The sequence below is a fragment of the Lineus longissimus genome, chromosome 19 (assembly GCF_910592395.1).
Source record: "Lineus longissimus chromosome 19, tnLinLong1.2, whole genome shotgun sequence".
NCBI lineage: Eukaryota > Metazoa > Nemertea > Pilidiophora > Heteronemertea > Lineidae > Lineus > Lineus longissimus.
In genome coordinates this window covers 8394685-8538863 of record NC_088326.1, presented here as the reverse complement: position 1 = coordinate 8538863, position 144179 = coordinate 8394685, and the positions used below count along the sequence as shown (strand labels likewise).

The 144179-nt window shown below is 41.7% G+C and overlaps 7 protein-coding genes and 3 long non-coding RNA genes across 13 annotated transcripts; 7 read left to right on the top strand and 3 right to left on the bottom strand.

The window, feature by feature from the left end:
* Nucleotides 1-15931: 15931 nt before the first annotated feature.
* On the top strand, nt 15932-17711 carry LOC135502789 (uncharacterized). Its single transcript, XM_064795894.1, has 4 exons — nt 15932-16188; nt 16726-16876; nt 17040-17220; nt 17383-17711. The coding sequence occupies exons 1-4, from the start codon at nt 15932-15934 to the stop codon at nt 17709-17711; spliced, it is 918 nt and encodes a 305-aa protein (XP_064651964.1).
* Nucleotides 17712-17930: 219 nt separating this feature from the next.
* Nucleotides 17931-20657, top strand: LOC135503340 (uncharacterized). The gene is made up of 6 exons (XM_064796885.1): nt 17931-18429; nt 18586-18778; nt 19157-19399; nt 19566-19737; nt 19909-20057; nt 20278-20657. The coding sequence occupies exons 1-6, from the start codon at nt 17932-17934 to the stop codon at nt 20451-20453; spliced, it is 1431 nt and encodes a 476-aa protein (XP_064652955.1). The 5' UTR covers nt 17931; the 3' UTR covers nt 20454-20657.
* A 143-nt stretch (nt 20658-20800) lies between these two features.
* On the bottom strand, nt 20801-22008 carry LOC135503311 (uncharacterized). The gene is made up of 2 exons (XM_064796832.1): nt 21502-22008; nt 20801-21235 (listed from the first exon to the last, which is right to left on the bottom strand). The coding sequence occupies exons 1-2, from the start codon at nt 21741-21743 to the stop codon at nt 20848-20850; spliced, it is 630 nt and encodes a 209-aa protein (XP_064652902.1). The 5' UTR covers nt 21744-22008; the 3' UTR covers nt 20801-20847.
* A 13383-nt stretch (nt 22009-35391) lies between these two features.
* On the top strand, nt 35392-45038 carry LOC135502788 (maltase-glucoamylase-like). Its single transcript, XM_064795893.1, is given in 22 exon segments — nt 35392-35606; nt 36397-36549; nt 36816-36984; nt 37269-37374; nt 37728-37846; nt 38553-38678; nt 39056-39187; nt 39319-39450; nt 39619-39762; nt 39906-39990; nt 40161-40290; nt 40579-40715; nt 41122-41156; nt 41252-41368; nt 41604-41657; nt 41659-41762; nt 42144-42285; nt 42807-42931; nt 43218-43306; nt 44052-44101; nt 44424-44582; nt 44967-45038. Coding segments are annotated over 22 exon segments (2595 nt in total).
* Nucleotides 45039-45429: 391 nt separating this feature from the next.
* Nucleotides 45430-49223, bottom strand: LOC135503070 (uncharacterized). The gene is made up of 8 exons (XM_064796359.1): nt 49084-49223; nt 47903-47926; nt 47520-47621; nt 47307-47407; nt 46697-46805; nt 46274-46447; nt 45708-45868; nt 45430-45558 (listed from the first exon to the last, which is right to left on the bottom strand). The coding sequence occupies exons 1-8, from the start codon at nt 49154-49156 to the stop codon at nt 45460-45462; spliced, it is 843 nt and encodes a 280-aa protein (XP_064652429.1). The 5' UTR covers nt 49157-49223; the 3' UTR covers nt 45430-45459.
* An 858-nt stretch (nt 49224-50081) lies between these two features.
* Nucleotides 50082-53908, top strand: LOC135502959 (membrane cofactor protein-like). Its single transcript, XM_064796187.1, has 6 exons — nt 50082-50232; nt 50532-50729; nt 51062-51185; nt 51843-52010; nt 52149-52328; nt 52703-53908. The coding sequence occupies exons 2-6, from the start codon at nt 50550-50552 to the stop codon at nt 52783-52785; spliced, it is 735 nt and encodes a 244-aa protein (XP_064652257.1). The 5' UTR covers nt 50082-50232; nt 50532-50549; the 3' UTR covers nt 52786-53908.
* Nucleotides 53909-55349: 1441 nt separating this feature from the next.
* LOC135503256 (uncharacterized) lies at nt 55350-56922 on the top strand. Its single transcript, XR_010449875.1, has 3 exons — nt 55350-55428; nt 56534-56557; nt 56839-56922. It is a non-coding gene; the product is annotated as an uncharacterized LOC135503256 (long non-coding RNA).
* A 1635-nt stretch (nt 56923-58557) lies between these two features.
* LOC135503257 (uncharacterized) lies at nt 58558-58980 on the top strand. Its single transcript, XR_010449876.1, has 2 exons — nt 58558-58708; nt 58854-58980. It is a non-coding gene; the product is annotated as an uncharacterized LOC135503257 (long non-coding RNA).
* Nucleotides 58981-61212: 2232 nt separating this feature from the next.
* Nucleotides 61213-64009, bottom strand: LOC135502704 (uncharacterized). Its single transcript, XR_010449813.1, has 3 exons — nt 63934-64009; nt 62159-62378; nt 61213-61322 (listed from the first exon to the last, which is right to left on the bottom strand). It is a non-coding gene; the product is annotated as an uncharacterized LOC135502704 (long non-coding RNA).
* Nucleotides 64010-73479: 9470 nt separating this feature from the next.
* Nucleotides 73480-138327, top strand: LOC135503255 (inactive protein tyrosine kinase pTKL-like). Of its 4 annotated transcripts, XM_064796743.1 has the most exons (3): nt 73480-73793; nt 81025-81180; nt 134885-138327. In XM_064796743.1, exon 3 carries the CDS (start codon nt 134929-134931, stop codon nt 136819-136821), a length of 1893 nt encoding a protein of 630 aa, XP_064652813.1. In that variant the 5' UTR covers nt 73480-73793; nt 81025-81180; nt 134885-134928; the 3' UTR covers nt 136822-138327. The 4 variants fall into 4 exon arrangements, with proteins under 4 accessions (XP_064652813.1, XP_064652811.1, XP_064652812.1 ...); XM_064796741.1 differs by lacking the exon at nt 81025-81180; XM_064796742.1 differs by lacking the exons at nt 73480-73793; nt 81025-81180 and adding an exon at nt 83312-84570.
* Nucleotides 138328-144179: the final 5852 nt, after the last annotated feature.

Here is a 144179-nt window from a genome sequence, read left to right as displayed (position 1 = left end):
CTTCTCTCCAAACTTCTGTAAATTTCTCTATACATTCTCAAGTTGTGTTCATTAAATTATTTCTATTCGATTTCTAGTGTTTTGTGGATTCTTTTAAGGCCACGATACTTTCGAGAGCTGTTGTATCGTGACAGTGGCAAATTTAGAAAATTATGCTTGTCTGTATAATGTCAAGGATTCTTCCTATAAAGATAGGAATAAACGATCAAAGGCGAAGGAAGAGTTAGCACAGCTAACTGGCAAAACAGCCTCCTACCAACCCAGTCCTTCCTCCACAACCTCTTCTTCTTCTGTCTGGCCTGTCGTCGTCTTTTATTCACTAAAATAATGACTAGTGCTGCAGCAGCAGCACTCTCTGCTTCCATCTCCACCATTTTACTTAGCATTTCCCCCAAAATTAGCTTTTCCCTCCAAAAAGTATTGGCAACCTTCTTCAACCTTCTTCAACCTTTTACCTGAGAGGTTGCTGAAGTTTGCCACGTCTGAACGTCACAGGTAGGTTGCCACAGATTGCTGGTTGCTAGCAAGGAGGATACCGCGGTGACGTCATATCACGTGATCACGACCCATATTAGTGATCGCTATGGCCAATCAGATTCAGTCTACTGACAGCACCAGCACAGAACACATCTCCACGTCCCACTGTCTGGTGCGCTCCTGTACACAAAAATACCAATAGACATGAAATATTGCAATACCTAGTATGGATTCTTCCTGTGTAAAATAAAATTTACAGAGCAGATTAACTTCCACGAATAAAAAAGACGTTTGGCGTGGCCAAAGTGCGGAAATAATGTCTCCGCTAAAATACACTACGAAGTACACTAGGCAATGCACTACGCGATACACGGTAGAGATGCAGTTGAGTTTGTTATTGTTTTGACTTAGAAGCCCGCCCATATCATAATATATTCATATATTCATGAAGTATGAACTCATTTCTGTCCCATAGAACTCTAAGAACAGTCAATTTCTCCTTTAATCATCACCGAAACCGCGATATCCGCAGGAAGATTTCGTTCTAGTGTCCGAAAATGCATGATCTTACAGGGGCGCTAACTCGACAAATAGAGGGGATCTATGGGGATCTATGCGAGTTTTAGGTCCTACAGGTCTCGAACTTGTAAAATCTGTAACCATGCCTCCAAATCCCATTATGATAATGAAGAGATTGCCCCATATCTGGGAGACTGTTTTGAAACCATCGCTAATTTTGGAAGATCGGTGCCCGGCTATTTGGTTTAAAAAACCCTATTTTTCCCCATCAAAACAGCACTTTTCATTATTCAAATGATAACTTATTGTCTGAAGACTTATTTCATAGCAGAAAAGTACTGATAACTCTGATTTGATCCGAAAAATCTAACTTTGTTTGATGACTTGATTTTCCCTTGGCCGTGGATCGAGTTTGTTTACAATATGCAGCGCCATCTTGGAAAAGCCGTGACGTCACCGCGGTATCCTCCTTGGGTTGCTAGAGATCGCCTGTAAAAGTTTGCTGCGTGTGTATCGGCCTTTACCTGTGGTTTCAATAGATGTGATAAGAATGCGGGCTTGCGACGCCTATAACGTATTGCAGAACTGAAATAATTGCTCGATCTGAATACCTCTCGAACTTTGTCGAAAAAAAATCGAAAATACTTCTCAGGTAAAACGATTACAATTTTCGGTCATTTACGATCGTTTCCGGTAAGATTCGACGGGAATTAGACTAGCAATCACAGTGGAATTAACAGTTCCGATTTTCTTCCAAACTTTCCGGGTTCTTGCCCAGCATGGCTCGCTAAGGCCGGTGTAATGTTTTTGAGTGTTTCTGTTTTTGAGTGTTTCCCCTCATTGTTTGGGAACGCTCAAAAATAGATTGACAAGTTTTTCTGTGTATCCCCCCTATTGAAAAGTCGTGGTCTCTCTAGCTGCCTATTGTTTGGAAACACTGACACATGGGAAACAACCACAGATGTTACACCGGGTCGTATTCCGAGAGACGGTTTAATGACCGTGAAACATTTCGAGTGATTTTCGAGACCGATGCAGATTCCGAGAGTTTTACGACAGAAAACGAGAGTTGCTGTTCATAGTGGTATGGAGGAAAATGCATGTTGCAACATTTTTAATGTTGCAAAAATGTTGTAAGTCTTCAGCCAATCAGAAATGGGATTTGTGGCATGTGATCTACCCAAAGTCAGGTGATTTGGACAATCCCCCCCGAATGGATCAAGTTGATATATGGGACACCACAATTAGACACAAAATAGGACCAAATGCTTATATGTGCATAGGAGACCTGCCCTTGTGGGACACAACGTCAGATGTCCAGTGATATCAGCCATGCGATGTCCACTCATAGGCCTTGTTCCCACACACTTGGCTTTTCGACGACGTTTTGTCCGCCTCTCAACAATGACAGCTAAAATTGATACACTGGCACTCAAAACACTGCTTTTCTTCTAAAAACCATCCATTTTCCTTCATTAATCTCTTTTTTCACAAATATTTCATTACATTCATGTTTAAAAAGTGTTGCTATTTTGTAGTTGCCATGTGTGTACGTACATGAGCATGTTGTAAAAACGTTGCAAAAATGATGCCAGTGTACACCCTGCTTTATACGCTGTTGTTGGTGCTTCATTCGATCACATACTGCGACAACAGTGGAAATGACGTTGCGTCGTACATTGTACGTAATATCGGGGTGCCTTGGATATCAAACTCGGCTTGCCCTCACATGGCGGGGAAGTTTTTTTTGCGCTTTGAGGTGCGAATGCTAACGAATAACGCGTCTTCTACTACATACGAGCTGAAACGGCCTTATAGGTGCCCGGGGTTATTAAATCTTCACTGACCGCGTTCAGATTGACTTCGTGACGTATTCAGTTAGAGATATACTGCAGTGCTGAAGAATCGGGATGTTCCAAAGTTTCGTCGAGCTGATGACTTTGGGAAGTTCGATTTGTTTGATTTTCCATTTCACGATTAACCATTTATCAAAGTTGTTGGTGCATTCTAAAAGATTATTTCACGGCACAAAGGATTCTTATCATTTGTACAATAAGGAAAGTTTATTCTTTATCGATGGGTCTAATCTAGACGCAAGGGCCCAACGCGCCGCGTAGCGGCAAAAAAGCGAAGCTGGCGAAACATTTATAACGGGTCACCGTCACTTATTATTGGACTATTTTGCTTTATAGTGTCACCAGGAAAGAAAAGCATGCGACCTAACGCCGATATATTTGTATAAAGTGATAATTGGAATGTATATAGCAGGAAATATCAATAAAATAATCATTCCATGTAGTCTTTTGAGGGCATTTTTGATTGTAAAAAATATATGTGTACGTCACCGGAGTCTCTGCAATGATAATTTTATCACAGCAGTTTCGCGCATACCTATTACCTATAAGTACTTCACTTATTAGTCTGGCGCAAAGCCAGACGTTTTCCATTACGATTTCACTACGGTGTTTGACCAGAAGGAGCAGTGCGCGAGATATGCTAATGAGCAGACTTCCCTCGCTTGAGTTTCGGAAGAATGTTCCATATCGCGCTAAGCTGACCACTGCTGACCATGACAGGCGTGCAACGGTAGGTTTCTGCTCCCCAACCTCCACCCTAATACGGTACTCAGAGTCACCATTTGATGGGAATGGGACAATGCCCTCACTGTGTATGGAGTCATAGGGATAAGAAGACATTATTCATTAGTGTTGTTGCAAGTGATTTTGCTCAAAAAGCATGCGCATGCAAAGAACAAGATGTGCAAGGTATCACGTGCATGACCATGACGACGTGCAGAAAGTGCACTGGCAAGTGCATACCCTATGGCTATGTACTAGTAAACACGGTTAACATGAACAACATCATTATTCATCGGCAGTTCATTTTACTCCGAGCTTTTCCTGAAACATATAGGCATGATGATTAGGCCTACCATGTACCATTACCAATAACAGCACTAGATCATGTAGGAGTCAACAACATGAACCGTCTAATCCCGCATGGTGCATGCGTCTAAACCAAAGCTTCAAAATCAAAGTCTATTTCACTTGTGCTTCCCCCGTCTTACAGTCCATAGAGTTTACAATCCCCGATCAAGGCCCCAAAAAAGGTCATCGGTTGACTAAAGGAACACAACTGTTCAATGGCTTTATAGTTAAATGCGATCAAACTACGTCTTTCCAATCGGGGATTGTAAATTTAACCCCATGGGCCTAGGGAAGGCCCTATAACAATACTTTCGACGCAGTTATTATCTCCGCTGCCTCCACCATGTTACACACAGTGCTCACTGCTGATTCTAAAATGCGCCACCTAGTCAAAACACGACTTATGTTCTTCTAGGAATAGATCTCTTTCCAATATTTCGTCATTCCACTATCGTCATCACCTCATCATACTTTCATTGACATTACAGGCACACGTCGACAGAGCACTCTTCCACTCAACCACACAGTGGCTATCCAAGTAGCAGTATAGGTAAATATCAATATCCCCACACAGTGGCCTGAGTGGGTTTCCGTCTTAAAGGGACACTATAGGTAGGAACTAGGTTCGCAAGATAGAGTTACCGGTACATGAAGTACTCAATAGGGGTTTCTTACCTCTTGTAGGTCGAAACTATTCGCGCTTGTACGAGGAATACATTCAGCGCACTGAATCTAACAAGAATATAACAATCGCGTCGCGTCCTTTGCGATCACGGCAAAGCCTCGTGGAATAATGTCTTTCACCGTTGAATAATTTTTCATATTCCATGCCTACAAGTTCAATTTCTTCATATTCCATGGCTAGAAGTTCAATACTAATATAATATCCAAGATAAAGTTACAAGAAGTAGTCAATAGGGGTCTCTCACCTCTCACTGTATGTCCACACTATTCACGCTTCTACGAGGAATACATTCAATGCTGAATCTAACAACACCCAGTGCCCTTACTCTGTATATTAGTCACCGGAAGATGGCCCATTTGACTCCTTGCTTCTACTTCACCTATAGTCCCATTGCAAACGCCTCAGTTCTAATGATATCACATTCACTTTCAGCTGTCATGCAACGCAACGACTGTGCTATCTGCCATCGCACATCAACTCCTCACCACCCAATCACTCTAAAGGAATTAAATGCAGACAATTCGTACAACAAACATATCATCAAGCGCCAATATGGTGACAAATCTGGTATGGTACCTTGTCAGCTGGTTTGCCATCAATGCTGCTCCTCTGTCTGCCCTCGAACACAGAAACTCCGGACTGCTATATGGGCGGATTGTTGGCCTGCTGTCATATGGACATGCCTCAGTAAACTATACTTCCTTGGCACATTCTCCCTCCACCCATTTCAAAGGCCACGGGGGACCTGTTCCACCTACATGTACTGTACTGCCATTGCAAATGCAGCTGACACTGCGTTCTAGTCTCATAATAAATTTTGCTTTCCTCAATAATAACATTTCTTCTTCTTCAATGCTTTCATCATTCCAAACTTCTCCTCCTCCGACTTTTACAGGGGTACAGTCATGGCAATCAACACCCAAATACTGAGACCAAATGCCTGTTGACTGTGCTTTAAGAGAGACTGGCGCCATGCCTAGTCTCTCTTAAAGCACAGTCAACAGACACCAACCCCCTCAGACTCAGAAACCACAAACGCCCAACCCTTCCTGCTACCTTAATACTTCTGGATTTGCCACCTAACTGTTGCTTTCAAAGCTGGCAGTCATAGCTCAGGATTCACCAATTCTTGTTCGAAATGGAGAGGCCATTCCTGCAGTTATTTTGAGAAAAGGCTCAGACGAGAAAATGTCCTGTTCCTACACTAAGTCTCCAATGACCGCGTTCAGAATGACTTGTAACTTTTTTTTGTTCTTAGTCACCCCAGCTATTCAGATCTATAAACTGATGGCCAATTCCCATCCTGACGAGCTGCCGATACCATATTTCATATGCACCAAGCATCCTGCACCAATACATAACCTGGAAATCCCCTTCAACGTCAAGAAATCGCCCGACCACGAAAGATTCATTCTCCCCTTCGGACCAAGAGATTGACATCCTGCATATAACATTTGATTCAGTAATAGGGTAGATTTAGGCAAAAAGCATGTTCGCATTCAAATATAGATAAGGATGAATCGGCACAATAGTCCGCGGTAATTTGAATTTGAATTTAGCAATCCAATCAAATGTGCTGAATAAGGAATGAATGTATTCCAAGTCCTCCCTTACATGTCGATTCGAATACAGGAATTTAACTTACGATATTAAATGGTTTCTTGAAGTACAAGACGATTTTATGAGACTTCATAGAACATTTTCCATTGGGTGTACATAATGGCTCGGACAGAGCGTTCGATCATTACAGATGTGTTCTCTGTTCCCGCTGGCTATACACATCGCCGGGGTGACTGTTTTGGGTATGATTTTTACACAGCCATTCTTTATCGGGTGTCGTTTATCCTGTGCATTGCCCTGTGCAACAAAACCCCGAAATGTCGTGCGTTACAATACCAACCTAACCTCGGATGCGGATTGAAATTGAAGTCCTGTGATATTGTCACGAAGCCTAACAGTCCATATCACAATATGTATAAACGAATAGGTAAGGTCTTGATTATGTAAACAAGAAAATTCAGTCTGACATATTCTGATAGTGTGACATATTCTGATAATGTCATATTAACGGTTTATTGTAAAGTCTGCCGTGATAAAACATCATTTGACGTCGTTCTTCACAGCATGATGTGAGATTAAACGCTATTGTTGTGATCAGATTTATATCGATCCGTTAATTAATGTCATATTTACATATCAAATGTCATATGCTGTCATTACTTCTACTACTACTAATAGTGTCATTTTGACACTATTCGGACATCAATCTAAATGCGTCAGAATAATGTCAGAACGACAATCCAATAAAGTGTATATCAAATCTTTGATGAGCCATTTTGAGATCATTCAAACCCATGTTATTAGCCTCATTTGGCAAGGAGCCTCATGGCCTAGTGGTTTACACTGCTGGCCACCACGCAATAGGGCCCGGGTTCGATCCCGGGAAGAACCCATGATCGTATGTCTGGATGAACCGGCGTGGCTTTCAAGGAACTAAAATTCCTGGCTCTTCACAGTCCTTCGAATGAGACTCAAAACCGAGGTTCCTTGTATCTGGTGTCTATGCCAGGGCAAGCTAAGACCCCACCAAGTGAGAAACATGAGTAGCTTGCGTGGACTCTATCTCTCTCGCCAAAGTCGGACCACTAGGCCAATAAACCCAATTGGCGCCTAACCGTAGTGGCACGCAGGATACGCTCATCTCGCCTTGGAGGAGGATTACTCCTAGGAGAATGACCCCTCCAAGTGCAGAGCAAACGCTGAAGAAGAAGAAGAAGAAGCCGTCATTTGGAAAGTAATAAAGTCCGATTGAAATAAAGCCCAAACATATAGCTGGTCTTCGTAACGTTTTGTTTTGTTTAACGCAGATATGTCCAACCGTGCGATTTTCGTGGTCAAAAGGACGCCACCTACCGGCAAAATTATAAAAACAACTAATACCACGCCTCCTGTCAGCGGTTTTGACTGTGCATTTCACTGTTTTAGGCGCTTTGATTGTAGCGCATTTGTACGTGACGTTACAATTAAGAAATGTTACCTCCTCGACATAATTAAATATACTGAACTCTTACTTACTAATACGTTTGGGGGTAACGACTTACGGCGTCTGACATTGTGAATGCAGCCGCTTGTTGTGATGAAGGAAACTAAGATTTTGCGAAGTGGGAGCATACGGCGATGAAAGTAAGTGTCTCTGGAAGAGTAGTTCAAAGTCCATTCGCTAGGGCAGTATGTTAACTAGTGCACTGGTCTTAATGGCCGATCGACGCATATTTATTGTTCTTTTGAAGAAGCAAATAAAGGCAACATCAAAATCAATATGAAATACAAATGTTACTCTCTGTTGGTTGTTCCGATCCTTAAACAAAATCCGGCACGCCCCCCACAAATATTAAGCTGCTTTATCGACCACTCCATGCCCTAAACTCCGTGCGGAACACGGGTAATTGCTAGTAATAATAATAATAATGTTGGCTTCTTATATAACGCTTTTCCATGCTTTCGCACCTTGCTCAATGTGCTTTTGGAAATATTTATTATCCCGGTCTCCGCAGAAATCAATCTGAGGTTTCAACAAGCAGCTACTAAGCGATCAATGGACTCAACCAGTAGGAAGTTTTTTAGTGGCGACTCAGCCGGGAATCGAATTCACGACCTGATCATGCGAACGATAATAACTAATAATAATTATATAATAATGATGTATATTTTTACATACCGTCACTTAAAAATTAATTGTCATTGGCGCTTTACAAGGGATAATTACACATGGCAAGCATAAAAAATAGTAAAGCACTTTAAAACACTGTTAAAACCATAAATGTATGTAATTTTTAAAAGCCTCCGTAAAAAGATAGGTCCGAATATTTGCTCACTGTCTATAGTGACCAGTTAAAGTTGCATGGGTTTTTTAACCTCATTTTGCGATAACCTCGTTTGTCCATAAGGGCTGACTGATTCGAGCGCAATCGGCATCATTGGCTGTGTTTGGCATCATAGGTGTGTCTCGTGAAGTGATTTTTGACAACAAACCATCGTATATATCTGTTTTTTTCGTTTTTCCATGGTGTTATTCATATTGATTTATTATGGTCATTCGTACATTCGTACAAGGGGACGAGCTTACTATGTTCCAACAAATCGAGTACATTCGCAAAATGTTGATATTTTGGAGGCGTGTGAGTTGTGCAAATCGGCCACAAACAATTTATTCCATTTGATTCCATTTGATTCCATCGACAAATATTTAAAGAAAAGAACGAATATCGTGCCAGTTCGATAGTTTCAGGTTTGATTAGTAAGGTTTGATCCGGGGGTGTGATAATGATATGCTACATTAGCCGATAATCAACCTGGGATCGATGAAGTATTGCAGGTGTATGACTGTATGCAACTAAGCTTATGGTGAGCATTCGGAACGAGGTAATCACGCTTCTTCATTACACCCCGTCATCCATTAATGTTTACATCGTTCACTGCTTGCTTTCCGTACAAAATCAGTAAGTTTTCAGATGTCGAGGTGATGGAAATACTCATCGAAGTGTCAATTAGTGAATCGCTGGCAGCATTGGTATGACCTGGTTTGGGTGACACTGACTGACAGAGTTGCACTTGCAGCCTGATGCGGATGGCCGGTGAATTCTGAAGTCAACGTATACGTATAGGCCTACAGGTAATATTATCAGTGCAGTTGCGGTTGGGGGGGAAACCCCCCAACCCCCCTGGTTGGGACCCTGCTATAGTTCCTTCCGCCAATTTTTTGTTTTGATAGACAGTTTTCTCCGTGTATCGCATTAGCAGTAACTCAACTCCATCGTCATAATAGTCGGCAAAGAAATGGAAAATGTCCCCCCCCGAAAGGTGTCCAGACTGGTTTATGCCTGTTTCGCCTATTCCTGTTTCGCCTATTCCTGTTTCGCCTACAAAATTCCTGTTTCGCCTATTCCTGATTCGCCTATTCCTGTTCCGCCTATTCCTGTTCCGCCTATTCCTTTTTCGCCTATTTCCTGTTTGGCCTATTTCCTGTTTGGCCTATTTCCTGTTTGGCCTATTTCCTGTTTGGCCTATTCCTGTTTCGCCTACTTTCCAGTACCCCTACAATAAATCGACTCTCCCACGGGGAACCTTAGGGATGCATGTCCATTTTATGGGGAAAATGTGAGGGGACAATTGGATGATGTTAACGATGTGGTGACAATTTGACTAATCAAATGCCATCAACTTTGTTAACAAACCATGCCATGACCGTTTTGAAAGAGTCACCTTGAAAGCGGGGACAGTCCGGGACTTATTTGACCATAGGACCATAGGACCATACTGACACACAGTAAAAACTAATAGATTAAGTAGAGTAAAGCAGTCGTTTATTTTATGAAAACTGAATTCATGAGTTTTTGATAAAAATACATAATATTGTACATTCTCATAATTATTTGATCAAAATCAGCTGTAAAACCCATGTCATAATATACATGTAGGTACAGCACATATAAAGTCAAACAAGGTGGAAAATACATATCATGATATTATGTCAGACAAGGTAACTGATGGCGTCAACGTAACTCATTATGTCCCTCACTCCATTGACGTATTGTTCTTTGAGGCGTAACATGCGTTCGTCAATGCGTACATATGTGGCTCTCCTCGGATTTGGTCGGTCAGTAAGGGACGGTTCATATTCGTACGTCTGTGGGGAGGTTAGCAATACATTTGAATAGGCGAAACAGGAATAGGCTAAACAGGAATTAGGCGAAACAGGAATAGGCGAAACAGGAATTAGGCGAAACAGGAATAGGCGAAACAGGAATTAGGCGAAACAGGAATTAGGCGAAACAGGAATAGGCGAAACAGGAATAGGCGGAACAGGAATAGGCGAAACAGGAATACACCTCCAGACTATCGTAGTCTGGGACTCTGGCAGATTCTAATGTAAAGTGCAAGCTCTATTGAACTCGCGCAACTGTCGCCATGGAGAGCCCCCCCCCCAACCCCCGTCCTTCTGACATGTTTTAGCCAGTGCATTGGGTGGAAGGCCCCTCAAACCCCCTATTGGCCTCTCAATAAGTCCTTCCGAGCTGCTTACCCTGGGGCGCTCGAGTGGAACCCCCAAATCTTCATGATGGTGCAGTCCTTTGACACGTTTAACCCACAGCGAGGAAGAGGTACTCCTTTGATGGTACCCTAACTACTCAACCATCATTACCCTTCCTTTTCACTGGCATGATATTGGCAAGACTCCCAAGAGGTCGTACTGGTGGCTTCCTTGAGACAATTGCTTGTGGTCGTACCTGGGCAACCAATTAAAGGGGTCAGGGATCTAGGGATCAGGTTTTTCCTCCACATGTTGCCAAAAGGTTTTAAAATGCATAAAAAATTGGTTGGAAAGGGTTTTTGCTGGCCGAGAGACTTGAAGACACTTGACTCTTGAGGAACACCAGACTGATGAACAAAGAACCTGAGGAACATAGAACCCCTCTTCATACCTGGGGGCATAAAAAAGCCTGCTAGCGAATATTGATTATTCTTTAGAAAAAAACAGAAGATCTGCAAAACCAATGGTACCCCATAAAAACACATTCCTCCTTGAGCTGTCTTCGGATCCCACCACGGCCCGTGTGGAATTCGTTCAAAAGGTTTATTGAAATCTCAAAATAATTTTTTTTTTCTCGAAACGCCTGCCCGTCTTTTGCTTCATTAATTCGGGATTATATCCATTTTAAGCATCTTTTGGATATTATTACTAAAGTTTCAAAAATCAAAACACATATGTCGGGGAACCCCCTGAAATTGAAGTGTGATTAAAAAACAGTGTGAATATTCATGTGGTTCTCTCTCGGAGCTCAGAATAGTCGAGTTGCTTCATTCGCGCGTTTATCTCTTCTGGCGGCCATTTTAAGTCAAATTTAAGCCATTTGAAACAAATCCATGGACTTGAGAAACATTGTTTACATTGGATACGTCGTATGCACGTTAACCATAGTAGCGCTTCGCAGAAAATGTATTGTAACCAGACAGGTCAATGAACAATTCATTATCATATAGTTATGCAGTTGCTGTTTGCATGAGAGGTAGCCTAGGCCTAGGGGTAGGCGAGTTTGTAGCAAAGAAGCCAGAGCGGCAGAGGCACCGCCAGCTTTTCACACCCGGTCGGCGGCCGTGGGTCTTACTATAGCAAACTCGGAAAAAGTCCAAATAAAGTAAGTAATACTCGGCCAGTGCATCTCATCACCCCTGCCAAGTGTCAACGTCATCCTAAACTCGCTAAAAAGTATACAGCAGACTATACTCCTAACGCCTACTGCACCAGGGAAGTAGCATGGCATAAACGACCACTTCAATCATCATGCTAATCATTGCTAATACTAGGCCTAGAACATGTAGAAGATTATGAACAGGCTGTAGGAAAAACCCGGAGGAAGGGCTGGCGGTATGTTTCTTCTGGATTAGGCCTACCCACAAGTATGTCTGTGAATAATTTAACAATCTGTAATGAAAAAGGTGAATTCACTGATGACGGCTCATCCAAGGTAAACCATGTGTCTTGCTTACATGATTTGTAGAATAAAGCGAACAGTAAGAGTTAGACAAAAATATTAGGATAGACTGCTGCACTATCGGAATCCACTCCATTGAGCATGTAACATGGGAATATCATATAATTTCATTTTCTTTTACTAGATTGCATTCCATCATGCCAACACAACCAAGGAAGAAATTTTGCAGTATTTATACCCTTAAAGAAGCAAATGCTTTCAACACATATAATCTGTGCCTCTTAATGATTCAGCGATATCTAGAAATCGTCACTTGCGTGTTTCCAGGGAATGTGAAGATTTTTTTCATATTTTTGCATTTTTCTCCAAATATAGGGTTTAAAATGTGCCTTAGCCTGATTATACTTCTAAGCTCTTCAATTAGTACTCGCATTTTAGTCTGGTGGTCCGCCATCTTGGATTCAGTAAGTGAACCAATTGGTCCAGTCCCTGTACACATTGACAACATTATAGCAATCATTTCTCACAGTGAGCCATTATCGCCGAAGGGCTTGTTATTCTTAAAACTGATAAAACAATCAATCTGCCTACGATGTACATAGACAGTGCGTTCCAAAGCCGCGGAGGACAGGCTCTGAAAGCCCTATCCCCGGCAGTTACTTTCTTGGACCGTTTCCACTCAAAGGTTGGGGCCGAGTGAGCTCTGGTTTCTTGCCTCGATCCCTGGAGTGGAAGCCGAAGAGAGTCGGTGCCTGTGCCATGCACGGCTTTGAAAGCAAAGATTAAAATTTTAAATGCAATACGTTGTTGAACGGATAGCCAAGGGATGTCATACAAATTAAGTGTGATATGATCGTACTTTCTTGTACCCGACAAAGAAGTTTCTGGAGGCGGTTCGTTTCACAGACAGGGAGATTATAAATCAAGGAATTACCGAAATCAAGTCTTGATGTGATAAAGGCGTGCACAAGTTTGCCGAAAAGGTCTGCAGCCAGATACTTCTTGACAGATGCAATCTTGCGCAGATAAAAGAAACCGGCCGATACAACCTGAGATATATGTTTGTGAAAAGTTAACTGAATATCAAAAAGTACGTCAAGATTGCGTGCCGACTCACTTGAACGAATTTGAACGTCACCGATTCTTAGATTGACATTAATAAATACTAGTTTATCATGTTGATAAGGAGAACGTAGCAATAAAAACTCTGTTTTTTAATCATTGAGCTGGAGCTTATTCTCCGTCATCCACAGGCGCACATCGCTAAGGTAGTTTTCGATCTTAGTGATCACTCGGGCTAACGATGTGGGGTCATAAAAGCTAAAGGCGTGCCAGTTCTGCGTGTCGTCTGCGTAAAAGTGAACATTGATGTCATGGTCTGGGATGACTTAGCCGATGGGTAGGTATAACAAGAAAAAAGGCACCTGGAACAGCAGATTACAGGTGTGGGACAAACTATCGCCGACCTTGACCCGAAATTGACGACCAGACAAGTATGATTCAAACCATGAAAGCGCACGATCTTGGATACCGAAAACAATTTGCAAACGTGAGATCATAATCTTGTGAACAATGGTATCAAAGGTAGCGGATTTTAAAGTCTAAGAGAATTATTGCGACACCGTCTCTCTTGTCGAAACTTGGTGAGGGATAGCAATGCAGTCTCCACACTGTGACCAGGACGGGAAGCTGATTGATTTGGGTTCTACATATTGCTAGCCGCAAGATGGCTGTGGAGCCTGGCTGCTTTAAAAAATACGACAAATTACGACATACGAGAGGGGTCGATAGATCTTAAGCTCAGACTCATCCGCTCCCTGCTTTTTTAGAATAGGGGCTATGATTTCTAGTTTCATACTGTCAGGGAAGTCATCCGTGGACAAAGAGCAATTGATGAGCTCGACCAAGGACAGTAATATATTCGGTATCACATCCTTTAAAAGTTGGCAGGGAATGGGATCCAGTATAGATGTTTTGACTGAGGTGGACCTTATTATTTTTTCCAATTCAGATAATGTTCGTGGTTCAAAGTCACACAAAACCATATCAGATGTCTGCGGTGTTGAAGCTGGTTTATAGGTTATTTCGCTATTGTCAAGATGTTGCCTTATCGTCAGAATTTTTATCAAAATAGCTAGCAAATCTATTTGCACAATCGATACCGTTAATACCAGTAGCGGCCTGATTCAGGGGACCTGAAGGAGAACGAGTCAAGTTAACAAACGCACTAATAAGCTCTCGCTGTGCGCTCGATTATCGGAAAGTTTAGTCACATAGAAAACTTGTTTTGCGATCTTGATAGAAGCGCTTGTTGCCTTCACTTGATCCATAAACATTTCCTTGTGAACTGTCAGTTTCGTCGTTCTCCAGCGGGACTCCAGACGTCTGCGTAATACGCAAGCTGCCAGGACTTCCTTGGTCATCCACGGGTCCAGTCTGCGTGCCCGTGGACGACTCATCCGTCTCGGTGCTCTACGACCTGCGCCACCGCGCTTCCATTATCCTCAGTATTCTCATTCTTAACGGGACCAGACGGGTGCAAGAAATGTTGGTTTTTTTTAATGTGAAAATCTCTTCCAGCAGGACCATGAATCTTCAGCGACGGTCATTCACACATCTTAATCAGGAACAACCGAGCATTGCAGGCCTCACTGAAATACAAGAAAGCAAGCACTCACTGGTGAATAGTTCTTGGGGTATTTATCCCCCCCCCCCCTCTCGCCCAAAGTAGCCACAGAGGGATTTGCACGTTTCACTACCAATCACTTTATAGTCCTATCTTTCCAATTAGCTGCCGCCAAAAATAAAATCCCGAGACCTCGTCATGTCTGTCCACTGAGCATGGTCTGCTGCGCTGCGGCAGCGGGATTGCCCCTCTCAGGGAGGAAGGTGCATATCGTTGTCCAAGGTATAGATGTCAGACGCGATGCCTACTAAAACATGATACCCTGCGGAGTTGGGGTAGTTCTGACCGAGAAAAGAGGGACCACTGGTTGCCTGGTTTAAAGCTGCCTTGTCAAAGGTTAGGTTAGTTGCGTTTTGTGTTGTTAAGCCTTTGTTTAATTCCGCACCGGCCGTGGTTGGTGTATAGTTGAGACCTTAGAGAAATCAACCTTAAGGTTGAAACCCGCAACTGGGGGAGATGTCCTTCCCTTGTGAATGCTGACATATTTGCCAAGACATTCAATACCACGTGAGAGAAAGAAAACACTCAGTTTTAATCGTTTGTCCGAGGGACAGGGTGCACCAATTGCAAAAGGGTGCGAATTGCTGTCCGGCCAATTTATAACTGTCCTGCAATCCGCGATCCGCATCGGCCCAAAAACCACAGTCTTCTGCGGAGTGGGAGTTGCACCAATCAAAAAGGAAGATGCGAATTGCTGCGCGTTTTTTTTTAATGACCGCCAAAGCCCTGCCCACTGAATACGGACTTCTGTGGAGTTGAATTATCGTACCTTTCTTCGTTCCACTTAATAAAAAACTTGCGGCAAGACAAGATTGCTCAAACTGACCTTAGGAACGTGAAAAATGAGTATTGGAATGTATACATATTCTTAAAGTCCACAATTCAAGCAAAATATAAGTCGACCACTTCAATTATATGATCACATCAATGACAAAAAAACACTAAATTCAAAAATATTGTGCTCGAACTTAGTTTAATCGAGTACTTTGTAGCACGATAATCCATCGGCCGCTAAAAATAAATGTCTTCGGGTATTTTCGGACATCTTCGGGTCGTGACGTATTACTAGGGAGACATGTTCGGGAATGCGGCCATTGCTCATGTTGCTTCTAGATCCTCTTCGCGATCCCATCATCCTTAAGAAATGCCAAATTATTGTGTTGTCGGCAAGTGCAAGAATCGGACCGACAGTAAACTCGGCATTTCAACGTTCCCTTTTCCAAAAGATAAGGCAGTTCGTAAAAAATGGGTCAAGTTTGTTCAACGTTCGAGGCTGAACTTCGTCGAGCCTGAGCCTGGCAATACGTCCACAGTTGTATGCAACCGGCACTTCACGGAAGATTGTTTTGTGGATATTCCTTCCTTGGAATGTGCCATTGAGGCGGACTACCATACAAAAAGGTTAGTTAACTCATCTTTCTTGTCTCCAAACAACTGAGGATTCGTAATTTCGAATGTAAACAGGTAAAGAAAGACGTTTTTGCCCACTTGTAAAGAAGTTTCAATATCCGGAAAGATCGCTTCGTACCTAATTTCGGACAGTTTAACAATAGCCTTTCCTGTAACTGGGTTCGGTTTCAAGGGACTGCATGGGTTGTTTGGACTTGTACTAGGCCGCCCGAGAAGCTAAGGTCCCACTATGCATTCCTTTTTGGTGGCTCTGAGTCCTGGTTGGCGTCTGGTGCGTTGAGCATCTGATACATGTGATAGCATGACAGCTGACATTCCATCAACATCATAGCCTACATGTGTCATTCATGACATGCATTGCTGCATAGCCTAACTCATCAACTCATCATATAAATGCCTTGCCTAGCCATGCCTAGCACGCACAAGATTTGATTGGACATAGAAGCCATCAGACTATATGGCCCGTAAATATTTGGCTTTGTTTAATTTGGGATTGACAACCTACCAGTTGTGATTTTTGGTTTCCAGACCTCCTAGAAGAAAGCCTGATGCAGTACCAACAATCCTTTATCCTATTCCTGGCCTTGGCGCCCCTGACCCTGTCCCTGGCCCTGCCACTCCCAGAAGAAGTGAGCAGAATGTAGGTCGAGCAGCAGCATCGATAAGGGCACGCAAACGGGTATGTAAAACAGTACCTATAGTACTTGTTGACTGTCATCAGCATAAATGTACCGTTGTCATGATACATTTGTAGACCCAGTCAAGGAAGGTGTTTGACCGAGGTAGGTTATTGGATTTATGCTGTTTACTAATAAGTACCATTTCCTTTCTTTTCAATGCAGACTGTTAATGAAGCCATTGCCAACTTAAACCAACTGCAACCTGAACAATCAATGACTAAGAGTGATGATGACTCCAAGTGCTATGATAGTGACCCTCAGATTGATTTCGAGGTGCCTGCCACGCCTGCCCCCGTAGCGCCCAGTCCCAAATTAACAAGCATTCGACTAACTAGGTCTGAAAGTGAGTTTTTTTTCCTTCAATATCCTAAACTGAGTTTTTCTTCAATATCCTAAACTGGGTGTACCCAAGTACTTCCTATGATGCTGTGATGTGCAATGCCACGTGACAAAAATGTTGACATTCATTTGAACCCATTTATCTATTGACCCACTCTTCTTGCAGTTTATGTTGTCAGCATTCCTCCAGCAGAAATGGTTTCGAGGGGACATCAAGTCCGGATGCCATATCGGTCAAAGGAAACGCAGACCACTAATTTTCAACCTGACCTCACCCACACTTCAGTGTCGATCATGGAGGTACCAAGTACGCCTGAAGCTGCATCTACCCCTCAGCCAAAATACAAGAGGAAGCGTTCTGATTCAAGTAACGATGAGGAGACTGAGCCCTTGGCAAAGCATTCTTTGTCATTTGTGGATGATGAAACCAAGGACCCCTCTTGGAATCCAAATATGTCTTTGGAAAGTGTTGCATCTGCTAGGTATGTTTCATAGCACGATGTGCAAGGTTTGCAGTAGGCCTGCATAAGTTGCATTAAACCTTTGTTATAGAGCAAGAGGAATGTAGTACCTTGTTGGAAAGGGTTTGAGTTTTCATACTAGTAAATGTAAATTATGTCAACAGATCTTTAGTATCTAAAGAGATACTTATTTTTCTTAAATCCATTTCAGTGATGCCAACAATAAGCGAGCATCCTCATCCCTGACCGAGGGTATGTGTGCAGTTTCAGTGTCCAAGCTTTTGGAGCTGTTCCAAATCTGCTACAACTGCGGCCATTTCGGAGCAGAAGGCCGGATTTCGGGGACAGACGGTTCAATGGTGACCATCACACAGTCATGCTTGTCATGTGATGGTATCTGGAAATGGCAGAGCCAGGAAATGATTGGAACAGTATATGCTGGTAACATCGGCCTATCGATGGCAATTCTTGCAGCGGGTGCTATTCCAAGCAAAGTAATAAGGGTCCTGCAATTCTGGGGCATTCGAAGCATTTCCTCCGGAACATATTTTCGACACCAGTCAAAGTACCTGAACCAGGCAGTACGTAATGTTTGGGAGGAGGAGACCATCCGGGCACTGGCAGCTGTAGAGGACGTGGCCAAACTCTCCGGTGATGGAAGGTGCGATTCGCCCGGCCATTGTGCGAAGTATGGTTCTTACAGTTTACATGACACAGAGAGAAACGCCATTGTCATGACACAACTTGTTCAGGTAAAAACTACAATTTGGCTCTCGTTGCTATTATGGCATATCTTTCCATGAAGCCTGTTTCTGCCATCATTCACTGAGGCAGTATCCTGAAGTCATATTTGTATTACAACAACATTCATATCACTTCAGTTTTTCATGTGCCTCATTATTTTGCAGTCCACTGAGGTTAAGAACTCCTACCACATGGAGCTGGAGGGTCTGTCCCGATGTGTCGATGAAGTGAAAGCATACGCCCCACATGTTAAGATAGAATTAACAACTGATGGCCACAAATCAGTGGAGAAGTGGTTGAGAGAGGAACAATCGGACACCATAAGGCATTATTTTGATGTGTGGCATGTTGCTAAAGGTGAGTACCACTATCAGTGCTGTGATTTGCACACACTGCCTTTTTGTCTCAACAAATATAATCTTGTTTCTCATTTCCCAATTCCGTCGGTTCTCATGTTAACTCTTTTGGATGTGGCATTAAGAAATGATCAACAAGATTCCAGTCGTCAACCTTTACTTTCAGGTAACTTCGATTAACTTATGAATTTTATAGTATACAGTGCGTGCGGAAAAAAACTACCCACAGAAAAATGATGAAGTATTTGGGGTTTTTTTTCCGGACGCACTATAGAAGTTATCTCTATCGCAAAATTGTGTCTAGTTCATTTAGTTAAACCATACGACACTCCTGTCTGTCATCTAGGAAAGTTCACATTATACAATACTATACTTCCAGGACTGAGGAAAAGACTCAAGCCCATAACCATGAACAGGCGGTTTCAGCTGGTCAACAAATGGCTGAAAAGTATTATCAATCACTTGTACTGGTGTGCCATGACCAGCAATAACGACCAATCATTGATCTTGGCCAAGTGGAGATCAATAGTGAACCATATAGCCGGCGTCCACACGCACGAAGAAAACGAACTGTTCCCCAAGTGTATCCACAGTCGTATTCGAAGGCAGTGGTTTAAGAAAGGTGAGTATGTGCATGCCCTTACCCTTTACCCCAATAATGGTTGCTGTATTCATGGAATTAAGCTAGAAATTGTGTTTCCAAACTTATTTGTGTATGAAAACACTCTTTGAATTGTTCAATCAATCGGAAGTTACTTTGGTACTCCTCTACGGTTTTTGTCTTCTAGGAACAGAAGAATACGACAAGGTGTGTGCTCTGCTTCTCAACAAGAACCTTCTACATTCAATCTCAAAGCTCAGCTCGGATGGCCAGACATCTGGTTTGGAGGGATACCATAGCAGCCTTCTACACTTCGCCCCAAAGATGTACCATTTCGGATACAATGGGATGAAAAGCAGGTACGATGATAATTGTATCAACGCTGTTCATTACAGCATGACGACATAACACCAAAACATCACCATGCTGGTGAAGGAAGGCACATTTTAAAGGGAACCACCTTGAATGATCATGAGCTGTAGAATATCCATTTCCATAGAGTTAAATTAGTTTACTGTGTTTATTTCCAGGCTAGAGATTGCTGCGTTGCATTTCAATGAGAATGCTGGGAGGAAGCAGCACCAGAATAAGGATGGCCAACTTCGGTTTTCTGTTCGTCATCCAAAGAACCGATATGGAAATCATATTGTGACGTCAAGATCAGGGGCACCGACATTTGGCAAGTAGTTTCAGTTCAGTCAATATACATGTATTTTGTTAAATGACAAGATAATTCATGGGTGCCACTGCGCCCGACTATGTCATGCGAACATAATATTGAAACATGCCCTTTACTGTGCAGTACATGATCTTCTTTTGCATGGTTAATGCATGGAGAAACAGAAGTGGTAAAAAAGGATTACCAGTATATCTATATTCATAATCGTCTTTTATTTCAGGTTATGTTGATAAGTTTGAGGAGGAAGTCAAGAGGCTGGTTTTGACTGGGCATGACTACACGATTGACAAGGGAGACACTCCTGCACCTCTTTGTTCACGGTTTGAAAGGCCACCCAAAGAAGAAGCCATCAAGATGCAGCAAAATGCCCATGCACAACGCTTCAAGAAAAATTAACAGGACATTAAACTGTTAATGTGGTCAGTCTTCCACCTATCATCCTGCGCATTGGATGTTGTTCGCTGCTCCATATTAATCAACATAAAGCGGCAGCCTCATAATTTTTGGAAATATTATCCAGCTACTTTTTCCGCTCCGACTGTGTAGAAGGGAGGGGTTGAGCTATGGACTTCTTGGACGAAGTCTTGTGTTTCTAATGTATCATAGCATCACTTTGGGGTGGGGTGGGTTGAGAGGGGAAGGGGGTGTAGTCAGATGAAACCATTTTTTATACCTGGATTCATTGTAAGTGAATAAATAAAGTGTTTCTAAGAAATGTTAGCATAATACTATGTATTCTTTCTTTTATATTAATTCTGCATGGTAATTCACAAATTTTACAATCCTGCCATTACTGTCCATCAACAAATCCCTGATAATAGGCATCTTCCTCCAGTCCAGGAGCAGGGAACACAGCACGAATGTTACAAACAACACAGGAAGGGATCACGACCCGAATGTCTTTCCCGAGGTAACCGTAGGTCCACCTGACAACTTGCCTGTAGGCAACATGTCGCAACTTTTTAAAGAGTGGCCCATCGTAGGCTTGCTTGCCATACTGCTGTCGATACTGCAACCAGGCAATTTCTAAAACTGTCCTATTCAGGCAGGCGTTGGCAAAGTCTTCATGGCGTGTGAAACACTCCAGCCCCTCCATCTTCTCTCCGAACTCTGCGACCTGCCGACAACAAACACACTCGCCCCTTGTAGGTAGAACTTGGCAGGAGCCACAGGTGCACCTGAAAAGAGAGTAATTAAGTGAAAATAACAGGGCCTGCTACATTCCAAGTAGGCCTATGGCATGCACATCGCGATGTACATGATGCAGGCCTACATACATGGGCATGGCCTACCGGCCTAGGCCAGTTTCGTCCCATCGAGTCAAAATTGTCTGTAGGCCTGAAGCAGAGCAGCCTATCGTGACTTCGTAAGGTAGGCTGGGCCATAGCCCTAAGGCATAGGCATAGGCATGATATCGACACATTGGATAGGGTTTCAAACTCACCAGTTTTCCACAACTGTGTGATCAACGAGAGCCGCTCCGGCTCCGTCATCACCAGCCATTTCTTCATCAGCAGCGTCGGAATGTTCCTCTTCCTCCTCCGCCTCTGGTTCGAACATGTATGGCTGAATTGCCCAATCGCCTTCCTCCACGTTCTCTTCTGTACCTTCGGCACCTTCTTCACACTCTGGCCAGACATCAAAGTCACTCAGATCCGAAGATATTGTGGAATCTGTGTCGCTCATTGTTCAACTTGACATGCATTGAACACGTTGAATAGACTGACCCAGTTCCTATATCCTCATTGTGTCCCTAGTAATACGTCACCTCCGGTCAGCTCAGGGCGAATTTGCATAATGACCTAGATAATTGTTTTCTTCGGAAACGGGCTCCGAGCGGCGATTAAAAGCTTGTTTTTGGGTGGATCGAGGTTACCTTTTGAAATGTTTGATGGATATTTCATTAATATGAGTATTTCATTATCATAATCTAACAAAAATAGGATGTTTGAGGTTAGCTTGAATTGTGGACTTTAACTCACACAACGTAGTGAGTGTAATGGTTACGTATGTATAAAGTGTAAACAAAATTCATATATCCATCATGTCCATCGAATCTGAACAAATTTGTGCAGACCTATGACAATTCTGGTTCCGGTACAGTTTGTCGCATTCCATATGGGTCGCGCGTTGGCCGATCCTGCATTCACGACGCGGCGCACCCACAGTTACCACGTCGGACGTGATTCCCATTGTTTCCTTCCTCGTAACGCAATTATTTCATGACGTCATGAGTCATTGACCATTCACGCAAGTAGATTTATTCACACCGGCGCCACTGAAGTGCGGGTGTGGGACATCATGTATTTAAAAATCGTCTGCTAGGACATACAGGACAACGTCGGCGGAGACAGTTGTGACATTTCATTACAAAGCAAACGTCCTCTTCTTCTCGATTTACGTACTTCCAATTTCCAAACAGGACCCGGTGTAATGTTTTTGAGTGTTTCTGTTTTTGAGTGTTTCCCCTCATTGTTTGGGAACGCTAAAAATAGATTGACGAGTTTTTCTGTGTATCCCCCCTATTGAAAAGTCATGGTCTCTCTAGCTGCCTATTGTTTGGAAACACTGACACATGGGAAACAACCATAGATGTTACACCGGCATGCCAAGGGTTTCATGCCATTTAAATCAGGATGAGCTGTAGGCCTAGGTCAGGCCCACTCTATAATGCATTTATATAATTGGGGGTCAAATGCTGCACAAAATCATCATTCTCTGTATACTGTAGCAGTTATGGTTGGATTAGAATGAACTTTTGAATAGATGAAAACAAAACTATATACACTAACAGTGTTTTTTAATTCCATTATTTTCATTCAAACAGATTGAGATTTCATTCAACAACAAGACAATGAACGAAAATAGTCCTAACATGATGGATCATTCCTATTCTTGTCATCCAACACCTGTATTATCGCCAAATTGTCAAATTAAGACACCTGAACATGAAACGCATTTAACACAACTAACTGGTGAAGAAACATACACAAATATCTAGGCTAGCAATTGGAAAATTCAATTATTATTTCACCACAAAGAACTGCTCCTGTCAGCAGATGTGAGACAGCTACCGGGGCGGGGACTACTTCTTTATGGGGCCTTATTGTTCAGCGTCTCCAAGGAATTTTATTTTTAGAGTCCAATGGTGGGGGGGGGCCTTCCCCCAATGTACTGACTAAAACCCGTCACTTTCAGAGAACGGGGAGGGGGTTTGGGGGACTCATCCCCCAATGTACTGGCTAAATATGTCAGAAGGACGGGGTTTGGGGAGCTCCCCATGTCAAAAAGTTGTGTGAGTTCACTAGAGCTTGCTCTTTACATATTACAAGCTCTAGTGAACTCACACAACTGTATGTCCTAGCACAAGGAGGATACCGCGGTGACGTCACATCATGTGATCCCGACCCATATTAGTGATCGCTATGGCCAATCAGATTGAGTCTACTGACAGCACCAGCACTGAACACATCTCTACGTCTCACTGTCTGGTGCGCTCCTGTACACAAAAACACCAATAGACATGAAATATTGCAATATTGCTTCCACGAATAAAAAAGACGTTTGGCGTGGCCAAAGTGCGGAAATAATGTCTCCGCTAAAATACACTACGAAATACACTAGGCAATGCACTACGCAATATACAGTAGAGATGCAGTTGAGTTTGTTATTGTTTTGACTTAGAAGCCCGCCCATATCATAATATATTCATGTATTCATGAAGTATGAACTCATTTCTGTCCCATACAACTCTAAGAACAGTCAATTTCTCCTTAAATCATCACCGAAACCGCGATATCCGCAGGAAGATTTCGTTCTAGTGTCCGAAAATGCATGATCTAATACAGGGGCGCTAACTCGACAAATAGAGGGGATCTATGGGGATCTATGCGAGTTTTAGGTATTACAGGTCTCGAACTTGTAAAATCTGTAAACATGCCTCCAAATCCATTATGATAATGAAGAGATTGCCCCATATCTGGGAGACTGTTTTGAAACCATCGCTAATTTTGGAAGATCGGTGCCCGGCTATTTGGTTTAAAAAACCCTATTTTTCCCCATCAAAACAGCACTTTTCATTATTCAAATGATAGCTTATTGTCTGAAGACTTATTTCATAGCAGAAAAGTACTAATAACTCTGATTTGATGCGAAAAATCTAACTTTTTTGATGACTTGATTTCCCTTGGCCGTGGATCGAGTTTGTTTACAATATGCAGCGCCATCTTGGAAAAGCCGTGACGTCACCGCGGTATCCTCCTTGGTCCTAGCAGACGATTTTTAAATACATGATGTCCAACACCCGCACTTCAGTGGCGCCGGTGTGAATAAATTTACTTGTGTGAATGGTCAATGGCTCATGACGTCATGAAATAATTGCGTCACGAGGAAGGAAACAATGGGATTCACGTCCGACGTCGTAACTGTGGGTGCGGTGCGTCATGAATGCAGGATCGGCCAACGCGCGGCCCATATGGAATGCGACAAAACTGTACCGGAACCAGAATTTTCATGGGTCTGCACACATTTGTTCAGATTTGATGGGCATGATGGATATACGAATTTTGTTTACACTTTACATACAGTGTATACATACGTAACCATTACACTCACTATACGTTGTTCGATTGATCAAGGAATGCAAAGTTGAAGGACGGATGCATCAAGAAAACCAACACGAAACCGACTTAATCAGGCATTCTATACCTTTCCGATATATGCTGTATTTCAAAATAAAAGCATATTTTCAAAGGCAGCTGAACGCTTTCCTTCTTTTAGCAGTTATGCTCGATTCAATTATTCATCTTCAAAATGTTTTCCTTTATCTCGACCGAACTGATGAAAACTCGAAGACGAAATAGACGACAAAAACATTCGGTTTCATTACGACGAAAATTTCTAAGATGACGGCATTCTGTCTAAAGTCCTCCGCAAAATCTCGCAGCCCCAAGAAATAACGATATCGTGTGGTCCCGTGAGATTTCGACATCCAATGGTTTCATTTATTTTCGCAATTTCTATGGACTAAGTTTTAAAATGACTTCAATTCTTAGGGAGTTATAGAAATTGCATTCAAACGTGATGGTATAATGATGGTTTTGAAGAGAGATTTCTGACTTGAATTATAAACTTAAGAATATAGTGGGAGCAGTGAATATTGTCGAGATTTGTATGAAATCATTAATATTCGTGATCTGTTAAGCATTTCAATTTTGAGGTGTTTTCTTCTGTAATATGTAAAGAGCAATCTCTAGTGAACTCACACAACTGTTTGACATTTGGGTAGCCCCCCAAAACCCCGTCCTTCTGACATATTTAGCCAGTACATTGGGGGATGAGTCCCCCAAACCCCCTCCCCCGTTCTCTGAAAGTGACAGGTTTTAGTCAGTACATTGGGGGGAAGGCCCCCCCCAACCCCCCCCCCCCCCCCCCCATTGGCCTCTAAAAATAGAATTCCTTGGAGACGCTGAACAATAAGGCCCCATAAAGAAGTAGTCCCCGCCCCGGTAACTGTCTCACATCTGCGGACAGTGACAGAAGCAGCTCTTTGTGGTGAAATAATAATTGAATTTTCCACCTGTTAGCCTAGATATTTGTGTATGTTTCTTCACCAGTTAGTTAATAACGAATTTTTGTAGCTGATATATTCTTAATTGTTTTAACGGCAACGCGTTTTTTTTTGGATTCGTTTGGCGCCAAAATCAAGAATGGCAAATTTACGATCTTGACACTAGAGGCGCTGACGTCGTTCCGGAACGGCAGATGCTAAATCGGATAGCCAGGCGGTACGGGAACTCCTGCACTCTGACCACGTGACCTACATCATTACTTCACAGTTCCGGCACTGGGTCGAGTTTGGCAGTTACTATAGATCCATGCACTTGATTGGGACCAACGTTTACGAAAACGTCGCGTCTCGTCACGTTACAGTAATGTAAAATGCATGGTGACGTGACGACGGCCAACACTACGTCATGTAAACGTTGTTCCCAATCAAGTGCATGAATCTATAGAAATCACGTGACTGGATCTGGATTTAGTAGTGTTAAAACTGACTTTTTTGAAGTAAAGTACGTAAATCGAGAAGAAGAGGACGTTTACTTCGTCTGCAATGAAATGTCACAACTGTCTCCGCCGACGTTGTTGTCCTGTATGTTCTAGCAGACAATTTTTAGATACATGACGTCCCACACCCGCACTTCAAGACAGTGGCGCCGGTGTGAATAAATCTACTTGCGTGATTGGTCAATGGCTCATGACGTCACGAAATAATTGGGTCAACAACGGGAATCATGGTAACTGTGGTTGCGGTGCGTCGTGAAAGCAGGATCGGCAAGCGCGGCCCGTATGGAATGCAACAAACTGTACCGGAACCGGAACTGTCATGGGTCTGCACACATTTTTTCAGATTCGATGGACATGATGGATATATGAATTTTGTTTACACTTTATACACATACGTAACCATTACACTCACTACGTTGTGTGAGTTACTATATACTACTAATCCTGGTGCTGAATTTAACAACAGTAACCGGAATGAAAATTGATAAACATGTATCTATTTTCATCAGTTTTATCCATCGTATACCACACATCCCCATAAATATTTAAGAATGGACGATTAAAAGGAGAGTTTTTCCATTTTTACCAAAAAACTCTCGTGACGTGAAGACGTCAATTGTGACGTAATTTTTAGTTGACGGCGATCAATATTCCGGTCTTCGGTCGATAGACCCATTGTCATAGTCTCATTCTCCAAGCGTCGTCAATGATGATCATCGCTGTCAAGTCTCACTCGACCTACTGACTCTGCCACAGTTGGCTCACTAGTCACCTCTCAACAATGAGAACAATGAATGACCAACAGTTGTCACAATGGGACGTAGCTAAGGTTGAATACGCATGCGCGCAATATCATTGCGCGTTCTATTTATTTTCATGATGTGAAAAATTCAACGGGTTTATGTAATTTTCGACATTACGGACCGAAGACCGGGAGATTGAGTCTCTCTGTCACAGTTTGATCATTCACACACTTATCCAATTTGTATAGTGCGCTGCTTGTAACACGGATTGAAAAGCCTTCTTGTGATGTTTCGATAAAACATTTTTTTCGAGGATATCGCGATAAATTTTTCATAACACCGTGAAGTGTATTTGTGTGAAACAGATGTGTAATAAAGATATAGATTTTAACGATAAATGGCGCAGTCACGGGCGCCCAGTGTTGCCCCGATCCGTGATTAGGTGAGATCACGACTGATCACGGCGCCATTTCGCCACACTTCAAACCCGATTTGTGTATTTATGCAGGTTTCGCGCATGACTCTCGTTGAACCTTCCTCGGCGTTGCTCAGGCAATGAAAATCCTCTTTTTGATTTGTTTTTAGTTTTATGAATGGATCGTATTCTCAGACTGGCAAAATTGGAGGAAAAAGCCGTTTCGCGATCCCCGTCCTTCATTTTGAAAAGACGTAGAAAGCACAATGATATTGCGTGTCCAACCAGAGATACGTGCCATTATGATCATTGTTGGCCGTGGATTGTTCCCGTTGTTGACAGGTGACTGGTGAGCCAACTGTGGCAGAGACAGCAGATCGAGAGGCTCCGCATCACTGATTAGACCAATCAGAGCGAATCGCACACGAAAATAGTACTTAAAAAACCATTACGTCATTTCAACAATGGAATAAACTGTTATTTATTTGAAAAATGGTCTTTTTCAAAATAGCTAATTCTAATATTTGGTGAAGTTTGGTGCAAATCACGCCAAAACATGGCCCCCAAACCCTGAAATAATCAATGTCATGATATGTTTCGTTAGCAAAGTATGGTGAAGGGAGAGTCTAAATCTACCACCAAACTTTAGACGTGAACTGGGTACCACAATCTGAGACGAAAGTGTCCGGGATACCGTGTTCCATGTTCAATCTTTGCAATGACTGTGTCCGCTGTGGTATCGTGAAGGTAGTCTAGTTCGAAGAAAGAACTGAAATAGTGCACAGTAGTTAGATAGTTTTTTCCTTTGATAGAGAAGAGGTCACTCGCGAGTTTTGACCACGGTCGGTCCGGCACATCATGCAGATTTAGTGTCTCTATGACTGATGTCAGCAAAGGTCGCACACGAGTCGCAATATTCCACAAAATAAAGGATTTCTGCTGACATAAGATGAGTTCTCTTGCTCTTTGCAAACAAGAGTTTATGCATAGGTGGCCAGCGTGTAACTTAGCCTTTAGCTCTTTCCGCAGTTCGAGTGGGCTAATACTTTCTTCTCCACGTAGCGCAATGCCGTATTGAACAGTTAGTTCATCACGGTGATGAAAACAGGGGGTCAGAGTAGCAGACAGTTTAGATTTAGAGTCCGGCCAGCCTTTCAGGATGGTGTCTTTGAGAGACGTCAACGTTGCATCCATTTCAGTTGCGCAACTGATTTCATCAAGTCTCTGTGGTTTGATAGGCAAGAAGGACACATTACTCACATTAACTGATTCTTTCGAACCAGTTTTCAGGAAGTGCCGCACGAGATAACGTGTCAGTAAGCTTGTAGGCTAGATTGATCTTTTTGAGTCCTTAGAAAGAGTGACTGTAGTCACCCGGGAGCTTTACAGAGAGGTTTCGTGAAGATTGAGACGAGCGGCTTGTGGTCAGTTACCACATCTACCTCGCGGCCGTGGGTATAATGGTGGAAGTTTTTAAGCAAAAAATCACAGCCAACATCTCTTTCTCAATTTGGGCCCAGCGTTGTTCAGTCTCAGTAAGCGATCTGCTCGCATAAGCGATTGAGTGGCCGTTTTTAAGCAGGACAGATCCAACGCCATGCTCACAAGCATCGTTTTCTAGGACGAGTTCCCTGGTTTGATCGTAGAATGCTAGGACGGGTGCTTGAGTGACAAGACGCTTGACAGTAACGAAAGCAGTTTGTTGTGTCTACGACCAGACAAACGGCACATCTTTTTTTGTGAGATTGCGCATAGGTGTCGTCACCTCAGTCAGATTAGGGAGAAATTTTGGGAGATAGTTCACCTCACCTAGGAAACGTCGCAATTCCTCTAAGTTAGTAAGAGCAGACATGCTCTCAACAGCACGAATTTTCTCCGGATCAGCCTGGAGACCACGTTCAGTAATCATTATGTCGAATGAAAATTATCCCTGATAACCGCAGTTCAAGCATTGCGATGTTCAGTTTGATGCCTTTCTGTTGACATCGTTGTGGGAAAGCTTCCAAGTTGTGATCATGTTCATCAACTAAGTGCAACATTCCCGGACGCCTGAGACACTGTAGTGCTGCCCTTTCCGTTGCCGGCTGATACCCAACGATACAACGATACTAACTATACAACACAATGCGTACGTATACCATTTAGACCACGGGAGAAATGCAGTGTAGGAATGAAGTGTATAAATATCATCTACGCTAAAATGTATGCCAAAGCGGTATAATACGTCGAGCATTCTGATTGGGTCACAGAAATTTCCAGTTGATTGCCTAATGCCTCCCTGCAAAGTCCGCGTCTGTGGGCGACCCATGTTTGTTCCGATGCTCCCGTATGAAAGTACATAGCTACCCCGAACCAAACCATTCGAGGCGCATGGTGCCTAATTTTGAAACTAATTCAACTGGGTTTCAATGTTGGGAGCGACCCCCTATAGGCGTCCTGCTGAATCTGTAGCACACAAGGCTCTTTCAGGCATTCACTGGAGTCCGGAATCAAACCGGTTTGATACCAGGTAACCAGTGGAGTTAGCGTCCGGTCAGGCCCCCACTCCTGACTTCAATGACAGCACATACACTGGGGAGTTTTCTGGCGTTGAGTCACGGGCGGCGAAAAAAAATCCTCAGGACGCCTGAGTTGGCGTCCAGTGTGCTGCAAGCATTACTGACTCTGCTGCAGGAACATGGAACATGGGAACATCTAAGATTGGATAATACACTATAATCGTCGCAATACAATAGGGCCGGACACTTCCTCCAGGTGTCATAAGCTGGACAATGTTGTTTTTTTTCAGAATGAAAACGTTTAGTTTTAAACGGGGCGATTCACTCAACGGTGGAAAATTTACTCTTTTTTCCGAGGCCCATCAATTTCATGATATGAAAGCGAACGTACCCATTTTGCTGGAAATTATCACATCACATCAATATCAAAAACATGTCATCGTTTCTTCTTCATAACGTGGTCTCATGGCAACGATGTTGCTAACGTCACACGCAAAGGATCGTGGACACGTGAGTCACTTGACGTCATCAGCTGCGTGTGATCGTCGTGGTGACATCATCGATGGCCGATTTCAAATTTCTTCCAGATTTGCGAATTTGTTCTGGCTATCCGAAACCAGCATTCAGAGCTAGTCTACACTGGTAGCAAAGCTGTCCATCCCAGAACGCAGAAGAGCAGAAGAAGGATTGAAAATGCGACGATTGGCTTTGATCAGTTGGAATTAAATGTTTTTTGTTTTCAATCAAAATGCGAACATTACAGATAACGCTGAGAGTTCATTTTATGACTTAAAAATCCGAATAACAGGGACAGTGCACTTTTGAATTAAAGGATAACTCGTGTCAAATTTCACCATATAATGTTTAAGCTGTTTTTGACAAATGACTACGTCACTTTCTCATAAATCGGTAAGGTTTTCGAATCAAAATGCACATTTTCTAGAAATTGATGGTTTTAATCCCGTCCGGACGGCTCGTTTCGATGCCGTGGAAATCGCACTACGCCGACGACGTTTTCGTTGATGACGTCACAACATGAACATTTTCGCAGTCGCGCTGGTTTACATTCCCGCGAAAAAAAAATCTCATTCGTTTATTTACAACTGCCATTGACCACTGCATTCCATCCTGTCCTTACACAATATATACACGATAAGAACTGAAGATTATGGAGAAGAAGAAGAAAAGGGTGTCGGGTGGCCTTGTGCTGCGATGTTTTGCGGCAACACTAGCAAAACTGAAGGTGTTGGGGTTTTCCGCTGGCCTGACCCTATGATGCATATCCTTTACAGAGGTAAAGAACATCCCGGTAAGTCATCGATTGTGTATCTGCCCATGATCGACATGTACTCTGGGGACAAAACATGCCTCCTGTCAACATTGGAATTTGTCCACAACATCGCCTTCAAGCATCATGTCCCACCAGTGATCACATTCGATCAGCCGTTGTACTGGAAAGCTGCTGAGATTATTGCAAATGCACCAGAGACTAGTCATCTGAAATCAACTGTACTTATGCTTGGGTGCTTCCACACCTTCATGAACGTACTTGGAGCAATTGGTACCCTCATGGCAGGAACGGGCCTGAAAACGATTCTGGAGGAGGTTTATGGGGAAAATGCAGTGGTGCATATGATGACTGGCAAATCTGTCCAACGGGCTTTCCGCGGTCATCTACTAGTAAACAAGTGTCTCAACGAAATGATAATCTCTGAAGTGCTTGAGGAACAGCCAGAACTAAGTCTCCTCGTGGATGAAGCTGAAGAAATGTACTCATCATTGGTAAATGGTGAGACCACATTGGATGGTGCTGCGATATCTGACGCTCTTTCTAGTATGGCAGAAGCAATTGAAAGGAAGAAAGCCCAGCTTTCTTCGAGGTCAAAGACCAGTCAACTGTGGTTGAACTATCAAACAATAATTCAGGTTGCAAGGTCTCTGATCAAAGCAGATCGAACGGGCTCTTGGCAGATGCACCTTCGGGCAGTTTCGGACTGCTTGCCTATATTTGCTGCCGCAGGACATTTCAACTATCTGAAAACAGCATACTACTATGTCCAAGAAATGAACCAACTCCAGTCTCGGCACCCAGATTTATTTTTGCAGTTTGAACATGGCTGCCATGTCATCCGTCGCACCAATCAGTTCTGGGCGGGTCTCAGTGCTGACCTTGTGATAGAGCAAAGCTTGATGAGATCGCTAAAGACTCCTGGAGGTCTTACACGTGGAAGTGGCATGACAGAGGAACAGCGCGCATTATGGACAATGTCAACCCCAATCACATCGGAGTACAACTATGCCATGCAGGAATTCACTGAGCTATCCTACACCACAAGTGAACAACACAAGGAAGCTACACAATCAAGAATGAAAAGAGATGCATCTGATTTACTCAAGTTGAACACAAAGTTATCCAGTTGCTCCCCCTTTGCCCAAGATCCAACATTGAGAAACATCATCAACAGAGTTGTGGCAGACGCAGATGTGAATGTTCATGAGTTTAGATCAGTCGGAGAGAAAATTATAGAAACAATGATAGGCCAGCCAGTGTTCTCAATAGGTTTTAAGCGAAAGGATAAAGCAAGGACACTTGGTACCATTACGTCAGTGAAGGTATCTACTGATAGAGCCATTGAGCCTGGTTTGTTATTTCAACGCTTTCTGGTTGTTTCAAAGACAGGTTCTCTGTCACTGGAAGACGTTATGCAATATGAACTCAGTCCCTTTCCTCCAGCTCTTTTTGACGCAAGAAAAGTACTTCGCAAACCTGACAAGCCCCAGCTTGCCCATGCTATTGCAGACCATGCCAAAGTTCAACCCCAGGAAACATCCGCATCCTCTGAGAAACCTCCACCTGAAACAGAACATTACGTCCTGGATGGAGGGTCCTTACTGCAGCGCTTGCCATGGAATCGAGGAGAAACATATGGCTCAATCGCTCAATCTTATGCTGACTTCACTGTTCGTCGTTATTCCATTGCAACGGTTGTATTTGATGGGTATTTGGATGGTCCGGCTATCAAGGACAACACGCATCAAAGGCGAGGCAAGAACGTGCATCCAGTTGTTAGCTTCACCCAGGATACTGTCTTTTCTGGAAAGAAAGAGGACTTTCTTTCTAGGGACTGCAACAAGCAGAAAATGATTGATCTGATAAGTCAGAAAATTCGTGAGAAAGGCTGTGACGTGATCAATGCACCAGGAGATGCCGATGTTGAAATTGTTAAAGCTGCTGTTCAGTCCTCTGTAACTCGTTCTACAACACTGATTGGAGAAGATACTGATCTTCTGGTTCTGCTTCTCTTTTACGCAAAAGCTACCGACAAGGACCTGTATTTCCGATCAGACAAAGCAAATGCGAGTGCGCCATACCATATCAACCAGCTAAAGACAATTCTGGGGGACGAGTTGTGTTCTCAATTACTCTTCATACATGCGTACAGTGGATGTGACTCAACATCAAGAATCTTCGGCGTTGGTAAAAAGGCCGTTTTTCAGAAGGTTGTTAAAGGCGACACCACACTCAAGGCCTGTGCAAATACATTTGTTCAACCAAAACAGACTGCAGCTCTGATCGAGGGCAAGGGCTGTCAAGCAATGGCGGTAATCTGTGGAGGCAAGGCAACTGACTCCCTTGCATCATTAAGGTACAGAATGTTCAGTAAGAAAGTGGTATCTTCCCAATCGTTTGTCACGCCTGAGCGCCTACCTCCAACTGCAGCTGCAACAAAATTTCATAGCATGAGAGTGTACTAACAAACAATGGTTTGGATGGGACAAGACAAGGATATGGACGCTTGTGAGTGGGGCTGGAAACTTGAAGGTGGTCAGTTTGTTCCAGTCGAAAGTGACATGAATGCAGCTCCTGATAACCTTCTCAAGATGGTTCACTGCAACTGCACTACAGCCTGCAGCAGTCAAAGATGCAGCTGTAGAGGATACAATCTACCATGTACGCCAGCTTGTGGACTGTGCCAGCTAGACATGTGCAACAATCCATATAACCAGACATTAACGGAGGAAAACGAGGAAGAGGACGATAAATAAACCAATTGACCCATGATAAAATGTGTCTTTTAGATCCATGCTTACATTTCTAAATGACCAAACCATAGCATGTAATTTCTATATGGCTCTAACATCTTTTTCATCCCTAAAACCTGGAGAGATTGACACCACAAACATGCCTCCATTTGCGTGAATATATCATGAACACTCAATTGCTGAGATGGCCATCTTGGCAGCCATTTCAATGTGAACTATAATATAATTTTTGATACTCTTATTGGTTTCCTTGACCCCTTAAACCTATGGAAAGACACCAAAATCAAGACTATTGGGTGAATATTAAGGGAGATACAGACATTTTCTCATTGCGGCGGCCATCTTGGACGCCATTTTGGATTTCTTGCTGAACCAATCATTTCATGTTATTTCTGATGGTCTTAATGTGTTCCTTGACCCCTCAAACCTGGGTATAGACATCAAAATCATGACTCTAGCATGAATAATAAAGGAGATATGGTCACTTAAGGGTTACGGCGGCCATCTTGGACGCCATCTTGAAAAAAACAGCTTTCCGGGGCCCAGATTTCTCTAGACTTTTAGTATGTTGTTTTGGACTATCAATAGTACCCAAAACCATTAAAAAACGTTTTGTTGCAATTTGTTGGGGGTCAAACCATATATTGACCCTACTACTATCAAAGAACCGGGCCGTCACCATGAAGTTCGAGTCAAGAGGTCACCAGCCGGTGGTTCATCTTCTCTTCCTGATGCTCCGCCGGAACACAACTTCGAGAACCAACTCCAAATTCGTCTGTCGTTGGAGGTCTTCCAGCACATTTGGAAAAAATCTCGAAGTAACGAAGTAAGGGAAGGGACGGACCCCCCCCCCCCCCCAAGTCCACAGTCCTAGTCATTTCATCATAAATTTCCTAAGTCTAACCAGGAAATTCCATCGCTGACGTCATAATAATGGTATTCCTAAAACTATTTTTAGACCTCATTTAATATTCATTAGATTTTCCTGAACGTGCGCGAACTACTGCGGATATAGCTTCTTCCTGGAGCGAATAGGAAAATATTCGACAGTCTGACTTGTTCATGTTGTGACGTCATAAGGTCACGTGACTTAGTGCGGGTTTTTCAAAACGTCTTCGGCAGTTGGCCAGTCTGACGCGATTAAAACAGCGATTTTATAATAAATCTAATCAAAAATGGAAAATTTGAGCTTTACATTTGTGATCAACAATTAAAAACGGATGTATTTCTGCAAAGTTGTAAATCACATCATAGTATCACTTTAAGTACAAGATAAAGTTTGGTTGCATAATCAAAATAATAAGGACTGATATACATTTTGGTGATAAACGGTATCATTATGTCGGCTAAATTGTCAAGTCACTGTGCAGGTAATTGTGTTACTGATATATACATACACAGTCGATCTTTAACGGTAACCTCACAAATGTGTCCTTAGATTTCCAATGGCACATGAGCACAACCGCGATAGGTTGTCGGCTGTTTCAGTACTGCCAGCAAAACTTCGGCATAGATTTCCACTTTTGTTTAAGAGGACGGGCAGTTTCAGTCAGTAACACAGTGTCAGCATGGCCCGGAGTAAGAACCGAATATTCATTGTGGCATGCTGTGTCATTTTGGGTATCGGTATTGCAGTTGGGATCTATTTCGGGGTGACCGATGCGGAAACTAGGAATAATTCGGGAGGGGTACCTGCGGGTCAGGGCGGGCAACCACGGACAGCGCCTGTGGTAGACTGTTCTCTCCGCGAGGAGGTTGCCCAGGACAAGTGCGAGGAGGGAGGGTAGGTATTTCTTTTCTGGATGCTTTGAAAGATGTCGGTGTCTTGGCGTCAGTTTCCTTATTTTGAGGACTAAAGACTGGTACTGATTGTTCAATACTACTCTACTTTTATATCATGTTCGTGATTGTCAGATTAAACCAGATATTAGAGAACCAACATGAAAAAATTGCGTTAACCCACCTGACCTCTGAACGAATTCTCGGTACAGCGGTGTCTCACATTAAGATGGGTTCAGACCTGTCTCACTCATCACGTGGGACATACAAAAATGGGTAGTGACTGCGTCATCATTTTCAGCTGCGTCTGGCGACCGTTTCCGGCGGAAGATGAGCAAAATGCATCTTCTCTGAGGCAGATGGCTACATGTTGTACGGGGAGGTGGAAGAAACGGCGACCGGCTACAGCGCCAGGTTGAAGAAAACGGGAGGCAAGCGAGTGCTGGATGATTATTTCGAAGATTTGGTGCTCGATGTAGAATTTCATACGGAGACGCGACTTCGCTTGAAGGTGAATTCACTAGTACACTTTTCTACGGTTCATCCAGTTACTATACTGTACTACTGTCCCATAGCTTTTAACTCATTCCCAGCCAAATCAATTACCTTTTTTTCATAGAAATCAAGGAGCGTACATATATACTGACTTCACTATTGTTGGCCACTTCAGGCCTGTTAAGGAGCGGGAGACACTGACCGTGCTTCGAACCTTCCGATCTCAAGTCAGATTCTTTTCCACTATGCCACCGTGCTTACCTATACTATATCTGACTCATTACTTTTATATAATTCAGCGTGTACAACACGTCCCGCTACGAGGTGCCACTGGAAGCGCTCAACATCTCCACCCTGGGGAATAAACCAGTGAAGACGCTGTATGAAGTCAAGTTTACAACTGAACCCATCTTTGGCGTGAAAGTCGTAAGGAAGGCGACTGGGGTTGCGATGTAAGTGATGCCAGCATACTAGCTGATACTAGCTTACCGGCAGTGAAAGTCTTCACGGTCATATTTTGTCCATTCTGAACTGTCAGAGGTACTCCGTCCGTAACATCCTCCCTTTGTGTAACGGAGTCCGGGTCGGGATCCAAAAATAGATGATCAAAATCAGTGTACAACATCTTAGAGTAACTTGGCTGGTTACTCTAAAATGTTTCACAAGACGAAGTTATCTAATTGTGTTGTTAACTGCATCGTTTGAATTATTTCTTCAGCTTTGACACGGCCATTCCCGGCTTCTACTTCTCCGACCAGTTCATTCAGCTGTCTACGAGGCTCCCCTCAGAATACATGTACGGGCTCGGCGAACATAACCACCAGGTCTTCAAACACAACCTCAACTGGAAGACTTGGTCTATTTTCGCGCAGGGGGAAGCGCCGATTGTAAGCGATTTTGTCGACCACTCTCAATGGAACATTCCTATCTTTGCTATTTTGAACATCATCGAAAATAATTCAAGCCCAATACACGGTCTTTTGTCTTTAAACAAAACGCTCTCGCACCGAGAGTTCCACTGTCTTCTCAAAGAGTTATCAGGGCAATTCTTGATTAGATCGACCCCCGGGAAACACCGCTCAGGGTGATGAACAGGCCTTTCATGGGAGTCGATAAGCCTAAACCAGCAAGGGCAAATAAGCGTAACGTTTGATCTTGTTTTGTTCACCAGGATGATTTCTCTCTGTACGGCGTTCAGCCCTTCTACATGAACCTGGAGAAGACGCCAAATTCAGTATCAGCACACGGTGTGTTCCTGAAGAGCAGTAACGCAATGGGTGAGTACAGTTTCCTCCTCGGAGACGTTCTGCTGGAAATCGTTCGCGGAACAAAATTCTCTTGTTCGTTATTTGTTCGTCGTAGCATCCGCCATCGATTAATAGAATAGGACTGCTTTCCATATGCATGGCATTGTTTATATTAGTTTATTACGATACCGTAAAACTAAGTAACCCAAATATCTAGTTTGAATTAACATATACTGGCGTTGGTCAGTTGGCCAGCGATCTGATGTCATTTCCATGTCCATACACTTCGTTGGAGTATACATCAGCCGCTAATATGTTAGCGTTTATGAGTGAGTTACTGGCCTCGATGTTAAGTATAGAAAGTTATTTTCGTCATATTTCAGACATCCTTCTTCAACCCAATCCGTACCCAGCTCTCACGTATCGAGTAATTGGTGGCATCTTGGACTTCTACATATTCCTTGGCCCGACACCGGAAAATATCGTGCAGCAGTACACAGAGGTTTGGTCTGGTAGCTTTCCAAAACACATTGCTTTCTCAAATAGGGTAACAGCAAAACTAGGTCACCGCTACGAAGCTAATTATATAGCCTCTATCCGCTACGCTGTACATCGAGCCTATGTGCTACCCCGAAAAAAGCCAGGAATTCCAGCCCAAACGCATTTAAGCTTAGGCCATGATGAAAAACAGGAAAACCCCTCGGTGTACAAATAGTCTGACGTCACAAGGCTAGCAAACCAATCAGGCCATTGTTTCGTCAACCAATCATTTTCGCAATAGGCACCTCGCACTTCGTACCCCTTTGGGACGGAGTATTGGTTTAACCGCTACGTGGCGCTGACTGTCACAAGAGTATCGGTATAGTGACGTGATCTCAATTTGTTTGGGCGTGACGTCATTTTCACACCTACCCTAGTAAAAAAGCGCCACCTATTGAGATGCCGATACCCTGTTGACTTGCTAATCACAGGGAAGATGCTTAGCTGAAATGAGCATAATAACGCGAGCAATAACAACGGCCCGACTGTAAACTGATGAAGCTTGGAATGGGAGTAAGGAAAGGGGGACATGTATGGAGAACGGGCGCTGAACTCTGAGCCTGCCTGGTAATGTTGCCAGCCTATGACTTTGGGCTTTCAAATTTTGGACTTAGACTGCGGTTATATCTGAATCATTTTTAAGTTCAGGTTAGCTTTTGACTTTTTAGGCAATTGGCCGCCCAATGATGCCTCCCTATTGGACGTTAGGCTTCCAGCTTTCAAAGTGGGACTATGGTAACATAAGCAACGTGGTCGACGTGGTGGAGAGGAATAGAAAGGCGGGGATTTCAATGGTACGTTAGTTAAATCTTGATCCATCACAGATTGAAAATCTCCTCAAGATAAACCCGGCTTCCGTTCACCCGTAGAACCCGCTGTAGCAGTTTTCAATGTCACCTAGAAAAGTGCCCTACCTTATTTTTGTGGTGCCGGATTGAGTTATAGAGACTAAAGATCTTCTGATCCATCTGGAACGCGACATGATTCATAGGAAGAATATGGACCAATCACCACTTGATTAGGACTACCTTCACCATCGCCTATGGCAAGTTATCTCCGGGTACGTTAGTTCTCTTCTCTCCATATAGGGGGCTTACTGAGCAAACTTTTCGAATCGACAGAGCACTTTTTTGTTCAACGCTGTAACTCTTTCTCCTTCCAATCTTTCCAGGACGTTCAGTACGGTGACATCGACTACATGCGAGCTAAGCTTGACTTCACTTTCGACAAGGAGAAATTCGGTACTCTTCCCGACTTGGTGCAAGATTTGCACGACCATGGTCAGAAATACATCATCATCTTGGTGGGTATGATACATTTAGCCCACTTGTTGACGGGGACCCTTACAAAGGTCTTAGTCTTGTGCATTCGGGTGCATCGGGTTCAATCAGAGACTTCAACCCATATTTCTCTACACTCCTTTTGTACCTTCAGGACCCTGGCATCAGCAACGACCGCGAAATGCACAAGAGGGAACTCAACGACTCGTATCACTGCTTTGAAGACGGACTTGTAAAAGATATCTACATCAGGAACGCTACTGGTGATGGGTACATCGAGGCGAAGGTAACCAAATTCAAGATGGCTTCAGCATTGGCCATATTGGAAAAGAGAAGGAAATTTCATGAACCGAATACTCCTACTGAGAGTTCGAAGAAACAAAACGTCGTCGTAAATGAACAAAATAAAGTCAGTTGTAGACAACCAACCAGTTCTTCTTCTATTATATTGCAGGTTTGGCCTGGTAATCTATTCTTCCCCGACTACACCCTTCCAAGGACAGAGGACTGGTGGTTCAAGTGGTGCGAAGATTTCTACTCAAACTACAGCGGGAGAGCGTACACCGACAGGCCTATCAAATACGACGGACTCTGGATTGTAAGTTGCTATATGTCTTCTTCTTTAGAGTGTTCGATTTTGTATTTACCACAAATCTGACTCATACTCCCTACAGACCTATATCGATATGCAATACTGCTAGACACACACTTTTAGTAAAGCTTTTTGACCATTTGTTTCAGGACATGAACGAACCGAAAAACTTCGTCCACGGATCGACGACAGGATGTGACAAGAATCAATACAACTACCCACCATACACGCCAAGTAAGTGGTCCTGCATGGGCTTCCTTCCTTGGTTGCGTGTCCTTTTGCCAGGCACTGTAAAAATATGTCTCTTAATTGGAATTTGAAATAAAGTTTACGCATAGGTTTGACCGTTGTTATCCATCCTTTTGCAGATTTGTCCAGTTTCTAGAATTTTTTTTTCAATTCAGAAATTCACGGTGCAGATGACTGTGGTAAAATGTACTTCAAGACCCTGTGCTTGGACTCGCAGCAGCACTGGGGAATGCACTATGATGTACACAGTCTGTATGGTCACAGCATGTCCATTCAGACATTCAAGTAAGAAAGTGGTTTCCATCCAAGCTTGTTCATCATCGTCAGCGCATGTCCTTGTTTGTGCGGAACAGTTGAACATAATCATGTCTCCGACCATGATTCCACACCGTTTTCTCAAAAGCGTTCCTTATCGCCCCTAAAGCTGTTGAAGAGGAATTTTGATAAAAAAGGTGCGACTAATTCACAATTTAAGAATTAGTTCTGCTGAAGTATCGACATCAAATACATTACATTGTAGTTTATCTATCAGCGTCGTTTTGTTTGCTACCATTGCCATTGTTTGTTTTCCAGCGTATTGCGGCGAATGTTCCCTTCCAAACGACCTTTCGTCCTGACAAGGTCACAGTTTACCGGTTCTAACAAGTATGCTGGTCACTGGTTAGGAGACAACAAAAGCCAGTGGCGTCAGATGGCTTGGTCTATCGTTGGTAAGCCTGTTTTACAGTTCCAATTTTTTTACAACCTGGAGTGCGTTGGTGTGTGTCAAAGTGTTCATCCTTTGAGTAACCAGACAGGTTTATCTTACGACCCAAGGGTCACTGCGATGTAATGACCTGGGCCTGATTGCTTAAAACAAATATTGTCACTCACATTAACTTGGCGTTATCTCCTTCAGCTGATCCCTAGGACAGAGCCCAGGTCGTGACTTCAAACGCTCATGATGTTAGGTTTCCGAGCAATGCAGCTTTCATTACGAAATGGACGTGGATATCAGACATACGGGATCTGTGAACATAGAATAACTGTTTTGTTGATAGAGTTCGGTGACAACATTTGGCTAAACGTGGATTATGTGAAGTGAAACTGGCTTAATGTTCCCTTTTTCAATTCCAGGTATGCTTGAATACAGTTTATTCGGATTCTCATATGTAAGTTCCACCCAGGGTAGGTTAAAACATTTATTTGAAAATTCCATCGCGTCGAACCCAACTCGTCTTTGAATTGGTTTACCTATATTTTTCAGACTGGAGCAGATATTTGTGGGTTCTGGTACGATACCACAGAGGAGATGTGTCAGAGATGAATGTTGCTGGGTGCGTTCTATCCTTTCTCAAGGAATCACAACGCTATTGGATTCAGGGTAATATCATTTATCTGTCAACACCAGAGACATCTGGGACTCATTGCATGATAAAGGGATACCCCGTGTATTATCTGTGGTTTCTGTATTATCAGCGCGGATAACAGTTTAAAAATGGGACAGCTACCATGATTACTCCAGGACTGTAGCAGGTCATGGTAATAATTCGTGCGCTTGCGTAGAAGTCTATGACAATGGAATTTGTCACTTAAAGTTATCGTATTTATGTCAACAGGATCAAGATCCCGCTGCCTGGAGCGACGGAATGATAAAGTCGTGACAAGTCGTGACGTGACATTCTCCTCACCAGATACAAACTGCTGCCGTACCTTTACACGTTGTTCCATAATGCAAACGAAGAGGGCACCACTGTCGCGCGGCCATTGTTGCACGAGTAAGTTATACACGAGTTAATTCGTTCTGTTGGATCACAGTTTCATGCAATGACGAAGTAACTAGGATGTCAAGAACACTAAAAAACGTGCTTACCCTTGAAACGATATGAGTCACGACACAATAGAAGCAGACAAAAGACTAGTTCATTTTGAGGGGTGTGAGGCCATTCATAGCTTATTCTTATACCATTACACCCCTTAATTAATACAATATTGGAATGGTCTGGTTTCTATTTTTGTGTGTGGCTCACAACCCAGCTTAAGCAGCAACTCCATGTTTGATTCATCACAGCCTTTGACATACATGAACACAATATAGGGCCCTAAATACTTTTTTAAAATGCTCATGGTCACACGCACAACTGATATTTGTATTTAAGATTTCTCGAAGATGAAGTCACGTGGGATGTAGACCGCCAGTTCCTCTGGGGGCCATCTCTCATGATCTCTCCATGTCTCACGGAAGGCTGCCGAAGCGTCACGGCCTACTTTCCCAAAGAGACATGGTACGATTATTTTACGGTATGTGCAACAATGTTCAAATTCTTCAACAATGCATAACAGAAGCACTATACATTGTAGTATGTGCACTGCGTTCATGGAGACTGAGGCATGTTTCTTACCCGACAAAAAGGTGGCAGGATGGAGTTCTAAATCTTTTGTGATAGGTTAATTTGTAATCGCTCACCCAGTGAATAAGCATTGAGCGATTTTATTGGTCAACGATGAGCAAACTAACAAAAGCTCCATTTCGGTGAAGAAGTCTGTGGCAGCTTTATGAATACGAAAAGAACGGGCCGGGTGTAGGCCAATGGTAAATTATACATGTAACTGTGCAAACAACGCTGAGATGTTCAAAAGCGTGATGGTGTTGTGACTTTCGTAGTTGAGAATCCTTCTGCTAACCCTTATCCCAAATTAGGCGATTGAGCACGCCAAAACATGAACAAAACTGATAGAAAGAGCACATTTATGTTGGTGCTTTATTCGACTAGAATAATGGCAATGCAAAAATAAAACACTGGCGAATATTTTTTTCACAGGGAGCAAAGGTTTCTGAAGGTGGTGAATGGAAAGAGGTCGACACCCCTCTGGATAAGATCAACGTCCATATTCGGGGAGGCTTCATTATTCCTTGGCAACAACCGGGGAACACTACGGTTTACAGGTGAGAAAATACCTCCTCCCTCGTCGCTATTCAGTTTCTGTTTGATTTCTTCTTCTACCTCTTGCTGCTCTGGGATCGGCACCATTACGAGTTGTTTCAAGGAACCACTGAATGCCTAACCTTCGGAGTTTGTGTAATTTTAAAATAGCATGAGTTGCCTGTGCGGTCAGACTAATCGAAAGAGAAAGATGGCGTCGCCACAAGTGTGTGCTGCACACCAAAACAGCCAAAACTCAAAAGCATATCGCAGGATGTTGAATTAAATTCCGTAAATCACCAATTTCAGTCGTCTGAATCCGATGGGGCTATTGGTTGCTATGGACGCCAATCAGAGAGCAAGTGGCTCCCTCTTCTGGGATGATGGAGAATCATTTGGTGAGTAAACGGACAAATTTATCGTAGATTTGTTCATGAATCATCACAGGCACGGATCAAAGGGGGTCGCACCGGCCGCACGCCCCCCCTCCTAATTTTTGGTCATCAAATATTTTTTTTGTTTCCTAATACGTTCGCAGCATCGTTCAAATGCGCAATTATTTATAGTCAATAGGGTAACCCCCGGCATACCTTCGGTGTCTAAAGACCAATTACTACCACGCCCTGCATGCACCACTGTGCGACTGGTTGTAGGTTTGCGTCTACGTGCCGCTCGCTTCTGTAGATATCGCAGTTTCATGGCGGAAAAACGAAAGTTGCACAATGTCTTAAGTTTTTGTCACTTTCCATTGTTTAAATTTTAGTTTCAGATTGACGCTTTGTTTATGTCTGAACAAAAAATAACATTGCAAAACAAGTGTTAGAAAACGATCATTCGTTTCAGGCAACGAAACCAATAACTTGTTGTCAGATATGAGGAAAAAAACGCTTCTAAGGCACTTTAACCTCAAACACTTTTATAGGGGAGGGCCCCCAGACCCCCCCCCACCCCATTCAAAACGCGCGAGTAGGGGGATACGCCCCCCCCCCCCCCTGTCCAGCGAAGATGGATCCGCCCCAGCATCACTTCGAAATTTGGTTTAAAGGCCTGACGATGCTTTGCATACATATTCGTGCTAGAGTAATAGATCCAATGGGAATAACAATATTCTTGTTGATTTGGGATGAAACCCTGTTTTTGCAGAGACATTTTCCAAAGGATCTTATACTATGATCAACTTTACTGCAACGGAGGTGAGTTTCCAACACAATTGTGAGAACTTAAGGAAAGTGGACTCCATCTGCTCTCTTGGATACGCTCCATTACCTACTTTACGTCATTAAGCTGCCATGCATAGAGCTCTGGCTGCTGAAAATTACCCTCTCGGTGTTAAGGACACTGAAGCACCGTGTTTTTATGCAGATATTCATCCCCTCCTAAAGAAATGGCGAAACAATGCCTTCGCCCGAGAGCCTTTTGTAACGATTGACCAAAACATTCCTGATTCGACTCTTCATTCTTCACCGGCACTGTTGCTGTTACCATGACATCTGTGATTGTTTTTCTTTCGGACAGGCTGGAGAATTAACTCTCACTCCGATCCACACCGGGTACGCTACAGACCTGGTCTTCGATTCCATTCAGCTGTGGGGACTCGATAAATTACCCACTTCCGTCATGGCCGACGGGGCGAAAATGGATCATAACAAAATGGAGGTGGATTCATTTTTCAAGGTAAGAACGTCTTACTTTTGCCAAGAATGTAGTTCTCGGCGATGCTTTTTTTAGGGTGGATGAGGAACAAAATTCTTCCCAGAAAAACGCTTTATCGGAAACATAATTATGTGGTAGCATCTTATTCTGCTAGAGACAGACGGCTAACCGTGTTCGAATAATATGGGTAGGACACATTTTCATGGGCGGTGATATGGTTAATGTTGCAGCTTACATCATAGGAAGCACGTCTCGTGAACACAGGATAGCCTACTTTAGCCCAGTTTGTCCTTAAACATTGTCGTCTTGAACATCATTCATAATCTTGGATTTTCATTGTTACATCTGGTCAATGTGGAAATATGAAAACCGTGTTTTGAACATAGATAACCTTCTATTTTTCAGAGTGTTACGTTGAGAAGTCTAAACCTCAGGATTGACACTGCACACCTGATATCATGGAGCACATTCATTTAGACCGGAACCGGAAATAGGACTAATTTCCCTTCAGTATAAAGTCACGTGATTTGATGTCATCACATGATCCAATCTCCAAGCCTCATCATGGTAACCGTTGCGTTGGCAAGTGAACTGCGGCTGGCCAAGTTTACTAACAACAGAGCAAATACATGTATAGATCCTCCTCTCTTGATAAACATGTAGCTATTGATCCAGCAAAAAAAGAAAAGAAAATAAACATACAAACGCGAAAAATAAGACTGCTTTCACACTTTAACCCCGGTCTGTCCTGAAAATCTTCAGTAGAACTTACATGAGCTGCTCAATAAGCGATACAACATAAGCATCGATCGATACCCGCCATTTAATCACCTGGGTCAAGAGGAAATAACGTGAAATAACACTTCAAAACAATATAAATAACATATTTTTTAATTGTTTAACACATGTTTAGAAGCGGTGCATCGTCCATGTAGATATGAATAGTAGACATTTTTGGCTGCTGGGTCAGGCAAACTGGCACTGGGTTGAAGAAGCTCTGGAATGAAAATATGAATGACATTTAGTAGCTGTCATACGTTGGGCAATGGTTGTCACTGTTATAAGGATGTTTTGTAGGAGAAAATTCGCTTTATCACCTAATAATTTCGGCAAAAATGATCAAAAAGTCCAAGTCAAACAACTTACGTCCAGGATATCGGGAGTTGGGTGTTCATATCGTGGCGACTCGTGGTAGAGGTTAAGGGCCCATCCGAAGGCATTAAGCTCCCCAGCGTTGTAGAGCAGGAAAGCCGGGTAAAAGTCGTCACAGCTCATGTTCTCGGAGTAGTCGTACCAGTAGTGCTGACCTGAATGGGGATAACATCATCGTAAACCTCATGAAGATTCATCAGCAGTGTGCGACGACAATCCTAGGCTCTATGAAAGAAGGGATAACGACCCTCAACCGTTAGATCAGCATTCGCCACTTTCCTGCAATTTGGGACTTCCTGACAGGTATTGACGAATCAGAGGAGAGCTATCATGCATGTTCGGCACAGACAGCACGGCCATAATTACAAACGGGAGGTTTAATTGGTCAAAACCGGTCACCTGACATTGAGTACTACATAATTTCTGTTGAGGAAAATGGCGAATATACGTAAACCTGATCAATTTTGCTCCCTGTCGGATTGATTTGGATCCAAATTCTCTCCTGGGTAAAAGAAATCAAGATGGCGACAACTTCTTTTAACGGTACACTGTATACCTACCCATAGTACGGAAACATCGTCCCTTCCTCCATTTTGTGTTCCCGATATCGGCTTCCAACCTCGGGATGATGACAGAGTCCTTGACTGGGTCTGGTCCCTGCTGAAGGTAGAGATTGGAGCCAGTGCCCTCATTATCGAATCTGTCCTGGGTGCGCCCGCTCGAACAGATTTCCTCTGAAAGGAAATTGCAAGGATAAGCAATCATGCGTACAAATTTAAATCTGTCATCGTGCAATTCTAAGACTAATTCTTCGGCGACATAGATCCATGCGTACACCGGTTTGTGCAATCTCCAAGCCTCGCTATTGATAACGGTTGCTAAGTAATATAGCACCGTTCACTTACTACGGAGCAAATGCTAGCTATCCTCTCATTAGGAGATTGCCTTTTGTGGTGGACATTTTTCTTCCTTGCACAACTTACGCGGCGGGACGAAGTATGCGGTCTCGACCATGAGGTTGGTGGCGGTATCAACGTTGATCACCTTGCCGTATGTGAGGTTAAGATGAGATGGGTAGATATCCAGAGGAATCTGTGAGAAAAAATATGATTTTACGGCCGTTCACACGGGACCTAACCGATCTAGATCGATCAAGACCTGTCCAGATTGGTCTCAGTGTCGTGTAAACTCGCACGAATGTGATCTGCTCAGGTCTGACTTGATCGAAAACATCTTGCCTTGAATTTCCAAGGGGCGGCATAAGAAAAGTAAATGTTCGTCCGGGCTTCAGCTAAATATGTTACACTTTACATTCAAGTGACTGTTAATGAACAGACTCATATTATGCAAAATGAGGCTTCTCACGTGCAGAGTAGTGACCCTTTGGTCGCACTTCAGGAAGTCACTAATGAAGAGAGGGACCAATCAACCGATGACCAGCGTCTCGATTTCGGCATACGTTTCTCACTGCTTCTGGGGCTAAACAGCGATTCACAGTGTTTCACAGAGTTTCACCTTAAGAAATGGCGAGTTAGCAGGAAGGGCTGAGCGCATTGGAGTATCTCCGCATTTATGACGCAGAAAGATGCTTACCCCGCCCTGGATTCCGGCGATGTAACCATTGACATCGAACAGTAACATCACACCTGGGTCGTTATCTTTGATGTATCTCTTTCCCCGATAGAAGGCGCTGTCTGAAATAAATCGTTATAAATATTTAAAATTCAATAAAGCTCTTTTTAATCAATTTTAAAGTTTCTGAAAAACGCCTACTGAGGTCGTGATTAGGCACCATCATAAGCATACCTGAGCAATCGCCATTCTTGGTCCATCCATAGTAGATAGCATCGGATTCGGTCCTTGGCATCTGGTTGAAAGCCCATCCGAGAGGGTTAATACCCCAAGTCACTGAAATCATACGAGATAATGAAATTAATGACATCCATTAAAATAAGAGAAACAAATTGTATTTGTGAATTGAATATCATTCTCAAATTATCCAGAGGTCGCATTTGCCAGCTCAGGATTCTCGTGTCAACAACTGTTTTAACTTTCGAAGAACTTCAAATGATACAGGCCGTTGAGCGACGAGGTTCGTTGTGTGAATGGCCGAATATAGTCTCGAAAACATCTTTTTGCAATGCTAGCCACAAAACATTTCGCCCTTGATATAGAATAATTTGACTTACCTCCCAAGCCATCCCATGAAGGCCCTGTAAGAGTGGAAATTATATTTTGTGAACATGATGTCAGGTATACCTTAATACAAAAGCTAACCTAAATTCAAATTCAAAGCAGCGGGGTTTCAAAAGGACCAAAAACCCTGTGAACTCATGCACGTGTCCCGTGAACTCATGCACGTGTCACTGATCCATCTCGCGCCTTACCATGGTATAATTAACCACGGCAGAGGATTTTGACATATGTTGGAATGCCCTTTATCTTATTGATCTTTGATAGCGCTCAGCTACGTATAGACGTATCATCTTGGTCATATCTTTACAATGCATTGATAGACAACTCTCTGAGTTCAGAAAATGTGTCGCTGTCCCTTAAAAAAGCTACTTTTTTGGTCATTCCATTTCTACTATGTGACAAGGTCCATTCATTCTTGATAAATATATCACAACAGCCTATACTTTTAACAGCCAAAGTGTGGATTACATAATCATATCCGTATTTCCTTGTTCTTATCTACCAGAATATTTATGAATCTTAGCTTATCTGGCCAAAGCTCCGGCTTTGCGATTTTGAAATTCTGTTGAACATGGTTATATGGCGACAATAAATAACGACCAGTGATTTTAAAACTGTTTCTCTGAATAATTCATTGATGACACATTGAAATAAGAGGTTCTTGTCCGGAGTTAGGTATTGTAAGTTAGTTTTGTGACATGTATCGATTGCATGCATTTCTTTACGTAATACCAGAGTATTTCAATAAATACATTTGAAAGACACTGGTAATACCAACAACAAACTTATAATATTATACCTCTTGAACTCAACAGGATCTTCTTGATTTACTGTGACCTGGATCAATAGCTTGGAGAAAAAAAGCCAAATCGATTGGGAAAAATGTAAACAACAGAAAGTGTTCGAAAAGCGTCCAACAGGAATCCTCGGAAAACCAGAGTCAGTCGTATCCTCCCCACTCTACTGAGCTCGGTCGTTAGTGCCAAGTGTTGGCCTGTGGTTCAGGATGTCCAACAGCTGGCATCGGGTAAACGTTGTCTAAGGAACAGCCCAGACGATAACTCATCTTAGGTGGCGTTAAACTGTTTGCACCTTGTTGATAGTTTGCCTGGTTTGACTGCACTCTCCGCCACCAGTTATAAAAGGCTTTCTTGAATCAAAACATCTCACTTACCACCCCAGAGGCTTTCCAGAAAGGCCTGACTGCACCCTGCCAGACCCAGCAACAATAAAAACCTGTTCATCATGGCGACCTTTCGATGATGACTTGAATGGCGCGTTTCCACTGTGAGTATGGTTCCGGAGAAACCAGGTGAACTCTTATCTCAAGAGGATTGGTCAACAGGTTGGTTCACATTTCCATTACCAGGTACGAGGCCTATCAGATCGGAGACCAAAGATCAAAGACCTTTAATCAATGAAGTTATTGCAATACGCAGTCAACCGATGTTTTTTCCGGATTTATTATAGAGGTTGGTTGACGTTTAGTCAAATCTGAATTGTTGACCAGATATTAGTGCCATCTTTCTCAGCCAGATATATTTCTTGAATGGGATTCTTTTCTGCTTGCTGATTGGTCGACGAAGGCTTGTACTCCCCCTAGAGAGTCGGTTTGGGACTATCAAGCCACTTCTGTGGACCAAACAGTTATCGTCTTGACACAACCAAATACTTCAAGATATAATAGTTTTAAAAGTTCATAAAATTTGAGAGTTTACACGTAAGGCGACCAGTTTCAAATGGAGACGAGTCGAAACTGCAGCAGTGTTGCACAAAGCAAGACTGATTCTATGATACGAACGCCCCCTTTCGTGCTCAAAATATCAACTCTGTCCTCTTAGCACTGAATAATTGTATTCCCCTATGAACAGCAAGGCTAAAACCAGATGCTCCAGGGCGGTCGTTTACAAATAAAAATGTATGCGAATGCTATTTGAAATAAATTAATATCAAAGCGCCGTGTGCTTAGAACAAGTATACATGTAGGCCTACTCATGTATATTTCGCGTCGTTAGCATAATAATATGTATGCATGCAGAGCTTCGCAGTAAATTCCTCCACGTGCATTGGTGCACCGAAGGCCTTATAATATTGTTTTAACAATTAACAGTTAACTGGCTTTAACTGACAGATATACAGATGTAACAGGTCTTTTCCTTACTGGTGAATACATTTCGTTGACGAGACACCCAGGGCTTTGAGCTTTGCTCACGAGCTGCGGGCTGCTTCCTGCCTTTATCCTTTCTCACATTTTTACCAGCGATCCATCGTGACGACATATAACGAGCCGGATATCTCTAGCATTTTCCTTTCTTCTGTTCTGGTAGGTTTTCGTCTTGGTTGAACTTCCGCATTGTTTGTGTGACGCAAATCTGCTTCTGTTCCCGATAGCGTTTTAAAGATGTGGACTCTGGCTAGGCCTCCCCTCGGTAAGTAACCAGCCGGAGGATATTCTCGAAGGATGTGTTCTGATGTTTGTTCAGAGAAGCCACATTCACATATGACAGAGTCGCACCCCGAGTCACACGGGCCAGGTTTCAACTACTTTTACCGCATTTTGGCTTAGATACGGAGTTGATTAATAGAAAATGTTCATCACTTTTATCTGTATCGCCGTTTCAGTGGACGTATTGGATCAAAATGGCAGTGGGACCAGTCGTTCTCCTGGTCCTCCTCCCCGTGCTGGCCCAATCATGCGTGCATGAGCAGATCACGGTCACCAAGAATATGAGCTTCATTGGGTTGATAGGAGACAAGTTATGCAGCACGCCGGAATATTGTATGGACAAACAGACCCAGGAGAAAAAAGGATGCCTCAAGGTAAAAGGTCCCATATGATACGTTCCTTTGAACCAGCCATTCAATTCACTACCATAGTCAATAGCCTGACACCATGATCGAGGCCCCACACGTTGGCACTAAATCAGCCACTTACTTGGGCCAAATTCTTATCTATTTTATCATGGCGCGATCTTCGCCTCTGAAAAACTCAGTCCTAAATGTTCTATCCGATGTAAAATACAAACATGGCTAACTGTTGAATTTTCATCTGAGTTCTCTGTTTCATTCATAGAGTTTTATCGTTATCATGCACTGGCAGATTTAATATTTATTGTCCTTTCGGTTAAGGTGTCGGTGCACGCTATTTTCAGTTGAGGTGCGATTACACTGAGGAAAAAAAGGACCCGTACCACGCTGCCTGCAAGTGCGAGTGCATTTGCTTCAAAGGCTGTCCGAAGGCGGGCGAAGCGTGCAACTCTAGGAAACAGGCATGCGGTAAGCAAGTCAGCTTTTCGTATACATAATCAAGTCGATCACTATACAACTACGCAGTGATAGGAGTGTGATGAGGTGATCTGACACTGTAATAAGCTTGAATATGTCTGCTTTGGAGAATGGTCAACAGGTCAATGATCACCGCATGAGGATATCGTACCTCGATTTAAGGACGACCAGAGATGAGAGAAATATGATAGGAAAACAAGACCTGATTTGCGACCTCGCCAACACCACTTTAGCACTAATATTACGATATTACCCGTAGCACTAACTACCTCGCAATTAGAGACTCAGTCTTCGTCTCATTCATGAACAGAAAATGAATTCTAGGTATCTCAGCTGCTACTGGCTGGAACTGGTCAAGAACTTACTTTTTTCCATCAAGGAAATCAACGTCATCTGCATACTCCATTTCTAGTTGCAGACCCAGCCTTGCGACTGGTGGCTTGGTCCTGTTGGAAGTATCGAAACCATATATACTCATAAGAAATTAGTTTAGGGGCACCCTGGATAGGGTTTCAAATCCAAGATGGCCGCCTACTCCAAAATGGCTGCCAAATAGCATGAAATTTACATTCTGAAGGTCTCCTTTGCTGTCGTTCCTAACCCTCGAACATTTTGTCAAAACATTATTTGTGGCTTTTCTTGTATCAGAACCTTTTTGCCCAACCGAAACCATTCCTAACGGCATCATCGGAAACAGGACCCATTTCTTTGGCGACATCGCGAACGTCACGTGTCATGATAACTACACTTTAGTAGGCGAAGAAGAGGTACAATGTCTGCCGAATAAAACGTGGAGCTACCCACCCCTCTGCACGAGTAAGTTGACTGAAATGTAATTGTATTTTCTTTCATGCACACTTGAATTTCGTCGATGTGTCGTCAGGATATAAGCATTACAAGTTCATCTATCATGGCCGTCATCATCATCCATTCATCTTGGGCTCTTCATTTCAGAACTCTGCCCCGACCCTCCAAATATTGAACATGGATCAGTGATAGCCGAAAAAAAGTCGGAATACCTCCCCAATGACGTCATGAAGTACAAGTGTGACGTAAACTTTACTTTTGTTGGTGGTCACGACTCGATCACGTGTCTGAAAGATGGAACCTGGGGAAGTGATATCACGTGCAAAGGTTCGTATCTATAGTATCACGGATGTATAGCACTGCATTTGTTAAATTGCTTGAAGTTATTGTTTAGATGCAGACTAATATGAAAATGAAATACTGTCGAAATTTTCATACGGCGCTCTGTACTGTCCAATGGTACTGTCTCAAAGCCCCCTAAACACGAACGCGAACGCCTATCCCATTGTTGGTCTTCCTGATCGTGAGGTCGAATAATTGTACAGGCGTTCGCGTTGTCGTTTTGGAGGATTTGCGAAAACTCCCTTATAAAGCGGGCAGCATCGGGCGTTTAGTAGCCAAACGGTGTGTTGATATGATGGATATATATTGCCTCTGGTGTCTCTCAGTATAATTAATATTCAGCGATTATCTCATTTCAGAAAATGGATCCGCGGCACTTGTTGCAGGGATCTTGGCCATTATGCTGTGTTTTCTCTCCACGATGATGTTTTTCATGCAGTAAATGAGCCGCGACTTTCATCCGCGAGGAGGCGCTCCAAGCTTTGGACTCGTATACGACTTGCCGAAAATGCAAACGGCTTACAGGGGAACTCGGAATACATTGAATCTCACTTGACACCGTTTATCAATTGTGATTTAGAAATACGAGGCAGACGTGGATGCTGTTGTGGGGCAAACACCCAAAGCTTGCAGCGCCGCCTATGAGGATTGAAAAGAATGCAGGTTTTCTCGGAGAGGCTAATAAACTAGTCGTCAGTGACAGAAGTTGATTTCATGCTTTGTCATCGAGTACACAGAGTATACAGAGAGGGTCTATGGTAGTCGAGTCGCTTATCACCCCTTTTCGAAAGCAAACTTGACCGGGAGTAAGCCAAATAATAGGGACCAGTGATTTGTTCATTGCAATATGAGCAGGCCGATGATGCACATTCGGTACTTTCGATTTTACAATACCAGCGGAACTGTAGCCTAATGACTTCCGCCTTCCTTGAATGATGAGGAGATCAGACATCCGAGGAATGCGAAAAACAAATCGGTTTGTTCATATACATGAAATTTATTGCATATTTCATTCCGATTTTGAATTTACACTAAAAAAACTATTTCCAAATGCCTGTCAATTAGCTGCAAGCGCAAGTGCAGTGATTGTTCCGGCTCGTTTATGTCTCCACGAAAGATCTTCAAGTATTTGGTTGCCATCTTTACGACATCTTATGTCAAGACGATGACTGTTTGGTACACAACAGTGGATTGGTAGTCCCAAACTGACTCTTTAGGGGAGTACAAGCCCCGATGACCAATCAACAAGCAGAAGAGACGTCAAATCCCATTAAAAATGACATCTGGCTGAGAAAAATAGCACTTATATCTGGTCACCAATTCAGATTTGACCAGCTTATGTCAACTATCCTCGATAATACATCCGGAAAAAAACTTCGGTAGACCGCGTATTGCAATAACTGCATCGATTAAAGGTCTTTGACCGTTAGTCCCCGATCTGATAAGCCACCTGGTGATGGAAATGTGAACCAACCTGTTGACCAATCCTCTTGAGATAAGAGTTCACCTGGTTTCTCCGGAACCATACTCACAGTGGAAACGCGCCATGAGGCAAGACCACAATTGATTTTTTATGCCTTTTAGCAGTTAAATTGTCAATGTTTGACCGCAACGCATCAAATAATGCGTGGGGTTGTGAATCTGAAATTTAGATTATGTTATTCCAGACAGTCGGGCAAGTAAATGGTGAAAAATAAACTGGTGATTGACCGCGGAAATTTTTTGATAATCGACAAATTAGACAGACTTTGATATTTCCACTCTTTTCAGCCAACTGGCCGAAAAACCCAAAACACGCCCCCTATTACCCAATTAGCAAAATTCGAAATTAATTTTTTCATCAAATAATTTCTTTATATCTGTAGACTTGCCACAACAAATATTTTTTCAGTCTCTCTCCAAATATGTACTTGAGAGTTAAAAACATGCACTCGTCTAATTGATAGGCCTCGACCCTCCAACCTATGAATATTCATTAGTGGTCTTGTCTCAATGAAGGTACATTTCAGGGGTTAACATTTTGAGAATTTTTTCAAACCAATGTACATGACATCCCACAACTCTCCAACAAAGGAAAGTCATATCTGGACATTTTGGGAGAAATGAGAGACATTTCCAAGAGTGGTACACTGTGCCAAAAGCGACGAAAGAGGACAAAATCGACAAAAAGTCATGATTTTGCAGCCAACAGCACCAAATTCAAAGACCAGCCCTGGCCAGAATAAGCAAGCTATGGAGCTGAAAATTTAGGATGTGATTTAGGAATATCTTTGCTGCTTAGGGCACAACTTTCAGAATCAAGGCCTAAGTAGTTTCAAAGAAATTACAAAATGAATGGCAACACAACAAGACTTGTAAAATTGAAACCGAACTTAGACCGGGGCTAGGTTGACTCATATTTGGGTCAAATTAAGTTTTTTTCTCATTATTTTAGCTTGTTTTCATCTTAAATCATCAGCAATACAATATTTTAAATGAATTGGAGTGATTTGAGCACATTCAATTTTTTCACTAAATTGACCCAAAATGAAGTGTAAATGGAAGCAAGACCTCAATTGATTTTTTAAGCCTTTTAGCAGTTAAATTGTCAATGTTTGACCGCAACGCATCAAATAATGCGTGGGGTTGTGCATCTGAAATTTAGATTATGTTATTCCGGACAGTCGGGCAAGTAAATGGTGACAAATAAACTGTTGATTGACCACGGAAATTTTTTGATAATCTACAAATTAGACAGACTTTGATATTTCCACTCTTTTCAGCCAACTGGCAGAAAAAACTCAAAACACGCCCCCTATTACCCAATTAGCAAAATTCGAAATTAATTTTTTCATCAAATAATTTCTTTATATCTGTAGACTTACCACAACAAATATTTTTTCAATACCTCTCCAAATATGTACATGAGAGTTAAAAACATGCACTCGTCTAATTGATAGGCCTCGACCCTCCAACCTATGAATATTCATTAGTGGTCTTGTCTCCCATTCAAGTCATCATCGAAATGTCGCCATGATGAACAGGTTTTTATTGTTGCTGGGTCTGGCAGGGTGCAGTCAGGCCTTTCTGGAAAGCCTCTGGGGTGGTATAAAGTGAGATGTTTTGATTCAAAGAAAGCCTTTTATAACTGGTGGCGGAGAGTGCAGTCAAACCAGGCAAACTATCAACCAGGTGCACACAATTTAACGCCAACTAAGATGAGTTATCGTCTCGGCTGTTCCTGTTTCTTCGACAATATTTACCCGATGCCGGCTGTTGGACAACCCGAACCACAGGCCAACACTCGGCACTAATGACCGAGCTCAGTAGAGTGGGGAGGATACGACTGACTCTGGTTTTTCGAGGATTCCTGTTGGACGACTTTTCGAACACTTTCTGTTGTTTACATTTTTTCCCAATCGATTTGGCTTTTTTCTCCAAGCTATTGATCCATGTCACAGTAAATCAAGATCCGGTAGAGTTCAAGAGGTATAATATTATAAGTTTGTTGTTGGTGTTACCAGAGTCTTTCAAATATATTTATTGAAAGACTCTGGTATTACGTATAGAAATGCATGCAATCGTTACTTGTCACAGAACAAACTTACAATACCTAATTCCAGACAAGAACCTCTCATTTCAATGACTGTGTCATCTATGAATTATTCAGAGAAACAGATTTCAAATCACTGGTCGTTATGTATTGTCGCTAAATAACCATGTTCAACAGAATTTCAAAATCGTTAAAGCCAGTGCTTTGGCCAGATCTGCTAAGATTCATAATTATTCTGGTAGATAGGGAAATACGGATATGATTATGCAATCCAAACTTTGGCTGCGAAAAGTCAGGCTGTTATGAAATTTTTATCAAGAATGAATGGGCCTTATCACATAGTAGGAGTGGAGGAATGACAAAAAACTATATTTTTTAAGGGGCAGTGACACTTTTTCTAAGTCTACGTAGCTGAGTGCTATCAAAGATCAGTAAAGCAAAGGGTATTCCCCGATATGGCGAAATCCTCTTTAGTGAGACCATGGTAGGGCGCGACATAGATCAGTGACACGTGCATGAGTTCACGGGACACGTGCATGAGTTCACGGGGTCTTTGGTCCTTATGAAACCCTGCTGCTTTGAATTTGAATTTAGATTAGTTCTTATGTTAAGGTATACCTGACATCATGTTCACAAAACGTAATTTCCACTCTTTCAGGGCCTTCATGGGATGGCTTGGGAGGTAATTCAAATTACTCTATATCAACGGCGAAAGGTGTTGTGGCTACCATTGCAAAAAGATGTTTTCGAGACTATACTCGGAAATATACACTACGAACCTCGAGGCTACAAGGCCTTGTATCATTTGAAGTTCTTCGAAAGTTAAAACAATTGTTGACAGAGAATCCTGAGCTGGCAAATGTGGCCTCTGGATACTTTGAGAAAGATATTCGATTCACAAATACAATTTGTTTCTCTTATTTTTATGAATGTCATTGACTTCGTTATCTTGTATGATTTCAGTGACTTGGGGTATTAACCCTCTCGGATGGGCTTTCAACCAGATGCCAAGGACCGAATCCGATGCTATCTACTATGGATGGACCAGGAATGGCGATTGCTCAGGTATGCATATGATGGTACCTAATCACGACCTCAGTAGGCGATTTTCAGAAACTTTAAAATTGATATAAAAGAGGTTTATTGAATTTTAACAATTCATAATGATTGTTTCAGACAGCGCCTTCTATCGGGGAAACAGATACATCAGAGATAACGATCCAGGTGTGATGTTTACTGTTCGATGTCAATGGTTACATCGCCGGAATCCAGGGCGGGGTAAGCATCTTTCTGCGTCATAAATGCGGAGATACTCCAATGAGCTCAGCCCTTCCTGCTACTCGCCATTTCTTAAGGTGAAACTCTGTGAAGCACTGTCAAGCACTGTTTAGCCCCAGAAGCAGTGAGAAATCGAGACGCTGGTCATCGGTTGATTGGTCCCTCTCTTCATCAGTGACTTCCTGAAGTGCGACCAAACATGAGTCTGTTCATCAACAGTCTCTTGAATGTAAAGTGTAACATATTTAGCTGAAGCCGGGACGAACATTTGCTTTTCTTATGCCGCCCCTTGAAATTCAAGGCAAGTAGTTTTCCATCAAGTCAGACTTGACCAGATCACATTTGTGCGAGTTTACACGACACTGAGACCAATCTGGACCGGTCTTGATCGATCTAGATCGGTTAAGTCCCGTGTGAACGGCCGTAATATCATATTTTTTTTCTCTCAGATTCCTCTGGATATCTACCCATCTCATCTTAACCTTACATACGGCAAGGTGATCAACTTTGATACCGCCACCAACCTCATGGTCGAGACCGCATACTTCGTCCCGCCGCGTAAGTTGTGCAGGGAAGAAAAATGTCCTCCACAAAAGGCAATCTCCTAAAGAGAGGATAGCTAGCATTTGCTCCGTAGTAAGTAAACGGTGCTAGTATTAATCAGCAACCGTTATCAATGCCGAGACTTGGAGATGGCACAAACCGGTGTACGCATTGATCTATGTAGCCGAAGAATTAGTCTTAGAATTGCACGATGACAGATTTAAATTTGTACGCATGATTGCTTATCCTTGCAATTTCCTTTCAGAGGAAATCTGTTCGAGCGGGCGCACCCAGGACAGATTCGATAATGAGGGCACTGGCTCCAATCTCTACCTTCAGCAGGGACCAGACCCAGTCAAGGACTCTGTCATCATCCCGAGGTTGGAAGCCGATATCGGGAACACAAAATGGAGGAAGGGACGATGTTTCCGTACTATGGATAGGTATACAGTGTACCGTTAAAAGAAGTTGTCGCCATCTTGATTTCTTTTACCCAGGAGAGAATTTGGATCCAGATCAATCCGACAGGGAGCAAAATTGATCAGGTTTACGTATTCGCCATTTTCCTCAAGCAGAAATCATGTAGGGCTCCCTGTCAGGTGACAAGTTGTGACCAATTAAACCCTCTGTATGTGATCATGGCCGTGCTGTCTGTGCCGAACATGCATGATAGCTCTCCTCTGATTAGTCAATACATATCAGGAAGTCCAGAATTGATGCTTGAGGAAAGTGGCGAATGCTGATCTATCGGTGTTGAGGGTCGTTATCCCTTCATCTATAGAGCCTAGGATTATCGTCGCACACTGCTGATGAATCTGCATGATGTTTACGATGATGTTATCCCCATTCAGGTCAGCACTACTGGTACGACTACTCCGAGAACATGAGCTGTGACGACTTTTACCCGGCTTTCCTGCTCTACAACGCTGGAGAGCTTAATGCCTTCGGATGGGCCCTTAACCTCTACCACGAGTCGCCACGATATGAACACCCAACTCCCGATATCCTGGACGTAAGTTTGACTTGGACTTTTTGATCATTTTTGCCGAAATTGTTAGGTGATAAAGCGAATTTCTCCTACAAAACATCATTATAACAGTGACAACCATTGCCCAACGTATGACAGCTCCTAAATGTCATTCATATTTTCATTCCAGAGCTTCTTCAACCCAGTGCCAGTTTGCCTGACCAAGCAGCCAAAAATGTCTACTATTCATATCTACATGGACGATGCACCGCTTCTAAACATGTGTTAAACAATTAAAAAATATGTTATTTATATTGTTTTGAAGTGTTATTTCACGTTATTTCCTCTTGACCCTAAATGGGTATCGATCCATGCTTATGTTGTATCACTTATTGAGAACCCCATCTAAGTTCTACTGAATGTTTTCAGGACAGACCGAGGTTAAAGAGTGAAGGAAGTCTTATGTTTGTACCTTTGTTATCTAATTATTTTTTTCTGGATCAATAGCTACATGTTTGTCAAGAGAGGTGGAGCTATACATGTACAGTTGTATTTGCTCTGTAGTTAGTAAACTTGGCCAGCCGCAGTTCACTTGCCAACGCAACGGTTACCATGATGAGGCTTGGAGATTGGATCATGCGATGACATCTAATCACGTGACGTTATACTGAAGGGAAGTAAGTCCTATTTCCGGTTTCGGTCTAAATGAATGTGCTCCATGATATCAGGTGTGCAGTGTCAATCCTGATGTTTAGACTTTTCAACGTAAAACTCTGAAAAAAAGAAGGTTAAGCTATGTTCAAATCACGGTTTTCATATTTTCTTATTGACCAGATGTAATAATGAAAATCCAAGATTATGAATGATGTCGAAGACGACAATGTTTAAGGATCAACTGGGTTAAAGTAGGCTATCCTGTGTTTACGACACGTGCTTCTTATGAAGCTATCTGCAACATTAATCATGTCACCGAAGAATTTTGTTTCTCATCTACCCAAAAAGAAAACAAAACCATCTCCGACAACAACATTCTCGGCAAAAGTAAGACGTTCTAAGCTTGAAAACTGAATCCACTGCCACTTTGTTATGATCCACTTCCGCCCCGTCGGCCATGACGGAAGCGGGTAATTTATCGAGTCCCCACAGCTGAATGGAATCGAAGACCAGGTCTGTAGCGTACCCGGTGTGGACCGGAGTGAGAGTGTCGGGAAGAAAAACAATCCCAGATGTCATGGTAACAGCAACATCGTCGGTGAAGAATGAAGAGTCGAATCAGGAAAGTTTTGGTCAATTGTTACAAAAGGCTCTCGAGAAAAGGCAATGTTTAGCCATTTCCTTAGGAGGTGATGAATATCTGCATAAAGACAGGGCGTTTCAGTGTCCTTATCACTGAGAGGGTAATTTTTAGCAGCCAGATCTCTATGCATGGCAGCTTAATGACGTAAAGTAGGTAATGGAGCGTATCAAAGAGAGCAGATTTTTTATTCTCATTTGATCTATTATTCTAGCTAGATTATGTATGCAAAGCATCGGCAGGCCTTTAAACCAAATTTCGAAGTGATGATCCGTCTTTGCTGGATGGGGGAGGGGGGGCATACCCCACTACTCGCGTGTTTTGACCGGGGTTCTGGGGCCCTCCCCCATAAACATTTTTGAGATTTAAGTGCCTTAGATGCGTTTTCCTCATATCTGACAACAGGTTATTGGTTTCGTTTGCCTGAAACGAATGATTGTTTTCTAACACGGGTTTTTCATTGTTATTTTTTGTAGCCCTGTTAAAGCCTTAGCAAAGTCATTTTCAGAACCTTTCAAAATAGCAATAATCATACCCGGCCGCATTGATGAACTTTGGATCCAATCCTATCAAAGTCAACCGAAACATTTTCCCCAAGGGATAATTTATTCAAGAATAATCATTATTGTTATGCGATATCTAAATAAACATCTCAATAATCATTGAATCTCTTTCCCCAAGGCCGATTCTACTGATGAAAATAGATAAATGTAGATCAATAATAATCTTTCCGGTTATTGTTGTTAAATTCGCACCAGGATGAAAACACTACAAAATTGAAAACCTTAAACAGTATTGGAAATCACGAATATTCATGATTTCATACGAATCTCAACAATATTCACAGCTCCGAGTACATACTTAATTTTATAATTCAAGTCAGAACATCTCTCTACAAAACCATCATTATACCATCAGGTTGGAATGTAATTTCTATAAACCCCCAAAGGATTGAAGTCATTTCAAGACTTAGTCAACAGATATTTTGAAAATAATTGAAACCATTGGATGTCGAAATCTCGGGGGACCGCACGATATCGTTATTTCTTGGGCCGCAGGATTTTGTGGAGGACTTTAGATAGAATGTCGTCATCTTAGAAAATGTCATCGTAATGAAACCGAATGTTTTTGTCGTCTATTTCGTCTTCGATTTTTCATCTGTTCAGTCGAGATAAAGGAAAACATTTTTTAGATGAATGATTGAAACGAGCATAACTGCTGAACGTTCAGCTGCCTTTAAAAATGTGCTTTTATTTTGAAATACAGCATGTATCGGAAAGGTATAGAATGTCTGATAAAGTCTGTTTCGTGTTGGTTTTCTTGGTGAATCTGCCCTTCAACTTTGCATTCCCTGATACGGCCTACCTGTAAATATATTGATACATTCAAATACTCAATTTTCACATTCATAAGGTATGTTTGAGCAATCTTGTCTTGCCACAGTTTTTTTATCAAGTGGTTCGTAGAAAGGTACGACACTTCAGACCTGCATGGTGTTGACTAACCTGGTTACCGTCAATGACCAATTGCTGCACGAGTTGTTTTTGTCTGAACCACAACCAACCTTATAGAAATGGAAAGGGCGTAATTTACCGAGCACATTACTTTTCGCTCTGTGCGTCCCGTCCATATTTTTGGCATTGAGTTGAGGCTCTTAACCATACATTTAGTTGGGCGATAGGGACTTCGGCTCATTTCCATCTACGCGTTTGGCCGGACAGCTGCAAACCGAGCACCACCATATTGGAGCCTATTTTCTTGTTTAGAAGTATCCCAACTCCACAGAAGTCCATATTCAATGACCAGAGCTTCGGCGGACATAAAAAGAGGCGCAGCGATTCGCACCTTCCTTCTTTGATCGGTGCAACTCCCACCCCGCATTAGACTATGGTTTTTGGGCAGATGCGGATCGCGGGTTGGGACAGTAATAAATTTGCCCGACAGCAATTCGCATCCTTCTTCCATTGGTACACCATCTCTCTTGGACAAACGTTTAAAACTGTGTGCTTTCTATCTCTCACGTGGTATTGAAAGTATTGGGCTATGAAAAAATCTGTCAGCATTAACAAGGGAACGACATCTCTCCCATTTGCGGGTTTCAACCTTAAGGTTGATTTTTCTAAGGTCTCAACTAGTACTGTACACCGACTACGGCCGGTGCGGAATTAATCAAAGGTTTAACAACACAAAACGCAACTAACCTGACCTTTGACCCGGCAGCTCCTTTCCAGATTGGAACTACCCCAACTCTGCAAGGTCTCATCTTGTTTAGTGGGCATGGCGTTGGCAGTCTCGGCGGACATCTATAAACTGGACAACCATAGGCTCTTGTAATCTTGAGTGGGTGAATCCCGCTGCCACAGTGGATCATGCTCAGTGGACAGACATGAATAGGCCTCGGGATATCTTTTTCGGCGGCAGCTAATTGGAAAAATAGGACTACAGTAAATGGTTATGTAACGTGCAAATCTCCTTGTGGCTACTCGGTTGTGGTTGGGATGGGGGCGAGAGGGGCGATAAATACCCCCAAAAAAATTCACCAATACGTGCTTTCGTTTTGAAATGGCTTGCTTTCATATATTTCAGCGAGGCCTGCAACGCTCGATTTGTTTCTGATTAGGATGTGTCCATGATCCTCGCTGAGTATTCATGGAAGCGATTTTCATCTAAAAAACCAAATATTATCTCACACTAGTCGGGTCCCTTTAAAGGACCATTGGCATTATTAAGGGCAATATAACCCAGCTTTCGGCTGCCCAGTCACCTCCTATTCTACATACACTAGTGGGAGGCTTCTTCCGACTTATCAACGGTTTCTCTAACTTTTTCCTGATTTCTCCGACGTTTCTCCGACATTGTCCAACTTTTCTCCGACTTTGTCCAAAATATCGGATTTCCACAAAACCTGTGAAAAAAACTAGGTCTTCCCAAAGAAGGCCATTAAAGATCAAAGGCCTCAATTAAATGGGGTTAATGAGGTGTGATGCTAACATCCAGAGTAAGTGTAAATACTAATCAGCTCCTCTCCTTGGATCCTTTGCGTGTTACACATGAGTGCATTTGGGTTGGGCCACACCATGTTTGAGCAGGGGAGACTTTTATGAAAAAGGCCTACTTTGAAAATGACAGCATAAGAAACAAAGCCTCATATGAATTAAATATATTTTTGATGTACTGAATTGTGTGTAATTTACAAAATATTTACACTATCTATTCGCATAATACAGACCAATTATTACATGTATGTTGAATACCAAAAAACAGTTGTTTACATTAAAAAAATCTCGAATTGTGCACCATTCTCAAATCTATTTACAAAATAGATTTTATCAATAATTTTACATGTACTTCAAGATTAGGAGTAATGACATTTCCGACATGATGCCTTGACCCTTTCATTTCCTAGATGATATGTTGAAATAGACTGCATGACATTCTGGCCATTAATTTGAAACTTTCAAATGAAACTGCAAAAATAAGCCATTTCTGTATTTCATCTAGTATTACAAAGTCTCCCCTGCTTAAACATGGAGTGGCCCAAGCCAGATGCACTCAAGCGTGACATGTAAAAGGTCCAAAGAAATTAGTATTCACACCTAGGGTCACCCGGGTGTTTGCATCTCACCTCATTATAAACCCCTATAACACAGGTCTTTGATATTTAATGGCCTACTTTGGGAAGACCTACTTTTTTTCACAGGTTTTATGGAAATCCGACCTTTTGGACAATGTCGGAGAAATGTCGGAGAAATCAGAAAAAAAAGTGGGAGAACCGTTAATAAGTCGAAACGTGTTTTTCTACTATCTAAGAGCTGAAACAAAATTAGAAAAGCACCAAACACAATCAGAAAAATAGTTTACTGATGAACCAGAGGAAGAACAACCATACTGCAATAAAAAGCCGCTCATTCCTTTCAGAGTGAGGATACATCAGAGCACCCCTAGATAAGTCCGCTCCCGTCCCATGGAAACTTACCGATGTAAGCCAGCACGGCCAAAAAGAGAAAAATGTACTTCATCATCAGAATAAAACACGTCAAGTTTTCTCGAAATGTTTCCAGAGAATGTTTTTATGATAGCTGCGCTTGCATTGAAATAGTCTATCGAGAGAGCTGACAAACTCGACGCCAGTTAAGGATCGCATGCATCAGTTCCATGATGCTGTTAATGCTTGAAATGTTCATGGTGACGAGGTTGGCTGTCCGATCACACGTGTTGATTTAGTTTGACTGTTGACTTATTTTTATTAATTAATAAAGGCTCTCGTTTCAATGCGATTCTGTAAGAAGTGACAGCTGCCAGCCATCAATATACATATACAAGGTGAGCTATCACTTAGGTGTCAACTCCAGCTTTTTTTGCGCATCATCTTAATTCCGCGCATGACTTTCACACAAAGTTTCAAACCTGGGGGTCAAACAGACTTTATCGTATGCGATTTCAAAGAAATTGGTCAACATTTCCAAATGTAGTAAATTTAAGCACATTCACAAACAACATTCATAAGGCGTTAGGCACTCGATATTTATACCTTTGTGGTTGCATTATGCATGAAAGAACCCACCCCCAAGCAGGAGAAAACCGGAAGAGGGCAAAAGCAGCAATGATTAGGGCACATTCTACTGAGTAAATCACTAATGTTATTGAGTTCAGCATAACAAATTTGCTCGAAATTCCATTTTGGAATCATTTTCTTTGGAAGAGCATATCAAAAAGCTGTTTTAGCCGCAGGCTTGAAACTCTGTGTGAAGTTCATGCATCCACCCGCGATAATATGTTCTAAATCCGAAGTAAAACATTAGTAATTATGAAAAATATCAACATTTGTATGGGTTGCTTTTTTGTGGGTCACCCTGTAGTCGATCCGGGTGAAGCTCAGTTTAATAGTGAGGCCAGCTTTACATACGTTTATAGGTGCGAGCGGGCTTTATTTAAAGACAATAGACAGTGTTTTGGGCGAGGCATGATTGAATTATTTTAAGTGGGAGGTAAGGGGTGAATTACGTAATGAAGTCAATCAATGAAAATGATAGCCCAACTTTTAACAAATTGTGACAAATTTTTTGCTGTAACTTGTTGATTTGGCCCCTAGGAACATTAAATCAAAAGTTGACCAAAATCCAAGGAGGGAACCACCCAAAGCAGTATCCTTCATGAATGTCCATTGCGATTGTGGCCATCTCACGAATCTAAGTACGCATGTAGGGCTACTTTTCCCTGGCGGTTTAAAATCCGACAAAGGTATTACCATGCAAGCCGCGAGCCTTATTTATATTTTGGTAAAACTGATGAACAGAAATGACTTACATTTCTCGTACCTCTTCATCCTGGGACAACTTCATTAGCAATTCAAAATGGCTGCATCATAATTCCCTGTTAACACACATACGTCATCACCTGATTTAGGTGATGACACGGGCATGCTTTTATTTTTTATGTTTCTAGGGGCTAATAAGAGCACCGGAAGTGGGGAGCGCATTGACCCCTGGGAATTGAGGTTGCGTCGTGTTTATATGATTCTTCTGGTCATGGAGACGGGGTTGACCAGACATGGTCATATACCACTGTCTTTGTCGATTATTTACTTAGCTAATATTGATCTTTTGGATATCTAATCATTTGTTTGATGTTAGTCGACGTCAAAGTTTTCATATGAGGTCCACGCTCTAAATGTGGGTCAAAACGGAGTATTTTATGTAATTTTACATAATCCCACGAAAATTGTACCGGCAGAGCTACCTCCGCCACTAAGTGGCGTCCGGGTGACTGTCACTGCGATATTGCATTGTTGTGAACCTAGACATGACGTCATTTTGACGCCTACCCTGGTGAAAATCAGCGCCACCTGTCGGGATGCCGATACCTTATTACAGAAAGTGAGTACAATGAACTTTGGAAACCGCATTAAAGTACTGTAGTAAGTGAAATAATTTTAGGGGAATATGAAATTATTATAGTTTTAAAATATTTAATACAAACTAATTTGAGAGGAATATGATATTATGGTTGCTTCTATCCTCTCAGAATAGTTATGATATATTTAGTATAAACTGCGTTTGCTGTATACATTTACTCGATTCCTTTATTTGGCACAGAAATAGACATCAGAAGATATGCAGCAATACGCATTAGTGTTTGCGGTGTAAATGAAATGACAGCTGAAATTAGTTTTAGATATGACATTAGATATCACGACTTTTGTTCATCAAATTAGAAACTACTAAGGTTTCATCTCACGTACATTGTAGTATCGCGGATTTCGGCTTCTATTTTCCTACAACATGGAGGACTGCTGCTGTTCTGGGTGCAGCAATTTTAGGAAAATCAAAGAATAGGTATGAAGTTAATCATTGTATTAACTTTGGTTGCATCCTGAGATCAGGCGTTTTGAACTCCTACCTCGTATCGATTGAAAGGCAGAGTATATTGAAAACAACTGGTACCAAGATGCTATGGTTGGTGATTTTGAAAAATACGGACAACTTATAAATGTACTATCACCCTGGACTAGTGTTTTATAGCTGTTTCAGTTCGACAGTAAAGTGCTGCTTATAAGATGAGAAATACATACATGCCATCTTCGCATGATCATTGAGAGCCAATAGAGAAGTTTAGAGACCTCCTCTCTAACGCAAACGTCAGAGTCAACGCTGAGCTTGCCATTTGGAAATACCAATATATATCGACAAACGAAGATTGAGGTGGTTAGCAAAACTTCCGATTTGAATTAAATGCCAGAAAAAAATAACTTCAACGCAACATTTTTTTGCTCTCACTGCGAATATTTTCATGAGCGACCATCTGTACAATGGCGACGGCAGCTGGGGAATTCGTCATATCAGAAACCGACGACCTTTCTCATGTACCTCTGGCTGATACCAGTGATCGTAGGTATACCAGGTAATATCCTGGCCATAATTGTAGCAAATCGAAAACACAACAAGAGGTTTTCTACATGCATCTATTTGACAGCCATGGGTGTAGTGGATACAGCATTGTTACTCGAGAGGATTCTTGCGATCGTTTTGAACAAGGTGCTCCTCGAATACGGGATCGTCGAAGAACCCCTGTGGTGGTTTAGGTAATGCAGCTGTCAATGTTAACCTTGTACCCTCCCTGGCCATGCGATCGACACTTAGGCAAAGTTGGCCCTCGGGTTTTTCTCGAGGGCCCGTATATGCATGCATGGTATGACACTAATTCAACAAGGACAAATGGAATCACCAGGATCCGGAGTCGTCACAACATTTTCCAACTTGTTTACACATTGCTAGAAATTTCAGTAGCTTAAAAGCTGATCAAAAGATTTGACAGGTCGACACTCAAATCTTTCTGATCGACAGTCGACGAGCAGGGAAAGGTCTCCTGACCAGGGGGTATAGGATTTACATTGGCCGCTGCATACGTCTTGCTACTAAATCGTTTCACTTTTGTTAACCAAGAAGATTCCAGGAGTAGGTAATGTACATTATCCCCTCGTTTCAGCACATGTACATGAAGATCAATACTCCAGCGCAACTGACAACACTCATGAAATGGTACTATCATTTGGTGAGTAGTGTTAGTACGGCTGGAGTTTTGATCTTCATGTGCCTGTGATTGGAATATGCTTTTCCCCCGGGCTTTCTGTCGGCATTTCGGCCAATCAAAAGCTCTCGGCAATTTTGCTTCACCAGTGCAGTTTTCTAAACTGAACCAATCACAATAGGTAATTTCGGAAGATTGCTGGACTCTTGCGCTATCCCCAAACTGGATTTATTATTGTTTTCGTTCAGTAAAAGCTGCATGGCTCCACCTTGCGGGCAAAGACAACAGTCGTGGTATCTTTTTTCCGTAGCCCTGCTAAAGGAGGTTGCTATATACTGTCTCCGATTCTTACCGTTTCAGGGTCGAAATGTACATCTTGTACACCAGCAGTATCCTCTCTGGTCTGTTCCTGGCGGGGATGTCCATCGATCGCATGTTAGCTGTCTGGTTTCCGATGGACGCCCAGCGACTGTGCACCGCGTCGCGGGCCAGGGCGACCGTGGTGGCGCTCACAGTTGCCGTAGCGGTCCTGAATGGTCATTTGTTTTACGTAGTGCATTATTTCAAGGACAGACAACTTGGTAAGAACCGAAATTAGTAGAAAATTAGATAAATTCATTTCCAATTTCCCCCTGGGTGCTCAGAGGTGCGCCGCCCCGCGGGCAAAATCAGCTGTCGTGGTGCTCAGTGTCGCCGAAGCTTTCCTGGTCATATCTATGTAATGCACAAGTGGTTAGAACTATAATTAGTGGAAAACATTTGTGGCGACTGGAAGTTCCAAGCTTCGAGAGTCATAATTTGCAACCGTAACCAATGACGAGGCCTGGACGCGAGGTTGATTCCCATGCTATCCTTTCAGGTATCTACGCCGTAACAATTACCGTCCCTGATCCAGAATTCAAAGTCGTAGAAGGTATTTCAGCAGGATTTCAAGCAGTAGCAGGCACAGTCCTACCTTTCCTCGTCATTTTAACCTGCAACATTCTTATCATCATCACACTCAGAAATGCTTCAAACGATCGTCGAAAGCTAGACTCGAGGCATGCACAGAAAAGCACCGACACGCAGCATCTAACGCGCATGCTCCTGTTCGTTAGTTTTGCCTACGTCATCACGACTTTACCGTACAGATTGAATCATTTTGCAATGAAAATCCCCTCCGTCGCAGAGATATACGACCTTACCCAGGTGTATTGGAGAAAGCGGTACGTCGTTCAGACTTGGACTTTGTTTATTATTTGGTTGTGTAATTACTCAATTAATTTCTTCCTTTACTGTCTGGCAGGTGGCAAAAAGTACCGCAATGACGCCAAAGAAGTCATGATGCAAATATTGTGTTGTCCATTTCGGCAGCTAGAGTAGAGTTTGATCTCGGCGAGTTCCAAAACATGAATTCGCTCACTCGCTTTTATTTTTACAGTTTAATGAATATATGTATATGTAAATATGTTCAATGTTTGAAAATAGTCCGTAGTATGGTTATAGTTCAGGCATACTACAATACGCAATAGAGCAGACGTCATCACACCCTGGTAGCCGTTTTGAGCAGGAGCCCGGGCTCATTTTTTTGGGAAGTGACCTGGTGTTTAGCTGATACTTTTTTGATAGCCCAAACATAGAGCTTATTGTCAAGTATCTTCAGTTTCCTCATTCGTCTTCGGTTTATATGCTTACGATGGGTGATTTGGAGGACAAAAGGAAAGAAAAACGGGGGTCTTCAAAAGATGAACTCATAAAAAGATTTTCACATGAGCCGTGATGGCCGCCGAAGACATGGAAGACAACAATATCTTCTGAACAGGGATTTTAGTCAAAAAGTCACATCATGAGGTTGGCCGGTGGGTGACAAGGTCAAAGATCAAGGTCAGATATCAAATTTGACCAAAATACATTTGATGACGTGTAATGTCCGTTTTAAAGAAGTTTGACTTATTCGTTGATCTAAATATGATTTATTGGACAACAGATATTATATGTTATTGAAAAACTTTGATCAAAAATCACAAATAACTCATTGACCCCTTGGTTTATGAGAAATTAAGGACTGTTTGATAACTAAATATAATAAGACAATGGTATGACTGTATCAGGGTTTTGACAACATTAGATTTTCGATAATCATATTTATGATAACAGTGGTGCTTAATTCTAAACGATTTTACTTTCGTTCTCCACGACAGGATTCTGTCGCGGCACGGTCTTCGCCTCGGAATAAACTGGTACGGTTTAAATACGATGCGAAAAATTGCTTACTGCAAGTTTTTCATATAAGTTGTCTGTTACACTCATAGAGTACACGAATTTGATCGTTGTTATGCACTTGCAGATTGAATTCATGAAAAGATTTCGTGATCAAAAATCGACGACCATTCTCTGTAATATACGTTGTCCCTACGACGTATTAGCTTCCGATAGGTGACCAGTGTGTAGCCACTATTGGCCCATCCCGAGGCTGACTCACAAATGTAATGCATGAGTCTGCACGTGACAGACTATGATTTTTCCTGCTCGCGGCAAAAATTGCGAACCTTTCATTTGGCCCGTTAAATCGGACTTCAGCTCTGTGTACACTGTCAAACTAATCAGTGGTCTCCAAATTACAGAGGTCATAGATTAATTAAACTTATTTGGTAACATTATTGATTTATGCTTAACTGTACGAGTATCCACAGTTGAATTATATACTTGAATTTGAAGAAATCTATTTCTGCATTGATGCATCAGTTTAGCCAATAGAGTATGCCATGCAGATATACATATCTGCCACTACATGCTTTAAATCAGGCGCACCTAATACTAGTCCAACTCTATTTTGATAATCACTGTGACTTGCACTTTGCATGACTCGGTATACAAATATCCTCGAATCATTATGACATTGTCAGTTTGAGCTTGTTCGTTATGTGAATTAATTAAGCGAACCACTTGTTAATGAAAAATTATGATAACAGCCTCGAACGAGAAAAGCTCCAAATCAAGGATCGTTGATGAATAATTATATGTATAAGTACTTTGAAGCTTTTGACATACTTGGATATATGCTTTAGGGCCCACTACCAAGAAGGGCCCACCGCCAATTTATGACCAGCATAACCAAGGTCTAGGCTTCAATGGACACAGGCTTACATACGGGCATATAAGTTGTTCAACATATTATGATCTCGAATCTGATTTATTCACAAGTGTCGATCGGTCGGTCGAGATCAGAAGACGGATGCGTTTCCCTGGTTCAAGTCAATGCGCTCGCTGGGCTCATGACGAGGTCCGAGTCGCCGCAGACAAACTTCAGCAGGAGTTTTCTAGCTGCTAATTCAAAGATTGATATCAGCAGGTGTTTTTTTTGCTAGATGTCGGAGACGGACATTAGCAGGGTTCTGCTAGATGCCACAGATAGATATTAGCAGGTGTTTGCTAGCTTCCGCAGACAGTCATTAGCACTAGCAGTCTTCTAATTGAAACACACGGACAAAGCAGGTGTCTTCAAGCTCCTCTAAAGCTCACCAGACTGCGCTATCCAGCCTCAACCATGGGTGTCTTTAGTCTTCCGACGATCCCGGAGTAGTCCGTCGCAACTCATGTGTTCTTCACCGTCGTTATCGTGTTCGTTGTCCAAGCTCTCATGGACCGCTGTCCTTGCCGGGCCCATTTCAACGGCTTACTGGACTTTGCGCAACGCATGAATTCTACATGACGGCCACTACTGTGATATATAAACTGGCTTGTTGTGAGTTTGTTTGCTCCAACATAGGCGATTAGTTGCCACGCATTTGCTGTACACCCGAAACTTGGTGAAAAGGGTCGGGGCGTCGGAAATTGGTGACCTGTTTCCGTGGACGCAGCCTTTGTTTCGTGGACAGCTCACCGAGTTCATAAAGGCACGCGACACGTACAAGGCCATCATGCAGATTAACCGCCATTTCGAGGAATTCGACGAGAACAACATCCGTGACAACATGGATGACATCAGCCGTTTCATGCGCAATACGACGCCAAACCAGATGGACGCTCTTGAACTCAATGACCCAGACATGATCTGGATGTCGCTGGCCCTCGTCGCGACAGGGACGGAGACACCCGGGTCGTCACTAAACTGGGTTCTGGTGTATCTTCTTAAACACTCTTAACACCTAAAGAAAGTCCATGCAGAAATCGAGAGAACAGACTCCCGTCCTTGAAACTGGCACCCACTTCATTTTGAAGGAGATCTTATTACTTTAAGATTTCGAATTCTAGCCAAAAGGGAGGCGCTTTTGGTCAACCCTTAATCGTATGACCAACAAATATTCCCCTCATTTCCCCGAAAACACCTCAAATGTCCCCAAAACTCCCTAAACTTCCCATAACCCCGAAAAGAGATAAGCGAAATCATTTAAATAAGGCAATCCTCGGAACAAATTTGATTTACGGGTAAACATCAACACATTACACACGATTATTTTTTTCAAACTGGCAGTGGACATTGGATCAACCGATTATTCTTTTATTTGGCGTATTTTCAAAGGGATTTGGACCATTGTAATATCATCGAGAGCACTCCAGAAGGCATGTTTGAAAAAATAACATGCTGCAATAAATAGAAAGAAAACACACCAGAAATTATAAATTTCTTAAAAGATATTTGACCAGTTTTGTAAATGCATAGAAAGGGGTAAGATCTTTCTTGCAAACATTTTCATATGCAAGTTATTAGAGTCTAAAGTTGGGTAACGCGTTTCATGATTTTTGGCATACCGTCACCTTTAAAGTGTTTTTGTTTCGAGTTCTTCCATCTTCCGATTCTGGTGGTCATTTGCATACGGAAGCTCCTTTACATACACGACACACTCTGCCATCAAAGCAGCATAATCAGCTCCACCCAGCTCATCAACCAACCCTGGATAAAACATAATAGTTATAGCAAACATTAAGATCTGTTTAATATTGAGTTGTGGCCAGAAGGCATGTGTGTACGAAAATATATATCTCCCAGTAGAAGCGGGGAGGTAAAGCCGAAAGAAAATGATCAAAGTTACCGTTAAGCCCGTCGTAGGAATATCTATTTCACTATCTGCGATAATGACTGATGCTTTCTTGCGACTAGCATCATTTTATAGTAACGGGATTATTATCATGAAAGGATTTCTGTTAGGATCGAATGTTTAACGTAGAAGAATCGATCTTCGGATTAATGAATTATACAAAAAACCAATATGGTAATGGCGTATTTCGGACACGCAAATGCAGCATTTCGTAATTCTCTTTTTAAGAGTTTTGCAACTTGTCTGTATGACTTTAATATTTGGGACACTACAAGTCCTTACATTGAAAATTTATATGAGCATGGAGAAAGTGTGTCAGAAAGATAATGGGTTTATCGTATATGACACATAACAAATTGATTCCGTTAATACATGGAGATGCAATTAGAAAGAAGGACAATGCGATATACTTGATCTACTCACCAATAAGATCCCAAGCCCAACAATACCCGAGTTCTACTCCCGCGCGCCACGATGGGTCTAGCCTAAACAACAAGGTATAATAGTAGGCCTTTCGCAGCCATAAAAGGCGGACCACAACGCACAACACATGTATGTCAGTACCAAATAAACATACTGTATATATATATACACCTATATTAAGCTGCTATTTTTGGTCAGAAATCTCCGAAATTGTTAAATATATATTGGATTCGTTATAAGGTTAAAACTGGTTTGTTTAGTTGACATAAAGTTAATTAATACAATTTCAGCATTGTTATCATAGTTTCACCCTGGGTGCCTAAGGGTTTCTTCAGATGATTATTTGCCGGTGCTATTACATCGTATCGACCGTTGATTTCGAGTAATCGTAGTAAAATATTCCATGGATTCGCCTCACGTCTGCTGCACATAGTGGGGGTGTGGTCCACGTTGCCATAGCAGCTGCGATGAGACCCAGACCTATACGCGATACATCTAAATGCATATTTTGTAATATTCTCGAGATGAACAGCATACAAATACCTTGGCGTCTGCAAAGGAGAAAAACCGATATTCATGCTCATGGATGACAATGCCTTCGTTCCATATTTCGTACAGATTCATAATCTCGAGATGCTCGTCTTTTCTTGTCAGCTCAAGTTACGTGAGTAAGTCTTCTTTAAACCTATATCTTACGTTCATATTGGCTTACGCAAAGGATTCAGACCGGATAACCATGATCTACTGGAAGCTTTCTACCTGAGCGCAAGAATTCTGCAAGTATAGTGCACGTATTACGATAGCAACTGAGCCCCACTTAGTTCCGAGGATTTACAAGTTCTAATGCCGAAAACAAGAACAGAAAATGGTAAGTTTAATTATCAATAGTTTTTGATTACTCAAAGCAAAATGTGGTTTGTTCTATATTTTCTCAGGGAAAACCTGGTGACATTAAGCTTATAACTGAAATCAAGCGATCCCTATGTGTGCAATATGTAATAGTCAAGAGTAATATGACTGTATGAGATAATCAAGATAATCTATTCTGGGAAAACCATTTTATTCAAAGACGATGTACCAGACACTTGACTTCGCTTGTCAGTAGTCCAATTATCACACGACTTCCAGCTTCAGAGTGAAGCAGAAAAGACTTTTTGATGAACAGGCTGACCATCAACCATTTCGTGTTCTGATTTAAAACCGGAAGCGGCACGATTGTTTAGAAATATTGTTCCTACAAAATCTATAGGTATTTATAGGTACTTTGACTGACTTGAATAAATTCTTTACTTTTCCTTTCCAACCGCCACTTTCATTAAAGGACCGTTGGCATTATTAAGGGCAATATTACCCAGCTGTCAGGCTGGCACACAATTATTTTCCTTCACACTATGGATACACAATAGAATTCTATAGAACAAGGGAAAGCCTTTCTGGGCCACCCTGTACATAAGTAGTTTCCATCAACAAATTGCACAAAAAAGGAAAAATTCAAATCTGACTAAAATATAACGCTTTTCCGATGTTGACTCCAATTTGATCCGAGTTAGCTCTCCATGCATCGACCCTTTCCACGTTGAACGATGCACTAGTAAGGCGTTTCCTGGAGTAAGTATCTACCCTGTGACGTCTTGGTGCTGATATAGATTTTTCCGACGTCACGCTGATGGCCCTTGAATACCCCGCAACTGCGACGAAAATTGGAAATGACGTTGCGTCTTTTCTCCTGGACTTGTACGTACTAGAAATAACGAATAACGCGTTGAGCTGAAACAAAATTGGGAAAAACATCAAACACGTTTCGAAAAAATGGTTTACTGATGAACCAAAGGAAGAACAAGCATACTGCAATAAAAAGCCGCCCATTCCTTTAAACCACCAGGGCAGCAGCGTCAGTCGGTGGCAGATTCGCTGCATCACACTGGACGCTGCCATCGATTATGAAATTGTTCGATTATATGGACTTTAACAGGAAGGTTCAATCAAGACCTGAAACCTCACGTTACTTAAGGCGAAATGAAGCAAGTCACAGTAACTGTGATGTGAGCTAATGAAACACAAAGAATTCCAGTATGCCAATCCCTGGGTCCAGTCCATGACAAAGCGCCAATGTTGGGCGGGAGTAAGAAGAAGGCCTCTGAGAAATTATAATAACAAATTCCCTACAATCAGGGCAGCGTTCTTTTTTGGGAGTGCTTGTTGATCACCGCGAACGCGAAATTAAACCTGCTATAAAGCTAGCTGTAGACGGTCAAAATTAATAAGATCTGAATATCCCATTAGATGACAACACATGGAACCATGTGATACCCTTAGATGGTCCATTTAGCACCGACAACATACTAAACTGCTAACCACAAAATGTGATGATGTGGAGTAGAAAAACGCATTTCGAAAATTATTTTCCAACCAGTGCCATCACTTCGGGTGTCTATAAACCGAAGACCAAAGACCGAAGACCGAAGATCGAAGATGGAAGACCCCCCCAAAACTATAAAACGAAGATCCCCCCAACTATAAAAGGAAGACCCTGATGTCAACTATAAAACGAAGATCCCCCCAACTATAAAAGGAAGACCCTGATGTCAACTATAAAACGAAGATCCCCCCAACTATAAAAGGAAGACCCTAATGTCAACTATAAAACGAAGATCCCCCCAACTATAAAAGGAAGACCCTAATGTCAACTATAAAACGAAGATCCCCCCAACTAGAAAAGGAAGACCCTAATGTCAACTATAAAACGAAGATCCCCCCAACTAGAAAAGGAAGACCCTGATGTCAACTATAAAACGAAGATCCCCCCATCTATAAAAGGAAGACCCTAATGTCAACTATAAAACGAAGATCCCCCCAACTATAAAAGGAAGACCCTGATGTCAACTATAAAACGAAGATCCCCCAACTATAAAAGGAAGACCCTAATGTCAACTATAAAACGAAGATCCCCCCATCTATAAAAGGAAGACCCTAATGTCAACTATAAAACGAAGATCCCCCATCTATAAAAGGAAGACCCTAATGTCAACTATAAAACGAAGATCCCCCCAACTATAAAAGGAAGACCCTAATGTCAACTATAAAACGAAGATCCCCCCAACTATAAAAGGAAGACCCTGATGTCAACTATAAAACGAAGATCCCCCAACTATAAAAGGAAGACCCTAATGTCAACTATAAAACGAAGATCCCCCCATCTATAAAAGGAAGACCCTGATGGTTTTCATTCTCATGTTCAGTTACTGCACAGTTTGTTTTCATTTTCGGTCCATGCATGAAAACTAGCAGGCAAGTGCCATGTAGACATCGCCTGCACGTGCACGTTTGGATTGTTTTTCTGTATGTAGGACCAATTCCATATTGGCCGTGTGATCAACTAACTTGCTGGGAGCCTATGACGATACACACACATGCACATAGAAACAGCTTCTGGACGAAGCTGAGGGCTGGCTATGATGAGTACAGTGAGAAACTAGGTCATATTGGAGCACGGCTGCATGGTAACAGGTACGGGGCTCCCCGCCTTATGTAAACTGTGCCACTAAGCTGCTAAGGCTAGACACGACTGGTGTAGTACCCGGTACACTTACTTTCTCAAATCATTAATGTAGCATGGACCGAAAATGAAAACAAACTGTGCAGTAACTGAACATGAGAATGAAAACCATCAGGGTCTTCCTTTTATAGATGGGGGGATCTTCGTTTTATAGTTGACATTAGGGTCTTCCTTTTATAGTTGGGGGGATCTTCGTTTTATAGTTGACATCAGGGTCTTCCTTTTCTAGTTGGGGGGATCTTCGTTTTATAGTTGACATTAGGGTCTTCCTTTTCTAGTTGGGGGGATCTTCGTTTTATAGTTGACATTAGGGTCTTCCTTTTATAGTTGGGGGGATCTTCGTTTTATAGTTGACATTAGGGTCTTCCTTTTATAGTTGGGGATCTTCGTTTTATAGTTGACATTAGGGTCTTCCTTTTATAGATGGGGGATCTTCGTTTTATAGTTGACATTAGGGTCTTCCTTTTCTAGTTGGGGGGATCTTCGTTTTATAGTTGACATTAGGGTCTTCCTTTTATAGTTGGGGGGATCTTCGTTTTATAGTTGACATTAGGGTCTTCCTTTTATAGTTGGGGATCTTCGTTTTATAGTTGACATTAGGGTCTTCCTTTTATAGATGGGGGATCTTCGTTTTATAGTTGACATTAGGGTCTTCCTTTTATAGTTGGGGGGATCTTCGTTTTATAGTTTTGGGGGGGTCTTCCATCTTCGATCTTCGATCTTCGGTCTTCGATCTTCGGTTTATAGACACCCCATCACTTCTCCTCAAAACTGTCGAAAAGCGAAATGCGAAACATATCGTTTTTCATATAAATGTTATCTTTGACATTATATTTAAATAGTTTTATAGAGATCAGTGACGTTGAAGCAGGCGTTTGCTTTAAAACAGGGTGTTTGAAACGGCCATGTTCAGTTCATCGAAGAATTGTTCAAAGTCCAATTGTGCGGAATTGGCTTTGGTGTACCACGTGACCCGAGAGAGCTCTGCCCAACGCGCGTCTTCGGAAACGGGTGGCGGCTTTGATGTTGAGGCCATACGGCCCCTAGTTGCCAGACTCAATTTATTTGAAAGACCCTGATTATATCCAAATTATCGACTTTTCTGCTGAGCCGGAACCGTTGTTTCTCTCGTGGGATCGCATATATGTCTTTGTACAATTTCCACAGTGGACTCCATTTGATTCAACACTCAAAGGTATTGCCATATACATAACCTATACTCCAATCTTCCCCTTGATGGCCTGCAATTCGAGTGGATAAAATAATCCATGATAAGACTGTTGCAAACGGTAGGAACAAAATAAAGCGGATAAGGTGACACTAAGATGCTGGATATATTGCCCAGGGTTTCTATAGTACCCTGCATGGTAACTGGATGAGGGGCTGTCACAAACTGACATGATCGTGCCTTTTAGCAGTTCCGATGGTTTTTCACATTGAGGAAAACGTTTGAAGTTGGTTTTTGCCTAGTATATATCTCTCATTATTAACGCTGCTAGATGAGGCCGTGAAAGTTTTATTGAAGGTAGGCCTATAAGTATGTCTGACATGTCTAATGAAATTCATCGCATAATAATGTACATGTACTTGCTGAATTGTTGAAAGGCGCACCTGGCCAGTTTCTTTCGCTCCTAAATTTCCCCAGCCAAGAAAATATTCATTCGAGTCTAATATCTATTGCTGGTGTCACGTAAACGGTATGTACGCTTGATTTCATCACAATTAATATTTTCACTTATCAGGAGATATTTGATATGGAAATTATTGTTGTATACCAACGGGTTTCGTCCGAATCTTGGAAACGGTTGCACGAAATAGGCTGACAGAAATAGCAAGTATTTTTCTCTCCCTTCTCAAAGACTGCGTCATTTAAAAATCAATAAAATGCCACACACATATGTGTAGAGGTTTATGCACATCGATATTTCGATTGATGATATTGTGCTATAGATCTCCGCATGATGTAACCGATAGTCTTCATGTACAGTGGGAGCAATATTCATGTTATTGTATAATTTTAATATTTTTTGATCGAATCCAAGAACACTTTGTAAATTTGTGACCCGCTCCACCAAAACTAGGCGCTTGTCGCATCTGAACTTGACAGGTTGATACGGACTTGTTGTTCATTTCCCTATTGTAGACCTTTTGTGAAATGTGACCAAATCAGTTTGTAATAGATTTCAGAAAAGGTCTACAATAGGGAAATGAACAACAAGTCCGTATCAACCTGTCGAGTTCAGATGCGACAAGCGCCTAGTTTTGGTAGAGCGAGTCACATTTGTAAGGCGTCTATTCCACTTAGTATACTTAGTATATGTTCAAGAGCCCCCCCCCCTCCAACTGGTTAGTCCATACGTAAATAGTCTCTTGAATTAGTTTTTGGGGCCTTTCGGAAATTGCCCAGAGTGTCCATCTGGGGTATACAATGCTAGACTATTCAAGAGCTGCGACCCCGAACGCCTTTGCACCGACGTTCATGCTCTTGGAGAAGGATCTTTTCAGTAGACCTTAAATCACATGTAGGGTTGTGTGTATAGTCGCAGGATGCTACTATCAATGGTCTGATAAGTCAAATTATAGGTAATGAGCGGACATCATTGTAGGTCTATTGACATAAGATAGACCTTACCATGCAAAAAGGTCTGATAACTCCTTCTACAAACGATATTGGCCTTTAGTATCAAACCATCCGACTTAGCCTGTAATATATCATAAAACAACGTGGGGCATACCTTGTCCTACACTTGTGGGTCACGGTGCCCACCTTTTTGATCTCCCTCTGCTTTCTCTGCAGCCTACCCTTGAGAACCTTGGTGGGGTCGGTGGGGCCGATGACTTTTGTCATCAAGCAGTTTCTCACACTGTTAAAAATACTCGGCTTTGTATATTTCAACATTGGCCTTACCTTTGTCGGCCGAGAGGATAATGGTAAAGAGAAAAGGACTGACGTCAATCCCAGAGGCAAGGGAGCAGCGCCCCGCGGGTTTCGCGATCCTTCCTTACACGAAAGGTGTCCCCAAGAGGTTGAAGCGAGCATACGTGAAACACAATGTGAGCCTGTTCTCAAAACCGAGATACACTCTGCGTAACGCCCTGGTTAGTTCCAAGGATCGACCCCTTACAACTTAGGGAAAAATGTGGGGTGATTTACAAGGTTGGGTGTGAACAGTGGGGTGAGGTGTATGTGGTAGAAACGGAACGATCATTGGGTGAACGAACTCATGAACACCGAAAGCCCATTGACCAGCGGGACTATGAATCGACCCTGAGCCAACACCAACTACAATCGAGATCTGATGTGACCACTAAGCCTGTGATTGATTCCATCAGGATCATTGAGCAGGAGTCAAAAACCCCACTGGAAATCAAGGAGGCAGTGCACATACAACTTCATAAAGCCAAGCTGAACCGAAACGATGGATAGGAGCTTCCCAATGCCTACCTTCCGCTGCTCCGCAAGGAGGCGGGGGGGGGACCTAGTCGTACTCAAGCCTCGGACCTAGCCACTTTCCCAGACGAGACTATGTCACTCCGTGCATGATCAAGATGGACAGTTGACCTCGAAAATGTGGAGGTTAGCTCTTTAACACACAAACACTTCGTCATTGTTTTTGAAGAATCTCTATTCTGACGAACGAAGTAACATACATGTTCCTTAATTTCATGTATCTATCTGTTCAATAAATTGAGATATTGAGGTTGTCTAACAAACGATCTGTCCCTGAAGTGAATTAGTCCATTGAATGCCGCAAAAGCACATATAACCTACATTTTGTTTCAAATTCCTATCGATGCCACCAGTCGAGATATTTGTGATTATCATGATACATCGGTTCACAATGACCTCGACCTTATTTGACCTTGAAATGGTCAATTGATTGCCTCAACAGAACAAACAAACATGTTTTGATTACCTACTTCTTTCATTCCCACAATTTGCAATTATCAAACTTGATGTTTTCAATATCACCTCGAACCTTTTGGAGTGGAATTGATGAGCTTATTTAATTGATAGGGTCCACAAACATTGGGGTCGGACTCGATTTAACGACTCGTGCTCGTACACAGGAGCCATGTTATAAAAAGGGAGAGGCTAGATTATCAACGATCCGAGTCGATGTATTGCGCATGCGCTGAATTAAAAACATGTCATTGTTAACGACCGATTGCGCATGCGTTGAAATACTACGTGTCATTGTGGTATAACACCATTTATCTCTGATCTTTGTCAACTTCCAACTGATTTTGTGTCAGTCCTGTTTCGGACACATGCCTCGAATTAATTCTTTATACTTTGCGTACTCAACATACTTTGTGGTGGTATCTATCTCGTAGTTTCTTATTATATTCTCTTCACGATTTGGAAGAACCGACCATTCTTCTTTGACTTCGTCAACTCACGCCATGTCGATCAAGTATACTTTTACCAGCCAATGACGTAGGAGTCATGTGCTTCTAGAATTCCCGCCATAACATCGACTCGGATCGTTGATGATCTAGCCTCTCCCGTTATGAAAATGTGAAAAACTATATTTTGCAGACAGCCCGACCGACGGACGGACGGATGGACCGAGTGACAAACACCAACACCACAATCGATATGGGTCCCGATATACAACTGATCGAACCAGGTGGATTGTAGTTTAGTCTGATTAAACATCGATAAACATGCTGGGGAAACAGTTTTAGATAAAAGGTATGGTGAACGTTGCCTTGTTTCCGCCACCTCCTGGCTTCCACCACATTAACCGACACCGCCGCCAGCAGCACTAGGGTATATTACCATTACCAGAGAGTCTGGTCACGGCAAGTTCCTTTGATCACACAACTCGTCCGGGCTGATATTCAGGATTTGCAGCCATTTTATTTATAGAGTTACTTTTGGTGTAATAAGGACACGTTTCCCCCTGGACAAATTATCCTTATGACAGCAATTTTTTTTCCTTTGACCACAGATTCAATCTTGAGTAATAGCCGGTGTAATAGGGATTAGTTTCCCATTGTGCAAATTGTCCTTGACAATGTCCGGCGTAATAGAGATTACTAATAGTTTCCCTTGGGTAATTCAAAAAAAAATTGTGTGTCCTGTACGGCCGCCTGTCAGGCCAAGTTTGACCAAGTGGTGTGCTTTTGGATGTTACTAGATCTGGAGAGCATACTTGAATATGATCCTGGCAATTATTATTAGATTTTTGATATTCGTGATCTCAGTGTCCAGTTTAGATTTGTGTCTAAACCTCTGTCATGCAAGGCAAAAATGACGACAATTCTGTCGCCATAGATCGTTGACCACACCTCAACATAATGCTGATGCTCAAGGCTTTAGCATCGCCTACTTGCTGTCTCCTGTGTTAACCACTTGACCAATAGAATTATACTTTATTGTAATTGCAAATATCACGCTTGCACTACTTAAAGCACATGTTTTCTTGAATAAGGTTAGTTGTTGTATATACTCTCAATTCGGCTCTATAAGACTAGGTTGATAATACCGCCCAATACCACATTTATGATGTTTATTCATAAGGATATTTATCCAGGTTAGGGGTGTATAGGCCTATAAAAATTCTCGTCAGACCTAATTGTTGGAATCGTGATTTTGGGTAATCCTACATGTTTGATTAACATGTAATGGGCGGGAAAGAATTATATGATCTGGTCTTATACAGCCGAGTTGAGAGTATGTTAAACCAGTTGTCACGTTCGCCCTCAAATATCCATCTTCCGAATCTCCCCTTAATGTGCACACCACAAATTCCTTGACATGACTTGGTAAAATTTCCAAATCTCAACTTTGAAGTATGTCATATACTTGATCCACTCATCAATAAAATCCCAAGCCCGACAATACCCGATTTCTGCTCCCGCCTCGATGGGTCGAGCCAAATCAACCGGACATAATAGTAGGGCTTTCGCAGCCATAAAAGGGATGGGATATCTTGTCTTCGTCTTTCCAATTGGTCTTTGATTGTAATATGAAAAGTTCCGCAAATTTTCGAAAATTCTCGCATTTCTTCCTCGGTCTTCTCAACTTTCAGATCGTTCACCCCTATTTGTATATTTACACAGACTTACACATTTGTGTTAATTTGTTCTGACTGGAAAGTACTACCGTCAGGGCATTTTAGTGTGATGTCGAGATGTTTGGAAATCTAATCTACGGCCTTCTAGATGTTCAAATTTTCTGGCAGAGCGCACTACTCTATCAAATGCAGCGATGCTTGAAAAAAATCTTCCGAATCTTCAGAGACAACACATTTTTATTTGATGATAAGATGCTTGGAAATCGCATCTACGGCCTTCAAAATATTCTAGGTGAGTGCACTTCTACCTAGTATTTGCTATTGAGGCGCTTGGAAATCGCATTTTCAGTCGTCTAAATTTTCAATGTTTCTGGGAGGAGCGCATTAGTCTTCCATAATAAAGACATAATGCTATGAAATCGCATCTATGGCCTTCAAAACTTTTCAATATTTTCTCGGAGAGTGCACACCCGATATATATTTCAGAAGGATATGCTTGGAAATCGCAACTACGGTCTTATCTGGAAATATTCTCTGTGATGGAACAGAAAAGTCGTAGTGTAGGACACTGCGCTTTTACTTCCCAACATGGAGTTCCTTAACGATTACAACGGTTTTTGTAGATAGAATCAATGATATAGATTCAGTAACTCTCTGCATATTTGTAAATGTAACGTGTTTATTTTTGCACACATTGCGATATTGATACTTTAAGCCTGTGATTAACTGCCTTTTCACTGTACGCCATGTTATGCGAGATACGAGAAATGCAACCGTATCCTACGAATGCTGTGTTTCTATCGTCTTGTTCACCAGATTTGTCTTGAGTCCCCTGTGTAACATACGCGATTCCATATAGATTGCGTTCAAATATATACCCTTAGCCAGTATTCGACGAACAGCAGCTTTTCATGTGGATAAGAGCAGAATAGTCTCGGAGAATTCTCATTACAAACGCGGCGAGCAGTCGACGAACCACGAACTCAACCATTTCCACTGGAAGCCAATGCAAGCCAGTTCGATAATTTGCTTTTATATTCAGAGGGCGATGGGTTAGATGGTAGTGGTTCAGTGTGTATCCAATTCCCGGAGATTCAATCGGAAAGTACGCTAACCACTGTCGGCGAAAGGACATCGAGCTTGCATTGGAAGGATAGCGTTGACGCATTATTGTCGGCCGTTCGAAAATGACTTTGTATTGAATATTCCCGAACATTTTGTCTGATCAGCGAAGCATTTTGTTACATGTATAATGTTGCAGCAAAGCAGATGAGATTTCAGGATATTTACAATCTTTGGTCTATTTGGGGTTAAGGTTCATGGATAACTGTGCAGACTATTTGATCTTTCCATGCCATACATGCCATTCTTAGACGTTCCCTACCGTATATCGGTTCTAATGCAATCCCGGCAATTGCAGAGTCAGAGCAGATCGATTCTTGTGTACCCTGGGATTCAACCAGACAGCCGAGTATACGGTAAAGGTCACATCGGCAGACATATCTATAGTGACCAAGGTATAGAAGGCTGCCAGGAATACTAGGGAAAGGACCAGCCTCATTAACAGGCTACGACATTCTGTCGACGCTCCACTCCGATTTAAGGTTCAACCGGATTATCGTGACCGTTTGGATGCTAAATTCATAAGAAGGTCGGGGATGCCGAGGGATATATTCATAGAGTTGGACAGCTGGTTTAGAATCTGAACTGGATGAGTGGACACAAAAACTGTTCCCTTTCGTTTCGTTTCGTCTCAGATTTCTGCTCTGGCTTGTTCCTACAAAAAAGCGCCCGGAAAGTAGCTGTCAGTTATGGACGCTGGATCCATAGGGGGCTACGCCAGGTCTGTTTCGATGGTGTGTCTCAGTCATTCAAGGGTTTCGCTATGCTCTCAAGTATGGTAAAACAGTCAAAGCTCTGCGTCCTTTCATCGATCTCTGTATGACTTGTATTCACAAGCTTGTATGACTTGTACTCACACGCTTTCATGCGACCTTTGATTCAAACAAACGCAAATGAGCTTTGAAACGATGATGAGATTTAAACTGGATTGGATAACGAAGGTAGGTTTTGATTTATATTTGAACAACATACGAACGTATCAATATGTATGTTAGTAGTTCTCATGTGGCATGTATACGCATTTCCTTGCAAACTCGCACAGCACTGGAATTGATCAAATGCCGCCATCTTGGATATCGCAATCCTGAGATTTGTAAAAAATATAATCCTACGTCACGTACTGAGTCACCAGTTCAGACTGTAAATCTTATTCCGGCAAGTGCCAGCTTTTTTGCTCACCGTTAGGGGAGTCTATACAATAGCCCTGTGTCCGTCGTCGTCGTATCCTGTGGCACGTTTCTTAACCGCTAGTGCTATGAACTTGAAACTTTGTACACATGATTCCCTAGGTCAGAGGTACTCTGACACCGAATTTCGGTCCGGTCTGGTTCATGACTTGGCAACCAGGGGCCAAAACTGAAAACATAAAAAGTGAGATAGGTCTCTTATTAATGATCCGTTATCAATAAAAAATGTATGGTAGGTACTCCTAGCAAGGATTCATCACATATCATACGGGTTTTTGATTTGACCTACATTTCAAGGTCACAGAGGTCAAATGGCGTAAATTGGCCGTCAGGCCGTAACTATGGCACGTTTCTTAACCGCAATGACTATTGATCACAAGTTAAGTACACATGTGCCCCTTGGTCAGGTGATCTCAGGTACCGAAGTTTGGTCCGATCTGATTTGCCGTTTGGCCTCCAGGGAGGGGTCCAAATCCAAAATTCTTCAAAATGCTATTATTCCTTAATTACTTGCCCGATTGGCACCAATTTTATATCATAGGTACATCTAATTCTAACAACCATTCAATGTGTCACCAGGGTCTTTTTGATTTGACCTACTTTTCAAGGTCACAGAGGTCAAATGTACTGTAAATTTGCCATTTTGGGGAAATTGTAATCGCTTGGATTTACATCAAACCTCACACTACATGACACAATACCATGCTCTTCATCCATCTTTCCTCCACATGAGGCGAGCACAATGGCCCTGGCCATTTCATTTTCATAAAACGATTTATTTTAACAATAAATAACAAAATATGATCTTTGTAAATAAAACCGTTATGGTGTGTTTTCAGGTGATTTTATGGAGAACTATAAGTGCCGCGTAGGGCAGCAATCATTTTCGCGGGCTGCGTGGTGATGCGATAGCCTCTTTGCAAATCGAAACATTCTTTCCTTTTCCAAATCCGCGGCACTTCTTTTCAAGATGGAGGCAACTTAGTGGTAATAGAGGCGTGCTGTAAGGAACGAAATCAGCGCCTCTAGCGTCCAGTTTCTCCATGGTTTTATGTGCGAACGTACAGTCTTGATCATAATAATATCAACACATTCTTCATTCATTATCTCCCAAACTAGTGCACCAATTCCAATGCGGTTCAGGATGTTATCAAAAATCTTGTTTTCTCTTTATACATTATGGCAGGAATGCAAATGCATGAGTCTTTCATTATGTAATCCGCCAATAAAAAACCCGGACAAAAATTTGTTTTATTTCAAACTTTTTTTGGAATATTTTTCGATAGAACGATAGTACACACATTTTTAAGAATACTGACAAAAAATCATCAAAATCGAACAAGTAAAAATGAAGATAGAACCATTAATAACATTTTGTTAAATCAAGGGTTTCATTGCCAAAAACATGTTTTTTCTCGTAAAAACATGTAATTTGGCAATGAATGTGCTGTTAAAATAGCTCTATCTTCATTATTACTCGTTCGATTTTGATGATTTTTGATCAGTATTCTAGAATTTTGTGCTTTATCATTGTAGTGAAAAATATTTCAAAAAAAGTTTGAACTAAAAAAGTTTTTTGTAAGAGTTTTTTAAATGGCCGATTACATAATGACGCACTCATGCATTCACATTCTTGCCATAATGTGTAATTAGCAAGCACAATTGCGGACAATATCCTGAAAACCGTATTGGAATTGGTGTACTAGTTTGGGATATATTGCTTCAAGTAAGTGTTAATATCAATATGATCAGGACTGTACCTGGGCATTCGTCCTGAACTTTTCCTTTGTGCATTTCATCAGGAAAATACACAATAAAGCCGAACTTGTGATATGTAATTATGGTACTATGTACTATGTTATAGTACATATACACATATACTGGTACGCTTTCTAAAAGTGAATGTGTTGTTCATGATTTTGACTGAGGTTTTACTAAGTTTGTACATTTCATTTTTAAAAAAACATTTAAATGAAGCAACATTTTAACTAATTCATCAAAATCAACTATTTGTGGCTGAAGATTTTCGGATTTAGCTCGGCGCTAATGACAGAAAAAAAACAACATATATGAAATATGATATAAACCGCAAATCAACGAAAGGATTTTCGACTGATTTTTTTCCCTCACTAGACATGCTAGTTGTCAGGCTTTGCATTTTATTTGTATGTTGTGATTTGTATCCTGTACTTATCGGCGTTATAAGAATTAAGTCAGTAGTTCATTCTTCCCACATTGGGCAATATCTTCCAACATTGGGCTGGAGTTGCAACCCGGGGCCACATTACAGTAGCCCAAACCCTTCCCTCAATCATTTTCTTATTTCCATGAAAACTTCCTTTGCCTGATATGAGCAAAATCTCCAAGCTTCATCAAATTATACTGGCAAGAAGTTGCAGTAGATAAGCGATTGCATACGGATCCCAACTTCCTTCACTCTAAATCAATCAAACCGTCTGTCGAACACGACATCATACTAAATTATCCTTTGACAAATCAATTCTAGACGAAGATGAAACCAATTAACCGAATGATAAAGCTGAAAATAACCTTTGTGCAGCGCCTCAATCGCTGTTGAGGGCCTGCAGTTCTACCATAATAACACAGGATGTATTCGAGGATTGTGATGCACCAGCAGTATACATATCACCCGCGTGCAGTTGTGTACAGTCGCAACATGGCGATCAGACCGCTTTTCTGTGTGAACTGCTGAGGGCAATTGATCAATGTCAACGTGAACATTTCATATTGAGTCATCATGACTAATGGCTATTTGGTCATGTAACATGCTATACCATTGACTGCCATTGGTTTTATCATATTCAATGCATAGAACACACTAAGCGTTCGTATATCATCCCAGTTTATTTATGCTGGTCAGCTCAGCGGTAATCATTGGGAGCAGCTAGCCTTAAGCTTTTAGCTCCCTTTATAATTCGTTTCGTTTTTTCACTTTTGTGGAGGAGGCCTACATGTCTAAATGAGCTAATAAATTAAACACGGACTGGTCTGACATTGATTCTAAAATCTCATAATGTCTAGTGTTGATGCAAATAACTCAGCTTGAGAGAGAATGAAGTATTTCTATTGGAAATCTTCGAGGCTTTTTGACATTTTCCTTTTTATTACGGTGTACGTTGTGACCATGTATGAGCCTTGGCAGTCTACAGTAAACTAGGGCAGAAATCTAGAGCATGAATTTTTTTCGTACGGTGATAAGTACTAACACGCTGTGTATGGCATTGTTGGGGATTCCCCTTCCCCAGTTTCAACCTCGTGATGAGATTTTTTGCCTTGGTGAATTTTAGTCCGTGTTTTACCCCTTTTTTTTCCTCAGCCATCATCAAGCTCACTAGCTGCGACCCTCGAAGCCAACGGGCTTGTATTGTATAGTGTTTGTCATGTATGTAAGCTAGTTCGCATGTTTTTAGCTCACACCAGAGAGGTGAGCATATCTTATGGCGCAGCGTCCATCGCCCGTCGTCATCGTCCTTTAGCAAGGCACCGTTGGTACATATCTTCCCTTATGTACATGGGAGACCAAATTTCAGTCCGGTTCGACCTGATTTTGCCACCAGGTGGCTTTAACCGAAAAGACAAAAAGTGCTATATCTCCGTAACTAAGCTCATCACCAAATTGTTATCAAAGATACATGACATATCACACGGGTTTTTATTTGACCTACTTTTCAAGGTCACAGAGGTCAAATAGCGTAAATTAACCAATACGACATGTTTTCGTAACTACTGGAGCTATTGACTTTAATTTGGTACATATGTAGCCCTATGTTATGAAACCCTGTAGACTAAATTTCGGTCCGATTCCAATCCTGGTTTGGCCACCAGGTGGCTAAAACAAAAAAAAACAAAAAATTTCTCTCATGGATATTCATCACATAATTTGATACGTTCTAAACATGCAGAATAGAAATTTTGCGGGTCGTATTTGTTGCCCGAGTTCTACATGTATGTTCCCCGGCTCAGGCTAATGTTCCCCGCTGTGAATATATTTCTATACTCCCTGGGTTCTATGGTCCCCGGGTCCGATTATGTTCCCTTGGTGTGTTTTTTGGTTACCATGGCAACGGAATTAACATGTCATAAGACTAGCTGAGCAGTTGCCATAATGACGTCAGGCGGCAGCTCAGAGATTCCGTAGTCGAACTATCGCAAGCCAAAACGGAAAGAAATTCATTACCAAATATTTACCCCCCAGAAGGTTAAATATTTTACGCATACTAATAAATAATAATACACAATAATTCACATCATACGTTACTTTAAGCCAGTATCAAATCATAATCATCTCAGGACCTCACGTTAGAACCTTTTCCTTCAGAATTCTTTGCACTTGCAGGACGCACATCAATCTTGGCAGGACATAGCATGAAAACTAAGGTCTCACTGGCCAGTGCGGTAGACCCCTCCGGGCGCGACGTCAGACGTGCCCCTGCCGCGGGACGCAGTGCCTTGGTCCTCTCCCCTCTAGCATCTCAAGTTGTTTTCTGATCTTATTTGCGTGAGACCTAGCCAGTGGTAACAAGTCAGTCTGCGTGGGCTGGGGTTGATCTTGGGTGAATTCGAATTGCTTGGAATAAAGGGGATTGGGCTGTGTTTGTTAACGTAGAAAATCTTTCTAATTTACCCCGCCCCTCTTTTTCACTAGGAAATTGTGTTTGGTTTTTGATGTGTGTATCTTGGATGCTGTGCTCCCGTCCCTAATACATTTACTCCACTGAACTGTTATAATTGTTGTGTACCAATTCACAGAAACCGTTTTCAACACTGACGCGGACAATACCCCTATCTTACCATGACCAACTATTTCTGACCCTGGCCGGCCGTGACCCTGACACTTGGCCTAACTCAAAGTTGATATAGTTTTATAGCCTCTGCTTGTAACGATGGCCTGACATCACCCCTGCCTGTCATTTTCCATAGCATACAACTACTCAAACCATAAATGTGGTGTTGCGGGGTACAGAGAACCCTGAGAACATAAGACCCGGTTTAGAAGTTTGAAGTGTCTGAAGATAGAATATGTGACCCGTCACAGCAAGACCAGTCGCATGTCGCACAGAAGATAAGCTTAAATGACACCAGCAGATAATGGAAGAAATTAAAGTGCTCATCTTTCACAAAAGGCAGACAATAGTGAAATGAACAAATAGTCCTTCTCAACCTGCCTAGCTCAGAGCGACATGCGCCTGGTTTTGCTGGGACGGGTCACATTTGTGGGGAATAAAGGATTCTATGATGCGCTCTAAAGTTGACCTGAAACGCTTTTATCAAACTTTTATCTTGGGATATAAATTATAGGGCATAACATCAGAACAACAAGTGTGAAAACCGCATAAAAATCGAACTACTCATCTTAAAGTTACAGCAGTATGTAATTCAAACATTTCAGGTGATGCGGGAAGAACAAATTGATGATGTACATTGTGCTGTACTGATATAAAGTTTTGATAGTTTCATGCTTATACATGTATTTTAATTACCTTGTCACAGGTATGAGCTTTTAGTGAACATTTTGATGTCCAATTTTAAAATATAGGCATGAAACTATAAACACTTTATTTCAGTACAGCACAATGTACATCATAAGTTCGTTCTTCCTGCACCACCTGGAATGTTTGTATTTTCTACCTGCCGTCACCAGTGTGATCTTGTTATCTTGTGCCCTATTAAGGGTAGATTGCGGCCAGATCATCTGGGTTGGCCGGGTTCTATAAATTGGAAAATCTTAGAGTTTTTGAGGAGAAGATTCCAAGAGAGCCAATAACTTGCCACACCACCTGTGGCAGGCCAAAGAACTAATTTTGCATATGCAGGCTGTCGCAGGAATATTTAACTGGCTACATATACATAACATGGCGGGATCTCATGAATTTTTCAAATGCGGAATCGGATGATACGAGGACAGATGAATAAGTTTTGACACTTTTTGCTGCCGAGGCAGAACCGGCAAATGCATCATGCTGAAATCATAGCACATTGTTGATACAACTCCTTTGTAGCTTTCACATAAATTTCGGGGTTTTGTCGTTATCCGTTCCGTTAACCCTTGAGTGGCGGCTGAACTATTACCAAACACAGAATGAGCTTTTTTTCAGCATTTGGCTTTATCGACAACATGATTGTCATATTTTTTTTCAAAATTCTAAAGTAACTACCACATTTTCCCTTCGAGCATTATTACACTCTTTCTGAACATTACAAAAATATTGCAATATTTGTAAAAGTGGACTGATGATCGGGAAGACTCTGATAACACACATTCAACCCGATTTAGACTCAAATACAAGGACTGGCGATTGCCGCCTTTGAACAACTCGACCAGAATTCACGACACTGCGGGCATGTTATTGATATCACATTGTATAACAATAGTACATCTGGTTAGCCCACGTAGCCGATATTTACAGAACTCATAGATCATTGTTTTTTCACTCACCGATGAAACCCTTCGTTTTTGAAAAATATTCGAATCAACATATTTCATGAGGCTTTTCCCAAGCTCGATATCATAATAAAAACAGCAAATTGTACCGACCTCTGTCAACCAGGCTTCACTTCATGTAATCGGAGGAGTGTGAGAATAATTTTTCACAGATATGCTGATGAAAGCTGCATCTTAAGAGGAAACGATTTGTCAAGCGTTTGTCATAACCTCTTTTGAAATGATATTGATCCGCCCTCGTAGTTTACTACATGACTTATTACTTTGATAAGGGCACTTTCGTGCATGTTACTTCCGTTTCTTATATTATTTTGTGTTGCCAGATAAGGGACGTATCTAGTGCAGATTAGTCACGTGACCAGGGCCTGGCATTTCAATACTTTTATTCTGTTTTAATAGTCGTGAACTATAATTATAACAGTTGTGTGCAATATAACATTAACAATTCACCTTTGAGAATCATTTCCCAACATTGCCGATAATCTTATCAGGCCTTCCAACTTACCGCGCGGCCTACCCTGGGAAGCGCTACTTGATCGAGCCCTGGGAACTTGGCTGCGCCAACAGCCAAAATATTGTGCGCTCCCTTTCTAAATTAAACTGTGCCCATCTGCATTATAACATGGGCTATATGATATAATGTGCGCTAAATTTCGAGGTAAATTAACCAGCGAGTACTCTGTTGTGAACGCCCAAAATCAATATATGCATATTTCCAATTTGTTCGCTATCCATATGAAAAAACTGGCGGTGCTTCTTCATATTTGATGCAAATCATGCTGCAAGAACTTTATTACCAGATGAACACAACGATATTTCGTGTAAAGACCCCGACATCACAGTTTTCCATCTTTAAACCATTGAATAAATTTATCCTTTCATATGGGACAGGCCAGCTCGGCAAACAGGAAGGCCAGTTTGGCTATCAGCAATCTGGGTAATTGATTCTCCGTTTTGGCCACAGTGATCACTCATCCTAACACATACATGTACCATATATGGGGATTGCTTTTTGGCACGTTTTCATTCATAGTGTGGCTTGTAGGTGGCGCTTTGTAACATAGTGGTATAACTGACAGACACCTTGTTTGGTCCCATTGTTTTGCGGCTAATTTCACGCGATTAGGGGAAGTTTCTTTTCGATTTCTAGCGCCGTCACTAACTCAACAGCTCAGCTGCTACGGATATAGAGGTCATTTTAGATTGCTGCATCTGGAACTTGCCGGTGGTCTCCAGCAGTTCTGCAGGTTCTGCAATATAACATAATGATCCTATAACCCATCAAAATACCTTTAAATTACTTTAAAGCGCGCTTATAATGGTTGATATAGTGACAAACACAGTCCTGGTTGGTTCCATTCGATTTTCGGCCATGCCCACACGGCGGTGGCATTTTTTGCGAACTTGCCCGTTTGCATTGCATTAAGGTTTTCGTTGGCTCTCGATCACTATACCATCCTCATAGAAAAAGCCGCTCACTTATGAGACTTGAGAAAAGTGCCATTTATTATCGTTTAATTATCAAATGAATAAATTGTTTTTAAAACTTTTTTTTGGCGGGGGGTTATTCGCCGGAAAAAACCTTTGTATTTCATAAAAAGTGCCACGAGCGGTTGCGAGAAACATTTTTTTACCAAGTCGTAGCGGAGATAGCTCCAGCCGCCAACCCATCATCATCAGATATCTATGTGATATCTATCATCTGCTTGGAATGTGATATGAACTTCTCCTCCATCTTAAGGCGCATGTATCCATCCCTCTGCTTGGAGTTCAGTGTCAGAAACCTTGTGGATTGAGGTAATTTCATTAGCCTCAACACTAAGTATTCCTGTATACCCATTACCAAATTAATTTGATTTCGTCTTGCCGCTTTGCAAATTAGGCTATATCACTAAGAGTGTTCTTCGTAAAGGTCAAATGAGGCAGTCTGCCAGAGAAACAAGTTGATTCAATCATGGCGAATAGTCGCTTCTGTTTACAGTTATTTGACAGCAGTGACACTGCTGATTATAGATTTCGTGTCTGACTGAATGTAAACGGAAATCCATGCTGACAGTCAGCGGTTCTGATAAAGTATATGGAATATGAGCAGTAGGTGGAATCTGGGTTAGGCCCTCGATTTATACAATACATGCGACATGTATATGCGCGAGATACTACGCTTTCGAAGACTCGATCTGCGGCAGAGAGAGGAATATTTAGGCTTTAATAGCGAGAAAGTGTTGAAAAAGGAGATTATTTAATTGGGTAAACTACTAATTCTCCCTGTAAAATCATTTTTACTCGGATGTTAAGCAAGCTGATAAAACAAAATCAAAGTGTTGCCCACATTTACTGAGCGAGACTCACCGATATTAATCAGCCCATACTCTCAATTCTCTGAGAGTCACGAAGTCCCTACAGCAACCTTTTCAGATCTTTTTTGGGTATACCAATGCAAATGACGATTGCTGAAAAGTTCCTGTGAAAATCTGCAGTGAGTGGAGCAGTGTTTAAATGTCGATTCCGTACTAACTGGCACATAGTCCGCCGAGGATGACGAAATGAGCTGAAATTTACGTCAGCTTACGCCCTTGAAACACGGCGGACACGCCAGCCGCAATTCAATTTGGTCTACTGCGCAGACGGAAGCTTTGGCCCTGTAATGCATTGACTATGTAACGCCCGCGCGTGGAGCTGTTTTCTGGATAGTGGTGTGGAGGATGGCCAGACTTTCACAGCGCTATATGTAGGATGTTATTTTTTTCTGATGAGTGTTGCCACAATTCTAACAATACAATAGAAAGGAATGTTCTTTCATTGTTACAACCAACATCACATTTTAATGGTTACCTGGCCTGAAATGATTACGGGATGACAGATAGATCACGGTCATGATCAATTATAAACTGACACACCTGCATCAAAGGGGTCTTTTCCACCGAATACTACATGTACACACTACAAAGTTTTCACATGTATTACTTGTAAACTTGTTGTTGAGAAGTACAAAAGGAAACTAATCAAAGTAGATTCTATTTTTAAACACTGTAAGTTATTATTACTAATTTCGATATTACTAGCTACCAACTGGATTGGCCTATGCTCTACCATGGTGACACGCATTACTTATTCATGTGTGTGTACACTAGTAGCACATAGGGGGATAAAAGAACACAACAGGACCAATAGCATTCCGCGAAGTTACTATTTATAGCTCACAAGCAAGGTCATTTGCATAAGATATTGATGACGTTTTAGTGACGTGACAGTCGGACATCAACACTTATTTCTACGCATTTGAGCTTATTTCAAAGTCAATTATCTTTGACCCTGCATTGTTTTTAGCATAAATGATACCATAGAGTCGCAGAGAGAAATATTCAGAACAATTATGTAGTATTTCCAACACTCGGACATGTGCCAGATTGAATCTAACTGCCCTAGTTAGAAAGCCTGAATCCATTACGAAACCGCATGTTTGTCCGACATTGCCTGTAATTCAGCGATGGGGATATAGAGGGCAGCAGCTGCAGTGACGTCATCTTCGCGGAATGCTAAGCCTCAAAATTGGGCTCAGTTGTTAAAACAGCTGTAAATACAATGCAATGTGGTGATGAATTGCTTAACTTAAAGACTAAGTAAATGCTATTGAGTAGTAGAGAGCAAATGCAGCTCAGTGGTACAAGAATTATCTGAATCAGTGGACTGGTGCCTGATCTACAGCTGCCGAAAGAAAGGCTATATTTCTGGTTTTTAAGTTTAAGGTTTTTTGAACTAATCCGTTTTTGGTCTTTGAAATGGCGACACCCTGTTCATGGTATTTTCTCTACTTTGTAAATGTTTTGGTAGAAATTATTACAAGTCCAGTAATGGTGATATGTGGTTTGGGAAAAAAAATCTCGCCACCCGGTCAGCACTGACGAAGTGGTACTGGTCAACGATTGGCGTTGCGCCTTAGAAGAAGTCTGACAGTTCTTAGTCTGTGCAGCCAGTTGCCTTTTCATTCCAACAATTTCTTAAGGTCACAGTCGCCGGCCTCGGCACGCGTGATTCATCGCGAGATGCACCACTATCCTCAATACTAATTATAAAGACATCAGAACTGAGATATTAATCACCCAGTCTCTTGAATCATTCTCTCGGATCATTCTCCGCATTCGCCGGCTTTACTGCATCGGCATGATGATTATGACAACTGGTGTTAATCACCGCTCTGGGAGACATCATTCTTAGATGCCACATTCCGAAACTGATGCCCAGTTGCAATAGCTGCACAGGCGCTGAGGTTCGTCATTATCTTGTTCACAAATGTCTGCATGGCTCGGGGCCAAATATCTGAAGGGCTGAGATCACTATTAAGTGTTTAGTGGTATAAATGATAAATGCTTAAAAAGCCCTGTCATGCCTGAATACCACCTGGAATGTTAGTTATTTGGTTTGCAAACATCATTTTGGGCTTTTTTGATTTTGAATAATATCAACTAACATAATTCAGGTCAATTCACCTCGATTTTGAAATAGGAAATGCATGCGTATCATAAACCTCACACTGCTCGTTACCCGTCCAAAACATTACGTATCCCAGGTGGGGAAGACTGTCGAATTTTCACTTTTACCACTATAAGAAATTTCTTCTTCCTCTTCTTATCATTATCACCTCCAGGAGAAACAAAATAAGTCGAGAGATTTGGATGATTACGTAATTTGCATGAAATCTATTGTTTCAGGCTAATTTTTGGTTTCCAGAAAACTCCTCCGTAAGCACTGCAACTTTCAGGGATGACAGGTGATATGTTAAAGTTGTACATATGGGTTTAATTTTTTTCAGTTATGTGATTGATTTGGATAACAGTGAGCTCCACTGTTTTTCACCTCGTTCCCTCGCGGTCCACTTATTATCAATGCTGTATGGCCATGCAATTTTCAGGGAAAGTGGATCAGACGATTCGCAGCAACGTTCATGTAACGCAAAATTTTTAATTTTGCTTCGTTCATAAGATATTGAACTCATTTGTTGTAGATAATTATCAGTTGACAAAAAATCGTTTCTGGACAGCTCCGCCGTAACCGCTTGACAGAGAGCACTGAACTTTCCGGGATAATAGGTATGTTAAAATTGTGCATAGGTTGGATTCCTTCAGTTACGTAACCAAGCTGCAAATAAGGAGCTCCATTGCTTTTTTACCTAGTTAGCTCACAGTTCACTTACTATCAATGCTATTCCCATGCTTTTTTCAGGGAAGATGGATGAGATGATTTGCAACAACTTCCATCCCCAACATCTTTTTAATACCGGACAACTCATTGTAACCGCCTGCACTTGGTGGTGAGCACTGCCATTTTTAGGGATGATTGATGATATGTTGAAGTTGTGCATGTGGGTGTTTTTTTTCAGTTTTGTTGCGTAACTAGTTGTGTTGTATGATCAATTACTGCTGGGAAGCCTCCGAGTTTGCCCCGCAAATATCTGATCGATACCTCTAGCGTCTTTTTTGCCCAACAGGACCAAATCTAACTTTAGTCATGGCAGCAATTAAGTATTGATGTGAAGTAATTCTGCATATCTTTCTTTATTGGGTGTCATAAACATATAAAGGCATATCATATCCAACTAGTGATTCTCTACAGTCGGGTTGGCTCAGATATTTGAGACCTCCAAATTTACCTCGAAATCGCTCAATCATAGCTTTAAGATGGTAACAGACAACTTCTCAATAAAACCTCTCGTACGTGAATCACGAATGTCTCTCTCTTGCGACACTACACACTGAACACCGCTCCCCGGAACATGTCACGACTGTCTGGTGAGTCAGATGTGTGTAACTGATCACCACCAGGGGACTTTGATATCATTATTCACCAAAGATGCAACTGCAAGATTATTAAGTGTCATGTCATCATGATGACAGCCTGTTAATTATCGTTAAATGCATATTTCGTTGATTCCCCCCACAAGTCCCTCCGACAGCCCAAAAGTCCGAACTACAATAAGCCCGAACTACCATAAGCCCGAAAGATATGTGTTTTATGAACAAAACTTTCAAAAGGCTGATATTTCTCTGAATGGTTGAAAAAGCTGTTTTCAAGACCGAGTCGAATAAAATGTTAACTGTTCCTAGTTATCTGAAGAGCGTTGGCAAGACTTGCTTTATCTGGACATTTGTCAACAGATGAGACGTTAGCATTGTCTGATGATCGTCGCCAGATTGAAGAAATCATGCTGTAGAATTTGGACATATCTTTTCTATGGGGTCACCTTTTTGTGTCTAATGAGATGTCGGACTTATGGTACTTCGGACTTATAATGCCTTCCTCTGAAGGTCGGACTTATGAGATGTCGGACTTATGGGGGGACACCATTCCGTAAGCTGGAAATATCCATACTGAACTTCCAGTGGACAGGTATTGTATTGCCTCCATTATAGCCTCCGCCCATACCACAGAAGAAATTTTTCAGTCGCGCGCCTCACTTTACCGTGCACCTCACCCAAATTTGATCTGATTCTGCCGTATGCAATGTACACTATCTGTCTACGGTATTACATATAAAGCAGCCCGTGAAGTCAGCCCGTTTTTCGATGACACAGACCTCACTTTCCATGGCCACTGCGCTGCTAGAACTGGATTTAAAAGAACTTTACATGGTTTGCCTTTTAATATTCTCTGGAGACTGCGCATGTTTCAACGCAAAGTATATTGTGGATTTTGAATGAGACACAAAAACGCTACACTTGCCGAGAGATCAGACCGCTGATCTAGGAAAAGCAATGGTCAGTGCCATCACGCTATCTTGTTACCATTGTGTGTACATCGATGCCGTTTATGTGTGAGTAATAGCCGATCAACTTCATTTGCATATAAATGCATTTATGTATTTATATGCATTTCATGCATTTCATGCTTTTCGTCAAGGTTTTGAAGCTAGAAATGTCAATACATTGTAGGTCAAGATGGTCAATGTCAAGAAAATTAAATAACGCGTATAAGAGTTGTCCTCTGAACAGTTCTAAAATTCCAAAAGGGTCATCATTGAAATTGGGAGGTGAGGTAATCACTGTAATGGGCATGATTTCATTTAGTATTCGGTGTTTAATCCCCCTTTCATGAAGGAGTGTTAGTTTATAATTGATCATGACCATGATCTATCTGTCATGTAATCATATTAGGCTAGGTAACCCGCATTCAATAGCGCGTTCCATTTCTAGCGGGGCGCTTCGGTAAGCGCTGGATCTCGCGCCTTGAAGCGCATGCCCGGTATGAATTGAGCCCGAACGCTCTCGTGCTAGGCCCGAGTAACTTCAGGGTAAAGTAGCGTAAAAAAGAATGACCAGACACACGACAGGGTTTGCGTAAACTACAAAAACTACTCACTTACCTTATTGACCAATTTTTGACATCCTAGTATCAATTTCTTCAAAGAGCTATTAAATTTTTGCCAAAAAACTGCATCCTGATGTAATCAAAAAAGATGTGGGTATATCACACAGCCGGCACTTACAGGATCGTCTACCATCTTTTCTCAAAGGTCAAAGGTCACTTTAAAGGCTATTTTATGCCGAAGTGATCCACTCTCAGGTCGCTTACTTCGGCCTTGCGCGAGATGAGGCGCCAGTCATGCCAGTACCAAAACGAATGCACTGGGTGAGGTCAGAACTCCGTGTATGTTATGTGTTACGTGTTAGTGTTACAGATCTGTTAACATCCCTGTTAACCTGAACCACCAAACATGCAGTTCTGGCTAACAGCCTGTTAACATTATGTTAACAGGCTGTTAGCAGCATGTTAACAGGCTGAACATGGTGTTAGCAGTGTTCACTCGGCAGCAGTTTTATCATGAGTGGCACCACTTATTTCGCTAATCACATGGCGAATACGAGCATGCTTATCAACTAAATACTGCAAATTCAAGGAATCGCAGCTTTTTCCATTTCTACCACAGAAGTACGCATTTCCAGCGTGATCTGGCCTCTGAATCCTAATAATCATACCATCGATGTATAGCAGAACTCGGCGAATATCCCCATTGATATCAATTAAATCACGACAGATTTCATCGAATTCAGCAGGCTGGGGAAAAAACACATGCTGAGGCGCTATGTCCATGAAAAATCTGGCTACAAGATGAAGATTTGCGATAACTGTTGGCTTTGCCTTGCCCACAGCATACCCAACCTGTCTGTAATATCCACCAGATGCGATATACATGAGAAAAGTTTCCATCATTTCCTTTGAGGTGGTAAGAAGGGCCCTGCCTTGATTTCTCCAGGCATGGAATTCGTCCACTAACCCATTAAGCTGCTCTTCTGTGAGTCGTATGTGCCTCTCTGTAGGTTCTGTGCTACTAGCAGGTGTGCGAACAAAGTTTTCAGCTCTCTGAACAGCAATAACTTGCAAATCTGGCTCGAAAATCATCTTTCAGGATTCAACAAACCAATCAAAGATGGCTGCTAACACTAACACTAACAGGCAGTATTCTGACCTCCAGAACGTTTAACAGATCCTTAACCACCTAGTGGTTAAAGTTTCTAAAATCTACCACAATTAGAATACATAACTGACAAGATGTTTGACAGTAAGAATAGTTATTTCGAACAAATTTAGTGAAAACCCCTTACAGATCTGTAACACTAACACGTAACACATAACATACACGGAGTTCTGACCTCACCCACTGGCACTTACTCGCGCAAGCGCCGCGCTAGTCATCAAACACGCTAATCATGTGATGTTGGTTGGAACAGTGACTGAACATTCCCTTCTATTGTGTTCTTGAAACTGTCCAGATCTATCGGTACCGTTGAAAAGTTCTAGGCCTAACAGATTCAATAACCAACCCAAAGGCCGGGAGGAATGATCGAATGACGTTCGAAGGAATATGGACTTATGAAGCGGCATTTGTCGAATTCGGCAACGATCCCACGAGGTTTGGGGTCCTTCTTCGAGGGATTGCTGCCCTCACCTCGCACGCAAATGGGTGGTTGGGATGGGGTGGGGATTTACGCCAATTCGCAACCGGCTGAATGGCATCCGACGCCGCATCGCCTGTCGGGATATGACGCGGCCATCTAGCCCTGCTCGGGATATAGTTAATGGGCATCTGATTAATCCACTCTAAATGTCCCAAACTGAATCATCCCCAACAACTATAAAGCAGCAATTAACATTGTCATGTCGAATGACTGCGCAACCCATATCAAACAGAATTGGGATATTCATTTTGCCAAACTGCAGACAGACTCGACCAAAATTTACATTTTTCCTACATTAATGGTTTTCCTCTGCAGTTTGGATTACTTAGATTTCTTAGGCCTATATCTTGAGACAAGACCTATTACATGACTTACTAAGTTACTTTATAATTATAACATACCCTGACCTGGGATTTAGGAATTTTAGAACTGTTCTCTTCAGAGGACAACGCCACTGTGTGTAATGTACTTAATCACAAAGACATGTTGTAAAAGAAAAACATTTGTGTAATCAATTAAAAGAAAATAACAAGAAAGTGCGTTTGAACCATATTTTACCATGATGTTGATTTGTCAATTGTCAATTATCATGTACGGTGAACGTTTCATGGTTCGAAATATATGGCCATGTTTTATGCGAAAGGGAAAATAATAATCTGACAGTTCATGATTTGAGTGGTGGCGATATATTTTAGAGGTAACTAACGTATTCAGCATTGGTGAAGTAAACTCGAAGCAATAGTCTCCTTATTTCTATGGTGGCATCCTGAACTATCAGAGGTAATCCGTCCGTAACTTCTCCTCAACGGAGTCCGGATCGGCGCAGCTGATCCAAAGTTGAGGGTCAAGATGTATGAACAAGGACAAAAATCAGTTCAGTGTCCGGCATAGTTTTTCTCAAACTGAGGTATTAAAATGCACACTTTCAGAGAAAGTTCGCGGATATGTCATGTATATTGTTTTTTACATCCGACCGACCGTCCGTCCTTCCGTATATCACACTCTCGCGACCTCTCTATAGGCGGAACGAGTTCACGTAGACATACCATTTTTAGCGTGCATGTGTATGTGGTGAATATCAAGGCAAGGTGAGACAACAGCGTATATTGCATTCAGGACGGTCAGGATATTTTCAGGGGTGGTGTGTCAGCAGTCAATGTGTGTCGCGCACCACAACGGTCGTGATACGACCTTAAACCTTGACCCTGTGACCTTGAACTCGAAAAGTCCTTCCGACCTGTAACTCCGTAACCTTGTGGCAGATTTGGGGTCAATATTTTCAGGGATGGTCTGTTAGCAGTCAACGGTCTGTCGCGCACTACACCCTGAATAGGACGCACACACACGTTTTCGTTCGTTGGGGTACGCACACGCTCAGCGTTGCTCCGAAGCGCATTGATATGCGCTGAACACATCACTACTATAATGGACGAAGAGGTGTTCTAATAGTTTGTTACCTAATTCCTCCGTCACAAAACTTCTCCTGAGAGTCGAGATTGATACCCAGAAGTATTAAGGTAGCAGGAAGGGTTGGGCGTTTGTGGTTTCTGAGTCTGAGGGGGTTGGTGTCTGTTGACTGTGCTTTAAGAGAGACTAGGCATGGCGCCAGTCTCTCTTAAAGCACAGTCAACAGGCATTTGGTCTCAGTATTTGGGTTTTGATTGCCATGACTGTACCCCTGTAAAAGTCAGAGGAGGAGAAGTTTTGAATGATGAAAGCATTGAAGAAGAAGAAATGTTATTATTGAGGAAAGCAAAATTTATTATGAGACTAGAAGGCAGTGTCCTGACTTGATTATTTTGAAAATGGCGGTCTGAACACATTAAAAGGTGGAACATGGCATTTTATCGACTTTGAAGTACTCCGCAGTTAAAAGGGAGACTATAGGCAGCAGCTAGGTAGGCAAGATAAAGTCATACAAATTTGCCAATAGGGGTCAGTCATATCTCTAGGCATGGCGCCAGTCTCTCTTAAAGCACAGTCAACAGGCATTTGGTCTTAGTATTTGGGTAAGTACAGAATCAAGGCAGCACAGAGAGCAATGATTGAACGATGCTGTGGACAAGTCCAAGGATACTGCATCAGTCACGACCAACTTCTCATCAGAAAGCGTCACTACCAGCATATTCAATGTTCAGTTCCAACCTGTACCAGTCCAATGCACGCCTGTCATGGTCAGCAGTGGTCAGCTTAGCGCGATATGGAACATTCTTCCGAAACTCAAGCGAGGGAAGTCTGCTCATTTGCCTATCTCGCGCACTGCTCCTTCTTGTCAAACATCGTAGTGAAATCGTGGTACAGTGGGGCGTCCTCGAGGATTGCAGCTGGTCGAACAGACGTGAGGTGGAATGTGGGCGGCTTCACTTCTTCGTTGATGTGCGATGGCAGATAGCACAGTTGTTGCGTTGCATGACAGCTGAAAGTGAATGTGATATCATAGAACTGAGGCGTTTGCAATGAGACTATAGGTGAAGTAGAAGCAAGGAGTGAAATGGGCCATCTTCCAGTGACTAATATACAGAGTAAGGGCCCTGGGTGTTGTTAGATTCAGCATTGAATGTATTCCTCGTACAAGCGTGAATAGTGTGGACATACAGTGAGAGGTGAGAGACCCCTATTGACTACTTCTTGTAACTTTATCTTGGATATTATATTAATATTGAACTTCTAGCCATGGAATATGAAGAAATTGAAGTTGTAGGCATGGAATATGAAAAATTATTCAACGGTGAAAGACATTATTCCATGAGGCTTTGCCGTGATCGCAAAGGACGCGACGTGATTGGTTCACATGCTAATGAGGTATGATAATGATAATTACCTCTATAATGCTACTTGGATAGCGACTGTGTCGTTGACTGCAACAGTGGTCTATGTCAATGTGTACCTGTAATGTCAATGAAGTATGATGAGGTTATGACGATAGTGCAATTATTAAATATTGGCAAGAGATCATACTGCAACATAGGTCTTGTTTTTGACAGATGACTGTGCGACATTCCCATTGGGTCTTGTTAGAGTCAGCGCTGCATGTATTCCTTGTACAAGCTTGAATAGTTGTGACGGACTTTGAGGGGTGAGAGACTCCTATCGGCTACTTCGTCTAACTTTATCTTGCCTACCTAGCTGCTAGCAATAGTGCCCCTTTATCAAGACTGAAACCCACTGTGTGGGGCTAAGAAATTACCTTTATAATCCTAGTTGGATAACCACTGTGTAGATGATTTGAAGAGTGCTCTGTGGATGTGTGCCTGTAATGTCAATGAAAGTATGATGAGGTGATGACGATAGTGGAATGACGAAATATTGGAAAGAGATCTATTCCTAGAAGAACATATGTCCTGTTTTGACTAGGTGGCGCATTTTAGAATCAGCAGTGAGCACTGTGTGTAACATGGTGGAGGCAGCGGAGATAATAACTGTGTCGAAAGTATTGTTATAGGGCCTTCCCTAGGCCCATGGGGTTAAATTTACAATCCACGATTGAAAAGACGTAGTTTGATCGCATTCAACTATAAATCCATTGAACAGTTGTGTTCCTTTAGTCAACCGATGACCTTTTGTTGGGCCATGATCGGGGATTGTAAACTGTAAATGTATTATGGACTGGGAGACGGGGGAAACACAAGTGAAATAGACCAAAACAAGTGATTTTGGGGCTTTGGTTTGGACGCATGCCCCACATGCGCCATACGAGATTATACGGTTCATGTGAACTTGTTGACATCTACATGATCTAGTGCTGTTATTGGTCATGGTACATGGTAGGCCTAATCATCATGGCTATATGTTTCAGGAAAAGCTCGGAGTAAAATGAACTGCCGATGAATAATGATGTTGTTCATGTTTACCATGTTTACTAGTACATAGCCATAGGGTATGCACTGGCCAGTGCACTTTCTGCACGTCGTCATGGTCATCATGTCATGTACGTGATACCTTGCATATTTTGTTTTTTGAATGCGCATGCTTTTTGGGCAAAATCACTTGTACCAACACTAATGAATAATGTCTTCTTATCCCTATGACTCCATACACAGTGAGGGCATTGTCCCATTCCCATCAAATGGTAACTTATTGTACCGTATTAGGGTGGAAGTTGGGGAGTAGGATTCTAGGGCATTTGCCCCCCGGACATCTGCCCCCCGGATCTTTCCCCCCGGATTTTTGCCTCCCGGACATTAGCCCCCCTAGGACTTCTGCCCCCCTAGGACATCTGCCCCCCGGACATTTGCCCCCCGGACATTAGCCCCCCTAGGACTTCTGCCCCCCTAGGACATCTGCCCCCCGGACATTTTCCCCCCGGACATTAGCCCCCCTAGGACTGCTGCCCCCCTAGGACGTCTGCCCCCGGACATTTACCACCGGGGACAGTCAAAGAGAACTTGGATGAGTCGGTCAGTCCAAGAGTAGCAGGATGATCAGCTTTGGCCTGTATTAATAGATTTAAGAGCATACTTATGTGCATTACTCCAGGGCAATCCATAGGTCAAATGTAAGAATGGTAAGGATTGCTGTATTTCTTTTAAATGAAAATTACTGAAGGTAGCAGAATTACTGAAGGTAGCGGGTAGGCCACCCTTCAGTAATTTTCAGCACAAAATAATTTAAATAATCATTACCTTCTTTGACCTGTACTATAACTTCATTTCTTGATTGGTTGTGATGGTGGAAGGAGACGGAGGTGTCATGTGAAGTTTTCTATTTTAATCAAACAACAAACACGTTTCAAAACATCAGATATACATGTACATGTACTAAAAATAGATTTACAGAAACATTGTATGACAGAGGCATTTCTCAGAAAAGGAGTTTCATTAGGCCACTTTAAAAAAAGCTGGTTAGCGTCCTTGCTACTGGGAGGAGGTGGGTAGGGGGAGGTGTTTTTGTTTTTTTTAATTCATTTTAAGGCTGAAAATATAGCTGCTGAGCAAATAAAAAAAAATCTGAATCATGATAAAATCCGGGTAGGTGTACATTCTAGTGTAAAATGCACTATACATTTTTTTTGGCTCTCGAGCACTTTGTCGGGTAGGAAGGGGGACGCCAGCTAACTTTTTTTTTATTCGGGCTTAGCTACGCAAGCCTATCCCTTCACAAGCATCGGAATAGCATTCCGCGACGTTACTATATATAGAATTATCGTTACTATAAATAGAAAAGATGTATTCAGAAATCCTATGGGGGCTAATGTCCGGGGGGCAAATGTCCGGGGGGCAGATGTCCTAGGGGGCAGAAGTCATAGGGGGGCTAATGTCCGGGGGGCAAAAATCCGGGGGGCAGTGTCCGGGGGGCAAAAATCCGGGGTGCAGATGTCCTAGGGGGGCAGAAGTCCGGGGGCAGAAGTCCGGGGGGCAAATGTCCAGGGGGGAAGTGTCCTGATACCGGGGAGCAGATACCTACCGTTGCACGCCTGTCATAATCAGTAGTGATGAGCTTAACGCGATATGGAACATTCTTCAGAAACTCAAGCGAGGGAAGTCTGCTCATTAGCATATCTCGCGCACTGCTCCTTCTTGTCAAACATCGTAGTGAAATCGTAATGGAAAACGTCTGGCTTTGCGCCAGACGTTGAGACTAATAAGTGAAGAACTAATAGGTAAAGAACTTCTACTTGCGCGAGACTGCTCTGATAAAATTATCATTGCAGAGACTACGGTGACGTACACATATATTTTTTACAATCAAAAATGCCCTCAAAAGACGACATGGAATGATTATTTTATTGATATTTCCTACTATATACCTTCCAATTATCACTTTATACAAATAGATCGGCGTTAGGTCGCATGCTTTTCTTTCCTGGTGACACTATAAAGCAAAATAGTTGCAACCCCGTAAATGCGCTATAAGTCCAATAATAAGTGACGGTGACCCGTTATAAATGTTTCGCCAGCTTCGCTTTTTTGCCGCTACGCGGCGCGTTGGGCCCTTGCGTCGAGTATATGCTGGCGAGGATTTATTTTGGATTTTTGGAGCGAATATGGAGAATAATATATGTTTGATAGTTATGAATTTTAAGGGAATTCCTATGAAAATTTACCGCAATCAGCAGGAAAAGTATGCATTACTTAATCTGAATTTATTATTCCACTTTAAGTACATTTGGCTGCCTTTTATCTTATGAAACATGACATTGGCCCTGAAATCATCCAGCCTTCAATTCTAATGCATGTACAATTTTTTTAGTCCAGAATTTAGGGGAGACAATACCACCAATGAATCTTCATAGGTTGGAGGGTCCAAGCCTATCAATTAGACGAGTGCATGTTTTTAACTATCGAGTACATATTTGGAGAGGTATTGAAAAAATATTTGCTATGGCAAGTCATCAGGTATAAAGAAATTATCTGATGAAAAAATTAATTTTGAATTTTGCTAATTTGGTACTAGGGGGCGTGTTTTGAGATTTTTCGGCCAGTTGGCTGAAAAGAGTGGAAATATCAATGTCTGTCTAATTTGACGATTATCCAAAAATTTCCGTCGTCAACTACCAGTTTAGTTTTCACCATTTACCTGCCCGACTGTCCGGAATACTATCAAAATTTCCGATTCACAACCCCACGCAGTATTTGATGCGTCGCGGTCAAACATTGACAATTGAACTGCTAAAAGGCTAAAAAAATCGATGGTGGTCTTGCATCAGGGTGGGGAATCCCTGGGAGCCCCGCCATTAAAGGGAACGTTCTGCAGAGAGGCCTGATAGGGACAAACTCGTGGAGTTGCATCAATGGGGAGTTGTTATGCCTAGAGAGACAGAACTGCACTGTCTTTGTCAGAGCCCTTGATTAAGAAGGGACCTTGTCTGTCTTAAAGTGTTCCATCACACAGCTGTCAATATTTGAGGTATCTGCAGAGGCACCCAGGGCATAGACTAACAAGGATAGGACTTGCTAATGTTGCTGGACATCAATTTCCCATAGCTTATATAAAGCCTTTTGCCCAAGACCTTCATCAAAGACTATTCTTAATTGAGTATTGTCCGTTGGGCTTGCGTTTTAATTGGGATCTTCATGCCCATTCGGTCCAATATTGGCATTGGGTACCGGGAGTGCATGGGTAGCTGAGATGCCTAACATTGTGTAGGCCTCCATCTATTTCAAAACAGGCCTGTCACTGGTATCAATGCATTGGGTAAAAATAGCATAATTAATCCGTTGGGGGTTCAGCACACTGAGATCAGTCTTTGTTAACTCCTTCGTCAACTACAAAAAATATCGACAAGCAGAGTAGGCCGATATTAAAAACCATTGGTTATGCCAGGATGGGGGTTCAGGGTAACATTTTCAACAGCAAGTTTTTATAAGAATCCGGCGGATTTCTATTGGAGGGTGATATACAGTACCTACTTGGATAATTTGCCGTGGCAGGTAGGCCGAGTAATTTTTCTAAGTTTATATTACCGTTTATACAGTTGGTGTGATGGTACCCAGAGAAACAGCCTATCATAATAGCACGAATCCCGGGATGATCAGGTATGCGTAATACACTGAACTAGGGATATGGACTCTTACGAATGTCTGCGGTTTTTATTAGGTCCTTGATTATTGGTTATTCTTTTGATGACATTTTACGATGCTACTGTCACTTCAAATACACTTGAGGTAATCCTTTGACACGGAACATGATTGGCATGGTGGCGTTCACACTTTTATGCAAAGATTGTGACAATGCAGTTAAACGCTATTAAAGGAAAATTTCTTTACGACAAGTATATCCACACCTCGAATTTTCGGCTGTGAGACCACAATATTAAGGCTACTGAACTGAACTTTCATCATTATTTTCCTTTTATGGAGAAGAAATTCATAATTCATTAAAAAAATATGTATTCTTAATGGAAAACTTATCCATTCTGGTGCCTGGGTCATCTATCAGAAATTCAAATTCAATTTTTTCTTTACAACCTAGTCTCGCGCAGTGAATTACTAGTGTGTAACCTCCAACCTCGTTTACCCATGGGTCATTGCGCGCTCCTATGATCACTTGCACTACCGCTTCTGTCAAGTTGAACTGAAACATATTTGATTGGTCAACGAATAACATTTGACATGCAAATAAGATGTAAATAATGTTTTGACACTTGGCATATTCATGGCTTATTGAATCGGCAAAAAGGGCGACTTATCAGTCTACATAACCATAAACCCTGATGCGATCACAAATCAATTGGCGGCATAATAGATCTTCATGGACACGGATAATATATGAGCTAACGCTGATATAAAAAAATAATTGCCTCTACAAGAAAAATTGTGTCATTTAGTCGGGCCATATGCGGGCACTCCGAAGAAGCACGTGTTACAAATCCCAATCGCGCGAGCACTGTTAACATTTTATTTCAAAATCCCTTTTGTTGATTCATTTCCATATTTGAGTATGAGGCTTCTTTATCTGTATACATCCTGAGATAATTGGTCAATTTTACAATTATTTGGTAGGCTACAAACGGATTTTGGTCATGTTGAAACAGTGCTGACACGTAGTGCCCGGGTCATAGGTCACCGCCAGTATCCAGGATCTAGTGGTGCAGCCATTTTGAATGCGAATCAAGTAGACCCCGGTTGTAGAGGTTGGTAACCTACACCAAGTCATCACATGGTAGATCCATGGCTCAAGGAAGCGCCTTGCTAGTGCTTGTGCCTTGTTCCACACGGAAAGGATTGGCTCATGGCGGCTAACTCGGGCCAAATCGAAGTCAACGTCGGAAAAGCGTGAATTTTTTTTCCTTTTTTTGTGCAATTTCTTGATGGAAACTATGTAGAATAGGAAGTGACTGGGCATGCGATAGCTGGGTTATACAGAGTGGCCCAATAAAAATGTTACACTTACAAAATGGTTAATGATTTTGGCATTTACCTCAAACATACTTGTACTTGAAGAACAAGCTCTCTCGATTAATTTGATACCAGTAGATTCAAAATCCTTCCATGTTTGACTGCGCAGGACATATTTTATTGACTAGTGTGAAATTTGACTTGCGCCAACCTTTCACTGGTTGAACAGGGCAAAGGACAAAGAGGAAGCAGTCTATAACATTTTAATTTTCATTCACAGGTGAAGATTGACATTTAACAAATCCATTTTGTAATTTTCCTATTTGTGTTCAACTGTGAATAAAATTAAATGTTGGGAATGCTTCCTCTTTGTCCTGTTTAACCACTGAGAAGTTGGCGCAAATGAGATTTCACATGAGTCAATAAAATCTATCATGTGCAGTCAACCATGGACGGATTATGATTCTGGTGGCGTCAATTAATCGAGAGAGCTTGCTCTTCAAGTACATATATATGTTTGAGGGTAAATGCCAAAACAATAAAAGATGTTAACCATTTTGTAAGTGTATCATTTTTATTGAGCCACTCTGTATTGTCCTTATTGAAGCCAATGGTCCTTTATCACTGTATACAAAATACAAGTCGAAACCCACGAGCGCTGAGCCGAACCCACTTGTGTTGGTTGTCACTTCCCAAATACAAACTGGAGGGAAAGGGCCTAAGGTGCGTCCATGACGTCATCACTTTGTATTAACGCCAAACACTTTCAGAAAAACAGTCCTTTAACATGTTTGATATAAAAATCTCTTTGATTTGATGTCGTAGACGCACCTCGATCAATACGTGCGTGGAGCAAGATTTTGTTGTAAACAACTCGTAATTTTTAACATAATATTCGAAGAAGTTAAAATCGTCCAGCTCAGATACAGGGAGTTGTCAAATCACCGCATCCACTCCCACATACGAAGTATGCTTCAGAGAGCTTGATTCGCTATAACAACATTTATATAGGTGCATATGTACGTACGTCAAACAACATTATGAATATTTTAGCACAGACCACCGATATTTTTGTTCCATCGATAAACAGTGTGTCGCGGCGAGACAGTCTAAATAGTGTTTCGCGGCGAGACAGTGATGCATATGTCACTCCTGTAGAGTGCAGTTGAGATAATAGCTACATTATAGAACTGAACAAATCAACCAATTATCGCAACACCTTCGCGGTATACGAACCCAGTTGTCATTCAAAAAGGATACTTGCAATTTCTATATATTTTACTGATATCGTTATTGGATCGTGATCTGACCATTTTTCGCTTGTGTCCACGCATTCTCTGTAATTGACGTTGAAGATTGCACAGTGATGTTAACTACTCTGTTTCTTAAAATCCCAAGGAGCAAGCCAGTGAAATAGGTATGTAAATGATCCGGACTGTCGGCCATTTCACATTTTACTAAGTTGATAACCGTAGTTGCTATGTCCTTACTGTCAGCCATAAAAGCGTCGACTAAGAGAAGAAACTGTGGTCTTAGACAGAACACGACTGTCGAACATGTCGGTGTCGACAAATGAAGATCAGAACCGTGGTTGAGCGATTACAGTCAGTCATGTCGAATATAGACAGAACTAACCGGGGAACATAGGCACCGGGGAACATAGGGGAACATAGGTACCGGGGAACATAGGTACCTATTGGGGGAATATAGGTACCTATTGGGGGAACATAGGCACCTATTGGGGGAACATAGGTACCCATTGGGGGAACATAGGTACCGGGGAACATAGGTACCGCGGAATATAGGTACATATTGAGGGAACATAGGTACCGGGGAACATAGGTACAGCGGAATATAGGTACATATTGGGGGAACATAGGTACCGGGGAACATAGGTACCTATTGGGGGAATATAGGTAAGGGAACATAGGGATGACCCCGTCAGTCATCATTGTTGGCACATTTGATTTCTTAGGTCAGCGGTCCCACACTGCTGCTATTGGCATAAACAGCATACAGAGAGCACACTGTGCCATAGGGTACAAACCGCCGTATCATCTCCCCCTTATTATCGCAACCACAACAAAGAAAGAAATTACCCCGTTTGTACATTGTAAATAATAGAATTGGGTAGGGAACATGACGTTCTCGACCGCTTTCATTCACAATAATGTATAGAATGGTTCAATGTGGTTGTTTCCCAACGTGTAGAGCGTTACTTCCTGGACCATCTACTGATTATATATTTGATTCACTTTATTGTCAGTGTCTCTGTCTTTACGATGTTATCTTGTACATCCGATTTCTCAGCGATGGCACAACCAATTTTCGTGCTAAAGGCATCTATGTGTTTTGGTGGTGATGGTTAGTGGTGTACCGTTGAATCAGAAATGAACATAAATGTCCACAAAGATGTGTTTGCGCACTTTTGAAAATCAAACCCCGAATCAGGGTGCAGCGCTGTGCAATGCTCATGTATGCGGAATACAAAGAGGCGATTAATTGTTGAGCGGATTACCTGAGTGAGGTAGGTTATGCACATGAATGTATACAGACGGAAAGAGTCTATTTGGATTTAGGAAAATAACACCAAGGCTCCATCAGCAAGCATCAGTATTTGCGGGTGTTCTATTGTTCCAGGTTTATTGTTTATAGCATAACCCGCGCTCCGCGCGGAATGTTTGTAAACAGTTACATTGTCACCTGGGCATTGTCAAGACATTAAAAACAGTGATATGTGTTTTTACCTCGGAAATGATCACAGTATTTGTTGATAAACTATATTCTGTGTGACGGCGTCTTCGGCTAGGAATCCTTGTTTTGTGGTTGTATTGATTTGTACAGTAATGTCCTGAAAACGTCAAGCCCTCGAAAAAGCAACATATAGTTGTCCGTGACTGAAAACTGACTGCGGAAGGAAGATACCGAGCTTGTCAAAGGTTTGTCCTTGCGCTTTGTTTATTGTCATACAGTAACTGACCCTGAGTTGGAATTGAGTTCTTTCAAGAATGAAGGGCAAGTTCACATCCGAGGGAGGGATGTGCTCCAGCCGGCCTGGGTCAAATTCATCATCCCGTTTTATGGGGATGATTTATTTGTTTATGTAGCCGACTTCGTCATGTTTGTAAAAGGTAAAAGAGAGATAGATATGGGGTATTGTTGGAGCTTAGTTAGCTTACCAATGCAAACCTTAGGTAAAAGAAGTCGAGATTTGAAGTCTAATCGGGAAAACAAAGAAACTTCGAGAGCACATGGGAATTGCCTCGAAAACTGACCCAAACCATGTCTTCTTTTTTCCAAGCACAAAATATAGTTATTTATCACCAGAAGTGAACTAAATATGCAAAATTTGTGGGCACATTGCTTCTCTCACAGTCTATTATGGAATGTTTCTGATGATCATGTGTTCAATTATGCACAAATTGCTGTGTCTCAATTGGCACATCCATTGTCTTTGCGGTCGCTCCACGGTCATTGCGGAATTCGTCGCTTGCAAATTGAAGAAACAACAGACATGGTTTGGGTTGTTTTTGGACAGTATTCTTTTACTTTTGCAAGGAATGCTGAATGAAACGCTATTAACTCACCTTGTTATTGTTTTAGTGCACAGTACAGCACTTAATTATAGGCAAGGTTTATCTATGGAGAGGTAAAATCGCTGTAGTGAAGTATTCGATGGAAGACGCCGGATTAACTGTGAGGAGTGATCCCGGTGGCACCGGAGAGTGACAAAGTGGACATGGTTTGGGTTATAAATAACTCTATTTTCCAATCAAAAACGGACATGGTTTGGGTTAATTTACTTTCATTTTCTTTCTATCATTTTGATCCGAAAATGACTAAAAACATGCATAAAGTACCACTTATCTGAGTTTAAACGAAAAACAAAGTGCGCAATCCGGATATAAAACATGTAAGTTAGGTCTTGGTGAAATTTCATGTCAGTTGGTCGAGCAGGAAAGTCGTGATCCGTGAGACAAAGCTCCGAAAACTCCGTAATAATATATTAGATTGGAGTAGAATGCCCATATCATACTCAGGCGGTGGTGGTTTGCGAGGTCACTAATATTTATATATTTTAATATTTCTAAACTGTTTGTTTCTCGGGCCGTTTCTTACAGGAGAGGCCTATGTGAATTTATAGCATTCGCTGGCATCCTTGTGTTTTGAGGACGCTGGTAATTTTGGTCGATTGGCTTCTATCCTCACTAGTTTCTACAGGCCTTTTCAGCATTGTGTCCCATATGGAGCTTGAGATGGAGCTATTACGCTGGTTATTACGGCCAATTGATGAAAAATGCAATGACAATGAGCATGGAGTAGTTATACAACTGATGTCTCCCTGGCTTATTAGTAAGAGACCGATTCTCCCGGCTGATACTGTTACTGCAGACACTGTTACCAGTATGGAGTATTACGCTATCTCTTGTTTATACCGCTCGGAGACAACATGGAGGACGACTCTCCCAGGAGACAAATGCTGCGACCACAATAGCTGAGACACCGTGCGATGTTTTTTTTCTCTCGCTATCTATTCTTCGGAGAGATACTCTGTTTCCTCAGGTATACCGTCATCCCATACCACTTATACAAAGTAACAGTGTCCATACATTGGGTTGGGTACGCAATAGGGTTCACCACATGCGGGGCGGTTTTTCTTTGCCCACGTGATGAATGGGCATTGTCTATTTGCTCCGCCTCGGTCACGCCATGAATAAAGCCCAAACACGATTGTCTGGTATTAAAGACAACCCATTCAATTCATTTAAAATCCCATCCACCAATGGTGGACTGCAAGTAGTGGGTGTCTCTGGTCATAGGCCTGCGCCACGATCTGGGCCAATCAGTCCAATCCACTAGGCCTAACCTTTGTATTAGGTATGCGAGGTATTCATTCCTTCGGGCCTCTTAAATATGGCTCCCAAAGACGGTATACGTGAGGAAACAGAGTATACTGTCAGCCTACTATATAATGGGGCAGTGCATTCTAAACTACCTTGGTCTCTGCAATATTTTATCCTTGGTAGGAGAGTGAAATCTTTCTTTTCTGCTGTTTCATGAATTGTTAAATTCTATGGCAGTGATATTTCACGACGTTCGGATTAAAACTTATTTGACAGTGCGAAACAATAAAATTTAAGGATTTTAGTGAAGCTGCAATCTTGAAAACTTGGTTGGTGTGAGGGCCCTCCTCTCCAGAAGTAATTTGTAATCTAAGTGCAAAATATTCGGTTTTCCGGGCATCTCCAACTGCTAAACGTGGACTGAAGGGCTTTTAATTGTTGCTCTGATGGGCGGGGGTGGGGGGAGGGGGGGGGGGCTCGTACTTTATGCGCCACCCTCTAAATCCACCACTGCTTTGTCTTAGGCATGACACACCGACAATGTTTTCTAGATCCGGGTCCCGCTTAGGGCCAAGTTTCTAGCCGTCCGTGTCGCGTGCATTTCTGTTGCGTTTGGCGTCAAAACATCATTTTGAAACGCACTATGGGTCTATGAATGTTTTTAAACAGTTGCCAAGTCTTCTGAGACCACCAATTGGAACGGCCTAGTCTAATTACGGACAGCCCCATATCACCCAATACTGCACAAAAACATTGGACTTGATTATTCCTCCCACAGAAAAAAGGCGATTTGATGCAGTGATGTCATGGTCCCAACAGGATCAACTTTGAACTATCCACACTAAGTGAATCAGTGCAACCGAAGTGCTTGTACATGTACATATCATATTGTGCCTTCTTGTTATTTCACTTCGATTGAGATGAATCAGATGGGTTGTCACATACATCGGCAGGAAATGGTTGATTGAAACCAACACCTTGTTATTTTTGTGTAGCTAAATAGATAATGGGCACCGCATTGATTAGTACAAAAGGACACCACGTCTTACATTGACAGTTCTCTTCTTGGTGAAGATAACGTATAGAATTCCTACAGCAGTAGAATCGGAAACATGATTTAAAACCTAAACACAATGTGACAAACTCAGAAAGTTGCAGCTCCTTTAATTTAATTTCTTCACCTCATTACTAAATCGCAAGAAACTAAAGCCAATTCACCAGGACAGATTATTCCAATTTAGAGAGTAAATTGCAATTCTACTATGCAAGGAATTCGATTTCGAGTTCTTGCAATTCTTTCCTATGTTCTGGGAAATGAACTACACATGATGTTGATTGACTTTTTGGTTCGTGTCTCCGTTGTCAAGGGCAACCAATGAATTAATAGCAAGTCAGTTTTCCTTTGTAGGATTGAATGAATGAATTTTCTGATTTCTTTTTATGTGCGGAGCGTTGAATTTACATGATATTTTGCATGTATAATGATAGTGTCAATTGTAAATCAAGCCATTTTTTTATTCACATACTAGGCCTACATGTATATTCAAATATTTATGAACATATTTAATTTTCGTCTGTTAAATCAAATCAAAATACCGGTATATATTAATGCATTTTAATGATCAAATTCACGATCGAAAATTTCACAAGATGAGCACTGTCATCGATCAGGTCCATGATGATGCGAAAACTACATTCAACTTGGGGAACATCTTACCTACCTAGAGAACAAGCTTTTCTTGTTTTGTTCAAATGACATAACAATGCCGCTCTGGCTTGGTATGATGATGACCATTCTCCTCTGACCGTGTATAGATTCCATCAATAAACCCTCAGAGTGACACTTCCAAAGCAATATTCACTTCTGTCTTCAGCCATCAATTATTGAAACGCTATCCTTCCATCGCCACATCATTTTGTGTGCATGTCAGTGATGTAAGAACGTTCTGCCATGATTCACCAAGATGCCCCGTCAGATTAATGCTTGATGAACAGAATCGAGTCGAGCCGAATGCACCCGAAGGTTTTCGACAGCGACTTATCAAGAGGCTAAACAGTTCCAATCAATACTTGATATATTTAATGGCTTTGACGCAGCGCAGTTGAGTATTTTGCAGAGCAGCTGATGAATATTTTGGAACATGAAATAATCTTGCTTCTGTTATCACTAATGGGCAAAATTGTTAGCTGTGAAATAGGGAAGAGAATAAAACAAAATTATATCTTGTAACACTGTGGACCTGTCATTGTACATTTTGACTGGTACCTTCTCCCTTTTTAATGGTGTCTGGGTCGAAGTTCTTCCTAGCCTGTAATTGTATTTGTTTTTATTGAAATTTGCTCTATTTCTTGCCTTGTTTGTATATATGCTTTGTAAAATTGTTGTCCCTCACTTCTGAGGAAGATCCAGTGAGGATCGAAAGCTAGAGTAAAAAATTTTAGTAGATCCCGAAAAAGGTGTTAACGTTCTTTACTACAGTTATTCATTCTGATCAACACGGTATCCATCACAAGCATTACCGAGGACATATGCACTGATGTGTCGTCTTCGCAGCTGTTCTTGAGCAGGGCTTTTGATCTCGGGTTCCATCAGAGCATGAATCATTGAAGGAGCGCCCATCAGAATCTCGCAAAACGAATGAAAAATTGCGGACCAATGCGCCTAGTTGAGTCACGCAGTTTTTATATAATAAGCGTGGCATGTCTTTGTAGTCAAAGTTCCTCGGCGAAATGTCCTTTGGTCATCTCGAACCTTTCATTCAGGCCATTAGAAAGTCATTCAGGAACGAGGTACGTACATACAACCCTTAGGCCTAAATGCCATTTCGTTTAATAGGCCATGGGTCCAAACAAAAATGGCTTTAGCTTTTTGACTCGTGACAACATTTCGGGGACAGAGTAAAAAAGAAATCGTGATGAATAAGTCGCTCATTTCACACATCAAAACAAAATTTACCGCAAAAATAGTAGATCCTTTTAAAAACGATGGTTCAACGGGACAGAAATTAATGATAGCTTATCTCGCTATTTCGCCATTTCTCATTTCGCAGTTGATAGAAAACCTGTTCTTAGACTGAAACATGTATGACAAGATCAATAAACGGACTCTCCTCAAACTTCCTAATGTGTTTAAATGCCTGCACTATTTGCCCCAAACACATCTCATGGGACTATTGCTGTATAATTGGCCATGTCTGGAAGTCCATCATTCCTCGATTAACCAATGCAAGAACACGCCGTAGTAGACGGTGAAACCTCACAATCTGATGCGTTGTGGTGGTTAACCTCCATACAGGGAATATAAGGTTGGTGCTAGAACGGGAAGAATGTATGATGCAGCAGTCAATCAGAACTCTGTGCCCCCCCCCCCCCCCCCGGTCATTCGACACCAATTCGATGCTCAGAAAGATTTGGGAGGATCAGGATTCGAAATTTTTTCACCCCAGGATTTCAAGTAATTCGACAGAAATTCTCTTCTGCTGCAAGGGTTACATGGTCAAAATTCGACCCTTATTCACTTGCATGAAAGAGTCCTTTCGACAGGAATTCACTCTATGTATAAAAGTTAATTAAAAAAAACAAAATTAACCTGACACTTCATGAATAATACTTGCTGTCATTTCTTCAGTTGATTTCCAATGGAATTCCAAAGAAATATTTGGACTCATTGCCAGTTAGTTCAGCGCAATAATACAGGTAGCAGCATCTAATTAATTGCACTGCATTGTTATGCTGGGGCCAAGGACGTGGACTGACTCCGTGGAAGTATCAAAGGCAGTAGCTTGTGCTTGGGGGGGGGGGGGGTCAGTGGACGGAGGCAAATACATCATAGGCCCACATTACAACTTTGGTTCCTTCCTGGCTTTGTCGTGAATCAGTTCGTCAGGATTCCACCGCAAATATGTTCACATTATTTTTATTTGTTTTCCCAATACTTGTTTCTCTTTTAGCCAGAAAAACTTCCAAATTCTTATTCACAGAGATACATTTCTCACAATTTTGCGTGGTAATTCCTGAATCGAATATTCTTCTGTTGAAATTACACGGCCCTGTGGGTAATCTGTCGGCACTTTTTCAAACCCTATGCATTTCTATACGAATGTACAGGGATCATGTACATTCAATCCATTTTTCAAGGCAGCGATGGTATTCAAGCATATTATCTCAGCCAGTATTGGCTCCCATTGAACGTGTATTGCATGTATAATGTACATAAATGTACGCGGCAAGAATGCCCGAGCAAAATGCCGTAAATGAGGCGAGTTACTATTAGGATCTTAGAGTCTGCTGTCATGCAACCCTGTTTAATATTACTAAAGTGAATATTCATCACCGTTTTGAGCGGATTAAAACTGTTCAAGAGCCAAACTCACCTCGCTCCAAATCATCGTCTGCACAAACAAACCTGATCACACAGTAATTTTCTATACGCTACCAAAATAGTTCGCATAAAACACCTCAAAATCGCTTTGTTTTAGGGGGAACTTTTTTCAAACAAAGACTTGAAATGCAATATGACAAACTCTTTAGACCTTGATGACAAGATGCTTGAACTGCATGTTCAAGTTCAAGTTGTCCAAAATTTTCTAAATGTATCTATTGCCACTATTAGAGGCAAAAAGGCAGACAAAAACGGAAATCGGCGACATGGCCTGAAATCAAACCTGTCAAATTCCCGCATGAAATTCGGGGAAAACTTTTTTTCATAATTATGGTATTGAAATGCAAAGTGTGGACCATGTCCGTTTCCTTACATCACAACACATGCAATTGTGTATTGAAAATAACATCAACCTTGGCGGTCTCGCTGCATTTGACGTCATCTTTGCCTGTACTTGGCTTATCCACAAACTCTCAATAATTCCATATCAACTATTCGTTCAGACCAACTCCTGAACAACTTCAAAATCAAAGCAGAGAGATCACTGGTGTTAGCCAGTTCTAGTTAATACTCATTCTGGTTACAACCCCTCGATTTGGAGGTCTCCAGAACAACAGATATTTCTATATGTACCTGTTGTACGTAGTCACGTATGCACTGACTTTATTGCAAGTTGCCGATTCGTACACCATCATGACGCTGAATAATATACGGTAGCATTATGCAGTTATTTGCACAAGTCGCGAGGGGGATTTATGAATAATATGGAGATGATATAAGCACTTAATGACTTGGCTGAATGCTTCCCTCAGGAGTCATTATTGAGGAGTTAAACAGGGAACATTCCTTCATATACATTCTACATGCTAATGGAATAGCGCTGATGACGCTCATACACTTTCGGAGGCACTTACTCTATAGCGCATTGCCCAAGCGACTGACATGATTGATTCTACAGGGTAGCCGAGAATTATTTTCCTTTGGACAGTAGAATTCTATTGTGTATCCATTGTGTGAGGGAAAATAATTCAGGGCCACCCTGTAGAGACTTGAGGGTGAACCCAGCGATAGTGAGCTATGCTACTAAAACGAATTAAGATATATGTACCATCAAAGCATGTTCTCACACATTTGCGACACGTGTGATCCTTGCAATATTACTTCATGATTCAACTACCCCATTTGTTTGCGCTGGTCAGTACGGTAGTATCATTGACATAGTTCAAATTGATTGAGTATCTTGGACCCAGTGCCAATAAGATACAAAAAATAATAATGAATGCTATCGGCTGAAACTGGTAAGAAATTGTTATGTTTATTATGCGGAAGTGAAAAGGGTAAAGAAGACAAGCCCGTTGGCTTTCGAGGGTTGCAGCTAGTAAGGCTGATGGTGGCTGATGAGAGGTAAAAGGGGTAAAACACGGACTAAAACACACCTAGGCGAAAACTCCCATCACGAGGTTGAAACTGGGGAAGTGGAATCCCTAACAATGCAATGCACAGCGTGTTAGTTATTATCACCGTACGAAAGAAAATTCATGCTCTAAATTTCTGCCTTAGTTTACTGTAGACTACCAAGACTCATACACGGTCACAATGTACACTGTAATAAAAAGGAAAATGTCAAAAAGCCTCTACGATTTCCGATGGAAATACTTCATTCTCTCTCAAACTGAGTTAATTATTCACATCAACACTACATTGTGAGATTTTAGAATCAATGTCAGAGCAGTCAATGTATAATTCATTAGCTCATTTAGACATGTAGGCCTCCGCCACGAAAGTGCCAAATGAAACGGCCGGCTATGCGTCAATTATAAAGGGAGCTAAAAGCTTAAGACCAGGGCCCGGTTGTTCAAAAGCACAAAAGTCACGTCATCCTTAACGGTTGCGTTAAATATCCTTATGGACGTTATCTCTTTCAGTTAATCCCATTAGCAATTTCACGTTAAGACTTAACGGCGCCGTTAAAGCTTACGTGATTTCGAACAACCCAGCCCAGCTGCTCCCAAAAGCCCCACTGCATAATTTTGTTCTTCGCTCAGTCGACCTGAAATCCCAAAGTTACATCTGTCTAATATTATAGCTAGACACGCCAGCTTGTATTTACCTTGTTCTTCCGCATGCCGCACAAACACCTCCCACATTATCATAGTCTTTCAAATAAAGAGTCTGGTCACGGCAAGGCAGCTCTCTCGGGCATTTCACTGGAAGCCACGATGAAGCCCAATTTTAAACTAAGCTGCAAACTGAGCTGAGGTGCAAAACAATGATAGACCAATAATTCGCAATTGGTACAAAATCTCCATGATTAGGTTCTGTATAATGGTAAACTTGTAACAGGCACAAACGCTATTGTATCTTATGAGATGACCTAAAAATCAGTGTACATATCATAAAATATATCTTAGTGTAAGCCAAATGGCGTTTCAACAATGTGGATACGGTATACCATAAAGGAATAAACAATAAAGGAATTCTAAGAATACGTAATTGGGCGTTTTCTTCAGGTAATTGTAAAGCAATCAGTCATATCTCATCGGATCTTCGCTTTTTGGTCTTACATTGAAGATATTGATTTCCTCTAACGAACAGCGTTGGTTTCTATTCAATCCGTCAAGTGCTCCTTTAGCGTACACACTGATAATTCAGTGCGCGAGACTTTATAGGTTGTATAGAAAAATTTTAAATTTTGATACATGGTCTCAGTCACTAGTATAGATGTGTTTTCCTCTATTATGAATTCCTTCTCTGTAAAAGGAAATAATGATGAAGTTCAGTTCAGTAGCCTAAATATTGTGGTCGCAGGGGTCAAATTAACCCGTCGCGGCTGAAAAGTCGATTCACGGGTCAAAAATGGTCGAAAATGACCCCAAAACTCGTTTAGACCCCCAAACCCTGAAATTATCACGGTCAACCCACAAAGAAAATTTAATGGTTTGAAGAACTACCATAGGTCTAGGTCTATTAGACCTCCAGGTATTACCTTAAATTTCGAGAGGACCAGACAAAAATTCCCCGAACGCACTCGGGTGTAGGTCTACAATATCATGTGATAGTTCAACACGCGCTGACAATGTGGCGACACTTATTCATTCAATCAATATCATGAAACATTTCAATCCGCGCCTCCAACACGCCTCTTCATCAAAATTAGAGTAGGCCGAATAACCACCGAAATTGTTTGGCCACCCATGCAAGAACGCATTTCGGTGGCTATGAACTAACACATTTCAACTCGACATATCAACTGACATGCGTAATGTCATAAATCTAGTGGTGTATGTTGCATATAAGGTGTAGAAATTACTTTGTGCCAACTGATGAGCGAAAACATGACGATGACATGATGTCGAGAAAAGTCAAATATGATGATGGAAAATTCAAAGACGAAGTTTAAAAATAATTGAAATCTACATGTAGGCTTCGAACATCATCATATTTGAGATGTTCACTCAAGGCAAGTGGTTTATTTTCGTTCATGCTCGTTCATTGGAAATATACGAATCTTGGCCCGACCCTATCTCTTGAAAGGCTAAATCCTCGAAAAGTACTAAGTACTTGACAGATTAAATCAACACTAATGCTGTTCGTAAGAAGAAATCAATATCTTTATTTTGAGACCAAGAAAGCGTAGACCCGATAAGATCTGAATGATTGCTTTAAAATTGTCTGAAGAAGATGCCCCAATTACGTAATTCCAAGTGAAACCTTTATGTTTATTTCTTTATTGGTATACCTCACACGACTTTGCGCTTAACTGTGAAACAAGCATATCAGTGGGAAAAGAACCATTTTCTAATCTTAAAAACCAAGAAACTGGCATGGGCTTCAAAATCACAAGACTGTTAAATATTCCACTAAATAACAGTTACATCAAGACAAATTGGAAACATTTCATTCAATATGAGTAAAATCCTATTTTTAAACATTTTTTAACGCTTGACCAAAAAAGTCAGAAAGACTTTCTTCAGTTTTTCAGATTTCTTTCGCTTTTTACCACGAACGCGAAATTCACCCTTTTGCTACCGGACCTGTTCCAATAGTTCAACCCCCGGGACCCGGGCCTTTTTGCAATTTACAGGAAAATGCATGTCTTTCTTGTAAGAGCTACAGCTGCAGAGTAATGGAAACGTTGGTAGGATTTTCCTGTTCTTGAAGATAGGCCAATTACATTTTTTTTAAATTATCTTTTTGGGTAAAATCATGCATTATTCATCAAAAACATGCAAATGTTGACAAATGTATGAAAAAAAGTTTTATTGAAATTTTTTTAACACGTCAAACATATTCACAACTTTCCTTCATTTTCAACAATAAAAGTTAACTTTTTGGTGGATTAATTCCCTTCGTCGCGCAGGTATGACCACAAGAGCCCGCAAGTGACCATCATCATGTAAAAATCTGTCCTGAATAAATTTCGCTTTGGCTTGCCCTACTAAGCCCATGAAAGGGAACACCCAATACGTTTTGTAGGCTAGTCAGCGTACGCATATTAGTAGTCTTAACAAATAAGGCCCTTTCACAACGGATCCGGAAAACATATGGGCCTACTTTTCATTAGAATTCAAAATTTCAAAATTATATTTTTCATAACGGTTTATGAGAAGAAATAAATCAGTGCACGCATATAAGTAGTCGGAACAAAAAATGTCACTTTCACAACGGAAGAGATATGGGCCTATTTTTCATCAGAATTTAAAATTTCAAAATGATATTTTTCATAACGGTTTATGAAAAGAAAAAAAATTGAAACAAATATTTATTATTGATTTATTGTTTAAAGGTTACCACTGCTGAACGTTATCGACATATATGTATGCGTCAGAAATTTGTCGCCAACATAAGATTGTTAAGATTCAACCTTAGTTGTAAAATTACCTTAAAGGTAAAATGATGATCGACCGCAATCTCCTAGCACCGCCATTGGTAACGGTTGCTAAGTGATACTGTCACCGTGTTCTAGCGTACATTTCGTCTCTTCCGGTTAGGCCGAGGTAAACGACGTGATGTCCTGTCATTGGGAGATTGGCCTCCTTGTTGTCTTTCCTGCATTTTACATGGTATGATTTCATTTTCGCCAACATGACAGACGTATGTTTTTGGCACTTGCATGGCTGATTTAAATGCCCGATGTATTTCATGTGCGGATCATTCTGCACAGAAATTTGGTCTTATTTAATTCTTGCTGGTGTCTTGCAGGCAAACTGCATTTCAAACGATTTTAATGCATTCTACTGACTCTTTAAGCCAACACCACTTATGCGTCACATGTTGTTGCGTCCCATTAGATTTGACGAATCTTCAAAGTAATGAAAGAACATATCCTAATACACACTCCATTGCTAGCAGAAGTCTATGAAAAAATACGATTGATATTCCTTCCTCTGGGGTTCAACATTTATCATTTTTGTCACATTTATCATTTTCGTAATATTCAAAACTAAGAAATTACACCAGCAGGAAAGCGATGATTCACCAGAGACCATCGGAATCCACATATGAAGCAGATGAGTAAGTGGTAAGAACGTTGCAACTACAGTAGAGTGCTTGGTACCCGCTTCAAGTGACTCAACTGCTTTCCCCGACATGAGTCAGGAATGCCTTCGTGCACCGCCAGCGCTGTCACAGAGATTGTGCTCGTTGCCAGCAGATACGACGGACGCAGCTTCCTATTGGTACGTCACATACTATTCAGTCTGATTTAGGCATTGGATCGAGTAACATGTGGCAGAAGGATACCACAAATAGATGTTGGAAAGAACTGACATTCATACATCATAAGATCTAGCAATCACAAACTGTTGGCTTTACATTTCAACATCTCGAAGGTTGTTGTTACCGAATTTCTGTCATTGAATTCTATTGGTTTATTGTGCATGGATTCTGCTTGAAAAAGACGTACTGAGATTTATTTGGAATATTGCTTTGGTCAGGTCAATGTTGTAACCCTGATTGATCGATTGCCATTCATTAAGTTTATAAAACGTGTATTTGTCAAAGTCCAGCCAGTCGTGATCCGTCTCGGATTGACAGATAATAAGTGAAAATGCCACAATATCATGTGGCTTGCTAAGCTTCCATTTATTCAGTGATTGTGCATGCAAGAACAAATCAATTGGACTAACAACAAGAGCTACTACCATCCAATCGAACATACTATAAAGGTTCAATGAGGGACCATACACATGCTACTGTCCACGGACAGGGACGGTTATTGACCCCTCGTTTCACAAATGCTACTGTTTTGTGAGTATATAATTCTTAGTTCTGATTTCGTACTGATGAATTGTCGTTGAACGTATTTTTCCAACTGATTTATTGGATGGGAGAATCAAATGAGGGAAACACGTAATTCTGACTTCTTCCTATAATCCTACGATAGGCGCGGGCGCGATTTCGAGAGGCGATGTCGTTTTGCATGAAGGAGGGGTTACGGTTGACAAAAATAAAACTAATCACAGTTAGTTTTAAAGATGACCATGTGCACTGAGAATTCCTCTTGTGAAATTTGAATATTTTTAATATTTTTTATCAAAGGCCATTATTACTCCAGGTTTTTTGCCATTTGCTGCTGTAAGATGATTTCAAAAGTGCACCAAACAATTTTTACAGCACAGAAAACCCAATGCAATTTGCCCCATCCATTCCAAAGATATAGCCATTTATGTGTTCGACAACTGGATTACCTAATCAGGCTAGCAACTGGCTTGTTAGAGCCAGGCTGCGGGTTCACCAAAAACTGTGATGTAGATCAGGCTATTGCCCAATATGGGAGGACAAATATCCATTAACCCTATATAAATTGATGTACAAAGTCTGTTTTTCATTGGCCTTTTTTGATTTTTTTTTGAAAACCGGTTATCAATGTTTAAGAAGGCAAATCTCACATCTAAAAGGTGTAATTTGAGCTATGCATGAAGTGGGAAAACTGAATCAATGTCAAAAACAACACAGACCCCCCAGAAATGGTCCAATTTAGGTTTTATTGACAATTTAAGCAAATTTATTAACTTCAATATTGTTTCTAATTCGATTGTTTTTGGCTCGCCGTAGAGGAGTCTATACAACAGCGCAGTGTCCGTCGCCCGTCGTCGTCTGTATCCTGTTTCGAAAACAGTGGCGCGTTTCTTAATCGCTAAAGCTATGAACTTGAAACTCTGAACAAAGGACCCCCCCCCCCCCCCCCTCCCCAGGTAAGGTGACCTCTGGCAATGAATTTCGGTCCGATCTTATTCTTGACTTGGCCACCAGGGGGCCAGAAGCGGAAACCTAAAAAGTGTGATATCTCTCTTATGAGTGACTCGTTTTCGATAATTTTTTTATGGTCGGTTCTCCTAGCAAGGATACATCACATATCATACGTCTTTTTGATTTGACCTACTTTTTAAGGTCACAGAGGTCAAATGGCGTAAATTGTCAATTGAGTATAACTATGGCACGTTGCTTAACCGATAAAGCTATGAACTTGAAATTTAGTAAACATGACTCCCTACATCATATAACCTCTGACACCGAGTTTCGGTCTGATCTGATTCTCGACTTGGCCACCAGCGGGCCAAAACTAAAAAAGGTAAAAAGTGCAATATCTCGCCTAATAGTGACTTGTTTTCAATTTCTGATGATAGGTACTCAGAGCAACGATACATCACATATCTTATGGCTTTTTGATGTGACATAATTTTCAAGGTCACAGAGGTCAAATGGTGGGAACTAGCCGTTTGAGTGTAACTATGGTACGTTTCTTAACCGCTAAAGATATGAACTTGAAATTTGATACACATGGCTCCCTATGTCATGTAATCTCTGATACTGAATTTCAGTCTGATCTGATTCATGACTTGGCCACCAGGGGGCCAGAAGTGGAAACCTAAAAAGTGTGATATCTCTCTTATGAGTAACTCCTTTTCGATAACATTTTTATGGTAGGTTGTTCTAGTAAGAATACATCACATATCGTACGAGTTTTTGATTTGACATATTTTTCAAGGTCACAGAGATCAAATGACGTAAATTGGTCGTTTGAGTGTAACTATGACACGTTTCTTAACCAATAAAGCTATGAAATTGAAATTTGGTAAACATGCCACCAATGCATCAGGTAACCTCGGAGAGCGAATTTCGATCTGATCTAATTTTCGACTTGGCCACCAGGAGGCCAAAACTAAAGAAGGTAAAACGTGCAATATCTCGCTTATCAGTGACTTGTTTTCGATGATATTTTTATGGTAGGTACTCCAAGCAGCGATACATCACATGTCATATCTATGCGATGAGCACAATGGCCCCTGGCCGTTTCATTACAGAAAACTTGCATCAAATGCATCAATTTATACAATACTTAAAAATTATTTTTAATGTATTTCTATTCAAAGCTACGATATATCTTATAATAAGGAAAGGTATCTACAGGCAAATTCATAGTGAGAAATCCAACAACAGCCTGATCTATGTCGGTAAACACGCTGACTTCACTTTGAAACAAAGCCAAGGCTGTTACAAAACATGTAAACAAATCAACTAATTTGCTATTTAACTTGACAAACTGTTTTAATTCTGATCAAACTTGATTTGATGCGGAGCTTTTAATCCAGCCTCAGTACATGTCATGCAATCATTCAGGTGGTGGGGGTTGTGGGGGGGGGGGGGGTATAAATGACAAAAATTGGTACGGTACCAATGGCACGCCAAAGCGAAAAATGCTAGACTTAAAAAATATTGTAATGCATTGTAATGCAACATTTTGAAATATATTGCAACCCTTGAAAAAACATGCCAACATTTCAGAATGAATAGAAGAGAACTTGATCGTGTGGCGGATGCCAGCGAATTTCAGGATCTTCTCAGATTGCTGTCATCAAATGTCAAAAACGGCGAGACAAGCAAGCATTCACGGCGCTATCTCACAGAAGTACCACTGCAAGCTCGCCTCCAGCTAGGTCATTCAAGCCCATAAAGGAAAGTCACGTGGTATTGTTTAGTCACTTGAATGGTGCGAGAATATTTTTTTTAATGTTGCCATGTTTTTTTCAAGGGTTGCCACATATTTTTGAAACAAGTTTACCTACATTTTCAGGAAATGTTGCATTATATTTTCAAGTTTCTTGATTATTTTAAAATCTTAACATAAGTTTTTGAAATGTTGGCAACGCATACATAAAACGTGTGACAGAGCACCTGAATTATCAAGATGTGGCAGATGAGTCAGTAGAAGACAGTTCGAAGACTTGGCATGCTGTGATAAGAGCAACAGAAGAGACGATTCCTACAAAGAACCGCAAGAGCAAAACCTGGACCGCCGAACTAAAGGAAGATCTTGCGAAAGAGAGAGTAAGGGCCAAAGGAACACGTGATCTCCTTGGCAGGGAGTGCCACGAGACTATTGAAGGTATCGTATTCTGGATAGACAGGTCAAGGCTAGCGCCAGGCAAGACAGACAAGATTGGGCTGATGGAATTGAAGACAAGATAGAGGAAGCCTCAGAACTCGGCCATAGCAGAGAGCTTTTTCAACTGGTCAAACGCTTGACTGGTAAAAGCACCGCTTCTCTCCACCCAAAAAGAACCAAGATGGAGAAGTCCTTACAGAAAGCGATGAAATCAGAGAAGGTTTGGCAGACTACTCCAAAGAACTGCTGAACCGTCCACCTCCTGAGAATTTGGGCAGTATAGGCGATGCTATGGACCTTGATACGGAAACACCGAACATGGCTGAGGTAGAGAATGCAGTCAGAAAACTGAAGAACCACAAAAACTCCAGGACCTGATGGAATCGCCGCTGAGCTCATAAAACAAGGAACCAAAAAACTCGTTAGGAACTGCACCAGATCTTAGTCTGGATTTTGCGTGCCGAAGATGTGCAAGATGACTGGAGGAAGAGCCTGATCTGCACCATTTACAAAAAAAGAGACGAGAGAAACAAGGAGGATTTAGGAGTGGCCGTAGATGCACAGATAAAATCTTCTGACTCCGGGTTTTAAAGAATACAGTCACTGAATTTCAGTTACCTACCCTAGCCATCTTTTTGACTTCAAGGGCGCTTTCGACAGTGTACATAGCCCCTCAATGTGGCACATCCTCTCTGATGGGATCCCAGCCAAATTCGTACGTCTCATCCAGTGCGGGTACAAGATCAACGAAGCTGCGGTACTTGTTGATGGTGAGAGACCTGACTGGTTTTGAGTATAGAAGCAGGAGTACGAAAAGGATGTATCTAGTCCCCCCTACTCTTTGGTGTACTGATAGATGTGCTTTGAAAGGCCTGTGATACCAACCAGAAAGGAGTCTCATTGAAGAATCGCATGCGTACTCATTTTGGTATTGAACCCGATGAGTGTCTGGCTGATGACCTCAATTACGCAGATGATGTGACTCTCCTTAAGACAAGTAACCCGTGCAGTGGCAGAAACCTTCACTCCTTCAGCAGCTGGAGAAAAAGTTGGACTCTCAAACTCCAAACTGACATGGCTGACATTCACCGAGATGGAGAACAAGGTGACTCGGTCGATGACTTCAAATACTTTGGATCATGCAGAGGAAGAGTCAGGTGGCTGTTTGGACATGGAGCTCAGATCATGGATTGGTAAAGCCTCTTCAGCTTTTGGGCAGCGAGCCAAGGTGTGAAAGTCACGTGTCAGTCGTCAATGCAAACACAATGATGAATGTCGTGTGATATGGAACCAACAGGTTGTATCTTTCATACAAACAGACAAAGATCTGCAAAAACGTTTCCCTGCTGTGATGCCAACGTGCGTAACTTTGGTTATTGAATCGTTGAAAAAAAACCCATTTGTATTCACCCAAAATGACTACCCTGTGAAAATAATAGCCAGGAGAATACTACATCTTAATTTTATCAAAAAATCACAGGTGTTGTGGCGTTTCCTTGGTCGAATTTGGTGTGAAGTGAAACCATATGAAAATACTAGTCGGTCGCACCTTGCAGCGCTGCTTGGACGTATGTTCAAACTTAATTGTTCTCCTGTTTCATTATCACCCTATACTTCTGAAAGTTTTGGACGATTTCCAAATTTCTTTCTTACTCTTATATTCAAGATAAACACGATTTTTGTTAACCTTCGCCCTCAAAAGGTCAGTAAATTTCAGCGCGCGAAGTTATTTCAATGTCATCAACAGGGTCACTGAGGGCTGTGAAGTGTTGTTGTTTTGCCGATTTTTTTTTCGGGGGGGGGGGGGGCTGGAGTGTTTCGGATTTTTCAGCTTGTAGGAAATCAAAAAATACAACTTTAGAAATTATTATTCGCAACCTGACAAAACAATGGTTAAGACGATAGAGTTGAATACCATTGACTAACCTTTGGACCATTTATTTAGGTATGGATGGTTCCGGTTTTGCCACTTAGTTTCATTTCAGTTTATGTTTGATACTTCAAGTAGAAATACCATTCGACACGCACTGTAATTTTGCCAATTTCTTTAAAGGACCATCGGTATTATTAAGGGCAATATTAACTGTCTGCTGCCCAGTCACTTCCATTTCTAGTTTACATTAACAAAAATCGTGCAAAAAAAGGTAAAATTCAAAATCTGACTGAATTATCACGCTATTCCGATGTTGACTCCAATTTGCCCCGAGTTAGCCCAGCATACGTCGATCCTCTATCTCCTTTTGAGAGATTCACTATTACGACGCTGCCTGGAGCCATGGCTCTAAACCATGTTAACTGTGACGTCTGTAGATATTGATTTTTCCTTGTTGCTTAGCAAATCGAGGAGAGCCCCATTCAACCTCGGTGGCGGATGACATTACTCGTTATTGCTTGAACACACTAAATTACACTGCGTACATTCGTCATCTTTTCCTAATGTGGTTTCGAACAATAAGAATATCGGCAAAACGACACTGCCTACGGCTTCACTTCCCTCAGTGACCCTGTTGACGAGGTGGACTCGAAATGACGTCGCGGAATTCCGCCCGCTTAGGGTACCGGGAAGGAAATTCGCGCGCTAGGAATTCATTGACCCTTTGGGAGCGAAGATTAATCTTCATTAAATAACGAACTTTTTTGTTCTTATACCTAATTGTGCGAACAAAATTTTGAAATCATAAAACACTTTCAGATGTATAGTGTGCTAATTAATTACACGGTAAAGAACCTATTGTAGTAAAAAGTCACCGATTTCTCTAAGCTTGCGTAGCTTTTAAGTTAAAAATGTACTGAACACAACAACATATTAGTTTGCACAATGGCCCTTCGTGTTCTAATCATTATCGGTTAATCAAAGTCCAACGAAATTGGTAACGCAAGAATGGTATACGAAAGAATAATGCCTTGTGAACAAAAGTTCGCCGCAAACTGTCCTGCAGTGAATATCCTGAAATGATGGGCGACCTCTATGGAAGAACGTCAGCAAATAAGCGTATTTAGGTTTCACCCATATTGAGCACAGCATGCAAGGTTTGCGACGTTTTATTTTGCAATCTTTGATGCTATAAGTGTGCGTTTCTAATAAGCAGTACAAATATCCCGACTAACTGGATACTGCCAATTTGTACTTGCAATCGTATGTTCAGTGTTTGACAGAAAGTGTCAATGCAAGGTGCATGGAAATTTACGTACAAGCAGAGTCTTTCAAAGGAAGAGTCGGGCAACGAGGGAAAGGATGGTTTCAGCATGAAAGCCACCGCACGTTGGGACAGAGCTCTCCCTGGTCACGCGTTGACAAGCCAACTGGAACTAAAAAAATCCTTTCATCAGCTGAACATAACTATTACGAACGCTCTGTTCTAAAGCAAACACTAGCTTCAAATTAAATGATTTCTTTAAAACAAGGAACACATTGATGTGAAAAACGACATGTTTCGTCTTTTACTTTTCGGTAGTTTTATTGCCAAGTAGTGGTGGCATTGATTTGCGAATAGTTTTCGAAATGCGTTTTTCTTCTCCTCATTTTCACATATTTTTCTGTCTAGCAGTTTAGTATGTGGTCCGTGCTGAAAGGGCTTTCTCAGGGTATCATGGTTCCATTTGGTGTCATCTAATGGGAGATTCGTGTCTTTTTAATTTTAACCCACAACAACGAGTTTAATTTATAGCAGATTTAATTTTGCGTTCGTGATAAAAAACGGGAAAAAAATCTGAACCGCAAAATGTATCGACTAAGGTGGCGTAAACCTACTCTATTTAGTGCTGCCGCCTGGAACACAATTATTAACCAAAGCTTTCTTTCATTTAAGCTCAGTTGACAAGATTTTCTGGTATACTTTATGGCGATGTATATCGCGGTTGGGGGCAACTATTTTTGTGAAGAAATCACCTTACTAATCACGATGATCGTATTTCTACCCTGCTCCCGAAACGTTGTCTCAGATTAAAAAAACTAAGCCTTTTTGGATTTGGCCCACGCCTCCAAAGAAATGACTGTATAATCTCTGCCTGCTAGGCTTCCCATACTTTGGTGTAGATTTCTATACCTGGTACATGTACTTTGGTATTGACTTCGATACTTGTTGTGTCTGTGGTAAAAAATATTGAAATCATACGTCCATGAAATTCAGAATGGCCAATGCTTTGTGAACAGACATCGATATCAAAATACTAGATATGAAAATCCATCCCCTTTCAGACTGATCAAAGGATATCTGCTCAATATATAAACAATGCCTCGGCTTGGTCGCAGCCGTACTTGAGGTCGCAACAAAAGACCAGATTTACAAACTTCTGAATTGAACACCTAAACAAGTACGAAAAAAAGATATTTAAGTTTAATTTAGTTTACCGCGTGTTGATTTATAATCAATAGTTGGTTTTGTACTCTTTTGAGTGAAATGAAACATATCGATGGTGGCGAATATTCAGTTTTAGTCTTGGAAGAGAAATTGATACCTTTCTATCAATCCTCGGTTGATATCTGGTAGACCACTAATTAAGTCTAAAATCCTCCTCTGGCGATTGAGAGTCTGGTGTTTGATTATTGTTAACCTAATCCGATATAGCAGCTCGATTGCTTTGGTTATTTCCAGCCACCTGAAGGCGGCGAGGTATTTTTATCGAACACCAGGTAATTCAATCAAGTAGTTATACTTTGTATTGCGTTTTGTTAATCGAATTAGTTGGTTCAGAGCGGCAGAGTAACACAGCCCGAGGTAAAGGGAGCGAAAGGGCTCTATAATCGAGATGCAATCGATTTGATTTCAAGTCAACTTGAACCTGCTTTTGCGAATCTAATCAATTCATAATCAAAATGGTTTTGATAAACATTTCAACAGAAAAGGGTTTATTTCATTCTCTTTGATATCGCCTACGAGTTAAATCTAATTTCTGTCATCCCTACACTGTACGTATACACTCTAAAACTCTAGTAAACTCCAACTTTACGTGACGACGTATTCGTATTTATAATGTAACATGAATGCGGATTCGATTCCACCAGTGCCTTGTGGCCAATTCCAGCTCGCCAAACAAACGCGCGATATTTTGGCGAATTGCTGTAATGTTAACAAGGACCATTGTGTTGGTTGAAATGAATTCTTTTCGAACTAAAACTGTGACTCGCTCTACCAAAACTAGGCGCTTGTCGCATCTGAACTCGACAGGTTGATACGGACTTGTTGTTCATTTCCCTATTGTAAACCTTTTGTGAAATCTATTACAAACTGATTTGGTCACATTTCACAAAAGGTCTACAATAGGGAAATGAACAACAAGTCCGTATCAACCTGTCAAGTTCACATGCGACAAGCGCCTAGTTTTGGTAGAGCGGGTCACAACTAAGACCTTTACTCGACAATCAGGGGATAGGAAATCCAACACGACATGTTCATTTCAAACTTGATATAATACCAAGTGACACTCCGACTCGACTGTCGGGTGATAGGCTTGGCCTTTGATTTCGATTAATCAACGAATATACGGGTCCATGTATACACCAGCCCTTATACTTATGAGCTACACATTGTTGATCAAACTCATTTTTCTACCAGAACCCTACTTAATGTGACGAAAAACATACAACCCTCAAGGTGTCAATTTAAATCCCGTATCAAATTTGATGTGATTGATTTTGAATTCAAAGTGGCATAAAAACAAAGTTTTGCTATAACTTGCGGATCTTAAACTCTCAATTACCACAATCGTGAAACTCATATAATATATTATCTGAATTCGAATGATTTACTCAGTCGTTCCCTTGTAATAATCAAAGCCACCAGCAAATTACCCGTTGATGTGTGTTTTTTGCATGTGAGTCTTGATTGGAAGAAGTAGCTTTCACTGTAGCTTTCACCGTAGTAGCAGAAGCATAGTGGTAGTCTTCACCGTAGTAAAGGTTCCACCAACACCACGCCTGATTCTCTGATAGCGTTAAGTTGGTTCAAGCAAGGCATACAGATGGCGGTCGTGTTCAACGATCACCGGCCGGAACATCTTGCCTCTTGATCTGGTATAGTCATGTACAGTCCTTCAAAAAAGTAAATGGACACACAAAAATCAAATTTTCTTGAAAACGGCTGGTGATAAATCGATGCGGTTTGCTGCATTTGATAGGACATTTAGTTGTGCATCATGGTATCTACCACATAAAAATTAGCCATTTTATCTAATACCGACTTTTATTGATTTACAAAAGGCCCCAAAATCAACTTTTTCGTTTCCGATTTTTTTCGTACTTTTTCTTGATAGGATGAATCACCATGATGAAAAACCCACGTCCCCATCAAGGTGATGAAAATATCTTGTGTTAATTGGTGGGAAAACAGCATTTTATGTCAAAATTTTGCACCTTGTTTATTGACTTTGGAATTACTTTGGAGAAACCCCCTGGTGATCTTCACCACCAAGCCTATTGAATTCGAACATGCTAGTGTATTGAACCCGGTCACACGCTACAAAATTTTGATCAGAATGAGGAAGTCGTTGACTACATTAATTCTGTGGCAAAGCGAGAAGTCGACCATAGCCAATTATGTCAGTTTCAACATGCAGCCTGAGTGTTAATTCCTTATTGGCTGAGGTTTTGAATGGGGGTGGAAATGTTGTTAACATTGATGTATTGTAAACGCGAGGGTAAAGTAATATTGGTGAACCCATTGTCCAGCTGCCAAATCCAGGCCTGGGAGAGCTATTCATAGGCATATTAAACAAGGCCATTGAAATGGTGACATGATTCCGGTTGTCTGGGCCAGGTGAATAATATCAAGGGGGCATCTCCGCAGTAGAAGACCGGGTAACAAAACCCTTTTGCACAAATGGGTTAATAAGTTGCAGATTCAAGTGAAAACTGTGGAATTTCTTAGATATTCACTCATAACTCAACAGAAGCTTCCAGTCAATATAAAATTTGCCCCCAAAAAATGCGTGATAAAAAAGTTGATTTTGGGACCTTTCATAAATCGACAAAAATTGACTTATAGGTAAAATAGCAAATTTCCAAGTGGTAGATATCATGATGCACAACTAAATGCCCTATCAAATGCAGCAAACCGCATCGATTTATCACCAGCCGTTTTCAAGAAAATTTGATTTTTGTGTGTCCATTTACTTTTTTGAAGGACTGTACATTATGACATTGGCTTCTTCTTTTGCAGAGTCATGATCAGAGAGAACAAGAATCGGATGTTCCTTTCGGACAAAAAAGTTATCTTTCTCGCTTCAAATACTTCCACTTACAATGTTCACGTTCCTCTCTTTCCAGAATGTGCGCCATTGTCTGTGTGTCCTGCTGAAACAGATGATCGAATGAAGATGAAATGGAAACAGTTTGTGGCCCATTCTCTGCCACGAAGCTGGACTAAATCCAAAAAGCGAACACCGCTGAAACAGCAAAATGAAAAAATCCTCAACGAGGACGAGCTAAATCAAAACATCACCAAAGACGCTGCGAACATCGTCGAGGTTAACAAATCACTCGTCACAGATGACTTCTGCTACCTAGTTGATGATAATACCAATAACTTGAAACAAAATTACATTCTAGTCAATAATCTGAATATCAATGATCAAAGTTATGATAAATGGACTTGTCAGAAACGCGTCATAACAAACGAGACCTCGGACGAAATTTCGAACGAGAAGATAAAAAACGGAAATAACCACGTGATATATCACACAGTTCCGAAAACTTGCCCGTACATTTATAGTAATGATAGCGAGGAAGATCGTTGCACCAATAATGACAATAACACTATTCCAAAAACTCGCAGTCGAATAAAGACCAACCCGTGGCTCCCATCTCCGAGGATTACACCGAACCCCTCGCCATCGCCATCCTGCTCTACGTCATCATATTCTTCACCGACATCGTCTAGGTCAAGGTCACCGCACTCTACACGTTCAAGGTCAAGATCAAGCTCCATTGACAAAGCACCGCTCTCCACGTGCAGTGAGAATGATGATTGTAGCTCGAATGATATATCTGTCACGAGTGATGCCACCCTAGATGTCGTCACCAACGATATCGTAAGCCAAAGCGAAGGCGATCTGAAACAGTTAAAATTGGTGGATGGGGATATCTCGGTCTCATTCGGTGAAAGCAAAACGTTCGGATTTTACGAATCATTAGATGATCTTTTCTTCTTGCCTGAGATTGATCAGGGCCTGTGTGACATATCACCATCATCTGAGCCCTCATTTGCCTACGAGGAGGCATTTGAATCGCAAGTAGAAAATATAAAAGACTTACCAATGTCTCATTCCAATATAAACTCTAATTGTAGTTCCCTCGACCAGTTGTCAGGGGTCTATCAAAAACCTTTACCGCATGAGCAAACATATCGGATAGAAACTATTCCGACGCATGAATTCCACCATTCGATCAGTTTGGAAACCTCGGACGCGAATCATAACATCATCTCAAAAACTGATGATGAGTCAACTGCAATACGTGGTGTATACAGCGACACTGACAACCTAAGCGAATATGACAATTTTGAGACCCCGCAATGCGTTGCGGAACTGCATCACATTAACGACATGAATTTCAAAAATGAAAACTTTGGTCACGAGGACAGCTTTGGTTACCACAGCAACGAATACAGCGAATCAGAAGACGAATATTATATCGATGACGTAGAGAATGAGGATGGGATTTTGGACGAGTCAACAACTGACCACCTGTTGGATGGGATGTTCCAAAATACAGAGCAGGAACCATTAATTTCACCATACCAGCCAGCGGAAAATAAAATGTTTGGTGTCTCAGCTAATCATGCTGTATTTGACGCATGCGCAAGAGAAAGTACATTCGGTAATGATGATATTTACGGCGCATGCGCAAACATTCCGGCGGAACCATGGCGGAGATCGATAGGGGAAATCCAGGAAAGCATTGGGGAGAAGGTGATGCAATTGCGCAAGGATAAAAATTTGGTGGAAGAAAAGATCCGGCAAGCTCGAGAGGAGGAACGAATAAGAATGCAGGAGAAGCTGCGTTTCCAACAGCAAGTCACTCTTCATCGTAAACAGATGCTGCTTAGGACTCTGTCAGATCTCCGCCGCCGACTGGAGGGGCAATGCCAACGCCTTCAAGACACCTACAGTGGAGTGCTCTACATGCAAAGGCACTCGGTCGCAAATAGTCCACATCACCGCCCCCAGGTGACCGTGGACTTCGGAAAGGAGGCGCCGTTTTGATGTTGGTGAGGTCAGTGTGTACTTTGAACTTAGCAGTGTAATACTTATGAGTATGTACGCGTTGTGATTGTGTTCATAACATTTTGTGTGGCCATTAGATCAGTATAGCAGCGAATATATCGGTTGATCTAAAAAAACGTACCGCTTTTTAAAGTACAATTATTCAAATGCTCGTCAAACGGAAATCATTGAAAAGTTGCCCTCGTGTGGCCATTGATATTAGTGTATCTTAGGTTATTCATGTAGAGCTTTATTATAAAAAAGTACTCGTCAATATCATTTCCGACGGAATCGGTCCCATTGTCTTTGCGATGATCTTTTGTTACTTGTCACCCAGAATCAATTTTAATGACTGTCTGGGTTGATAGTGTGCTGGTTCATTAATTATTTATCAATGGTTTTATGTACTTCTTCAGTCAAATGTTTGGGAGTAATTAATGGATACCTGCTCTTAGTGATAGAGATAAGTCAATTATTTATTGTTACTCGATAGACTACTCGATCTGGGACTCCTTATATCGAAAAGGATTATCGGGGACTATCTGAAAAAAGTGCAGTGAAGCGGATCGATTTAAAACGAAAAATTGAGGCAAGTCCTTGGACGAAAGAAGAAGAAGCACTTCAATCTGAAAAAAGTCTGCGTACCGTAGTTGAGGAGGAGTCACATTGTGCTCCTACATGTCATACGTTGAGGAAGAATGTAAAATAAATCTTACATCTGGTGCAATAAGGAGATTGGACATAACCAACTTCGCTATATACTCTTCAGTGATCAAAGGATAAATTCTATTCGTGATCTATCTTAATGGTAGGTAGACGCCAAAGGTAAGAACTGTATGTTAACATTCCTGAAGGAGCAACCATGGAAAACATGTATATATATATGTATGTTTTTTCGTCCATAAAGAGTAAAAGAAAAAAAAAACGGAAAAAAACTAGGGTAAGACCATATTCAAAGGGCAGGTTAGTTCGTTCAATTCTTGAGTTTGAACTTTAATTCTAGACACTAAAAAGTATTCTCTGCCAATGTTAGTGAGTATTTTAAACTGATTTCAGTGCGTATTGCCTGTAGGGACATGTTGTTTGCACACGGGTTTTAAACAGTTTACAACTGTTTCATCACTGTGAAAATAAAGGCATTTGAGCTCTTGAAAAACTCTCGTTTTTTATCCACCCGATATATGATAATTATATAGCGTTGTGCTAAATACCTGAATAGTGATAACTGTTTCAAATTGTAATTAATAGCACTCTGTTTAATGGTGTCGTTATTCCTACGTGACCGTAAACAATTTCTTGCGGGCTGTTTTTTTATGAGAGTCGGTCGCACATGTGCAGTTACAATTGATGACATTTTGACTTCGTGATAGGCTCACTTGCCATACCGACTAATTAGACTTTTCTTAAGAAATTGCGACAGTTGTGTCTCTTACAATTTTTAGTGTAACGCATATGTATTATTTGATATTTAGTGACGGTGTATTAAAAAGTCGGAAAGGGTTAGAATATTGCATGATTTTATTTGGTCTATCCGAGCATCGACATTGCCATGTTGGCAATCGCGAGTTGGCAATCGCTCGTGGTAATAGAATGTGAGGTGTATACGTCTCGATGGCCGGTTTTTTTTACCACAGATGACAGGACAGGCATTTTTGAGAAAGCCAAGTTCAGGTGTGGAATTTTCAAATTCCGCGAAGATAGTTTGACATTGGACTCGCAATATACAGTATTTTCTCGCAGAGCTCGCCGTCTCAGACAGGCCTGATTTTAAATATTTTCTGAGTCCAGCGAAGTTGTAAAATTTTACTCTAACAATAGCGATGATGTCCATTTTACTCCGACAATAGACATTGATGACCCGAACTATTAAGCGACCTGCGCGTTACGGGATACTCAGTAATTATGTCAGTCCTGGATCCAAAGGTTACCTGGCGTTTGCGAACAATGTTGAAACATTACATTGGCTGATATTTATGAAATACTAGTACATGCTTTAGTCACCTCTGTAGAAAACTGTAGTAAAAGCATTTACTAGTCTTTATAAATATTAGCCATTGTACATGTGTTGTCAAAGCTTCAGAACATTGGGCTAGTGGACTATCAATGACCTCTCGAAACGCAAAGCTGCCCTTAGAAATGGGTAGTGCGTTGCAACTGTTGAATGCTAACGACGGATGAAATTTTGCCGCGTAAATAAAGGGAAGGCAGATGCATTATTTCAATGGCAACTTACCATTCCTTTCACCGGGATATAGATACATTTGATCTGATGAAGCAAAGAACAATTTTGTTTCTTCTTGATAATCTGGCTCTTCATCTAAAAACTGTCAATCATCTTCCTTGTCACTTTGTTCAATTTCAGCTAATTGTCCAAGTTCTTCTTGTTGACCTTCATTGTCGACAATAATTGAGCAGATGGTTATCTCGAGCTCCAAAAGTGCGCACAGCATCAGCACTGATCCTCTCCCAAGCTGATCATTTTCACGACATCGCGAAGTTCGATTTGGGGACTTTCCCAATCATCCTCGGTATGACGGATTTTTCAGGCTTTCCAGATGGCACGTAGTTGACAATTAAAGGCTTTCATTATGCTAGTATCCAGAGGGGTTCTAGGACAACTTCCCCCCGTCAAGTGAAAATGTCCCTTTTGAGCTGAACTCTTTATTTACAAAGGTGTTTTCTCCCCGCTTGCACTCCCAGGACAACCTCCCTCTAACCAAGTCCTATGCAAACCCAGCCAGCTAAAGAGAAGCTTTCGATGCGTCGAAGTGAACTCCATTTTTCAAAATTGTCTATGCCTATGACTACAAGGGATCTTGAAACAATGTGACAATTGGGTGGAAGACCATCAGGTTAATGGCGATGAGAATTTGCATTTTTTGACGAAGAGCCAACATCATAAAACCATTAACCAGGTACATGTACAATGTCTTTCTTGTTTCTTTAAAAGTGGGTATGCATTTTGGGTGACATAATAGACCAGGGCATGCATGAAGCGAAGCTGCGACTTTATATGGAGTTTTATGACATCCAAATTGTTCATGTTTTCACCCAAAACTAGGCTGAGATCAGAAGGAAGTGGTTGGTAGGAAATACATGGGCAATCCCCTATTCATGACCATTGGACAGCAATGACAGGGGATTGTTGTGAGCCACTTTATACAATCAAGAAGTCATGTCATTTTCATATTGATAAAACAGAAAACATTGTGTTTTCCCTGACGATACTTGTAATTCCTGAATGACTGGTCCGTCTGCATCAGCGTGTCGCCCATTCAAGGTTGGGAGCTCCTCATACGTATTTCTGAGGTCATCTTCATTTTCTAACCAATCGCAAAATGTCCGTGGATGGATTCGATATCGGTGCGTTTTGTGACGGTGTCCGGGATCCTCGCATACACAGGGCCTAAAAGGTGGGTCTGGATGCAGGCCTAATCATCTATATATCGAATCTATTTAGCAGATGAATAGGCATGGAGATGTTGCCTTGGGCTCGGGATGGAAATCGATGTCAGCATTACCACCTTCACCATCTTCATCATCTGTCATCGTGCAGTCATACATGTACATGTACAACGGCTCAGAAACAGCAAATACTGAACACAAGACAGGTCTCAGTCAATTATCGGTACTATTGAGTCATCATTATCCTGCTACAGGGCCGTTTAGACGACAGGAAAAAGCCACATGCGATCTGATTGAATCCGAATGTGGTTAAAATTGTTCTCGTCTAATTGCAAAATGATCTGGATCAATGTGGTGGTTCAATCCGTGCAATTTGTGAGACCTGATTGTGGTTCGATCGGATCGCATCCGGATCTGATCCGAATGTGTTTTTTTCGCCTGCCGTCTAAATGACCAGTTAGATCAATTATGATCAAATTACGTCTATTATCCAAGTCGAAGGTGATTGATGTATACTAGTATCACATGTATTGATGAGCTGAGCTGACAACCCAAAACATGGAAGGAAAAGGGCAAAAGCAAGTCAAAAGATTCACCTGGAGTATAGCGAGAAGGTTGGATGTATTGCAGTATCTTGTTGACAATCATGAGAGATTCCTTAGGGCTAAGCGGAGCCTACTGCTGAATGAATTCTTTGCATCAGCGGCCGATGCATTTGGAGCCCCAGCGGGGAAGACTGTTGAGGGCATGCGCAGAAATCTTGGAAAGAGTACAGAAAACTTCTTATGAATGAGGGGGCATCTGGAATAGGAACTGATGACCTCAGTCACGGGCTGAAACTGAAAGACTCTCGTAAGTTATTCGATCAATATGATATGTACCATAGACTTCATTATCCTAAAGGAGGTTCCGCTACGCCAGCTGTTGTGGTGACTGCAACTGGAGTTCGAAGGCCTGGGCCTGCGGCCAGCTTCACATGCTGCAGGCCCCAAACACCTTCAGATGATGAGACTGATAGCGTCATGAGGATATGTCAGGATAACTTCCTTTGTTTCGGTCTACCCCATCCCCTGCACCATCTATTCGTCAGGGCCTTTGTCACCATTTCCCTCAGGAAGAATAAAAGCTTAACGGCGGGAGTATTTGCAGTTTGAAAAGTTTGTTTCTCATTTTGTTTCAACAGTTACTGGTAATTCTCATCGATTTGTTTCATCAAAAAGTTTGTGTAAACATTATGCAGGACACATCTTGCCACAGTGCACTTTGATGCGACTAAAGGACCATCTTTCACAGGATATCGGTTTTTCTTTAATTGGTGTATCCTCAATTTTTGTTCCGCGCAGCCGACAGATCTTTCCACGAACTAACGATGTCTTGTGCATTGGTTATTGAAATCCAACTGGTCCTGGTTAAGGTTGCGGGACCACTGATCAACGGAATGAGGACAGATCTGTGGAGGTCCCTGTAAGCAGCATCCCCAAGCATAGCATATTCCTCTGGCAGTCTATCAAGGAAATTGGAAAGTTCTTGAGACCACTCAGCAGCAGTCTTATCATGAGCCGACCCTGGTATTCCACTAATGATGTGTCGAACCCTACCAAATCGATCCACGATAAAGTGCACATTATCGAATCGCAACACTTTCCTGGGCGTCCACAATAGTCTGCATCCCCAGCATGGTCAGGCCTCTGAACTTTAATGATGACCCCATCTATAAAAAGAATAACTTGCCTCTCCACTCCATTGATGTCCACCAAAGCCTGGGCCAAGTGTTCGAATTACTCCTCCTCTGGGAATGAAATATGCCGGCCAACTATATCAAGGAAAAGTCAGATACTTCTGTTTCATGCAGTATTGATGTGGGCTTGGTATACCCTACAGCTTACGCAACTTGTTTGTGGAAGTCTCCAGAGGCTAGCATGTGCAAGAAAGTTTTTATCCTCTTGTGAAGCTGTCCGTCTTCCCACCATATGAACCTCAGTTAATCACGCTGGTTCCCCGATCCAGGACGAAGGTAAAAACAGGCCGATATATATCGCAGGTCACTGCAACTGGCTCCATTCTATATCTTGTCAGAATTTCAGTAAGGCTGTTCATGAGATCTGGCCCCTGCAGTAGGTATCTGTTGAGACTGTGAGACTTTTGAGACTTTTCGGCGTTACCTTTGGCTATGACGTCATTCAAAAAGTCGGTACACTCTTGTCCGTATTTGTGGTCCTTTATCAGCTCGAGATGTAGATGTCTTATCCGGCAGACAAGTCATCGGAAAAACAAGGACAGTACACCAAATAACTTTTGTAAGATAATACCGTACTCGCCTCACCTGATAACAATGCACAGTTTACTTTGAGAAAGATTGCGGCCTCGATCTTTCAGGCCGTAGAAAATCATCTCGTGCTGATTCGTCGGCGACTCTGACCGGTCACGGATTTCTTATTTGAACCTACTAAAGGGATCGTTGCTAAAGGGGATCGCTGGGGCGAACAATGTTTCTTAATGCGTCTAATCGGAGAGATGAAGACTAGTCACAACAGCAAAACGTCAATGTACCAAAAGGCAAATTGTGATCCCTCGTACCCTTGTCGAAAATCCCGATAAGATATATTTTGGAATATTCTGCGGTCAGTAGGCCGTGCCCCCGTTTTAGTTTTCTATGAGTGTACCACGTTTCTCAATTCTTTTCAACTCTGATGAGACAAACAAGGATTTTGACTATATTTAGCTCTGGCCAACCAACTCTTGAAGGCGCGAAAAACTTTTTGTGAATCCCGTAACCCTAAAGGTGTACGACGTTTTTCAATTCTTTTGAAGCGAGTCAGATATATTTCAGTCGAATTCTTTTTTTAAATTTCAGGTGTTATTTGGTTATGAAAACTTTCACTGCAGGACGGAAGTGATGACAGGACAGACGGTTGCAACAATATCTTCAAGAACTCTCCCCCTGAGTAAGAATACTCGAGTTTGACGTAGATCAGATGATGTCATTTCCAACCTCTCAAAAAATGAGCCTGTTTTTTTCATTCGCCGTTCACCTGCTTGGAGATCACCCGACACCCTCCACGTGGCCTTCTTCTCTCTCGATGCACAATCAACATCGTCTTCGCGCAGTTCAGGATACATTGGCAGCCTTGTTGGGAGACCGAGTGATTGCACTGAACAGGCCAGTGAAATGGCCCCCAAGGTCACCAGATTTGACCCCCTGCGATTATTTTCTCAAGGGGGCACCTGATGAATAAGGTTTACGAGACTCCAGTGCAGGACCTAGCTGACGTCAGAGCTCGCATCATTCGGGAGGTTGAAGCTTTGAGGAACGACCCGGAGATGAGGCAACGAGCTATGCAGGACATGCGACGACGTTGTGAATCGAAAGAGGAGGAGGTCACGTGGAGGGTGTCGGGGCTTAATCAGTAAAATTCTGTATTCATCAGGGAATAAAATGTATCTGAACGAGGGTAAGCTGTTATTGGTTATTTAAAAACGATTGCTTTTGTGCCCACATAATCTGGCAAAACATCAGGATGGATAATACCGAAGACGATGGTCACTGTGATCCAATTTCCCGTCAGGAAGTTGTCCGCATGATCAGCCTCGCTTGGGACAGAGTGGCTGTCCCAGTTATCCAGAGTAGATGGAGGTTGAGTGGGCTACTTCCTGACGGGAATGACGATCCAGTGATCCAGCCTTCAGTAGATGAGGAGCTAGTAGAAGATGATGATGATGAGCTTGTTTTTCTGATGATGAAATCGATTTTGATGATGAATAAAACAAGATCATGTTAATCGGATTCGGATTTTTAAAAAAATTTTCAGGCTTTAAACAGTTGGTGAGAAAACTGGTTTGGAACACCCTTTACTTCGCTGTTATGCATGACTGAGCACCAGGATCTTGAAAAAGACATGCAGAAATCACCTTGTTCCAAGTAGGGAAATTAAATCTTGACATGAAGCCACATT

Excerpts from the sequence above, each read along its gene's own strand:
- LOC135502789 (XM_064795894.1), top strand. The coding sequence starts at position 15,932 with ATGCCAAATTATTGTGTTGTCGGCAAGTGCAAGAATCGGACCGACAGT. Across the intron at positions 16,189-16,725 it reads GCGGACTACCATACAAAAAG|ACCTCCTAGAAGAAAGCCTG; the intron begins GTTAGTTAACTC and ends TTTGGTTTCCAG. Across the intron at positions 17,221-17,382 it reads TCGACTAACTAGGTCTGAAA|TTTATGTTGTCAGCATTCCT; the intron begins GTGAGTTTTTTT and ends CTCTTCTTGCAG.
- LOC135503340 (XM_064796885.1), top strand. The coding sequence starts at position 17,932 with ATGTGTGCAGTTTCAGTGTCCAAGCTTTTGGAGCTGTTCCAAATCTGC. Across the intron at positions 18,430-18,585 it reads TCATGACACAACTTGTTCAG|TCCACTGAGGTTAAGAACTC; the intron begins GTAAAAACTACA and ends ATTATTTTGCAG. Across the intron at positions 19,738-19,908 it reads TACAATGGGATGAAAAGCAG|GCTAGAGATTGCTGCGTTGC; the intron begins GTACGATGATAA and ends GTTTATTTCCAG.
- LOC135503311 (XM_064796832.1), bottom strand. The coding sequence starts at position 21,743 with ATGAGCGACACAGATTCCACAATATCTTCGGATCTGAGTGACTTTGAT. Across the intron at positions 21,236-21,501 it reads CACACAGTTGTGGAAAACTG|GTGCACCTGTGGCTCCTGCC; the intron begins GTGAGTTTGAAA and ends CTCTCTTTTCAG.
- LOC135503070 (XM_064796359.1), bottom strand. The coding sequence starts at position 49,156 with ATGATGAACAGGTTTTTATTGTTGCTGGGTCTGGCAGGGTGCAGTCAG. Across the intron at positions 47,927-49,083 it reads TCTGGAAAGCCTCTGGGGTG|GGCCTTCATGGGATGGCTTG; the intron begins GTAAGTGAGATG and ends CCACTCTTACAG. Across the intron at positions 45,869-46,273 it reads ACGATGTTTCCGTACTATGG|GTCAGCACTACTGGTACGAC; the intron begins GTAGGTATACAG and ends ATCCCCATTCAG.
- LOC135502959 (XM_064796187.1), top strand. The coding sequence starts at position 50,550 with ATGGCAGTGGGACCAGTCGTTCTCCTGGTCCTCCTCCCCGTGCTGGCC. Across the intron at positions 50,730-51,061 it reads AGAAAAAAGGATGCCTCAAG|TTGAGGTGCGATTACACTGA; the intron begins GTAAAAGGTCCC and ends CGCTATTTTCAG. Across the intron at positions 52,011-52,148 it reads CTACCCACCCCTCTGCACGA|AACTCTGCCCCGACCCTCCA; the intron begins GTAAGTTGACTG and ends TCTTCATTTCAG.
- LOC135503255 (XM_064796741.1), top strand. The coding sequence starts at position 73,769 with ATGCCGAAAACAAGAACAGAAAATG. Across the intron at positions 73,794-134,884 it reads GAAAACAAGAACAGAAAATG|AATGTGCGCCATTGTCTGTG; the intron begins GTAAGTTTAATT and ends CTCTCTTTCCAG.